The sequence below is a fragment of the Mchenga conophoros genome, linkage group LG16 (genome assembly GCF_057382185.1).
Source record: "Mchenga conophoros isolate Kocher_MC1m ecotype Shallow Benthic linkage group LG16, M_conophoros_male_GT1.1, whole genome shotgun sequence".
NCBI lineage: Eukaryota > Metazoa > Chordata > Actinopteri > Cichliformes > Cichlidae > Mchenga > Mchenga conophoros.
In genome coordinates this window covers 17,071,605-17,211,241 of record NC_140541.1, presented here as the reverse complement: position 1 = coordinate 17,211,241, position 139,637 = coordinate 17,071,605, and the positions used below count along the sequence as shown (strand labels likewise).

The window sequence follows — 139,637 nt, the reverse complement described above, 5'->3', positions numbered from 1 at the left end:
AAGAGACATAACGAAAAGTTACATATATGCATGTAAATCTGTTTCTGCCTCTTGATTGAGTGAAGGTAATTAAGATGGCCCGATACTCTAACCTAACCACACATACATGGGAGGTTATGTTTTTAACAGCAGCATCTTCTTAGCTTCCTTATTTCATCCACTTCTTCGTGAATGTTCTAATTTTGACTCCACTGTTTTATTTTCAAATTAAATGCCAGTTTGGTCCGTTTTCTCCCTGAGATGAGATAAGGTAAAATCAGCGAAGCACAAGGCAGTAGAGACACAGAGAGAAGAGGGGGAGAGAGGGGGAAGCTGCTCAAGGCTGGGGCACATCTGTTAAGGCTCCCATGTCAAGTAAAGGAGGAGGAGGCTATGAATATCAAGCCTGAGGTGTGTGGATCGTGTGCCTGCATGGGTGTGTGTGTGTGTGTAGGGGAGAGAGAGAGAGAGAGAGAGCTCCAGGCAGAAAGAGAGGAAAGCCAACTGACAGACACACAGACAGAAAAACAGACAGACAGAAGCAGAGTAGGAGTAGGAAAAGAGGGAGACTTGGCAATGGAAGGTCTGGCTGCATTTGCCACAGCTGTTGAAAGTAGGAGTTAAACCAGACAGTCACACACAAATAAACAAAGCTCACAGAGCACTCACATATGGACACGTTTAGAAGCTCAATTCATCGCAAAGGCCAAAAGTTTGGCGTCAGAGCACGTGGAATTGAGAGAAGAGCTTCTTCTGTGAAATGAAAAGAAAAGGTAGCTGGGTGCGCGACAAGAGCAGTGCTTTTTCAGGCTGGACACAACTCGAGGTGAAAAAGCCATGGTGCAAGTTTCTATTGCAGGCAATTTAAAGATCCTTTTATTTTTTATTTTTTTCTCCCAAACCTAAATAACTTCAGGGTGAACTGCCGGGCACGTTTGCTCTGATCAGCTCCACCTGTACCTCTCAAAAATGAGACCTATCCCACTGCAACCACAGCTGCTAAACCACAAGACAGCTGAGCCCCGTGTTCACGCTTAACCAACTCGATGTGAAAGCGCCGTTTGCGAGGTGTTAAAATCATTGTCATTCGCGTTGAAATGTTTAATCAATAGGAAAAATGGTTTAATTGCTTTTTATTTCTCTTTTTTTTGGTCAACAACCTATAAAATCATGCATCTCAGCCAACATCTGGCAAGAAGTGGGGCAGGCGGGTTACTCTGCTCAGTCTCAGCTGGTTAAACCTCTCTGCAGTTCCTTCCTTCATTTTATGACCACATATGTACAACCAGACACACTTTTTTTTAACACTTCTTTTTCGCCTGTGTGTCTTCAGACAAATGAAAAAGCTTGAGTTAGTGAACTGTCTATGCTGGTGCTGCTGTACAACAAGGCTGCATTCAGAATAATTTCAGCATAGCGTGAAAAAAGGAAACGCCTTGCTTCACTTAAATGATGCTTGTCCACTGACGCACCAGGTGTTGCTCTGCAGAACCTGAAAAAGTATAATCAATTCAATGTAGATTGATTTGTACAGGACCAAATCACAAGAACAGTTGTCTCAAGGTAGTTTATATTGTAAGATAAAGACCTTCAAAAGAAAAGAGAAAGCGCCAAACAATCAGATGATACCCTGTGAGCAAGCATTTGGCAATAGCGAGAAGGAAAAACTCCCTTTTAACAGGAAAAAATCTCTGTCAGAAGCAGGCTCGGGGAGGGGAAAGCTGTCTGCCTTGAGCAGTTGATGGTGAGAGAAGAGAGACAGGAAAACATTCATAAAGAAGCAGAAAAAGTCTGACAAAGAAATCTAAATCTGAGTCAGCTTTTATCAGATAAAGTAGCACGGGACTGAGTCATGCACTGTTGTTGACATAACTCTAAAGCTGCTGCAACAAGACTCCAATCAAATCACTACTGATGTGACTGCAAAATTAAGCCATACTCTGACATTTAAGTTGTCATTTAAGTTCACGGGCCACATTTAGAACATGAACTAAAATTTCATCTAGAGTGGGCTCTATCCACTTCAGTTTTATTTTGTTTGCATAAGGCCAAATCACAAGCGCAGGTGTCTAAAGGCACTTCACACTGTAAGGTATAGATAATACAATAATACAGAGAAAATCCTAACAATCAGATGATCCCCATATGAGCAAGAGCTTGGTGACAGTGATAAGAAAAAAACAAACCCTTTTAACAGGAAGAAACCTGTAGCAGAACCAGGCTCAGTGAGGGGCAGCCATCCACTGCAACTGGTTTGGTGTGATGGGAGAGAGACAGTACAAAAACACACTGAAAACACAGAAAGTGGAGTATAAACACGTAGTGAGTGAAAAGAGGTGGGTGAAGAAGAAATTTTCAGTGCATCGTGGGAAGCCCCCAGCAGCTTAGACCTACTGCAGTGTAACTAAGGGAGGATTCAGGGTCACCAGATCCAACCTTAACTATAAGCTTTATCAAAAAGGAAAGTTTTAAGCCTAATCTTACAAGCAGAGAGTGTGTCTATCTCCTAAACCCAAACTGGGAGCTGGTTCCACAAAGAAGGAACAGAAGAAACAGTTAAGAAACAGAAGTATGATGGGCTCTTTGCTCTCATTACAATGAAACACTACCATTGTGACCCAGTGAAACACGTGGGCACGGCCCTATGGTGTAACCACTGCTATGGTAGGCCATGGTTATTATCTTTGTAAGCAGGAAAGTTTGAAAAATGAAAATGATTCAGACCTCTTGTTTGGATTGCAACACAACACTTCCTGGTGCAGGAAAAAGAAAAATGCAATGAGAAGTCCTGACATCCTCCTCTGCCTTTCATTAGAAATCTTCACACTTTGGACAGATTTGGACCTTTTAGCGGACCACTTCTGAGCCCACAGGCCGCATGCTTGGCACCTTTGACCTTGAAGGTTAACGATGACAGAAAGCTTCACTGCCACAGAGCAGGTTCACGTCACGGTTTCCCAGGAGCTGTTGCCCACTCCTATTTCACCAGCTGGCGAGGATGTAGCTTGTCGTTCAAATACCTCACTTTAGGAGAGGCTGAACAGGAGCTGCTGACAGATGGGACTGTGTGTAACACATAACACACACCATCCAATAGACTTTTCATGTTGGTTTTAGGAGCATGACAATGAATGGATTACACAAGAATAGAAGAATTAGGCAATATTTGAGTCTTTCTTAAGAAAAAAAGAAGATAATGAACTTGGCTGAATGAGACTTGTAAGATAAACTTTAACATTCAGTCACTGCTGGTGTTTTGCTTTCTCCTCCACTTTTCCTGTGGATCTAAGGGAGGTAACGAAATTGCAATAACACTTTGAAGAAAAGGCCCAGGACGCACAATAATCTTTTTATTCCATCAAACACAGCAAGCCGAGACTCTAAACTACGCATTCTGGACTATCCTGGTTAAGATGTATTATTTATGTAGTTACAAGCGGCAGCTGGCATGTGACAAACTGCCCTCATAGCTCTGTAGCCAGATTTTGGTTCTGCTAAAATGTTTCTTTCCAGGCTAAAGAAATATGCCAACATTTATTTCCCCCCACTACATATAACACCATCTTTAGCCTTGGCAAAGTGAGTGTCATGCTCTACACGTTCAGCCACATTGCACCATATGTCCCATTTACTTCTGCTGCCCAGATTTTTGCAGGTAGGATCCAACCTGGCAACCCTGAGATCTCCTAGCAAAGCACGGGCTGTTTGTGCTGTTAGTGTAAATACTGGCTTATAAAGGGATTCGACGGGCTACTTTTCAGAACTGTCCAACCGTCCCGACAGTATGCTTTATTATGAGGCTCCATTTAATACAAAGTCACCAAGAATTCTCTATCGTTTACAAATATGGAAAACCTACAGTGCTCACGTGACAGAGTCTAGAGTCAGGAAAAAGGAAGTCAGAGGGTATTTTGGAAAGACAGACATCACTGCACACACCCTCCTCTCTCTTCTCTCCCCTCCAGCTCTGACTCAAGGGGCCCTGATGGCAAGTGGCTCTCTCCATCACTCACTGGGAAACTGGATTAGGATGAATATTGCTGGGAGAAACCGCAGGCCAAACCAGATTTCTGGCGCTGGACACAAAAACACACAGCTGCAGCTCCAGAAAAACACCTTCGCTGACAGAGAGTCTGAGGGAGACACATAAACAGGTCTGGGGAGAGCGAGTCCAGCCCTTTTTTTCTTTTTTCATAATGGCCTCACTTTTATGGCTGTGTGTGAACTTTGCGGTTTGAAAAGCCAGCCCCGAGAACAGCATGTGCCTTTGAAAACCCTCTCAGTGGATGAGAGTGACAAAAACATCCCGCTTTAAATCGTGATGCCTTCCTCTCACTGCCATTTTATGTCATGTCAGAGAAGCACGCATGTAACGTGTGCATCTTGTTAAAAGAACCAAAACAGCGTGATCACACACGCGCGCAGACACAGATGCATCCTGGTGTGGAAAGTGCTGCACTCTGGGGGGTCACAGCGATCCAGCCATCTGCTGTTGCAATCAGACACTGAAGCAGCAGCGGCCTGGCAAAACACGCAGTTCGCATGGTGAGTTCACATGTGCACCTTCGGCGCACGTTTTGTCAGTTGCCTAAAAACGGAGACATAAAGCCACACAGCGCCGACACACATTTTTTAAAGGGGGCTCACTGCCAACACACACGCACGCACAAATGCACACACTCCAGTTAGGCAGGCGGGCTCAGATTGCAGGAAGCTCTTTGCACGCAGCTCAGTCCACAGCAGCCGGTACTAATCAGCACAATCCACCTGCAGATCGTTATGGATCGCTTACTGCAACTCAAACACAGAAACTTGCCTGAACACTCGCTAGCACGCACAAGCCCGGACATGTGCACGTGTGCAATCAATAGATCTATGCTCGCTTGCAGCACGCCGTTCACGACAGTCCACACTCACTGATGTTTTGCTTTGTTCGAGTTCACCTTAAAAACGGTGACTGCGCTAAAGCGTGGACACCTGGGGGGGGCTCATTTGCATATCTAATAACTAATCGTGACTTTTTTTTCTTTTCCTCTCCTTCCTAAGTGTAAGGCCCCGCCATCAGTTGCTTTAAATCACTTTTGTCTAATCTGCAATTCAAAGCTCCGCGGTTCGTGCGAGGACTCGAAATGCGCTCTGATACAGGCTACCGAAATATCAACACAGAAGCCGCTCTCTCTCTCCCTCTGTGCCACACCAGCGCACGATCACGAGCGCGCGCACACGCTCTGGCACGCACATGCGCGCACCGCTGCCCCCCCACCCCGGTGTTGTAGGGCTAACCGGTTCCCCACAGGCGCGCCACGCTGTGTTAGCGCGGCCTCACCGGGGATAATTACAGCCTGGCGCGGCAGGGCGAGCGTGGCTCCGAGCCAAAATGCTGCTGCTCGCGAGAGAAGCAGAGCGAGCGAGAGAGGGAGAGAGAGAGAATAATTGGAGCGCTGAGAGACATTAACCTATAGATTAAGCCCTAATCAATAGGGCTGCTAAATTCATCGATGCGATCAATCAGTGGGCTCATGACATAAAAAAATGCGATCCCTGTCACGCATTTCTTATTTCGACCTTGGATGGGGTGGTGGGGATTAGAAACGGCAATCCCCGCTTCCAAATGCGCGCGCATAGAACACTGAACAGACCCGTCTCCCTCTCTCGCTCTTTTTTTTTTTTTTTTTGAGAATATGAAAACCTTCAAACGAACCTTATCTGAGAGGAAGGAGAAGCGGTGGCGGCTCTCAGCAGCGCAGTACAAGAAAGATCTCTCTCTCCCCCCCCCTCCCTCCCTGCCTTCCCTCCTCCTCATCCTCCCCTCCTTCTCTCTCGTCTGTCGGCCTCTGTCGAGTTCCGCTCATAACCTCGCCACCCACCCTCCCAGTTCCCCGCCTCTGCCTGCTTTCCGCTGCTGGCTGGGAGCGCACACACACACGCGCGCGCGCACGGAAACAAGCACACACCTCTTTATAGCTCTCTCTCGCTCTGACACGCACCCACAAGCATGCACACACACACACACACAGACACACAGGCAGACAGCGTCAATAAAAAGCCCAGCGCTGTGAGAGGCCGCCGGCACTCCACTCCCCCCTCCTGCCACTGCGATTAGCGGAGGCTGGCTGGCTGGGGAGAGGCGCCCCTCTGTTATCTGGGGCGGTGGCAGCCTGTGTGTGTGTTGAGAGAGAGCGGGGGTAGAGAAAGAGATTAATTTAACTCTTTCGGGGTCGGATCGCAGCGCTTAAAGCGCCGCTCGCTGCTGCACTGTGCTCAGGCAGCAGCAGTAGCGGGCCTGCGGTCGACACGCTGGGAGATAGGGACGTTAAACAGACGATTCGCAAGCGACAGCTATAAATAGGAAAGATCGCGGCCACCGAGGTCACGTCATTGGTGGTGTTTCTCGAATTTCAGGGGATTATTCGAGTCACACACAGGCAGGTTTTCTGCACAGCTTATACTGATATTTTTGGACCAAATCCTCAGAGGTTAAAATGAAAAACCTGAAAGGATCGTGCAGCCTGTTGGCAGCACTAGGAGTGACTGCATGCGATGTTTAGATTATAGGGCTGGAACAATGACGCCTGGTCGATTAACTGATCGACAGAAAAGAAGCAAAGCTGCTTCTGGCTTTGTGTGTTTGCGTTGGCAACACAAATATTAGATATAAGGATTTGGGGATATGCGTGATGGTGGGGGGCGTTTGGACTATTTTCTAGTACATTATACTGAATTCCGAGTGGATGCAACTTTTTTGTTTTCAAAATTCTCTTAATGTACTAATTTGGTCTGCGGCTAGAACTTCGTAGGTACCTCAGTGCCTTCTAGTAATATGACGTGATTTTGTCAAAGCCGTTACGCAGAAGGTGACCTTCGACATCTCTACGCAGCAGTCGTGACTGCAATGGCAGAGAGATTAGGGTCCAATTTTTTTAGTGGCAGGCCTGTTCTCCTGCAGACCAGCGTTTTTAACGTTTTTTTTCCTGATTGGTTTTCGCGCTAAAAACTACTTGGTTATATTAAGGCAAGGATCGTGGTTCCGTGTAAAACCCTCCCCTTCGAACTGGTAGCCCTGTGCGTTAAATATGAGTTGGGAACGAGCGACCATCTCAGCGCTTTACGCACAGAAGCCAAAGGACACTGTGCGTTAATGATCCGTGCCAGCAGTCAAAATAACACCCCCTGAGAAGAGAACCGGCTGAGTCGAAGCATCTGGGGGAAATTGATCATTTCAGCTTTTACGAAATCCTGGTTCATACTCTAAATGGAACCTGATGGTATCTGTCACATAAGTGGATTCACATTTGTGTAGACACTGAATCATTTTGTTCCAAACTGCACTGTGATTGGGCAAATCAGTCTCGTTTTTGGTGACGCCTGGAAAAACCACGTGGAACATACACTTAGAGCATTTTCACATCTTAATAAAGCTGTGCTCCCCAAAAATAGAATTTTGGTATTTGGTGATATTTGTTCTGTATTTACAGTTTGATCAGATCTGCTCTGAGCAAATGATCACAGACCCAAGGTCAGCGTTAAGAGGACCTGAGGATTTTGCACACTCTTCTTCTAGATATTTAGGCACTCAAACAACACCAATACCAACACCTTAAAAGAAGAGACTAGGCTAAAATCCATCTTTTGTGCCCCTATGCAGATATCAAAAACAGAGTAGTTTCTTACTGTTACAGCAGAGTAAGAAACTTTTGCAGCTGCTACTCTGGTTTTGCCAGATTTGATGACCATGCGTGAAAGACAGTTTTAAGATTTTTGTACACTGCAGTCAACTTTTATAGCATTTGGTATTGTTTTTATGACCACAAAAAATGGCCACATTAACCTGTTGGTTGATCACCTGGGCAAAAGGTTAATAATAAGAAGAAGGGGGTAGGGGTCTTGCACTAGGCCACAAATTGAGAGGCATAGGGGAAAAGGAGCCCAGTTTACAGGTTTCTCTACATTTGCAACAACTTCCACTCAATTATTTAGATCAGTCATGCTGTAATCTCCTCATTAACCTTCTTCAGCCTTTTTTTTTTTTTTTTACTGTAAGCAGCCAGTGAGCTGGTATTAGGAGGTTATACCCTCCCCCAACGATGCCTGTAAATACTGCCGGGGCTCTAAAGAAACAACAACAAAAAAAACAACAACAACAAAAAAAAAAAACAGCAGACAGGGCTCCCTGTGGAAGCAGAGCAGAGCAGCCACAAACACCCATCAGGACTGCCTGCCTGCCTCCCTTTGGCTCAGAGGTGACAGAGCTCCAGCTTGTTTTTCAGCGTCTGCTGCTGCGCTGTCGCCTCTCCCCTCTCTCTCCACTTCTCCTCTCCTCTCTGTTTCTGTGCGTCACAGCTAGGTCATGGCCGGACTCCAACAAATGCTCCGGTTTCTCGAGCCACACGCACGCACACACACATACGCACACACACACAAAGGCACCAGGAGCACACAAACACTGATCTGACAAATGATAGGGTGGCGAGGCGAGGCGAGCTAATAGTAGGCAGTGCGCCTGCTGACATGCCCGTGGGCCGCGGGTGTTAAATTGTATCCAATTACGGCGCATGCGACGATATGAGGGGGGAATAATAATTCTTCTTGCGTGACAGGGAGATTCGCTTATTTCACGGGATCTTTATATGAAGTGGGGGCGCAGGGCTCGATGTGTTCACACGTTTGTGGGCAAGCTGTGTTGTCTATGCACGTGGAGGAAAAAGATCTGGTTTTCCGGAGGACACGTTGCCCATGATCCATTAATCAAAATCCAGTTAATAACGTTTGGAGATGGGCAGGGTCCGGTAGAGTCCGACCAATAATTAATATCCATTATTTAAGCAGGCCCCGCCTAAAACAGGCCTGAATGTACATACACATAAACAGACAAACACTTTGCAGGCAGGCAAGTGGGAATGAGGAATGGCATCAATGTGAAAATGAAATAAACAGGCCTAGTCTCAGCTTTGTTATGAAATGTCTCTCCTGCTCATTTATTTGATGGAGTGCGCAGCCGAATCAAACCAGCAACAGTGCCGGGGTGGGGGGGGGGCAGTGTGGGTGATACGGTGGTGTGATTGTGAACTGCAAACCAAAGTTTCACCCAGGTGTGGCTGACACTCGGCAGAAAAGATTTAAAACAAAAAGGTCAAGAGTTGGTTTTCGTAGTTCAGTTTGGCAAAGACGGAGCTGACGGCTGGGAGAGATCCGACCGTAACGAAGGCTTGAAACCAGAAAAAACCAAATGGGCTGTGGCAGAGCATAGCAGGTGGTTCACGCTATTAGCCTGACAATCAGCGACACTGTTCCTTACTTCAAAACAGGCTGGCAGAGGCACCTTAAAGAAACAAATAAAAATAAAAAAATAAAAAAGTATCCGTGTGTGTGTCTACCAGGGGATTTATTTGACCAAAAGCATCTCTCTGTAGTTGTTCATAAGGCTGTGTGTGTTGAATTCGGTTCTGCTTGACGGACACTGCCGAGCAGCAGATCTGGACCAAGAAAAAAAGTTTCATCTCATCTGGTCCAAGGCAAAGTACAAAAATAGAGTGTACAGTTAAATATGTACAATACATTGATCTGTTAGAAATATTGTATAACAAACAAGTGTAGTATTTTTCATTAAAAAAAAAAAATACAAAATAACCTTCCAGAAGTGAATACATGTGCAGCAGTTGCATCAACAGGAACAAAAAACAGGCAGAAAACAAATACTGTGAGGAAGGTGACATGGGTGCTTTGGGATTTAGTTGCCCTGTTGAGGCATCTTGACTGTTTATAACCCCTCCCACTTCTGTAGTTCAACTCCGCACCCACATCCCCCCTGTTGGCAAGAAAATTGTTCAGTAGCAGGATCAATCTCAGGGTAGATGCAGATGCTTTCACGTCAGACACACGGGATACATCTTAAAGGCCTCCTTTTCAACTAATCTCCTGCAGAGACGTGAAAAGAGAATGCTAAAGGAACACCTTGTTATGATTGCCTTTCAGCGGTCCTTATGGGTTCTTTTTTTCTCCATTTTATTGTTGTGGCATGCCGAAATGCTGCAGACGTACAGAATACGATGCAGAGAGGGAAATCGTTTCAAGACCTTTTTGGGAAGAAGCAGATGCGTTTAACATCGAGAGGATCTTTACAGCGCCCTAGTCCTTCCCCTTCTCTTGTAGTAATGCGCTGAGCTGGAGCTCTGTTCAGTATGTGTGGTGTGTGTGTCTTTAGGATATTAAATAGTAAAGGATGGGGATTAATAATGGAACCTGACAGCTCATCTCCGGCTCCTATCTGCCTGACTGTCCCCCACAATCTTCCCTTCCATTCCCTCCCTACCTCTTTTTCCTCCCTCTCAGTTTCTAATCTGCTGCGTTTCTCTCTGGCTCTGACCCTCCTTCGTGTTCCTTCCCTCCATCTCTTTTGTCTCCCTCGCTCTCCCTCCCTCCCGCTCTCTCAGGGCCCTCGGTCTTTCAGGGTCATGTCAGGAGAGTAGAAGAGCACATTGGTGTCATCGTCATCGCTGAGGTCGGCCAGGTTAGCCTGCGTGTAGCGCACCGCCCCGGGGTAGTACTCTCCAATCCGTGTTCTGTCACAGAGCCGTGACTGCAGAGCCAGCTAGAAAACAGACACGCATACAGTTTGGAATTAGTACACAACACTTATACTGGTGTAGAAAGGATGTTCACACTAAAGCTCAAGACTCAAACGTTTTTGGCCATTAAATTAAAAACAGTGCCCCAGGTAGATAAAAATGAAAATATTAAACCCCAGATTTGCATATCCAAGGCGTCATCGTGAAGCTGTGGGTCGCCGGCCATAAGAACCAATAATCCCCTTCAAGTTCATTTTCTCATGCACCTCTGGACCGCTTTAACCCCGTCTGCTATTTTTTAAAGCATCCATGTTACAATCTTTAATGTGTCAAAACGTTGGCCATTCAACTTCAATTTCATTTTGGCTAAGAGACGAGACTGCACGGAGGGAGATTTGCTGAGCAGACTGAGTGGGAAGTGAAGGTCGCTGTGGTGTGACCAACAAAATCCCGCCTTTTCAATGCAGTGTGTGCTGGAATAGGATGGCACGAGGAACAACTGAGGTCGTTAAGCATTGAATGTTCTGCCTCGGGACGCAACAGTAAAACTTTTGTTATGGTGACATTAAAATGCTTAAAATTCTATATACTAGTGTGAGAAGTACGAGCCGCTGTAAAGGCCCACTTATGCAGAGTTAATTTTAAGACTCATACTGTGGCTCTGCTAGAATCTTTGGTCATCCTGCACAACGCTAGATTCCACCTTTTGTAAATTCCATGAAAGCAGCGTACTTCAAACAATATGAAAAAGAAAAAAAATAAACGGCAGTGCAATAAAACTTTAATGAGCGTCTAAATCTGAAGAAGAAAGTGTGCAGCCCTACATCACTTAAGCATGAACTGCTTTGATGTGTGCGAGTAGCGGGAGAAAATAGCCTAACTGTCCAGTCAAGCCTGAGCATGTAAATGATATGCACGCTTCTAAACACGCTCACAAACGTCAGGCTCATGAGAGGCAAATGAGATTCTGCTCATTTGAGTTTGTACGTGTGAGCAGGGATATCGATGCACAGTGCCCTAGCCAACAATACTGAAACCGGGAAAACGTTTAGTAGATTACACTGGATCTGGAAATCTGGAATTTTCCTGTTTATCTCAGTCACCATTCCAAATGAAAGTGGGAATAACGGTCCACATTTTAACTTTTAAGCTGCCAAAATACCTTGTCTTGTGTTTTGGCTTCTGCTAAGCCCTGGAAATCATTCATAATGCAGTCAAACCACCCTTCCCTTCCTTGATTGCATTTAATTGCTTCACTGGTACTTGAAAATCCCCTCAGTGTGGGGCTGTTTTCGATCTAACAAAGAAAATTACCTATGGAACTCAAGAGTGAACAATTACATAAGCTTGTTTGGGTGAGAGGGGGGGGACTTTTGTCCCCTTTCAATCTCGCAAACATTACAAAATTCACAGCACAAATCTCGTCTCTGGGTTCCACTGACTTTGGTTCTGTCAGATGAGCTAGTGACTGTGAAACGGGAATGTGATTAATGCACAGCAACTGTTTTTATGCTTTTTGAATGGTGTGATTATGCAAACCGAATCAGATGTTTGGCTGTTTTATATTTACATTTATTCAACTGGCAGATGTTTTGTTTTTTAGTACTGTTACCGAGCCAAGCCAGAGTAGCTCACAGTTCACAGGTTTTTCATTGAAGAAGGACAATGTGAGCTACAGTAGGATGGAAAGATGAAGGGTGTTTAGACCAGTTTAGACTGGGATTTTAAAATCCACATTGCTACCAAGACTCTTGTTCCATTGCAGATCATATGAATAGGACTGCTCACAAACCTGCATGGGATTATTCATGTAAGTGGGAGATGTGCTGATGGCTACTCTGCTGAAATACCCAGAAAAGAGTAAAGAAACGCAGAGTGACATATGCCGTCTTTGGCTGGTTGAACCTCAGATGTGCTGCTGCAGTTTGGATTTATTTATTTATTTATATATATATATATTTTGCTGGGGTTTCACTGGCAGCCCTGCCAGAAGGGAATACAGTACACATACACTATAAGAGAGCAAGGGGGAGGACTGAACAGAGGTTTAACCAGCTGAGCCTCAGCAGCGTAACAAGGCTTTGTCTGCCTCTCCTTAACACACGACAGCTGTGATGCGCAGTTTCGGTTATTGGTGGACAAAAGGGGGCCATGCTCGTGTGGGCACGCGGTGTTTCCACTAAAAAAAACAAACCCCAAAACCCCAACAACAATCGTGTTTTAAAATCAGCCTGCTTTGCGTTAAGATTGCCACGATACCGAGACATGTAGGGCTTTGGAAGAGCTTCCTTTCCTGCGTGCACACTCATAAACACAGAGAAGGAGAAGTGAGATGTGAGCTCATTGCAGAGCCACGGGCGGTTCAGCTGTATGGCTAGAATGCAGATCAATATCAGGGTAGGAGCGAGAGGAAGAGGGAACGAGACGGAGAGTACACAGGTGGGAGGGAGATGCTGGAGAGCAGCAAAAATAATGTAAGATAGATAAATGCCAGAGATGCTGTAACAGGGTACTGGGAACAGAGGAGACAGCAGAAGAGTACGGCGAGGCAGAGATGGGCAGAGAGAGGGAGAAACAGAAGAGCGGCTTCACTGCCGCGAAAGAGGAGGAGGGTGGGGGAAACCGAGGACTAGATAAAGAAAGCGATGCCATGACAAAGAAGCAGGTTAATGGAAGAAAATGGGTTTTAAAAAACAAAAAAAAACAAAAAAATGCGCTTCTGTTCACAGTAATAACCTGGTTGTGTGAATGCATGAATCAGATCTGTAACCAGAAGAGGCCTCTCAGTGAAAGTGTGTTAGTTTTAGTTTTAGTTAGACCGACTCTCCTCACGCTTAAATTTAGCTTCAAGAGGAAGCGAGGAGGAATGGAAATATCTGCTAAAATCACGACCTGGTCCGATTTCTTTTTTTGTTTTTTGGTGTCATGATTTGAGTTTTAATCTGGTGTGTGCCGAGTCTTTTACTTAACTTTGTAATTCTCTGCACTGCAGTACGAAACATAACTGGCAGGTAGGCTTACTCACCTTAAAGGTCAGTGTCTAACTAAATTTAGGGGGAAAAAATGAATGGCAGTGAAAATGTGTGGGTGTATGCAGCAAAGGCTATTTGAAAAATTTAACAGCTACAATTTCTATGGCTCAAAGTAAACAGTGTACTGAAAGCCACCGCGCTTCCTGTGTTTTTGCTCAATCTCTCAACTGAAACTGGCCAATAGACATCGTGCAGGCAGAGTGTGCTGTGCTTTTATGTCTCTAGTGACGAGGACCCATGTCCACTACGAGTTTAGACTCAGGGAAACCCAGTGGTATTCACAATCATGCATGCTAGCCTAATAATCAACCTGAAATGCCATTAAATTTAATCTCATTTCCATCCTGCAGTTTTATTTTTAGTTGACATGGGAGCTGCTCGAATGGCTGCCAAGATCATTTATTTTGTAAGGTTTTTAAAAAAACATGTAAATTAGTTATTTTTAGCAAACTCTGCATCACGATCTTTCACATGTCACCATTCAAATCAAAGCAGCTACTTTTCATAGTGAGAGTGGAACAAATTGTGGATGTTTTGAGGGATCTAAATGTGGTGCCCAAACTCAGCGTTGCTGCCAATTTGCTCCAGTGGCCATTTGCAAGCACTGAAACAAATAAATGGCACATTTTTGCCATACCCTATAAAATGCGTGAGCCTTTCTTAGAACTCACAAAAGTGCTTTTATCTGCACTGTCTCATCCTAATGTGCTATCTATGCACTGAGCAGAACAAAACTGGCAGGGCCACGGAAAGCAATAATAATGCCTTTTTGCTATGTGCTGCATAAGCCAAAAGGGAACCTAATAAACTGAGAACAATTCAAAATCTTGGAGTCCAGTATCAAGGTTTAAAAAATACCAATGGCACAGTACCAGGCATGTTTGAATGACTGAACATATTGGATATTAAAAAGGTACTCCGCACTTAAATGTTGAGTTTATTGAGCTATAAACTTAATGATATTACTGTCACTATTACTGGGATGAAACACGTCAGTGCTGGTGGTAATGACATTTCTTTGCAAATAATAAAAACCTGAATGTCACTGTTTGAAAATGGCTCAATAAGCAATCTACTGTTTTAAACCTTGCAAAGCCAGACTGCCACAGGTCAGACTGTTTAGGGCTCATCAACATGTCTCAGATCAGCTCAAATCAGCTGTGGGAGAACCCCTCCCACCCCTTAGTGTTTCATACTTGAATGATGGAAACTCATTTACATGAATGTCTGCCATTTCCTGCAAACGCTCTACTTAGGGTTTTTCAGTTTTGGTGCAGTGGTTTGGACTTGTGCTTTTGAGGGCTGCGAAAGCATCACCAGACCCTCACATAGCTCAGCAATAAAGGTGGCAAGATGCCCCCTTTTTAGTGAGAGACAAAGACACACAGAAGCTTTAAGCAGTATCCGCGCTGGAGCCAAAGGCTTGAACTGATGCAGCACGAGACCAGGATGGTCAGGACCAGCATGGCCTTCCACCACATTAATGTCTGTTTCAGCTGATTACGGATTTCTTCACCTCAAATAAACCCTCTGTGGCAGACATGTGTCTCTTTCCATTTTCTCTGGACTGGAAAAGAGAGTGGGCAGCCCTCTCCTCACCCTTTCTCACCCTTTTTCCTCATTTTATTTTTAATACGTGGGGGTGGAGTTAGATTAAAAACTGTGGGTGAACTAACATTTTAAGAGGTCTCTACCCAAAGTACAGGTGCAGATGCAGATACAGCAAATGCATTACATTACAGTCGACGCATGAGTCCACTAGTGGCTTGAAGGTGAGCTGTGGTATTTGGTGCCAAGATGTTAGCAACAGATCCTTCAAGTCCTGTAAGCTGGGAGGTGGGGGCTCCATGGATCAGACTTGTTTGTCAAGCACATCCCACAGATGTTTGACTGGATTGCAATCAGGAATTTTGAGGGCAAGTCAACACCTCAAACTTGTCCTCCTCAAACCATTCCTGAATCATTTTTGCTTGGTGGCAGGAAGCATTATCCTGCTGAGAGAGGCCAGAGCCATCAGGGAAACAGTGCTTAGGGTAGGTGGTAATAATCATAGCATCATAGTAAAATCCACATGGATGGCACGACCCAAGTTTTCCAGCAGAACATTGCCCAAAGCGTCATACTGCCTCCACTGGCTTGCCTTCTTCTTATACCACATCTTGGTGCCAGGTGTTCCCCAGATAAGCAAAGTACACACACCTGGCCATCCACGTGATGTAAAAGAAAATGTGATTTATCAGACGAGGCCACCTTCTACCATTTATCTGTGGTGCGGTTCTACTGCTCGAGTTCCCATTAATGCTGCTTTCGACGGTTGACAGAGGTCAGCACGGGCACCCTGACAGTGTTGTTTTTCATTTTTGCTCCTGGTACTGTATGACGTCAAAAAGAGCGGCTGTCCCTAATGTAGTCATCTCAGGCACACAGCTCTGCCTGTGAGCACAAAGGTCCCATCCACCTGCTGTTTAAAGCCTCTGTTTATGAGGAGCAGTGAATCGGAATAATGATGGATCGTTATGAGCTGTAAATCACGCAAGACTACTATCGCGGAGTCCAGGAATAAAAACATGAAGGTGGGAACGAGCATAACAGGTCACCTTTAATTAAACTGATTTTCTCCGCCTACCCAAAGCAACAGCCACCAACAACTTTTCCAAAGTACGTATGGCATGAGAGAGCAGAGTGAAGACAGCCTAGGGAGAAGGAAAAAAGGTGCCTACCCTTTAAATCATGCAAATGTACTGCAGGCAAGCAGCAACAGAGGCAGAGAGGGAGAGAGCGCTGGTGAGTGAGCACGAGGAGACAGGGTTAGGAGGGCCAGGGTGGGGGTGGGGGGTAGGGTTGAAAGCGCAGATTCGTCGCTTTGAGAGAGGAATGTTTTGACGCTGTTGCAAAACCCTCCACACCACCCCCACCTCCTTCTCTCCCAAACCCCCCCCCCCCCTCCCCCCCGCGCCCCCTTCTCTTCCCCGCCAATCTCACACCTGATGTGTGGGGGCTGCTGGGAGCCGCATGCCAAGATGAATAACAACCGGCTGTTAGTCACGATAGCGCACGAACACACGCCGCCTCTCTCTCTCTCTCTTTCACTCGCTCTCGCTCTGTCATCTTCTTTCTCACCTTCTCTCTCGTTCTCCGTGAGACGCGCAAACAGCGTTTTCTCTGTGATTTACGAACACATTGAGATTCCGTTTCACTTCTCTGTCTCTCTCTCTCTCCGCTCACCACAGTGCAACATTGACATTTGGGCTGAAGGTCACACTGCACATTCCAGTCTTCCACACTGCGCTCACGACCCGTTATCAGCGTGGTTGGTGGTACTGACTAGGCGACAATATGTGTGTGTGTGTGTGCGTGCGTGTTTGTGTACGCGTGAGCTAAGACCACAAAGAATTTTCTGTGTTTGCGGTTCAATATCTGCTCTGGCTCGTATCTGCAGATACAGTCAATGTTTGCAGATTGAGATAAATCTGTGGAGAACCCTATTGATTGTGGTGTTTATTGAAATGCAACCACGCAGGTTTGTGGTTCAAATTTAAAAAAAGAGAGAAATTAAATATAATATATACACGTAATTTTTTTGGAAAAGCTTGTCTTCATTACATGTTCCTAAGCCCTGAATTTGCCATTTTACACTTTAAAAAAAGGGGGGGGGGTTTGTACCAAAAACCCAACAAGCATTTTCCGTACAGGTGGCGTGTGAACACCTGTAACAGATGGTAACAGTCAGTGTGGGAAGTTAAATGGCCTAATTACAAATCCTGAAGCAATTATTTCTCACTGGGAAGAGGGCTAAGATGATATTGCAAAAAAAGAAGGAAAAAAAAGTAAAATGACTTTTGTAGAATTACCACATCATTAAACTTAAACATCTTCCTTACGTAAGCATTTCAACACTGGTATAAACAGAAAATTCAGCCACTCATTTCGATGCCCTTCAATTCGTATGTCTTTGCTGGGATGGGCTTCAGCCACCTGAGTCCCTGAAAGGAGTAAGCAAAGGTACACTGCAGAGGACAGATGGCATTCAGAGCTTTATAAAGCTCCTTTCAGACGTGGAATCTGTGACATTGCCGACTGAATAGATCTGCTGAAGGAATGGATTTTAAACCACGCTAACAGCAGGAATAACAATGATGCTCAATCTGAAATTCACATAATTCAAATGAGTAATCCCAGCGATCATTTTTGCTAAATGTCACAGCAAAGCTGATGTTTTTTTCTTAGGACTAAAATGTATTGGAAAACTTTGGTGATCCCAGACTTTTAATCTGTCACCACAGATTTAAATTTGCCCATTTAATTCACGTGTCTATTACTTTACAGTTAAACTGAATTATACCTGCTAACCAGCTGCATATTGGGTGGTTGCTGAGTGTGTCTACATGCGTATCCTGGTTATGACAATCTTTTAGAAGTACTCTGTTTTTGTCTTTGCGTCTTTATTTCTGACACTTGAATGGGCCTTTGTTCTAGGTGTTAAGAAACCTGGATATGCTTCTGAACATGTTGAAGTACCCTTATACAGCACATCCAGGTGTCTGAATGTTCCAGCCAAGTTACCTCATAGAAACACAAATAATGGTGGGAGCAAGACATTCAAGTCTACAGAAGACAGTTTGCAGAATGCCTGTTTCTCAACATGTAGAGTGAGACAAGTCAGGTCAAAGCCACCTGGGCTTGTGTTTAGTAGCTATGAAGATGAACTGTGAGAAACTATTTGCATGCCTAATCAAATGTATATAAGTGTCATATCCTGAATATGGTTAAAACCAGGATAAGCTTAGGTAACCTGGGATACTCTGTCCATGTAAATGCACACATTGTGACCATGTTTGCATACTTAGCGCTGAACTGTAAGCATTTAACCAAATGCACAGTTTCAACCAGTATAAGCCTCGATTGAGAGCTCGTGTCAGTGCAACAGCCTGATTGGTTCCTCGCGTGTTGGGTTAAATATTTTCAAGTGACACGGACATGTATTTACCTTTATTTTTTGTCACCCAGGATTGATTCGCATCAGTGCAAGTCTTTGAACAGACTACTGTATGCAATCACATGAAAGAGTGTCTATTCAAGCGTAACCACTATGTATAAATAGCCTCCAGATTTAAATAACGATGCGGTTCTCACAGGTGTGTGTGAAGTTTACCTGCATGCCAGTTGGGCTCAGGAGGCTCCACCAATCCCTATTCAGGCCAAACACAAAGGCATTGGCCAAGCCGTGGAGTGGTGCCGACAGGACGTGCAGAAGTGTGAGGTAGAAGGACGGTGCCTTAGGGTAGAAGGCGTTATGGAGCCTGGAGGAGGAGGAAAAAAAGAGAAGACAGAGAAGTTTTAAGTTCTCCCGTAAAAAAGTTGTAAATACAGAGACAACTAGGAGCAGAGCTTTAGACGTGACGATGGAGTAATTCAGGGAGAAATCAGAGGGAGAAGACGGCAACGGGGGAAAGGGGAACGGCAGAGAGCGAGAGGTTGATAGAGCAGCAGAAAGAGAGGGAAAGAGAGGCAGAGGACAAGTGAGTGACAGAGTGAGGGACAGGGTGAGAACGAGAAGTAATGAGAGTGAGTGGCGGAGGCAGAAAAAGGAGAGAGAGAGGAAAAGGGGAGGGCGAAAGAGCGAGTGAGCTTTATATCAGCGTTTAAGAGCCCATTAGGCAGCGTGAGACGGCTGGGCTGACACATTCTTGGCTGCCGCTTCGACAGCACGCAGCACTTTACAAGGACAGGGAGATGTGTAGCGCTCAACTCCCTTCCTCTCCTTCTCACCCCCTTTCTCTCATCTCAGTTTCCTACTTCTCCTGACCACAATTTCGCCATCCCATCTTTCCCTTCTTTTTCATTCCGCGCACGTTTCCCCCGCACGCTGCTCGGCCTCACTCAGATATCGCCCCCATTTCTTTGCATTCAGTTTCATCTATCTGGATATCTCATTTTCATCTTGACTCGTGAGAGTGAGCCGCTATTCCTTTCTTTTCAATTTCCTTCCCCGCGCCTGGAAACCTGGGGCACGACTAGGAGAAGAACCTGATATTGTATGGTGCGGCTGAGAACTAATGGCTGCCTCTGAGAACGATGCTGCTCAGCCATTAACCCTGGATTAACCTTGTATTAGCGCTGCTCGCTGGGCTAGCCCGCCACTAATGTCTTTTATTGATCTATTAGCGTGAGAATCAAACCGCCGCGCGGCTCATGGCATTTTCTGCATGTGTTGTGTTCTTGGGTTTAGTGTGCAGCACGAACTAAGTGGCCACAGTGGTTGACCTCAGGGTCGCCAAAGTCATCTGTGTCTTGGGGGTTGGGTGGGCCACTCTTGTATTGTGGTTGCACAAAGTTACGTGGGACTCTCCAATCACCTATTCCTATGTGACTGTCTGACTCAGAGAGATTTTTTTTCATTAGTTTTTGAAATGACAATTATATTGGGGAAATCTTTAGCAATTTTAACACCGCTGTGCTTTAAATCACTCTCTGTAGCAATCACTTCACAATAGCACCACAAATACTGAGCCATCACTGCACCCTGCACATGAACATGACGAGTCTTCGTGGCTGCAGTGACATCAGCCAGGCTAATAAAAATAACTCCTGGTGACTAACCAAATGTGTTTTATAAAAACAATGTTAAATGTCGTGATGCTATTACATCACTGTCACTTTCTAGTTGCACAGGAGGCAGATAATGTTTTAGAGAATACTACTCAAAAGACTGGAAACTTTCTACTTACAATAACAGGACACTGAAGGCCAGATCAAAAATAAACAAAAAGCTTTGTGTAGTGGAGACGTCCAAAGTAGGTTCAGGGCTTGCAACAGGATTTATTTCCAATAGGAAACACATAAACTTACATTGGCAGGGTTATCCTTCAGAGGAGTTTCATTTGATGGCAGATGGTTTAAGCACTGAAAAGGCAATGGATAAATCCATTTTAACACATTTAAGCACAAAGCAAGCATTGAGAAGCACCCAGGTGCCAGGAAGAGGAGCGACTCTGTTACTTGCCGTGAGAATCAACTAAAATCGGAGCAAATTGATTTATATTTAATATTTGTCATTATTTTTTGGAAATGACTAAAAAGTTAATGCAATGTCTTACATTTCTAGAGACATAAAAAAGAAAAAAAGAAAAAACAAAACACTATATATCCCAAACAGGAGTCCTCTCTTTCTTACTGGGGATTTATGCTTCAGCAGGAAATTTGTCACCTCAATGTGAGGGGTGATAATCATAAGCATCAATATAAGGATCTCAGCAAATTTCTGCCTATCAGAAAAAGGAATTGGAAAACTTGAGCAACAAAAATGTTTTACCCCACAAAAACCATGGAGCAATTAACACACAAGTCCACCAACACAAGCATAAACACTTCGACGTCAGCCACGCACATGGGCCAAACTGTCGGCTCGATTCAGTCTAAATCAGGCCTCAGTAGTAGATGGCATTTCACAATTTTCTGCCCAGTCTGTCAGGACATCATGTCCAGAAAAAAAACAAATAAGAACTACTGAGCTCATTTTTGTGCTTGAGTTCTTTTGTGGATGTAGACTTCTTTTGCTTCTGCATCACGGTCTTGAAAAAGGCTGCGTGCACCACCCATTTTTAGACGGGAAGATTTTGTTCCCGGAGATAAGATGGAGCTCCAGTTGGGATGTCGCAGCTGTATGAAACTAATAGCTGGTGCAGCTTCTTTGGTACACACAGCTGCTTCAGGTGCGCTGTCAACAGCAGCCTCTTACACTACCAGCAGCAGCGATAGCAGAGCCTGAGTTTCTGCTTGATGAAAATATAAACGAGGCGCTGTACATGCTTTTTTCCTAACGTCTGATAACTTCCAAATTAGCCAGCTTTTTCCTCCACCTTGCTCTCGCCAACGTGACAACTAAAAACACAGCGTTGATTTATGTTACCCAAGCGAGATATGATTACAAAAAACCCTGCATTTTCAAAATATTTTAAGGTTATACGTTTTCGGATCCATTTGTTATTCCTAAACTTAACCTAGCCTGGCCACTCGCACTTTTGTGTCATTACAGTGTGTTTATTTACAGCAAATTCCAACCCGATACTACAATAACGACCGTGAATGTTTTTTATTGTAGTGCATTTGCAGACACGGTTTTGCTAAATCTGCTTTCTGCTTCATTTTCATACAGATAAATTCCCAACCTGCAAGCCACTCTTAAATATGAAAAGAAAAAGATAAAACTTGCAACAGAGGCTATCCATCATTTTAATTGTGGTCTCTTGGAGCAATAATACATAAATGATTATTTTTTCCTGATGTAACCACACTCAATAATCTCAACGTTTAAGTGAAACCAAACTCTGATCCTTAAATGTGTCAATAAAGGCCTTCAGTCACTGGACACGTTAACATAATATTTGCAAATATCAAATCAAGCTTAATTTTTATGATTCAAATAAGCATATCTGACCAATCGGACCGCTGCACATGGCAACAAGTGTGCTGTAGCTCAAAATGTGCACCAGTATTGGATACACAAATAGTAAAATAACACTATTTTACCTCTTACACACAGCTAGATGCTGCGGGTCAATCGGCTCTCTGAAATGATTTCCCCACCTCCTCAGATGTGCTCCCAGCTCTGCCAGCAAGAGTTCAAACTGCCCCACTAACAACATAAAATGTATGGAGGCTATGAAGACATAGGCTCCTTACAGCTGTTACATACACTAACATCTTTTGCTTGAACAACAGTCCAGTTCTTTTTTTTTTTTGATAATTTAAATTCTTTACACGCCATAGAATTTGACTGCTGTCTGCTCATTGCTAATTTAACAGAAACCATGAAGTTTAATGATGCCAAATTCCCTTTTCTAGTATAAATGAACCGACTACAATGTCTGCCAAAATCTTTCGTTATAGAAAAGGGGGATGCACGATTCAGTGTTTATTTCTATTTTTTGCCTTGATACTGATCCCGAGTCTTTGTGTATCTGTTTGGCGCACCTTTCTGACCCAAATACTGAAGGTCCAGATTCAAGAACAAATGATCTTTAATTGCCAATATGGATTCGATTTTAAGCTTCTTTGGGCAAATGCAACTGCAGAAATTGAGAACTGCGTAAAGTGTCTCACTCTGTTTGAGTTGGGATGACAGAGAAACTCAGTCTCCTCGTGGTTTATGGTTGTTATTACAAATATGTTTTAAATTGGCATGCCACAGTGGAGGACCATAACTATGAGAGCGGAGGCTTCAGCTCTGTCAAAACTTAGCCACACACACCAAAATAAAAGGAAAAGGGGAAAGAGTCGTAGTGGCTACAGACATCATGCCCTGCCTTCACTCCATCTATGCTACAAGCAAGGTACGCCTGGCCATTTGGAAAGGCCTAAGGAAATGTGACTGTTTCATGTACCTGTCACTTTCTAAACAAACACACACACGGCTATGGTCTTTGGCCCCATTATGAAGTCCTAATCAGTGAGCGATCCAGCTATGGTACCTGCAGCCGGCTGAGAAAGGATGGTATCTATGCCATTTTATGAAGGAAACCTGATAGAAAATTAGACTGAAATTCAAATTAGAACAGAATTATTATTATTAAACCAAAGAAGCTAAATGCAACAAATCCTTCTGAGAAAGTCTAAATGGTCCTGAGGGTTCCCCTCTGCTTTACCATCGAGTTGCTCAGAGAATTAATAATTACTCACAAAATGTATTAATTAATTAGTGAAAGCTTAAATTATGCGCTGACAGAACTCTTTTTTTAACAAGTGAATGAAACAGTCGGCACTGGTTGAAAACCAGACTGTTTCCCAACAAAAAAAGACTGCATAAAGATATAAGGGATACATGTCGCCATCTAAGCTTTGAGGATCTATATACCTTTGTGGCACTGTGCCCATATGCTTTTGCCACATTCAGGCATTTTTATTTTTACTTGCATACTGAGGGAAATGCAGACAGTATAGCATCACCTGATGCCACGGGCTGGGTTAGGGCATATTGTAAACAGTGTGACAGTAAGCTTAAGCGTGGGAAGAGAGCTTGGTTCACCTCAACTCCAAGCAATTCACAAGAGGTTAGACTTCTTCTAATATTCTCCTGAACGATAGGTAGCACCACTCAAACCATACCGTCATATCAGTATTGATATAGGAAGAGAAGATGTTTTTTCCACAGTCTCACAGAAACTGTTGCACCATCTCCCTCTGTCTGAGCAGTAACTTTTATATCATTATTATGGCAGTAAAAACCATCATGGTCGTACCTCAACCCAGCTGCGATAGCAGTGGTACGATGTGCCAAGTAACAAAAGTCAACAGGTCAAAGAAAAACTAAAACAGCGGTGCATTTGACAGGGAATAAACGGTCACCAAAAGCGACCGGAGAGATGTTGTACTGTAGGGAAGAGAGAGCTCAGTGTGAAAGTGAAGCTGTCAATTTACTTGCCAATCTATGTTCCCACCCTCATCTTTAAGACCACAAGCTCTAGATCACAGGTGTCGAACTCCAGGCCTCGAGGACCGGTGTCCTGCAGGTTTTAGATGTGTCCTTGATCCAACACAGCTGATTTAAATTGCTAAATTACCTCCTCAACGTGCCTTGCAGTTCTCCACAAGTCTGGTAATGAACTAATCATTTGATTCCGGTGTGTTGACCCAGGATGTTATCCAAAACCTGCAGGACACTGGCCCTTGAGGCCTGGAGTTCGACACCCCTGCTCTAGATAGTGACCTAAAGAATGAGACTGAGAATACAAGCTGCAGAAATCAGTTTCCACTAAAGGAGGGCTGGATGTTCTCTTAGTGATAGGGCGAGTTGTGTCGTTTGGCAGGACCCACTACTTTGCCACATAAAACAAAACTAACTGAAATAGATCAGATATCTGACTAAGACGCCTCCTGGATGCCTCCTAGGTAAGATGTTTCGGGCATGTTCTATCAGGAAGACCTAATTCCCGCCGGATGAGCTGGAGAAAGGAAAAGGAGGTCTGGGCTTCTCTGCTTAAACTGCTACCCCCACGATCTGGAATCCAGAGCAGTAGAAAAACGGATGGATGGATGAATGAACAGATGGAAGGATGGATGATTAAGGAGATTTTAGTGTATTTTTTCTTGTCATTTGTGCACATTTTGTTCATTTTTTAGCAGTCTTACAAACAGCTCCTAAAACTTTTAGATTTAAGTTACGCAAACTTTGTCAAAACCAAGCAGGCACATAAACAGGCTGTTGTTTTTTTCCCTTAAAAGCCCAGTGAGAACTGCAGGAGAAAAGCACAGAAGATGATTATGGAGATTCATCCACAAATCTGGTTATAATCCTCTCTTATCCTCTTTTGCAGCGTGAGGTTGCAAGGTTTATTTGCCATTAATCTGTCTCCATTTACCTTCCAACAACCCTTTAAAAAGTTGTGACAGAAAGAAAAGCACAAGTTGAGTTGGCCAGAGGTCGAATATAAACCGGCAACAAGAATCTACCTGCCGTAATTCTGGATAAAGGTGTCGACTAAACGTCTAAACGAAGCTTAAAATAAAACCAACAGTGCAGCCAGTGGAGCGTAGAGTGGCGTATCCTGGTGCTTGTCAGAGTAGGGACCATTTCAGAACTGTTTTCTGGGTTAGCCTACCGCGATATCTCCGAGGACCAGACCAGCTGCTAGTCACATTCATTTCACTTCCCATTAAAGGTGAAATAAATCAGGAGTCCCCACACAACCTCCTAAGAGACGCAGGAAACACACACACAAAGACACACACACGGACACGCACGAAGAGGAAGTTGGACACATGTGGATACACATAAACACACATCACTGCCCGTGCGTGTGCAAAATAGGTGTCTACATTCAGTCTAACCTGGGTCACATACGCCGAGAATGTCAGAAGGAGAGGAAATGCAGTGGATGTGTGTTTGTGTGAGCGGCTGTGTGTGTGCGCCTGCCTGCGTATGTGTGTCTCTCTGACAGCACAGCGGTGAGAGTGAGTGGGTCTGTGTGAAGGGGGGCTATTTCTGGCGTCTCATTTTTTTTTTCCTGCTGCCGCAAAGAAACACGATCGGCGTCCGGGAAACGAGAGCTGGCAGCAAGCAATCATCTGCCTGCCACACACAAACACACACAAACACACACACACACACACACACAGACACATGCAGGCGCACACACATGCGTGCGCACACACACAGACACACACACAGACAGCACCTCGCAGCGCTGAGCAACACGCGCCATGGCAACGGAACAGCCGCAATTAGAGGCGAAGAGCCTTTCCCCTCCATCGAGGGAGAGACGGAGAGCAAAATGAAAGGAAGAAAAAGAGCAGGCGAGGGGGAGAGAAAGGGAGACAGGAAGGCGGGGGGAGGGGGGAGGCTGGGCAGAGACGAGTGTCAGAGAAACGGCGCTGCACAGGAAGGAGAGAAGGGAGAGCGGGAGCGAAAACGGAGAAGACGATAAAAGAGGTGAAAACGTGGAAGAGTGAGGAGGCCGTGGAGGGGAACGAGGGGCCGAGAGCGATGGAGGAGGAGGAGCAGGGAAGAGGGCAAAGGGGTGAAGGAGCGAGGCTGAATGAAAAAGACTAAAAAAGAAGCCGAAGAGGCAGAGAGAGAGAAGGGAAGGGAAAGAGGAAGAGGAGGAGTAGGAGAGATATCTAAAAAGACAGATTGCAAGACATGAGTGAGACAAACAAAAGAGATTACGTGCGAGAGAAACCAAGATAAGACACGGGGGGGGGGGGGGGGGGGGGGGGGGGTGCAAGGAGGTTAGATAGAGAGAAGGGAGAGATGGAGAGGCTGGTGGAGGCGTGCGGAGGATGGGGGAGGATGGTAGGGGGTGGTAGGCTGTTTCTCCTGTGTGAGCCAGGCTAATGAAAGATGAATGAGGGAGGCAGTGGTGAGAAGGAGAGTGTGGCTGCGGGCGATGCCTGGCTGAGCTGCTGTGTGCGCGCGTGTCGGGGTTTTGTGTGTGCGGCGTAGTTGAGCAAGTCTCACAAAAGGGATGATGCTGTGTACACAATATCGGGAGCAAATGGTCAACAACAATAAACACGAAGACACGCTTCTGCGCTCACGCTCGCGGGCGCATGTAGCCTTAAGTCTCAGCCTGCTGCCACCTGTAAGCATGCAGTCAATCATTAGTACTCGCGCAGCGTCTCCGAAGCCTCGCTCACTTATTCAGACCTTCCATCTATCAAGCTGTCACTCACTCTTTGAACCCGTCTATCTCACCTTCCGCATTCTCTGCAAAATCCCTCATTTACTGCCTCTCCCTATCTCCTCCAATATCCCACCCTGCCAGTCTATACCACTTTCCTTCCCTCCGTTTCCATTTCCTCCTTCTATCAGCGTTCACCTTTTCTTTTTCTTTTTTTTGTCTGCCTCTAATTGTTGTGCCGAACATCCTCAGAGCTGTGGGTGAAACGCACTTAAAACAGCTTGGACGAGAACTCCTTCCCCAGAGTGGAGGGCAGCCAGACAGAGAAGTCATCCTGAACCCGATTGCACTTCCTCCGCTCTATGACTGACTGCCTTACTTCTTTTTTTTTTTTCTTCCCTCCAGACAAATCACATGCTTCACAGTGCCCAAACAAGGCTCTCATTCTCCCTGCGGTGCCGCTGCTGACAGCGAATCAGAACTTTTCTTTGACTAGAAAGTCTAATTCTGTAAAATTGAATTTGATATCTAAGATAAATTATAGGTGGGACAAAATCAATGCAAGTATAGGACAGTAAAGAAGGAGATTTATATATAATTTTTTAAATGTATGCCAAGCTCACATGATATTCTACTGCCTTTCCTGAAGGTTTCAGAAAGATTTTAGCTTTTAAGCCCCTAAAACTAAATCCAGCTCAAAGGTTTCTATTATATCTATATTTCTAAAACATTTAGAAAGACAAACACTAATCTCAAACAGAGAGGATGAAAAATGAACTAGACATTGTCACAGTTTATTTTCGTCTAATTATTCTTCACAGTGCTTCGAGCCATGATAGCCTTTTAAAGGACTCAAAATATGGTAGAATCCACTTGTTGAATCCAGATTCTTCACACGTAAAAACTCTAATCTTTGTGGTTTTTCCTCTCAATAATCTCAATAGACAAAGCAATAAAGAAGATTTTTTTTAAACACTCAACACTGGGTTTTTTAAACTCAGTGCCTGAAATTCATTTACATAAAGCTTGACCTGTTGATCCGTTGGTTGCTTGCGTCTCTTTGATACATGTGTGGTGGCCTTTAGGGCAGCAAAAACCCAGGACAGGCTTTTCTTTGTACAGTGACAACATGTGATCAACCGCGCAAATGTGTGTTCAGCTCTATTGCTTGGGAACTATCTGCTAGAGGATGGTGCGCTTTATCTTCTTTCTCCTGGGTGTAACGACACGTAGATGAAACCACGGTCTGCATGTGCGTCGTGCTAGTGTGTCTGCATGCGTGTGCGCTACAACTGAAAACTGGAAGATGATCTACTTTGAGCATAAGGTCAATATGGGTGTAAATGCTCCCATTATAGACAACTGCACATGCTTGGTCCAAACACGTTCATTTTTGCCAAAATTTCTGGAATAATCCTGAAACACATAAACAGGCACACCTGCATGGGATGCGCACACACACACACACACGCACGCACACACACGGTAACAGACAAAGCGGCATACACAGACCCCAGGGACTAAAGCGGCTAACGTTCACCAACAGAATAAAACCCAAACAAAGAGACATCCTGTTTCCTGGAACACAACACCGCTCAACGCACTGTGCTGGGAGCCAGTAAACGCACGCACACACACACACACACAAACAAAATCTCTTCGTGCATCGAAGCATACGTGTTTCCCTGCACCTGATTCATGTACCTGCATGTGTCTGTGCGTCCAGTGATGCCACTGGCTGTGCCTCAGAGTGTTTGTGCGAGTCAGTTCGTCCTTGTGAGCGGCTGTGGCTAGAAGTGTGTCCGTGTCTGTAGGGGTGGGTGCGCGTGTGTGTGTGTCTGTGAGAGAGAGGAGGGAGGGAGGGAGAGCAGATGATAGAGTAGGCTTTAGCTATTCCCTGGAGTGTGAGGCAGCGTTTACGGCACTCGCAGAGCAGCCAGAGTGATGAATATTTAAAGACGTGCCTGAAAGAGCAGAGGGAGGGGGAACAGGGTATGTGTGGGTGCGTGTGTATGTGTTTATGTTTGCATACGGCAGAGTGTGAGGGAGGTTATCCAGTATCTCCTTTAGGTTTTGCATGTGTATACCATATGCATATGTGTTCATGTGCATATACACCAGAATGACCCTGTATGCCTATATATGGATATTTGTCTACATGACCTACATGTATGTAAGAGCAGTCAGGTCAGTACATTTCAATGTGTTGGGGTCATGCAAATGTGTTTGTGTGTTCTGCTGGTGTCATTTACATGTATGCAAAGAGATACATGTTACAACTATGTTTCTACTTCAAAACTGAAAATTCAGCCTTGGTGTGTGTGTGTGTGTGTGTGTGTGTGTGTGTGTGTGTGTGTGTGTGTGTGTGTGTGTGTGTGTGAAGTACACACAGCCCTGTAGACCATCTCGCCGTCTCGCTAAATGGGGATGAATAGCGGAGAGTCACTGCTGCTCAATGGGAGACGAATGGCTGTGTGGCTCTCCGTCTCCAGCTGCACACCAATCACTGCCCGTGATGCAAATACAAGTGTGCGCATGCAGGCGCGCACAGTAGGCATGGTCACATAACCACCAAATATTATGTGGGTCGAACAGCTGTCTGTGGCTACGCTATCGCACAGGCAATCGGGTTGCTCAAAGAGCATGACATCTGATGCTACAGACAGGTCAGATTTGCAAACATTGATGTTCTCTGTGTGTAAATAGGTTAAAATAAAATGTCAAAATTAAAGGATTAGAGGTTTCACTCTTAAGTATGTGCTTTCTTAAAATGTTAACTTTCACTCTGCGCAATTACAGTTTAAACCAAGCTAATCTCAACTTTAGTGGCAAATCCCTATAGACTGTCATGTCACTCCTGCAAAACCGCAAATCAAAGCATCCCAAAAAAGACAAGAATGGTTCATTTTGCCTCTAGATCTGAAAAACAAAACAAAACACCACTTATCTGCAAGTTATATCAAGTTCAAAACTTATTTTAGCAAACAGGACAACGCTGCCACTCTTACACTGTAAATTGAAAGTGAGGCGATGGATAAATAAAGAAGGCTTGCAGACAAAGAAAGATGAGAGTTTGGAACCTCACATACTGCCTTTCAGCACCAGCTTACTTGTTCAAGTAAACAAAATACACCACAAAAGATAGTAAGGGTATACAGTACGAACCACACACCAGACTAGACACACACGCACACACGGGGAGTCACAAACACACGTCCATATGCGCTGAATGCAAGATATTCCGAGAAGCGTAGAGGCAAGGAACGGAAGGAGGGGACTGTAGAAAGGGAAGAGAAAGCAGGAGTGAGAAAGAGAGAGGGAGAGCAAGAGCGCATCCTGGGATGCAGAATGCCGAATACAGTGTGATAAGAGTTAATGTATCCCCCCCACGCCCCTCCCTCCATCCCTCCCGTTTGGCTCTCTCTTTCTTCCTCCCTCCATCCATCCATCCCTCCCTCCCTCTCTCCTCCTCCCCCGCCTCCTCCCCGTTCTCTTTGAGGGATGAATAATAACTGCTGCTCTGAGATTTCCTCCCTCGTTTTTCAAAGCGCAGAGCGGAGATGGGGAAGGTCTGCCTGGCCCGGGTAGCGCGTGTGCGCACACACACAAAAGTGCAGACACGCACTGAAGCACACACAGATGCGTGCGCACACTGTCTTGTTCTCGCTGCTCGCCTGGAGCAGGGAAATCAGATCTCCTCCAGAGAAAGACGAGTGGGGGTGTAGGGGGGCTAGGCGCTGTAGGGAGCCCATACAAAAAAAATAAATAAATAAAAAAATAAAAATCTTGTGCTAGCACCGTATAGGCCTATACACACACCACGAAAACCACACAGACAGCACTGAGTGAAACCAAGAATAACTAGGAGGATGCAAGCTACCTCCTGGAGCGGCAGGGTGAACTCAAGGTTACAGACACATCACCGGTTCAAGCCCTGCCGCCAGGGCCAATCTATCCACGCTGAAGCGCCCCCCTGCACAAGGCGCGTAACCCTGATTGCTCAAAGCCAAGCGGCTTTGAAAACTGGAGCTGCAGCTTCAAGACAAAGCTGTAAAGAAAAAGAAGGGGAGAAAAAAAAAAGCACTGAATGGTAAGGCCGATTTGGTGGTGCGCTTTGGTGTTTAAAAGGGGATCGGGGTGCTTTTGAGGAGAGCAAGAAGTCTTGGCAAAAGACGAGCAGGCTGTCCGGGAGGAGCACTTGCACATCGAGCTGCGACGCACCACAGAAATCGGCAGCTAGGTTCCGAAGAGAGGGCTTATTTATGCAAACAAGCGTACAAGCGCGCACAGTAGGAATCTAGACAAGCCTTGTAAACAAACACACACCCACACCATAAAGCACACAGGGGAGGCGATGTGAGAAGCAGACTGTGAAAACTCTAGTCGTGCCCAGGCAGTGCTTACACACACACGCACACAGACGCACACACACACAGACGCACACAAAGAGCCGAGAGAGACTGAAGTGGGAGAGCGCGAGAGAAAGAAGGAGAAGGAGAAAGGGGAGGAGAAGGAGGAGGGATGAGTGCGAAGGTGCGAGTGTCTGGTGCTACTTTTGTGTTGCCAAATGAGGGCAAGCGAATGAGTGAGTGCGAGAGAGCGAGAGAGCGAGCGTGTGAGAGAGATGGATGTGTACGGCGAAATGACGTAAAATGGCTTGTCCGTGCGAGTGTGTGCAAGCGCGGGCGACACGAAATAGGAGCGTTTTCCCATTTCAATTCGCAACAGCTGGTGTCGAATTAACACATTTACCAGAGTGCATTTGGAACAGATTAAAATTGCGTGTGGCGTGTGACTATGTGCGTGTATGTGTGTGTGTTTGTGTGTGTGTGTGGCAGCAGCAGATGAGGGCCAAAACAAGAGTGTGTTTGTGTGTGGGAGTGTCTGTGTATTAACGCAATGGATCAGGGCAGGGAGAAATGGCACAGAGAGAGAGAGAGCAGCAGAGAGGGTTGCACAGCGAGCGAGCGAGAAAGAGAGAGCTCTACCCGACGGCTTTAGCTGCTGCCCTGGGCCGTCTCTCTAAGCCCTGTTTAGGAGGCTTTGGAGCTCAGATAGAAATAATCCCCCACTCAGACACACACACACACACACACGCGCGCTAGGCATGCACACACAAAATAAAAAACGCACGCACGCAAATACATGGGAGCTGTCACGGGCAGACGCGAAGAAGCACACACTCCGGTTGAGGCGGACAAACAAGTGCGCACGCATTCACGCCGACACACACACACACACACACACAGGGGAACAAGCAGAGACAGCACATTCGCCTCGACATGAAACCAACCACCCACCCACGCGCACGCACGCTCTCATATACAACAAAACACACACACTAAGGCTGTCTGCCGTGCGGAAGCAGAGCACAGCGACATCGGCACGACACCGTGACAAACACTTTACACACTCCAGCACTCAGCAGAGGGGAGGGAAGGAAGGAGGGAGAGATGGAGAAAGAGAGGAGGAGGAAGAGGTGGAGGATATGAGGCAGGGGGAGGGAGGCGAGTGAGTAGGGGAAGGGGAGGGGGGGGGGCTAACAAATTAATAGGAGCCGGAGATATATACAGCCAGCGCTGCTGAACGGGGGAGGAGGAGGAGGAGGACGACGAGAGAGCAATTCATTCCCGTTTTCTACTCGTTCGCTCTCTGGAGAAAGGCAGAGCCGAGCTGAGCGAGAGCGTATTTGCTCAAGAGAGGGGAGAGAGAGAGAGAGAGAGGGGGGCTTTGTGTCGCTGAGGAGAGGAAAAGTGGAGGAGGAGGAAAAAGGGAGGGAGGGGGTGGAGTGGGGTGACATAAAAACACAGCAGCAGAAAGATGGAGCGCCTGAGCAAGGAAGAGTGAAAATAAGAGGACAATAACAAAGACTTTTTGAGCGTAAAAGAAGGCGAGAGGAAGAGAAAGTGGCATTAAGGGAGGGAAAGGGGGTGGTGTGTGTAAGGTGGGGGGGGGGGGGGGCAGCGTTAGCGCAGGATGCAGTTTGTCATCTTCATCAGCCGACAGCCGGGGCACGGGAGGAAAGGGTCTGGAATGGATGGAGAGGTGAATGGGGGGAGAAGGGAAGGGTGAGGTGGCGAGCAGGGCGGGGGGGGGGGGGGGGGTGAAGGGTGATGGGCAGTGTTTGAGCAGAGCTTTTGAAAGACGTTGACCCTGTAATTGACCTGTGTCTCCGCCTACATCGCCGTGGCGACAAGCAGAGCCGCTGCAGCTAATCACTTAGTAACCCTGACCTGTCAATCACACCAGTGCTGTGTTGAGATGGGGAGGGGGGGGGCAAATAAATGAAAAAGGAGAGGGAGGGAGATGAGGAGTAAGGAAAGGAAGGGAAAGGAAAGGGAGGGAAGGAGTAATAACAGCGCTGGGGTTATCATTTACTGGACCACCCGCCTCCTCCCACCCAACCCTCAGCCGACGAAGCTCAGGTTTTATAAAAGCCAATAAAACGCTCTATACCTCCATCTCTCTCTCTCTCTCTCTCTCTCCCTCTCACACACACACACGCACGCCCTCCTTTAGCGTTCAACTGCTACGAACGGAAAGAGGGAGAGCAGTGCTTTCCGAGAGTTAAGATAACAGAGAGAGCTAAAGAATGGGAAAGGCACATCAGGGCTTGGAGGGTGGGAGGAGATAAGATAGCAGAGTGAAGCCCCCATGCAAATAAAACAACAGAGTTTATAGCTGCACAGGTGTGTGTCTGTGTGTTACCTGTTGATGAGGGGAAAGATGGACACGAGCAGGTAAACTGAGGGATACCACTTCAACGGCTTGATCTCCTCCGCCAAGGAAACCTAGATGAGAGAAAATTGGCTGCTCACCCATGTAGAGAAACTCAAATGCTCACGTTAATGCTCTCGTCTCGCCTTTGCGTCGCGCACATACATGTGCACGCGCAGCGTCAGTGTCTTCACTGGAAGATCAGAGCGCAGGGGCGAGAAACAAAGGCCAATTAAAACCTAATAAAATATTAACCTGCTGATAATACGCAACATCCACACAGTTATGAGAAGAAAGCGGGGATTTCAATTAAACGAGAAGCAAATACTTTGCAGCAAATGTGAAGGGGATGAATTCAATATCTCGTGGACAAGCTGAGAGGAAGACAGAGACATGCTGCAGCAGCAGCTAAAAGTCGAGGAGGGGGGTGAGAGGCTGGTGGTGGAGAGCTTTTACAAGCCGTTATCTAATTCCCGGGAGAGGAGGACTCTTGCGTCCGGAAGAGGCTGAGAAGCGCGGCCCCTGGATTGATTTTCTGCGCTGTGCTGTTTTTTCGCCCCCCTCCTCCTCCTCAAGGCTAGGTCGCAGCAGCGGAGCCAGCGCAGAGCCTCCTTCTCTTTCTTTCTCCCTCTCTCATACACACACACTTACACACAGTCGGAGCCAGGAGGCAGGCCCACAAGCTCTGGTCTCTACCCCCACATGGAGGAAATTAATTACTCACCAGAAAAACCCTGAGGCAGTCAGGCTCTAACGCAAGCATTTTAAACAATTCAGATGAAATCCAGTGGTATTTTATCTTACGCATATATGCGTGTGTGTTCTTGAGGGGGGTACCAAATGCAAGAGGCGGTGTTTCACTGTGTGAGAAAGGCTGGCTGTATGTGATCTACTGAACAGAGACCAGTCGTATTTCCACATCACTGTCTTTAACAGCACAACCCCAAGGCAAAAACCAAGCTCAGCCCGATTAGCATCTATTATCACGGGAAGCCCTGTCGTCACTGGCCGTGTCAAGATCTGCCAATTGCTAACTTGTGTGTATGGTGTGTGTATGGTTGGGCACTTGAGTGTACGCATACTGCAAAGAATTTTGCAACGTGGAAGAGGAAAAGGACAGCCTGAAGGATGCTGCATGCAAAAGGCAATTTGTGGCTGTGTGAGCATGTGTGTGTATATTTTGGGGGGAAAAAATAAATCCAGAAAAAAAAAACAACTTCAAAGACTGCTTGGAGCCAAGTGATCTCAGATCAGATTTCGGTGAGGCGTAGAAACAGGCATTTGAGGAATTTCAGTGAGCCAAGGAAAGGGTGCAGAAGGGTTGAAGAGAAACAGGAAGAGTGTGGGTAAAGTGCCTCCGCTGCCTCGTGTTTTTAATCACAGTCCTCCAGTGTCAGAGGCCCCTGCGCTGCTTGGGAAGCAGAGGGGGGAATGAAACCGTAATTATGTGAAGAGGGCGCAGCGGTCCCAACGTTAATGACACACGCTAGATTACAGACAGCAATCGGGAGCGACCCATCCCCTCCACCACCAAGCACAGCACTCACCCGGGCTTGCGCTCGTCTCAGGAAAAACTTCCTCTAAAAATAAGAGGATCGGGTTTACTGAGGGCACTTTAGCATTAAATTCAAGGACTTTTTAAAGGATTTTTGGGAGTAAAATTCAGGAACTAAAACTGAATAACATAATAGATGGAAAATGTTTCTCCTTAAAAAGCTGTACCACATAAGGCGCAGCAGCAGCATCTGCTGCAGTATTTCAGACTTTCAGTTACAACTTTTAAGCCAACATGGCTGAGAAGACCCGAAAGTGCTCTTTTGCTGATTATTTTTATCTTGAAGATGTCAAACGTTGCCGATTCTTTGAATTACTGTGGTTTAGTAATGATGCAAACAGACACTCCTTTGTTGTGCATTCATTCGTAACTGATTACACTTCTGATAAAAAAAATTAAAAAAAAAACTTGGCTAGGTTTACAAGAAAACGGCGACTGATTACAATCCACACAGCTTCATCGCTGTAGGCTGAACACAGAAAAGTCACCAGCATCACTATCGGTAAATTTTGCCGGCGAACTGGCCAGCTCAAACCCTCAGGTGTGTGTGTGTGTGTGTGTGTGTGGCTGTGCTGTCCCCTCGCAGCTGAGAGGTTTGCTGGATGAGGGTTTGGGTCAAAATATTGCATCATTTATTTGCAGCTTGTGCATAAAAAAACGTTTAAGACAGGACATACTTTTGAGATAACTAACATTTAAAATAGAGCAGTGGAAGTTGGAAAGACCGGTTGTTAATGACTGTGTCATTGCTTGGCTGCTTTTGAGCACAGTGGGGATTCTCGGCCTGTGTCTTTGGCCGGCTTTTGCATGCTGCATCACGTATGATGCTCACCATATCTAACATATCACGATACAGTGATTCTGCAATATTTAGGCTATTACAAGGCAGTCGTCAAAAATACATTATGATATCTGTGTTAGATTAGCATGCATTAGTATGCATGCTGTCATTATCTATGTATGAACTTTATTATACATTTTAAAAATAATTAAATTAATTAGCTCTTTAATTTGACTTGTGCCACTGTCTGCTTTTTTCCTCTTCTGTGAACTGCTTCATCTTCTTTGAAAGTTATTTCACTTATATTCATTTTACTACCATTAATTTGATAAGCCTGACTTATTAAATAGCGACTTTGGTAAGTGAAGCTGGTGGGGAATCCTTTTAGACACCCTGTGCGTTTAAATATAGAGATGTCTGGCGGCAGGGCATCGATAACGTAACACAAGAGGAAGAACTGCTTTAGTAATATTGTGTTCCAGCCATATATTTGTATATCACTGCTGATCGTTTAACAGCTGGACAGCTGATCCCTTAAAAAAAGGAGGTATGTGTGTTTTGTCAAAAAGTCAAACGTCCTACTGAGAGCCCTTAAGAGAAAAACCACATACTATTCCCTTTTGCTGGCCAAGAATAAAATAAAAAGTTGATAGACCAATTAGAATACACACACATAGAGCGAACCCTCAGTGGTTTGCAAGGTTGTGCATGCATGCGCGCGCACACACACACACACACACACACACTTGTATAGACATAAAAGTAGAGGCCACTGCATTGTTACTCAAGGCAAAGCTTGTGTGGATCGGTAAACAAACATCTTGAGAAGATAACGAACAAGCGACTTGCTGTTTGCTCAGCCAGTTTTGTTGCTACCCGACGGGACTGAGCTGCTGTGTGTGCAGTTGTGCAAATGTATTTAAACGTGCGCACGCGCGCATGTGTGAGGGGTGCTGAAAAACCGTCATCCGAATATCCTCTCGTTGACCTGTGCCGCTTCAAAACCTTGTGGCAATCATGTGTGCTCATGCATGAACACAAACAAATTGCTCAAGAAATACACACACACACACAGATGGGTCACAACATGTGACTTACAGCACTGATAACTGCCAGCGCTAGTTACGTACGTCACCACTCCAGCCAGATGCAGACGCACATGCACTCAGACAGCGGGAGGGGGGATGATGCTGCGCTGAGTCAGGGAGGAAAAAAAAAAGGGTTGGGAAATGCGTGTGGACACAGGGCATTAGGGGTTTGAGTGTATGTGTGCGTGTGACAGTAACAGAGAATGTGTGAGGCACAGAAGGAGGGAGACGTGGCAGAGTGAATGGAAATCACCAGAGCCAGCGGTCTTCAGACACCCAGCAGGAATCGCTTTCTCTAGTTTACACCTGCTGCTACACACTCGTACACACATGAGCAGGAGCTCACTGGTTTGGCAAGCACAATCTGGGAGGCTGTTGTTGTTGTTTTAAAGCATCGCAGCGCGTGCATAAACTCTCATAAATATTCATGTCCATGAACCTGGCTTGCTGCTTTATTCATGCTGGGTATGAGCACAACAGTGAGAGAGACAGCGAGAGAGGGGGTGAGAAAGACAGAAAGAGAAAGACAGGGAGAAAAAGAGAGAGAGAGCGTGAAGTGAAAGGCAGGGAGAGAGGAAAAAAAACAGATGGAAATGAGCGGAGTGACCGGGAAAGAGAAATACGAGGAAAGAGAGTGTGATAAAAACCACTGCTGACTTATTTACACTCTGTGCTACACATAGCAATTAGCCCACATGAAGACCGTGTGTGTGTGCATTTATGTGTGTGTGGTCACACATTCATGCACACGCGACTCCGCTTAAGGTTACGCCAGTTCACCGTGCAGTAATTATGTCTGCCACTTAGGGGCAGCATCTACATAACCTTAACCCTAACCTGCCCTCCGACACCTCACCCTGCTGGGCGGAGAGGCAACACCAAACAAGGAGGAGGGCGGAGGGAGTGCGAGGGATTGCTGCTGCTAGTTTTTCCTACTATGCATTAGTCATATTGTTTCAATAGCACCTGGTTAGGGAGAAGTAAGGCTTTATAGTCTTCCTGGTGAACAATGCATCATGAGCAGTCAATGAACCAGGTAAAAAGACGTGGCAAAAACCTGTTTAACGATCCACTTTCTAATACCAGGATTTTCAAGAAATCTACTTTTGTTCAGCTTTTCCAAACTCTGTGTCTCACAAGAGATGAGAAAATTGTTAAAAATCAAAGTAGCGGAGACAAGAGGCTTTTAATTTTCAAGTGCAGGTCAAGCATCTTAGATTTCCATCATGCAACCAGCTATTTCATAAACCCTTCCTGCCTACATCCTTTATTTAATTTCTGCAATATTTTGTGTTTTGTGGCAACACTATGAGAAGCTTGCAGAACTGACTGTCCTCACATTTAAACAGTGGCTCCATTGTGTAGTGGTTTACACATTTAAATAAAGTTATGTCTCCAGTCACTTTCGCGAGACAGTTCTGTTCACGTATAACCCAGCACTAATGTGTAAAATCAGTGAAGTGCCCCTTCAGACTAGGCTAGGTTAACCCTCTCCCCAATTAATTTTCCCTTTTTCTATTCCCCTTATTTCTCCTCCTCCTCATGTCGCACTTCTCAATCTGTCTTGATTTACACCTATCTCCTGCTCCATTTAAAAATGAAGCTTAAACACACCTTTACGTGCATGCACACATTTATATACACATACACAAGAGCTCACACAGGAATAGATTTGAGAGGTCAAATTGCTCCCTGCTGTGTTTGACACCTACCCAGCGTGAAGGCAAGAGCTAATCCTACAGACACGCTAATCCTCACATTCTGTGTTTATACGTGTACATGTGCGTGTATGTGCTAAGAAATTTGATGGTCAGACCATTACCTTGCGCCTCTCTCGCTCTGGGTTGAAAGTTCCCAGCCATGACTGCATCTGTGCAGAAAAGACACAAAATAGGAAGAAAGAGGTCAGGGCAGCTAAAAAGCAGGGGAAAAAAAGAAAAATTGCAGTGATTTTCCGATTTTAATCAGATGGGTTTTCCTACTGAGGAGTGACATTGTGCTTAGAGGTCATTGCCTGCAGTGAGAAACCTGAACAAATATCACACTGACTACCACATCAATGCAAAATCCCACCACCTTCTCACACGCCTCAGCAAAATTACCCAATTCACAACCGAGCGCACAGCTTAGAGGCAGAAGGGAGCTCTTAAACAGCTCCCAGCATCTTGCAAAAAAAACCCCTGATCAGCTTCAGTGCACACAATTTGACAGAGGAAGAAGAAAACAAGGCGGAGGGTAGGGGTGTGTGTGAGGGGGTTGCGTGGGGGAGCGAAAAAAGAGAATTTTGTTTAGAAAAAAGTGTCGGGAAAAAAAGAAGTGGAGCAAACATGGCAGACACGAGGCCTTTGGAAAGAACGTGGGAATAGTTTTCGCTCTTCCTCTGCGTCCTCTCTCGGGGGAATGAATGGAAAATGTCAACAGGCAGGCGCAGGAACACACATGCACACAACCATGCACAGGACTGGGGATTGGCGATGGTGGGATAGGAGGGAGGGGGCTGTATGAAGCCAGAAGGTTTATGTAACCCAAGACATCAGAGACAAATCTCTGGAGGCCCTGTGCGAGCTTCATACGCATGAACAAAAAGGCAGCATGAACAACATGCACTAACAGCTCTTCTATTCTGCTATTTATTAACTCAATGTTGCCATGGTTTCTCGGTGCTGACGTGATTGTCATTGTAAATCTATGCATGACCGTGGTGTTTGTGCAGTGCGGGGATAAAAAAAAAAAAAAAAGGACAGCCGTTTGGTCATTAGATTCAACTTGTTTCCACAGCAGCCCTCTGCTGCCCAGCTGAGCACCGCTATCCATCAAAATCAACAAACGCTGATAATAAGTGGCAATATCATTAGGCTTTGGCCAGGTCTCCACATACCCGGCTTTCGTTGCAGTCTCTCTTAAGCCACGCTACTGAAAGGGAAGCGGTTATGCTAGTGGCGTGTTGAGGGGTGAGGGCTGGAAGGAAGGGAGTGGACATGTACAAATTGCATCTGTAAAACAAACACACTCCCAGAGCTCTCTGTGTGGCCCGAAATGACTCATTAGCCTTCAAATCCCTCCAGTTATTATGAGCTCGCACAGCCACTCAGAATGTGTCCTGTTTCTTTTTGTTTTGTTTTGTTTTTTTAAACAATCTGGGTGTAAAGGACTTGGAACCCCCTCCCTCGCCACGCCCATCTGCCTCGGTGAAATCGGAAGGTGGAAAAACTTCTCCGTCCAGCTAACATCCCACCTCTCCTCACTCAGCCTATTCGTCTCTATCCCTTTCTCCATAGCGTCGCCACCTACCCTGCTTTCAAAGCTTTTGAAATTCTTTCAAGTGAGACAGCCTGCAGCTGAAAAGAGATAAGGCTTGAGCTCTTCATAAATACGACAGAGAAAGCAAAACGGCAGAGTGAAAGGGGGAGACAGACGCGGAGGGGGAAAGGAAAAGGGGGGGGGAAGAGAAAATGAGCGGGAACACAGAGAGAGAGAGAGAGAGAGTGACAAATGAATGCAAAAAAGGGATTCAGAATAAGGAAGGTGGGAAACAGATATAGAGACAAGAGGTAGAGGGAGTGATAGCTGAATACTGTGAGCTGAATGAGTTATGAGATGCAGGTTGGAAACCAGCGACATTCATTCATTCTCTTTATCGCAGGCGTGATAAAGAGTGTAGTCTCTTTCCCGTTCCCTGCCTCTCAGCTACCTGCTGTCTGTCTCCGTTGTCGTCTTCCTGCAGCCTGGCTATCTGCAGAATCTCTCTCACTCCACCGTTCCCTGTGCAGCCCAAGCAATGAATGCTAACATTCAACAGCAACACAACGACTGTGAGTCTGATGAGGCTTTGGCCTCGTCCTCCCTTCACGTCAAACGCTCACGAGCATACTGTGGCAACGCAAGTCTACCGTCGCTGTTCCAGCGGCCGCAGTGTGGGGTGTCGTCAGATCAGGGGAATGGCAGCTATGCGAACTTTGTGGAATGCTGCCCCTGGGCTCCTACAGCACCGAGCACGATGAAGAGCCACGCAAAACTACAAGCTACCATGGTGAGCACATCAACTAAGTGGTAAATGAACTTATCTGATTTCCTGCACAATTTAATGGATTGCAGTACAAAATATTGAATACGGTAAAAAATGCCCATCACACAAGAACTGAAAGTCCACAATTATATCAATTCAGACAATTTATTTGCCCAAACATCAATTCCAATTAGCCAAAGTAGACAATTTAGAGTCACACAAAAATTAGAGAAGCATAAAATCCTCATATTCTAGTAGTTAGACCAAGTAAATGTTAGCATAATTAATAAATCAAAGCCATTATATTTTATGTTTTGTCCAAGCATCAGTTTAAAAACCAATTTAAAATGAATAAAAAAGCAGAAATTGGCACAATGTAGCAGCTGCACCAAGTGAAAGAAAGGTATTCTTGCTTGATAAATTACTTTAAGTATAGAACCAGGACGACATTTTATGACACCGTTACTCCAGTATGAAAAAAGTCCCCAGAAATGCATCACGAAACACATTTCTCACTCAAAAAGTTAGATGAGATTATTCCTTGCTACCTTTAAACAATATTGCAAGCTTCTTGTAAACTGTATCTCAGCAGTTTTGACCTGTAGTCATTTCTCTTCCTTAAAGAGCTGCTTGACATTCAAACAACCATTATTACCTTTTCCAAATGCACTGGAAGCGAAAATGAAAACGAAAGCAAACTATGAAATTATCACAATTGTTTAAATGTGTCTAGTTGTCTGAATTCATGTACTTTTGCTAAGTATATGCCACACATTCTCAAATCTCCACAAACCACATTTATCCTTTACATGACTTTTGATCAACAGGATAGGATCGTTTCATAGCGCATAGTGTTTTGGGGAATTTTTTCTTATATCTGTACTTCAGTGAGAACATTTACACCCCCACCCCATCAGTACACCCACAGAGCAGTTCCACTAATGCCAGGTTTTAAAAGCTCACAGCGCCGTCACGTTCGGCTAAGTTGTCTTGAAATAGACGTATATTGAGTACTCACTCTCTTATTGGCCACGCAGATGATCCTGGCGTAGCAGAAGATCATCAGGAAGATGAGGCCGAAAAGAGGCACGTACCATCTGCAAAGCACAGGCGTAACAGATCAATAACAAAACTCCAAACGAGAAACATTATTAAAAGATCATTTTTGCTGTTTTGTCGGTGGAGGTTATTTCTTTAGCCTCCTTGCTTCAGTTGTAGAAAGTGTGACATGAAATCACATGAACAATATCAAAAGTTATGATTACGGTGATATACTCTTATGCATTCTTAAGGAATTCACACCTTAGGAAAACACAAAAGCAAGCCACGTGTCCTGTTGCTATAGGATTTAGTCCAGACTTAAATAAAAGCTTATGTTTAGCTGGCGTGTCGCATAAAATCATTGCTCATGATCTGCCTACAGATACATTTTTTTCATTCTAGGCAGCGTTATCAATATGAGTGTATACACCAACTTACAAATTTATATAACATACATTTATGACATGACTATGTAAAAACATTATGATAAAGTAAACGACATCGCTTGGAGGAAAGAAGCTAAAGCAAATGACCACCTCTGTGCTGCTTTCCTTAGCTTTACAGAGCTCTGCAGTTCAATTTTTAGCTGTTGGCCACCAGTTTTACTTGCAGAAGTGTTGCATTTTTGGAAAAAAATGTCTTGAAGTCCACTGCGTGCTACTTGCTCAGCACCAAAAGGAAATATAGTTAAAGACTTGCTGGTAAACACTTAAGAGCATTTACAAGCTGAGGAGGCAGCTATTTCTCTCAGAGGATGGGAAACGACCAAGAAAGAACAAATGGGCCGTGAATATACGACATGCATTCACCAAGCAGACAGGCACATTACTCTTATAATAATGTAGGCCCCTATAAGAAGGAATTTAAATAGGCAGTTGTTTGTTAAGAAGCTGATTATATCAACTTAACAGGTAAAAACTTAAGCTAAAAAAAAAGAAATTAAAGGTTAGAGTTTATCAGTACTTTTTCCATAACCAGTTCAGGTGAGACTGTTTCGCTGGCTGACACTAGAAAGCATTATTCTAAACAGCTGATGCGTAAAGGGCACACAGTATGTACACAGTCACCAAAGACTGTAAAAAAACCTGACGAGGCAACTCTGGACCTCACTCCATATAGTTTTACATACTGAGTCAAGAGGTAGATGAAGAACAAAAGATCATTCCAGCAAAGTCACAATGCTGTAAATGCATGGCATTCCTATGGGACAAGGGTTGCAATTTATAAAGGGGAGGTGTGGGAGAATAATATGTCAGGTATTTCAGAGCGGATGAAAGCGAGCAAGACGAGCAGGGGAAATGAAGGTGATTACTTTTGGTGGAATGGCAGTCTTATGTTATGCAACCTCTTGGGAGGGAAGCTCAGAGGAGTTTCAACCTCTCCCTGTAATTGTGAAACAGGTCTTTGTCTCACTTTGATATACAGGTTCCTGGTCACAACTTGTCTTTTCAGTCTAGGTAACCCTGAGCAGTCACAACTGTTGTGTTTGTCACCTACCTCATATCTAAAGAAGTCTCAAGGGCTGACATGAAATATGACTGGCCAATCCCCCACCTGTGTCGTCCTATGCATGCAAATTCAACTTTCAATACAACTTTCTGGCTTGCACCTGCACTTGACACAGGCAAAAAATACTGGACAGTACTGAACAAGGCCACCAAGAGTAATTATAGCACTCATGATAAGACAAAATGGTTCAGCTGACTATTAAAACAAAGAGTCTGTCTCAGACCCTTAAATTTACAGACACACGCTTATAAAATGGATGAATGTCCAACAGAGATCATCAAAGTCCTTGGCATAGGCAAATGCAGAATCCAAACATCCAATAATTCACCCATCCATGCATTTTCCTCTGCTTATCGAATTCAGTGTGGTGGAAAGGCTGGAGACAACCCCAGCTGAGAGGCAGGGTACACCCTGGACAGGCTAGCAATTTATCCCAGTTCTAACACATAGATACAGATGACCATTCACACTCACAATGACACCTATGGGCAATTTAGAATCACAAATTAACCTAATGTGTATGTTTTTACACTGTGGGAGGAAGCCAGATTACTCAGACAGAACTCACGCAGACACTGGACGAACACGCCAACTCCAAACCGAAACACTGACTCGTCTGTCTATTTTGTGCTCACCCATGGTTGTCCTCCATGCCCGAGGACTGAAAGAAACTCACTGAGCATTATTAAATTAAACTTTTTATTGGAGGAGGAATCCGATACAGTAGGCGTTTGTTTCAATGCAGGAAACAGGCTGAGGGAAAGGCTCCTTTATGTGCCTTTATGTCTTGTAGGGAACATCGGCAGACAAAGGATACTGCCTGTCTTTGAAAGCTGGTATGACTGCATCTGCATGTGTGCATCTGTGCAGGTTCAATAACGGCATGGGACACTGATGAAAGCGTTTCAGGGGGAGACCTGTGCGAGCGTCACCCCGGTGTGATTTAATAACCCGCTCTCCGGAATAAACAGCGTCCAATTACGCCAGCGCACGTCCTGTTAATGATGGAAAGACGAGCTTGGGGGGTGGGTGGGTTGGTGGAGAGGGGAAAAGGAGGGATGGCCTTTTTAACGATAGTGTGGGGGGCTGTGAGGAGGAGAGAATGACGGGCGGCAGCTACAAAGTGCTCTAATTAGCATGATAATGATCTGCCATTAGAGTCCGCTGTGCTCTACAGCTGAGCACTACCCGGAGAGAGAGAGTCAGAGCAGGAGGGAGACGGCGAGAGACAGAGAAAGAAGTAAAAGCAGAGGGAGAGAAGATTCAGAGTGGGCAGAGGATGATAAAAGTGATGAGATGAATAGAGAAGAGGATGCAAAGGTGGATAGATGACTGCGGATTGCGGCTCAGGACCAGAAAGAGCAGAAATGAGAAAGAAGCTCTGGGTGATTAAAAGGCAAGCAGAGGGATAAGGTCGCAGTGAGAATGAAAGGAACAGCAGAAATTCGTTGCCCCCGATAGATCGACTAGGGAAAGATGGATAGAAATACGGATAACCACAGTGGGGTTTTCAGAGGACAACAGTGAGCAAGAGTGGATTGCCTGAAAGTGGCAGAAAGAAAGATCATCGCAGATGTGCACAAATTCAATCACTCGGCCTTAGCCTGGCCTTCCCTCCAGTACGGCTCTGAAGTGAAGAATGAGGCTCGGTTGAAAGAAGTCTTAATTGAAGTGCCTGCTAGAAGACGAGAGCATGGTAGAGACCCGTCTATGCAGGTTAATGATCAACTGCAGCCGTCAGCTTTGACCCGGGAGATCCTAGCACACAGGGAAAGATCACGATCAACCACTTACGCAAGAAAGGATGGCCTGACAGACAGAAAGAGAGGTGGAGACTTAGAAGCAGGGAAGGAGGAGAAGTGTGTTCAGGGTGAAGGTCGGGTCTCACTTGATGCACTAATGGAAAAGCCATAAGGTATCTACAGCCTAGCTAGAGGTGCTTTGACTTAAAGGCAACCCAAGCGTGCAGCGTCATTGGGTGAACACAACAGAAATGGACAGCAAACTGAATTCAAATGGAGCCTCATATTTACCCACTGATCATCAAATTAACATCGCTCTGTCCCACCTGGACCTTTACATACTTGAAGTAAGCATAAGATCTACGTGTGAGTGCTAAAATTGTTGTTATTTAAAACCACAAATGGTAGCCTCATGTTAGAACTGAAGTAAAGAGCCAGGAGATCAATCAGTCAGGAGATCTATGGGTATGGGTCAAATCCCGGACAAGCCCCCACTTATGTTACATCCGAACTCATAGACTGCAATATAAAACCGACAGTGACAGCACTTTATAATAATAGGAGATTTACTGAAATTACTACATAGGCTAGGTTCAAATTTAGGGGCATGTCTAATAAAAACATAACTGGAAACACATGATGACCAAAAGCAAAGAAATGAGGTGTCCAGTCCAAGCTAACTCTTAGTGCCCTTATGCACACTTTCTCAGGTGTGGACAAAATGGTAAATAAACATGGGCAGCATAAAAAAAAGTCTTGCATTGCCGCTGTGAAGAACTTCAGTGCTGCAAAAGAATATAACAATGATCACAGGTATAAAAATGCATTTTGTAAGAAAATCTGCACGCATTTTTGCATAAATCTGAACCAAAGTACTGATCAGATCCACAGACTTCTGTAACATCTGTAAAGCAATGCAGCTAAAACAACCACATAACCATTAACTTCCACTTGCAAAGTTATTTTCACTGTTATTTCTCAGCCTTATGCTTGAGTGGGGCCCGTGGCACACACCGATGGGGGACCTCTAAGAGCGTTGACTCAGCTAAGCTCGAGTGCTTCCAATTGCTGACTCAAGCCCTGAAACTCTGCACCTTCATCACACAGCCCTGTCCTCCGCTTTGCTTTCTCCTTCCTTTTTCATTCCCTTTCGCACACCCCCTCCTCCATCAAACCTTCCCTGCCTCCTCTGTTCTGCCCGTGCGCTTCGCTGAACTCTGATGAAGACGCACTACAGGGCGTGGGCAGACACGAGGACAATCTATTTCTCTGACTCCCTTCTCCTTCCCGTCCTGCAATGCCGATCCTCTTTCCTTCTCGTGCTGAATAATTCCCTGTCTCCGTCCAACTAGACTATGTATGTTACCCCTCCCGTCTTTTCCACTTTTCACCTTTAATGCTACAGCCTCTGCCCCCCACAAGGTGTCAGCAGGCTGTGTGTGTGTGTGAGTGCATGTGTTTTTGTCCGTTGACGGGTGCTGCCTTGGCCTCTAATCTCTCGTCTGGTTTGATGTAATTAAGGCTAATGAAGATTCCCTGATCCTCTGAGCGGCTCGTCCCCCTGGGCCACGACAGCGTGGAAAACTAGAAAGAGCCGGGGAGCAGAGGAGCACTGATAAAAGAGACATGGGCTCGTTTAGCACAGCTGATAGCTATGTGTTGTTCTCTATATATGTGTGCGTGTGTGTATTTGTCTGAGTGAGTCTCCCTCTGTGTGTGTGTATACGTTTGTGTGCTTATTTGTTTAAAAAGATTGATTCCCTGCTGATGCTGCGAGCAGCAACGCGATTACCTTGGCTCATAGCAAAGTGTTGTTGTGTGTATGTGTGTGTGTGTTTACGTGTCTGCACCGGCAGATTGGCAGAGCCCTTGCAGACTTAGGGCCAGTTGCAGAAAGCAGTAGACAGGCATAATCCTTCATAGCCGTCCTAAACACTTAAATACACAGTGTAGCAACTCCCCTAAATCTGACAAGGCAGAGGCAGACACAGGAACATCCACACACACACGCACGCACGCACGCACGCACACACACACACACACACACACACACACACTTCTTGGCCTTGCACCAAGGGGGGAAAAAACCCTGCAGGCTCCCCTGACATGCAACCCTTCACATTTCCCCGCAGAGACAGCCCTTCTCCTCCCTCCTCCCCATCTCCCCCAGTGGGGGAAGCTTTGATGGCGGTGCTGAAAGGGTCTACTTACATCCCAAATCTCCAGGCTACGTGATCGTCTGTGATCCAGCTGGGGGAAGAGAGAGAGAGAGAGAGAGAGCGATGAGGGGGTTACAAAGGAAAAGGGAGAGCGTGAGCGGAAGAGAGACTTGTGTGACTGCAGAGGGGAGAAGCTGTGCAGCTGTAGCTATTAATAAGCCGAGAGTGGAAAGAGAGAGCCGAGCCCGGAGATTAAGGCTCTGTCCCAATTCTCATTCCACCGCCTCCTCTCCTTGGCCTCTTCCACTTTTCCTCACCCCCTTTAACAACCCTCCAAACAAATAATGCCTTTCCCATTTACCACAAGAACCGGAGAGCACGAGGAGGTGTTGCACTGTGATCAGATGTGCTGATAATTGCCAATTTTAAGCACATAAACTCCTATAATGGTTGAAGCAAATCTAGAGTTGGAATGAGGCCAGTGCTGTGGCCTCCCTTGAAAGAAAAGACATTTAATGGAAAATACACGGTCACTAGCTGACAAAACACAAAAACTACACTCTAGCTGGGGCGTACTCACCACCAGGCTCCTGCGGGGCCATAGTAACCCTTGAACAGCGGCAGCGAGGCCATGACCAAAGGTACCCCCCACGCCATCAGATGGTAAAACCTGATAAAAGGAACACATTTATTTCATTATGAGCACAGAGGGTTCGGCAGGTTTTTCCCTGGAAAAAAAAAAGCTTATAAATAAATCAATTCTTTTCTTCTTCACTTCATCCCTTTGTTGGCACTCACACTAGGGTCATTTTTCAGGTCCAGACGAATGTCTATACCAGCCAGACAGCCAATTACTCATGGTAATATAAACCATAATTAGCTTAACTGTTGGGGAAAAGATGATTTTCAGTGGAAATCCCTGCATCAAAACCACAAGCAGGATGCAGATTCTCACTCAAGGGGATCCTAGTGGATGGACAATTTAAGTGTAACTGTGTACCTAAAATATGTTTGTGCACTATAAAAACAGTCTGCTTTCAAAGGGAGGAGGTTAAGGAGGCTGGAGAGCCTCATACAGGCTATCGATGAAAAATGATAACAGTGACGGTGACGGCCTTTTGAGCGTGTGTGTGCCAGACGAGGTGTGTGCGCCAGTGTCTTCGGCGTCTGTGTGGGAGTCGATACTTCATAGAGCGTACAGCGTCGCCTGGTCAATAGAGTGGAAGTCCTGCCCTGACTTGTTCCGAGTACAGTCAATCGAGCAGTGGTGACACAGCTGACACACGCTCAATCCCACTCCAGTTGTGTGACACACACACCCACACACACACACTTTATCACTCTATTTCACTGGGGCGCACTGTACGCTCCCCTCTCCCCGACCCTCTTGCTGATGGACAGCCCTGAGTGTGTGGGAGGAGCAGGAAGAAAGGAAAGGCTGCTGGTTTAAATAGAACAGAAAAGTAGGCGGGAGAGAGACATAGTAAATATATGGATCCAGACAGAGTTTGTCTTTAGATCGAACATGAGAAGGAAGTGTGTGAGAAAGATGAAAACAAGCAAGCAAGAGGCCAGAAAGAAAACAACAAAACAAAGAAAGACAAGGCGGGAGGATACAAACGGTGAAATCGGTGCTGCCAGTGTATGGCATGACAACTGGTGCATATGTGGGGGGGCTTGTCAGGAAATCAATGCTGAGAGCTCACAGAGCCCTCACTCCCCACCCCCTCCCAAACACACATGCACCAGCATGCACGCTGCAACACACGCATCACACACTTGCAATGCTTTGAGAGGGAGATGACGAGGTCCGGAGCTGCGCTCAACATGGGCTTAATGAGACACAGCAGGACTGCTATGCGTGCTGCATTTCACACACCTGCATACACACCCACACGTGTGCAGACACACACACGCACGAGCTCATATAGAAATCTCTCTCGAGGCTCAATCTCATTTCTCACTGCCTCACACCACTCCTCTATCGCCCCCACCCCTTTAGCTTCTATCGCCCAGCACATTCGGTTTGCGCGAATTCTTACTTCAAATCCTCATAAACATTCACACACACATACACACACACACAAACACACACACATGAGCGCATGTGCACACTTCCTATCCTCTCTTGCATCCACTTCAATCATTCTTAGATCATCCGGCCTCCATTCTCCATCTCCTCTAGCAGTTTGTTCATTCATAAACCATCGCGCTGTGTCGTCCCTGTGAATGTGAGTGCGAGAGCGAGAGGGTGGGAGGTTGGGTTAGGGGGCTGAGACGTAATTGCGTATGGATGCAAAGCCACATACTGCCTCCTAAACACATGCAGCTTCTCTCCGCAGAGTCAACACACGAGAGCCCCACTGACACGCCGTCTTTGCTTCGCTCTTACTATTAAAGCGCTGTGTTTTTCCCCCTCTTCACATCATGTGCGACCAGCCGCAAATATACAGATATATCCTCCTCCCACTTTGCTCCCCCGGGACTTATAAGAGGTATGCAGCAGATAAGGCTCTGAAGCAAGCTCATTTTGGCCTCCAAGTTTGCCCCTTGCCAGCACCCATAAAACCGTCACCTTTTGAGTTATACCACCATTATATTGTCTGGCGTATTGCTAATCAATGCAGGAAAATTCCCATGGGGGTGGTGGTGGGTGGCGTACACATCTTAATGGCCCACCCTCTCGCACACAAGGGTGGGACTTTTTTTTCTGGACCACCAAGACACATCAACAGGATACGCCCATTAACAATTTGGCTTGACGTAGCACGCATAGTTGCGTCTTTTCCCCCCCCTTCAGATTGTGCATTTCTCTCACAAAGCTTTCATTAGGCATTAAAAATGCAAAAATATTACACACACACACACAGGCAAATTCACACTTGCGCCATGGAAAGTGCTCATGGGAGTTTGAGCGACAGCAACATAGAGACATAGAGCCACAAAGCGTGAAGATGGGTATGCGCGCCCACACACACACACACAGACACACACACACTAGAACGCACTTAACGGCTGACACTCACTCCCTTTTCAATTAGAGTGTCGGCTGGCTGGAACATAAAAGGAGGAGGAGGAGGGGTCTGTCAATGCTCTGTGGGGAGACACATGCTCTGGCAGACCAAACATGCATATGGACATACAAGACACACGCGAAGGAGGAAGAGCCCAAAACAAGACACAAATAAACATTCAAATGTGGACACAGAGAGAAAGAAAAAGAACTGTTCATGCACACGAGGGATAAACGGATTATGTTAAATTTAAATAACTGATCAAATTATTAATAACTGGCAAGATTAGAAAAAAATACAATCAGTGACATCTTTGATAAGTGATAAACAAGTGATTGCATCCTCTCCAATATGAGGAATTGTCGTTGCTCTCTTGAAACACTACAATTTGAATACATTTACATTTTGTGAAGCAGGTTAGAAAAAAGGACATTTAAAGACACAACAAACCAAACGATAAATCAAAAGAAGTTATACAAATAAAATAAAATAAAAAAAGATCCTCAAGTAGTTCCCTACTTACATTTCATATCTGTTGGTGCTTATTTCTCCGACCAGGTTGAGGTAGAGGTTTAGTGTGATGAGGCAAACCCAAGCCAAGGCACTCCAGTCTACAGACACACACACACACAGAAAAACACCAAGGTCAAATTACAACACAGCTCGCTGCCACACAGCATGCACCTGCAAACGTGTGTCCAAACATACACCTATGTATGAAAGAGAGCGAGAGCGAGAGAGTGAGTGTGTGTGTGTGTGTGCGCGTGTGTGCATGTGTTCCACTTTTTGATAAATGAAGGCCCATTCAGCAGTAATATGAGGGAAACCTGTAGCTTAGGGTGATGGATGAGAGGTGGGAGCTCAAAGAGAGATAATGATGAACTGTAGAAAAGCAGAAGGGAGATAAGACTAGAGAGGGAGGGAGAAAAAAAGAGCAGTAAAGTGAGGGGCAGGGTAATCAGGGGTGGAGGTGGCGGAGTGGACTACAGCGAGTGTTAAAACAATGAAAAGAAGATATAAAGAAAGGAGAAGGAAGGCACAGTCAGCAGCACGGGAAAATGGGTGTACACAGAGACGAGGAAGAGTCTAGAAGGACAGCTTCGCATTTACACAAATATATTTTCCACTACGCATGCTCCCCTTATATTTAGGGAACCTTTGGGATTGCTGTGCAATTGCCAAGAAAGAAGAAGAATGGCTGTTTATGTCATTATTTTAATAAATTACTATCACTGCAATAGCTAATGCATTTTACATAAGCAGAAGGCAGCCAAAGGTTTTCTCGAGCTGGACAACATACAGCTCGGCTTCACCTCCTGTCCCGCTGCTGCCCCTGATACCGCCTTCCTCTATTTCAAACACATTTCATAAAATTTTATTGGTGGGAGTTAAAAGCGGAGCTGTGCTCTGCGGCTCCCGCCAGACTCGACGCTGTGCTACAGAACAAAGTGCCGGTTCAGCTGGTGTTTATGTGCGCCCGTTTGTCCTCAGCGCGAGGATCCTCATGATAAACCAAGGTGACACACACAAACCCTGCAGCACTAACTCACCGCCCATTACCCTGCATCAATCTGAGTGTGTGTTTGCGCGCGCGTGTGTGTTCGTGTAGGTGAGTGTCTGCCAGCGAGACCAATAAAACGAGCCTGGTGTAGCGTCGTATTAACAGCCAGTCCTAACTAAGAATCTTTAAACTAATCAACGCTAATTGCAACAAATGCAAGCAAAGCAAATACACCCGAGAATCCTGAAGCAAATGAACACTAAGAACCTTGAGGTGTGCCCGGTTGTCACAAATGAAATCAGAAGTCCTGTATTGTCATTGGCGGAGAATCGTCTCCTCATACACTTCTTAATGCACCGCCCTCTGGTTTGAAGGAGGTACACTAAAAAGGTAGCAACAGGCCAATGACTACAAAACACAGTCGCAAATATTACACACCCATACTTGGCACATATTTGTGTGTGAATACTTGTAAAAACTGAGCCGGCCTAACCACTTTGTTAGCAACAATGATCATTGCCTTTTTTGGAGAACTCAGGGTAGGACGCGCTGGGTGGAAATTAACGGAATTTTATCTGGCTATCTATGACACAGTCCCTGAATTAATTTTAAATCCATAGCATAAAACAGAATAGCCACAATCACAATGCCAAATGCAACAAAAGCACATATCCATTCATATTATGACTGAGAAAAAACACACTGATTACCAACATATGAGTAAGCATCTCTAAGTAATGAATATTTCTGATTTAAGGATCTATTTTAATACCGAAAAGCAGGGTTGTAGCAGTTATTTGATCAACAGTGGAAAGCTCACTTGAATGCACAAACAACTTCCCTTATATTTATCTGATGTCTTTGCTTGATGTCTATTGTTACACATGCTTGTCATGCAAACTGCACCAATAAACACTCAATTAAACTGTTCTTACCAAAATACGTTAGCCACCAGGCTTGGAAATCACAAAGTGATCCATCTGGTTGGGACTCACCCTGGGCAGAGAAAGAAAAGCAGCACGGTTTTACATTTTTACAACCGCTGAAAACAAAAAAAGACTGCGTGTGTGTTTAGTGGAAGACACAAGAGTAACTCACCATGACATATGCTACGCTGTCAAAGGCGGCGGCTACAGTCAGGCTAAGAATCATCTTCTGTACAGTGGAAATTAAAAAAAAGACAAAGGATTATTCTCTAAGATAACATCCAAGGTGGAAAAAAAAGACTGCGTATTTATATTCACTTAGAGAGAAGGGGCAAATTATTGTTCGAATGATCACTGATGTAACTGACAGACTGGGATCCCTGGTGACAACTCAGTGAAAATATCAGATACGAGAGAGTCTCCGTATTTCCACTCGCTTTAGAGCAAAATCATTGTATTTTATATGAAATGAATCAATAATCTGTACGCTGCAGAATTTCCGGAGGGAAGGTTGTGCTCGCCAGATGTTAGTTAAATTCTGCCTGTAAAGGTGGTAACACAGTGTGGAAGTGGCTGCACACAAAAAGACACACACACACACACACACACACACACACACACACACACACACACACACACACAGGGTATTTTATCAATTTGCGTCCCACAGTGACCCGGCCAAGGCTACAGAGCAGGAGGGGTGGGGAGGATGGGGGTGAACAGAGAGAGGTGGAGACAGGAAAAGAGCGCAGGAGGGCCTTGAGAGCACTAAAGACTATTGACTGACAGATAACCTTTGAAAGTGGATGGACTAAAGGAGAAGGTTTATGTGGCATAAGAGGAGCAGAGGAGGAGGATGAGGAAGAGGAGGAGGAAGAGCATTAGGGATGTGAGGTCACTCCCTGCAACCTGCTCCAGAGGTAATAGGATCCATCAGAGCCCAACACTAAGCTGTCATTTACTTCAGATTAAGAGGATAATATGCACTGCTTCTAAACCTGACATTCCTGCTGGACCGGCTTTAAAAAACACAAAAAATTCCACATGGTCTCAAAAACACAAAACAGAAAGAGCAGCATACTGCAGAAAAACTCCCTTTGACTCGACGAATGAAAAAGTGGAGAAAAAGCTAGCCAACATTTTTTATATATATTTAAACTTCTTCATTTGGAGAGAGAAAAAACAAATAAAGAAAAAAAAAACCCAAGACAGCAACCACTATCGCAGAATGACCATTAAGTCAATTAACTCCACATGTCATTAATCTGGTGCATTTTAATTGGATTCAATTATGCCAAGATTTGCCATGGCTAATTAAACATCTTTCTGCTGGCAATGAAGCAAACAGGAAAAGAAGTGTCAAACACATACTGAACACCGTAGGTACAAATTTACCTGCGCCAAAGAGTGATACCTGCGAAGCAGCCAGATTACAAACAGCATGAAAACGCTGAGGAGAGAGAAGAAAAACATCAGTGAGATTGGCTAATTACAAGGGCACCGGTTTGAGCATTACAGACCAATTACTGCTCTATACATCATCACAACTCCAGCACGTAACCCTGCGGGCTCTCTTGTACTCTTAACTGCTAATACTGTTTAGCTTGTAGTAAGATCACTAAGCATGAAAGCTTGTTTAGGCTGAAATTAATAAAAACTAAACCGCTACGGCTTGCTTAGAGTCGTGTGGCGGGCCTAATCCGTGTCAACAAAGGACCACCTGGGTTAAATGTTGTAAAGTCAAAGCAGTATCAATGCTAGAGTCCAATATATGAACTGCTAACTAAAATAATTGTCCACTTAAACTCTTAATGCTACCAGCCTGGGGGTTCAGAAAATTTTGATATAAATTATTTAGTTTCATTACTATTTTCAACTATTTTTTTTCTACCTACATAAGCAACCTCAAGGCTCACTGGAAGCTTTACATGGACAGTGTTCATTATTGGTATTATTCCTATAAAAGGTGACTGAATTTTTTGCTGTTATAATGTCATCCACCCCAACACAACCCACATCATCTCCAAAAATCAATGCAAAAAAGATCATCAAGCACTCTTAATTATATTCTATAAATGTTATATGACTAATTCTAATGAGCAGCTTAGCCAAATATGTAATACTGTGGAAAGGCCAGTGACCTATTAAGCAAATTATCACCAACATCAAATACCACTAACACCTACATACTGTGTTGGAAAATATCACTGACTGTACTACATAATGCACTGATGGCCACTTGATTACCTTAATTTATCTATTCATGGATGAGTAAGTAATACTCTTAAAGAAATGTCAAGCAAACAGGATGCAGAAGGGTGATTTTTGGGTTTGATCTACAAGTTTGCTAAGTCTGAGAACACAAGCACTGCAATTTCATTTTCATTGTCAAAGTAGCTCAAAATACTGCAGTCATCCCTCGTGTTATGGAATCTGCCCCATGTGTTGCCTGTTTTGTTTTCTTTTTCTTTTTTGTTTTCAATTTTCATCAAGTCATCAAGTCCTCCTTCAACTCTGTGGCTCTGGTTAAAAGCACAAATTTTAGATCAGTGTGAGCAGTGCAAATGCGATGCATACATCATCCTTTTGTCATCCTTAATTTGAGAAACACCCTTCAACCATGTTTTGAGTATTGACATTGCATAATTTATCCATCAGAGGGCAGTCTGCAACTTCCTTGTCACACCTTTGGAACACCAAAAACAAAGCTACCAGTTGATCCATGCAAATCAGGCAGGGTGTAAACAAGTAAATAAACGACACATAAGAAATATTTTTTTTGTGTCTGAAAGAGAAAAATAAAATCAAATTTCTTTTTTATATTGCCAAACACCAATATTGGTAACGGTCTTCAAAATTCTCACATCACTCAGTCTGTATATCTTAAATACTTAGCAATGTAGAAAAAATCAACCCCTGAACACAAAGAATAATTTGAGGAAGATATAAGTCAAAATATATTCACCATCCTACTAACGAGAAGGTTCCTGTGGCTCGCTTTACTGTTAAAATCACCCCCTGCAAAACAAAAAAAATGAATCTTATTAGTGTCCAGGTCACGTGCACTAATCATAAAAATATATAAATCATAAATCATATAAACATCTTCAGCTGACTTATGCGTACTCCTTGTAGTGTACTCTGTATGATCTACTGGAAGCACTGGAAAGCACTGGAAAGCACTAGAAGCACGTACAGCATCAGATGTACAAACGCTGTGCCTGATAAGCTCAGGCTACACGTCTGCCATTTGTTCTAGCATGTGTTCTCTGTGTTTGTGTACATAAATGCAAACATGCAAGCTTAAAAAAAAAGAACAGGATTTGCATACACTTATGGCAACCTGGGCATCAAAACTGGAGGCACCTGACACATCTACAGTGTCCATGAACCTATTTTAATGCACTATAAAGAAAGGGTTTCTGAGGAAGCTTTGGGAAATGAAACACAGACACAGCTAGAACCTGACACTCTACATTTTCTGCTAAAAGCTGTGTGCAACCTGAAACTGATCTCAGAAAGCGAAAGAATGATGAGAATGAATTATATGTGAGTCAGTCCTGTCAGTCTGGGTAGATGAACGAGCCAGCAGCAGAAGCCTTGCATACAAAACAGACAACGGCATGTCCGCACAATCCAACATGCAACATCGCTGCACTGGCCCTTTGCACACATCCAACACGTGTGTTCTCGGAAGAGACACATCAACAATAACAAGGAGCTCCTTCGATCAGTCTGATAATCACTTCCGCAAAAAACAAATGCTGCGTCATATCCAGCCCTTTCAAAAAAAGATGGAAATTTACTGCAAAAAATTAAGTCTTCCTTTAATGCATAACTTAGAAGTTAAGACTTTCAAAGGTTTTAAGATAGGAAAGATTTCATTTATTTAAAGGCATATTTTTCAAACATTCTTTTTTGTCTGTGTGGCCTTCCTGTTGTCTTCGTTTCATGTGAAGGACTTCCAATGTAGTACTGCAGGAATGTTAACAACACTCAGGGTACAAAAGCTCATAATTCCATTTTTTTATTTTTTATTTTTCTCCTCATATCATAGTTGTGAGTTTTACCTCTGAGTCTCATTCCTACTAAAAACTGACAAAGTAACGAACCTTCAGTGAAAACAGCCTTATTTTAACATATATGGCTGTTTACTTTGACTATGTAATGAAGGGTTAGACACGGGGGCTGAGTCAGAAAAACCCCCCAACAAATCCTCACAATTAAGCAGCTGGAACAAGAAAGTATTTATTAATTTTCTTATTTGATTGTGTATAAACTATACTGTATTGCTAATTATATTTTTTAATTGATGAACCCATCAGTTAAATACTTAAAGATTTCAGCTCTAAAGGTAATCAACCACACACTGTGTTAAATCCACCAAATTCTTTGCAAAGCATCCGATGTAGCAGAATCCATTCAGAGGGTCGGTGTATATTTGTTGCCATATGTCTCCTTCCACTTATCTTGATCTGGTATTAAATGATGACTTGAATTATTGAGGAAAAAGGCTGTTTATTTTCAAAAAGCCGCAACCAGACTTGATTACTGCTAGACCTGCTCAATTGACAAATCAGTTAAATATAATCTATCTAACTAAGTGAAATAGGCTAAAAGATCTCAAAATACAACACAAGTAACAATCATGCCAGGTGGTGGCCGTGTGATGGTCAGGGGCTGCTTTGCTGCTTCAGATGTTGATGTAATCACAACTTCTGCTCTCTACCATAAAATCCTGAAGGAGAATGTCTGGCCCTGAAGGTCAAGTGCACTTAAGTTATGCAGCAGGACAATGAAGCATAAAACACACAAGCAAGTCCACCTATGAATGGCTCACAAAAAACAAAAATCAAAATCAAATTGCAATAGCCTAATTAAAGAATTAAAATTAAATCTGATTTCACATGACCTCAAATGGGCCGCTCATGCTTGAAAACCCTCCAATGTGTCTGAAAACAAAACATTTCCACAAACTGAAAGGCTCATTGTCAAGGTGTTGCTAAGCCAACAAAAACATGTGCATTAACATCTTTCCCACAATCTTTAATAATGAGAGGATAAAGTAAGAAATCGATGAATAAAAACTGTCCAAAAACTCAGATAGCTACCTTCTTCACTGAGGAACATCTGTATGTGCGTTAGTCAGCTATTTCCCCGGAAATTGCAGTTACCTTTGCATCATTACTGATCTGGGCGCCGCACAAGACAGCCCTACTGCAGCACACTTTATCAAGCGCAGCTGAGCTGCTGCAAGAACTGATGATAACCTGCAGCCTGATACTGCTGGCACACGAGACCCACACCTTCTCACACAAGCAAATTTAGTGTACCAGAAAAAGTACTGATTTTGTCTTTCCAATCTAATCTCCCAAGCTCATGTCAACTTTGGTTTAGGCAGAAAGCTACGCCTGATAAATTTATTTATCAATGACCTTTTAAAGAGTGCACACTCCATACCACCTGTATGTCTAGTGCCTTATAGTATCCAGGTTTGGCACTTGAATTTGCAGAGAGGTGCTGATTGAACCCTCAAGCCACTTTGGGTTTAAGGTGATTGTTTGCCATGTCTCTCTGTCTCTTTTTTTTGTTGTAAATATTAGCACAGGGCTGATAGATGCTGTTTTAACAGTTGCGCTTTCTGTCTATGTCATAAGGCAGTTCAACACCACTACAGCCCCAAAGCAGCAGAGGAATGACACAGAGTTTGAGCCGCCAGAGTGCAGGGTTTGGCCTTGGATTAGAGATAAGAGGAGCAGTTTCTATGTACCGGTAGCCTACCATCAGACTTTCAATCCAGATTACGCAAAGAACAGAGGGCCAGCAACAGGAACAAAGATGTGAAGTGATATGGGGAAATTTGAGGAGGTTAAACACCAGCAGTATTCTTAATTAGCTTCAAAGGACTGGTGGCAGGCAGAGGAGATTCAGCAGTTCAGACAGATGATGCCCTTTGCCAACCCCCTGCTGAGGAAGAGACTGTTCTTCCTGAAGCAACTGCTGTTGCCATAGTAAAAAAACAAAAAAAACCCCACAACTCTCTGACACATTTTGACACTATACAAACACCATAATATTCAAAGAGGTGGTGGGTTTTGAGAGGGCAATGAACAACAATCAGATATTCAGAATATAAAACTGGATCACTGACCGCAGATATGCTGCCAATATCTGCATAAAACTCTGTTACATTATTCTATCACTGCATAATTACTACTGATGTATTAACATGTTAGCACTACCTTCATGTTGTACAAACATTAACTGCTTCAAACAGACTGAGTAGTTTCATTTATAGGAGGATAAACAGCTGCTGCTAATAAATTAATATTGTGGAGTAAAAGCTACTGAGCCATTCTACAAGGACACTTCTGGTCCCACCCAGGAACTTGAAAATATTCCATGCACAAAATACTAAAACACGCATTTTCTGTGTAAACTACTCTTGCTCTCCAACAAAATGTAAAGTTAGCTTTATAAAGTGGTTCCAAAATATTATTTAAAATACAAAATAGCTCTTGAGAACCCCAAAAATGACCTGTTGTCTTGTCCCAACTTCTTGATGCCCAAACTGCATGTCAAGAGGTAAAATTAGTTATAAATACAATTTTTATGTGGCTTTCATTTCTTCATACATGTCTCTTATAATTGTTAAACAATTTTATTTGACACCAACCTATTTTAAAGAACAGTAATTATGCATGACCCCATGTGCAACCCCGCCACCAAAACCTATTTAGCGTTTAAAAGGAAGAGAATAAACAGTGATATGACACAACAAACAGAATGTGATATGATCGGATCATGTGCGAACACCACGGGTAAAACAAAGGTCAGTCAGTCTTTTGTGTTTCTGTCCTGATCAGATCGAGACTGTCGCTCTAATCAATGCAACTCCGTTACAAAAATAACCAAAACAAGACAAATTATTTTCAGTTTCCTTCCTTTGTTTAGGTAACTCCATTTAGCTGGCATTCTTTCCTCAGAAAGCGCTAATTCTAGGTCTAGCACTACCATAAATAAAAAAAATTAAAAAAAACTCACTGCAAATAAATGTTAAAAATTCAGTATATTTAAACCTTGTTATATTATTTTAATTAATAACAATAGTTTATCTCAAATCTCAAAAGCGTTTAATCTATTGCCTCTTTATAGTTTGAATTATAAAATGTATTTGAACAAAGACTTGTGTATACATTGTGAAAATCTGAAAGAAAGAATAAAAGGTGTGACAATTTGAAAAGTTGCTTACATTAATATAAATTAAGCCTTGTCTGAATTTGCATTGAATTTGAATGAGTATTCAGCATAATGATGACTATCTTTTACTTACATTAACTTGGTGGTCAGGATTATTTAATGAATATTTTTCAAAATCGACTTTTTCTAGTTTTGGTAAAGTAAACAAACTTTGTTTTAGTAAACAAGCAGCCCAATGATAGCACACATCATTTAGGCCTAAATGGTTCTCCACGAACGATCCAGCGCTTCCTCAGAAATCTATGAGTGGTGGCACTCATTTAAAAAAGAACATTCCACCATAATACCCTTGCCCAAGAAATCTCATATCTCTAGCCTAAATGACTATAGACCAGTGGCACTAACCCCGGTGGTGATGAAGTGCTTTGAGAAACTTGTGCGTTACCACATTACAGCAGCCCTACCCAGCAGCCTTGACCCACACCAGTTTGCCTACAGAGCAAACCGATCGACAGAGGACGCCATAGCAACAGCACTCAATGTAGCATTAACACATCTGGAGAGGCAAGGAAGCTATGTGCGTATGCTCTTTGTGGATTATAGCTCGGCATTTAACACCATTCTTCCATACAAACTGGACGCCAAGCTAAAAGACCTAGGGCTTCCTCACAGCACCTGTAAGTGGATCAATAGCTTCCTCACCGACCGCAGACAGAGAGTGAGAGTGGGATGTTACACATCTCCAGCCCTAAATCTAAGCACTGGGTCGCCACAGGGCTGCGTGCTTAGTCCACTGCTCTACTCGCTTTATACACACGACTGCACCCCCGCCCACCAGAGCAACGCCATTGTAAAGTTCGCAGATGACACTACTGTGGTGGGGCTCATATCTGGGGGAGATGAGTCTGCCTACAGAGATGAGGTGGAGCGGCTGTCTTCATGGTGCAAGGATAACAACCTTCTCCTAAACACGAAAAAGACCAAAGAACTCATAATTGACTACAGAAGACACAAGACAGAAATCCAACCACTAATCATCAGCGACGACTGTGTGGAGAGGGTGGCAGACTTCCGCTTCTTGGGAGTCAGCATAGAGGGAAACCTATCCTGGAGTGTGAATACCTCTGAGCTACTGAAAAAGACACAACAGAGACTGTACTTTCTGAGAGTGCTTAGGAAGAACAACATCACACAGAGACTGCTGGTGTCTTTCTACAGAGCCTCCATCGAAAGCATACTAACGTACTGCATAGGCATATGGTACGCTAGCTGCACAGTGGCTCAGAGGAAAGCACTCCAGGGAGTAATCAACGCTGCCCAAAGGACAATCGGCTGCCCTCTCCTCAAACTGAAAGACCTACACAGTTCCCGCTGCCTCAAAAGAGCCCATAACATCATAAAGGACACCTCACACCCTGGACACTCCATGTTCGAACTGCTGCCTTCAGGTAAACGGTATAGAACAACATACACAAGGACTAACAGACTCAAACACAGTTTCTACCCAATTGCAATATCATGTCTCAATGCTACTAAAAGTAGATGACTTTCATTGCCCCTGTTGTCATTTGTGCCCTTGATGTTGGAATGCTTTCAGACATGTTTTGTTGGATGCGCTAACAAATTGATTGAGTGATTGATTGTTTGAGTGATATATCAACTAGGTCGTATGTTGAGTGTCTGTATGGGGCCTTAGGCCTGGATTGCTTGGGTGTATCTACGGTATGAGAATACTGTATTTTATATGTATTTCTATCTTTTATATCCTATCATTATAGTTTTTAAGTATTTAATTATAGTTTTTAAGTATTTATCTTTTGTGATGTTGCACTGACCAGCGACATCTTTCAATTTCATTGTACCTGTGACAATGACAATAAAGAATATTCATTCATTCATTTAATTGAGTTGAATGAATTTAAATTCTAATTAACATCTAAAATTACTAAATTGGCTCACGTATCATTTTTATATAGACAAACATATGAACGTACTCTTTCCAAGCCTACGGCTTAGATATAAACTAAGATATGTTAACAATACGTATTGACAGTAGTGTTTCAGTGTAAGGCTGGTTAAGTGTGGGTGAGTGCAGTTATCGTTTAATGAGCCAGTGGACCTCACAGTAGGTTTCTGAAATGACGTTAACGTTGATTAGCCGCAGCTAGCATGGGAGACGCCTATGAAATCGGGTGAAGTGCCAAAGCTTAGCAGCAGGAACCAAGCAGGGGTTAGGTCTTTGTTTATCAACTAATCATTAACTAAAAACAGGATGGGACATTTCTTTTACTCTCTTTTAATCAGCAGAGTCCCCCAGAAGAGAAAAACGGTAAAACGTTTCGCGGCTAACTAGCTAATTAGCCAAAAGCTGAAGTTTAACTGACGTCAACTACTTACGCATTGATAGTCTCCTGAATGAGTGTTAAAAAATATGCAGCGTGAATCGTTACTTATTGACTTTGGATCTGGACTGGCCATATTTGATTCGCAGCGATTTTCAGCCAATTTCGCTTCGATTTGTTTTTATTTTGCTGTAGCTTTCCATTAACTTCCTGTTTCTACCGTGTGCGCAAGGGGACAAAACTGATAGACACTGTTTGCGAAAAAATCGAGTGCAGACGTTTTGTAGCCCATGTTTCTGAAAGCCATACAAAAATATGGTTTTTGAAAAGTACAGTGATGAGGTAAGGTTTTGATCAGGTGTTCTGACCCACTATTATGTATGTTTATATATGTATATATCTGTAAATTTGTATATCTTTTGGTGTGTTAGTGGGGTTATAAATGCAAATACATTCAACAAAGGAAGAATTTATGATGGATGGGGCATAAACAGAAAGAAAAAGTGTTGACGATTAGTTATCAAATACTGGAAAGGGGTGGGATTAAATGAGTTTATGCTTCCTCCTACTCCCTTTTGAACATGCAAGCTATTTATAAGTATTATTGTTTTGTTTTCGTTTTGTTTTGCTCAGTTTTTGTGTCTCTCTTTTCTCTGTTGTTGTTGCACTATTTCAATATGTTCAAAATAAATATACAATACCATACCTCTGTTCTCCAGTTTAACAAAGGGACAATAAAGCAGAAACATTACCTGTCCTGATGTGTTATGGTGAAATGTGTAAGGTTTATATGGCCATAAAAATATGATGAAATAACAAGATTGTTTTTATTATAGCATAACATCTCCCCAAAATTAAAAGAACCTTTACGCTGAGTAAGCTAGTGAATGTTCACATGAACAAAGTTTTGCATTCTTATGTTTATTTAAGCAAGATATCTCATACCAGTTAACCTTTAGTATGCAACTAAGAGGTCGCAAAGTCCCCCATGTCTAACGTGATTATGGGCACAAATAATTAAACAAACATAAACAAGCACAACCCACAAAACATAACCTTGTGATTCCATTAAAGCATGTTGCAGCATTACTGTCTGGTGACTGACAACAAAAGCCTTTCTGGTCGTTTCTGGTAGCCATTTTAAGGTTGAGATTAAGATAAGATTGTACTATCTCAGCGGATGTTTTTACAAACTGCCAGCTCATTTAGACTACTGATAAATGTAGCAAAGCATGTTACCTTTGTCCTTCGCATGGGCAGGGTTTAGATTTTGTGCAAAACCTCTGAGATGTATTTTCAATTTGTGTATGTTTGGAGATTTTTTTTATTTTTGTGGACTAGGCTCTATTTATATGCATTTTAAAGGATGTGTAAATTTTATGTTTCTCTGAAACAAGACAGGCAAGAGAAAATTAAGCAATGTTTTCACTTCATTCCATGTTTTGTGTCTCAATATTGGAGTGGTTTACACATTCACTTAACAACCTAATGATTCCCAGTTCATTCGTAGGAGCAATTTTTCCTTTTGGGACTGCATCAGGAAGAGCATCTGCCATATCAAACAGGCAGAGATACCCAGTGTAGTAGCCATTAGTAGCTTTCTATTAGTTATTGTAGATTTTGTTCATGCATTGCATTGGGTATAATTAAATATACAAGTTAAATAAAAGTAAAAAAAAAAATCTTTATTTCAGTTAGCTGTAGAGAGCTTGGCTGCATCACAGAGATGAATGTATTAAGTGCGCTTCATTCCTCAAATGTCACCTTTCCTTTCAAATTGCCTTATTTGCTGATGATTGTGGCTTTTTGTTTTCTGCAGTTCTACACAAGTGTGAATGAAACAGAGAATCAAAGTGGAAAGTGGGTGCGTGCATCTTTGTTGCCCTATTGTTACACTGGAACTCCAGCTGTACCTGCTGGTCTTTGAGGTTGTCACTACCTCAGTGAAGGAAATCTGTTTTCTGGGTGTTTTCTGGGTGTTACATTAGTGTGTAACACATGTGTAACACATGTGTATATTCACAACAGACTTGGCACTCCTTTTCATGCATTCCAAAATGCTTACATACTGTAAAATGTTAGTTTGATGAAAGTAGTTACAGAGCACACCTAAACTGCCACAGGTATTCCCAGACTGCAGGAAAATGCTGATTGAACAATGTTATTTCAAATATTTTACATATTTTCTTTCTGTGTCATACACTTAGTCAGTTGGAAATATCCAGAGGAAACAATGAGATTTTAAGAAAAGGAAGTAACAAGTCTTTTTCGACGCATTCAAATACATGTAATATTATCAGCCTTTTATCACACAGAGCCCAGTTGGGTTAAGGTGTTGTCACTCGAAACTTAACTGGCAGGTAGCATTCCTTCTACTTCTACTCTATAACATGTTTTTAAATTCCAAATGGCTGAATGCAATTGTGGTAAATCTGAAGGTCAGAATGCCTTTCTGTGAATCTTTTGGTTTTTAACCTGAGAGGTTATCATAGCACGGACAAAACTGCAGTATTGTTGGGTCAGGCTGCATATGTTGGCACTCTATTGACTGCAAATACAAAAAGATCAACTAATTCCCTTGCTGGTTTTGAGATCCACCTTTCCCCAGAGATTGTCTTTAGAAAATGCAGACAATGCTACAGCGTCATAACCTATTTTTTTTCCCCCAACAACAACACAAATGATCAAAAAAGAAAAAGAAACAAAACAAAAGTGCAGTTGAGCAACAAAATATTTGGGTGTTATGATAAAATAACTCTAACAAAACTCATACTTTATCTGTCACCAGCTGATAAGAGCTCAGAACAATGACTTTACACAACCATCATCACTGTGAGATAACCAGTCGTTTTTAAAAGTCAAGGATTGAAGCTGAATGCAACCAGGAAGTCTGGATGTTTCCGTTCTCTCTCTTTTGTAATGTATAACCTGGCTCTTTCCATCTCTGGATACATGTTCATGTTGCATATTATTTTAAAAAGATGGTTCAAGTTTATAATGCATAATTTGTGGCAACTCTTAACATTACCAACACTCTGAATGTTTAAGAATAGCCTACAGGCTTTCATTGTGATCAAAAGAGGAAAGATCAGTTGTGTTAGGTGTTTAGCTTTAAAGCAAATCCCAAGTAAAAATCAAGAAATAACTCAATTTTTTGCCGTCTTTACTCAATAGTTATTCAATTTGTATAGTATCTGTACACAAAAGTCAACTCAAGGAACTTTAGATTGTAAGGTAAAGACTCTACAATAATATAGAGAAACCACAACAATCACACAATCAGCAAGTGCCTGGCGATAGTGGGAAGGAAAAACTCCCTTTTAACAGGAAGAAACTGAGAGCAGAACCAGGCTCAAGGCAGGGTGACCATCTGCCACAAAGGTTGGGAGTGAGGGGAGGGAGACAAAACAAAATAATACGCTATAATAATCTCCCACTTTTTATCTAAAATGTAAAACTGCAGTGATTTTACAAAAAGAAAAAACAAAACACAACAAGTGCAATAAGTTTCTATAAAAGTTTATTTTAAAGACAAATATTACCAAGTACAAAAATGGGGCATAAGGTGCATACAAAAGCATCGGCTTAAACTGACAGATGGACATAGGGTAAAATTACAATAACTAATGTATCTCATGGAAAACCTCATTATTCTCCATCCAGAAGAATTATCCATCGTTTCCAGTTCATTGACCATTTAGGACATGAGGCGATCATGGGCAGCTACAATAAGCATCTGCCTCCTTCCAAAGAACTTTACATGAGACACATTAGACTAAAACAACAGTCAATACATACAGTTCATCTGAACACACTAACATCATCAGTGTCACAGATAGGACGCTAAGTCTTTTGTCAGTATCCCTGTCAGTGAGGTGGTTCAGAAGAACAGTCTAAGATCCAACAGACCACTTCTTCTCCAACTTTGAAATAACATCTGGCTCTTAAACATACAGAGTGAGGTAATAAATTACACATTAAATAAAAGGCTTAAATACGTTTCATCTGTGGATCACTTGAACTGAAAGCATTCTGCGTGTGACACTTTGGAGTGCAAAAATATAGTCAAGTGTGATGAGCACGCAAATGCTTTCTCCAAGATCAACACATCTACAGTCAAGACCACAAAGTAGACCAACACCATTTAGGCCTGTAGATAAAAATAGCTGCTTTCTTTTCTACCATTCAAATGTTTGTCCATGAATTTCATCAGTAGTAACAGCAGCAGCAGCATGAAGGCCTATTCAAAGAAGACACTTTTGTCATTCAGTTAACGAAAAGAGTCTGTGCGTCAGAGTTTATGTGGGCTCTACTGGCCCCAACCTCCGATGCCAAGCTCCTTCTTGTAGCGCTTGGTGAGAGAGTTAGCCTGGTCAGTGAGCTTGGACAGCACCATTTGCAGCCCGGTGAGATGGTACTGGAACTGGCTCTGCAGATTCTCGTCTTCAATCTCGTCTTCCTCCTCGGATGAGGCTGAAGAGAGGGAGGACATCGACATCGAGGAGTGAGAGCGAGTGACTTTCATGCTCTCTTTGCGCGTCTCGTCGGAGGTGCCGTGCCTGACTCCCCACTCGATCTCCCCGCGGATAGATTTAAGCAGCTGGTAGTAGCTGTACATGTCCCCCTCGTCCTCCTCTGATTTCAGAGAGCTCATCTGGCTGTCCTCATCCAGCGGGACATCCCGCAGCAGGCTGGGTAACAGGATGGTCTGGTCCATGTTCTTTACGGCCCCGATGAAGCTGTTCATGGCGTTGAAGAGGGAGTTTTTCTGAGTTGTGGTTTCTTGCAGCTGCATCATCATCATCTTGGCGGTAGTTGTTTTTTTCCTCCAAACGTGAAAGCAATGATCCGAATGTCTTGTCTCGCTTTCCTCTCTTCTGTGTGTGCCCAGCTGTAATACCGCGCTGATCGGCTTTACGCAGAGGCTGCTTTTCTGTTAATGCTCCAGCGAAGATTGGCTGCCCTCAAGCAATCATGCGACTTGCTCTGGTAGTCGTGCTCGGTTCTTGAGCTTTATCGCTCAGTTGCTTGCTCTTCTCGATCGTTCTGAAACGCGTCGAAAGCGCTGGGATATATACACACAGGTAGTTTCAAGGCGGTGCCACAACCTGTTTGTCGAGTTCTACCAAGAGTAATCGGACCCAAATGACCTGAAATGGCACAGAGCAGAGAACAGAGGTTTGGCGCTTTCTCTAGAAAAGGCGTGGCTTTATGTTGACAGGTAGACTAGAACACATTCCACAGTAAACCTCAAACACCGATGCAAAGCTCGAGAAAAAGCTCAAAATCGAGTTCAGACGTCAATTAAAGCCCAATACACGCGATGTTTCACGGTGCGTATTTACGCGTAACAATTTCATCCCAAACTTCACTTACTGTGCAACGTGCCGTCCTGTAAACCTACAGTGTACCGCTGTCTTCCGGTAAAAAAGTCGCTGAGATTACATCACCACATCCCACATTCTGTTCCGATGAAGCACACAGCTGAGGCACGTAGGGTGAGGCTGTAGCGTGCGGACCGGTATTATGAATATTCATTATCCAAGCCATCAGCCCATCACTTTGGTTTCCAGGCAAACCAATCATGACCCGGAGGCGGGACAAGTCCGAGTTTGACCAATGAGGAGACGGTAGTCGTGCAAAGAGCACAGAAGCAACACGTGGAAGAAGTCCTTTCAACGATGTATATTTATAGTGTAGTTATTGGAATCCTTGAGAGCTCGACCACGTAGTGCCTGTTTTCTGTATGTGAAAGACACTCCGGTAGAACTGGTACTAATGTAGAGTTACTGGGTTCATGATCTGGAGTAAAAAAGCACAGGCAGCAAGTCTACAGCAGTGACATCAGCAAATTATAAGCAGCAGTATAATAGAAGTATTCAGTGGTTCTTTATCTGTATTAAACGTTAGTATAAGTGTTTACTGTTGCAGGTGGAGGGGGTGTAGCCTGTGTTAAATACTTTATAAAGCTGGGTGTTTCAACGTTGGGGTGTGTCAAGTGCAAACAGTCATTACACAATTAATGCTTTAAGAAAGAGGGGGCAGTAATGTCCTGCAACATCTATCACTCAATTATCTTTGAATTTTAATTCCTTTTTCTCTTTGTGGATCAGGTTTTATTTGGTTTAATAGCACAGGGAAGTTGCCTGGTGTCCTCTTATGCTAATCATATACAGTATGCTTACAGTCTATAATACTGTCAACTTGTTTTTTCATAAAGCATTTTCTTTTTTTGGTGTATTTTGTGTACAAAATACCCATAATAGGCAGAAATACCATGGATACTGTGCATCTATGGCAACAAAAATGCAATTAAAGTAACAAAAAATGTGATTAGAGTACAGGTTTACTCGTTACTGAGTACCAGTCTCACACTAACAGAAATATAACAGGCCTGCTGAACTCCTCTCGGGGTAATTTAGTCCATAAACCAGGTGCAGCGCTGTCAAGGTTTGTGAGATTACGCTTAAAATCTGAACTGTTGCACCAGCCGGTTTCCAGCAGTGGTGGTGGGTAGCTGATTTTCGTCTGCCCTTCAGCTGCTGGTAAACAGGGGAACTCCCACACAGCCCCTGCATCAGAAATAGCCCAGCATTAGTACTTGATACACTAGGTGCACCCGGTGGGAGTCTGAAATCTGAGCTTTGGTAAACACTTCTGGCCAAGGTGAAACTGTACACACATGTTTTCCACATACCACCGTCAGCAAAAATAAAATTCCACCATGTTGACAGGCATTAAATCAAAATGTGTTAAATCAAAACAGGGATAAGCTCATATGAATGATGTTAGGATGTGTCGGAAGTTAAAGCACGGATAAAGGGGTGGCCTGAATCATGCTGTGTGTCTTGGAGATGATGTATGCGGGCACAGTTTGTTCTAGATTCTTTGTAAATGCATCAGCATTCAAGAAGTCTCACTCAGCAAGAATTGTGAGAATGTGAAGACAAAAACCTGTTTGCTGGGTTTCTGTCTCTCTGTGTTTCGTAATCTACCTACAGCTTCTCTTTGTTATGTCCCTTGTCATATCGTTTCCACCGCACACCCAGTGGTGGAGGAAGTATTACTAATACCAATGAAACATACTTAAAGTATAAGAATCAAACTACTCACTATGTAAGCAGAAAGGTTGTGTGTCATTATTCTATTGCTCTATAACATATTATTGATTCATACTTATTCATATTAAGCAAAAACCAATTTGTACTTTTTTAAATTATAATGCAAAGGTTAGCATGACAAAATATATTTCCCTGTGAAATGCAGTATGAGCAAAAAGTAGCATATAAGCATTAATGTAATGCTGCTTTTGTTTATTTTTGACTTTCACTGTACTCTGTGTTTTATCATCTGTTTCAGTGCCCTAAACATATAAATAAATACAGCAATATGCAAAAGTATCAAGCCAGCCTTCATTTCTTTATATTTTGCTAGGAAAATGAGAACTAGGCGCAGAGATTTATTGAAACGTGCAAACATGTATGGAAATACAGTACACAAGGCCAAAAGAGAGTCTGTGCAGCTCTGACAAGCTTGAAAATCAATAGTTTGACCACCTTTATTCTTCAACACAGTAGTCTTCAGGTAGAGATCTCTGACATTCTTTAACAATCCTTTTGTTCTGTTCTCTGTTAAAATGATCCACACTGCTTCAGTAATGTTGAGGCCTGTGTTCCGGGGAGGCCAATCCATGGCTGACAGTGTTCCTTTGTGTGTTTTTCTATTCATCTATGCCCTTTACTGCATTCTCAGTGTGTTTGGGATCATTGTCATTCTTATCATTGTTTATCTGTTGTGTTTTAAGCCTGACATTTCTTCTTTTTCCTTTCAGTTTTCCAGTTTCCTCGAAAATCTTTTAAGGACACTCTGCACAGCATGCCGAGATGTGTAAAACTGTGTTTTTCATAGTCAACTAAAAACATGGGGGCAAATGATTTCTTTTTACAACATGCGACTAGTAACAAAGTGCCATTTCTTTGCTAAGTTGCCTCAACACTGGTTCATTCCTTGAGTTAGGTGCAATTTTTGTGCTTGAATGATTCATAGGTCAGTGTTAAATGGCTTAACAAACCCTGGAGAAGCCTGGAGAACTATCACAAATTAAAAGAAAGTCGAGCACCTTGGAAGGAAACTATAAAGAAAGGAGGGCGTCTCAAGATTTTTGCACAGTACTGTGCTGTAGAGTGAAGGCAAAATATTGAAGAAGTAAAAATGTGAATGCTTAAACAAAGGACCTTTTCTGGATAAAAGCAAATGTGCTTGGAGCCTTGTCCCTGTCCCACATCCCTCCCGCTCCAAAACTGCAAAGCCTCATGAAAACAAATGAACTAATCTTAGTGCTGCTTTGAAGATTAGCTGATCCCAGATCTAGTTAAGAAAAAAAAAAGAAACAGGTCAGCAGAGCAAATGTGCACCACTGCAGAGGAGAGATGTGAAACTGGAGCTGGCTTTGCTTTCTCAACAGACCTGTCAGTCATGGACCCCACCTCACTGAATTCCTCTATTCTACCGTGAAAGGCCTTTCCACTTGTCAGAGGACGTACCGCGCCTGAATGCAACAACCAAACCCGGATCAGTTCGGGAGAGTTTCTCAATTGTGTGTCATGTCAGGAGCTGAGCATCCACCGATTACGGCGGGTGTCATCATCATCCCCGAGGCTTCAAAGAGTAAGGGAGAGAGAGGAGATAGAGGAGGAGGGGGAGGTGGTTGGGAGAGAGGGTTAGAGTGGTGTGCTGAGCTATAGGAACAGGCAGCTTGAGTGGGAACTCTAGTACTTGTCATCACAACTGCATGTTGCTGAAAAGTGTGAGGCAGGGGTGTCTGAGTTAAGCGGGGAAGCTTGAGGCGAAGCAGCAACAGCAATTAGAACAACAACAGCTGCGAGAACAACAGCGACAACAGCTCCCATCACAAACAGACAGGTGGAATGGGGCAGGCCTCCTATTTTACTTTATAAGACAGTAAATAAGGCGTCACCGTGGGGTGCAGACGGTAGGGTGTGGGTGTGGGTGTGGGTGTGTGTCGAAGCAGTCAAAGTAATTCCTGTTGTGGATTTAATACGATTTTTAATCAGCCATTTAAAAAAACCCAACTTGTCTTTCATACTGAACCTCGTGCGCCGCTTAAGGCTGGCAGCCATCACTGAGACAAATCAGGAGCAGCGTCCAATGTAGCACATTAGCATTTACGACAATAAATGGGAACCTTCTAATGACATAATGTTTTCAGGTAAGAAGGACTTCAGATACTTGGGATACCACGACAGGGGTTTGAAAACTTTACAACAATACTGCAGTGAGTGATTTCCCTGTTTTTGTACAGTTGTTGGATTTCATGTAATATTGTAACTTATTTGTAAATTTTAAGCACATTTGGACTATTTAGTTACCCCAAAAGAATTACGTTAACACGCATTTCAAAGCTGTGGACTTTTGTGTTTTAAAAGGCCTAAAAATAATGAAGCTGTTTGAGCGTCAGGAGGAGAATTTCGGGATTGCTGAATGTATCAACACCTTGCCACAGTGACCTTGGTTAAGATTGGTTTTTGGTTTTCTTTTCAGATTTCTGCATCTTTGAATTATTGAATAAAACATCTTACTGATGACTGTTTGTTGTGCAATGAACTCTCTAAAGTCTGCAGAGTAAACTGAACAGTGCAGTCATAAAACCCATGAAAACAATGACGTATGTCCCCGGCACAGGACAATGCGACTGCTAAAGCTCATCGGAGGAAAGCCGTCCTCAGTTTTAAATATGTCACTGTGCTTTTCCGACTTTGGTAGCGTCCCGATGCTTTTGAGAAAAGTCTCTGCCAAACTACAATAACTAGGTCAAGTCAAGCTGCTTAAAAGAAGGCTTAAAGTGAGGTAGATGCAACTTCATAGGGAAAGAGTCTTGTGCACACCATCGCATTTAGGGGAAAAATAGGATGCGGCATGGTTATACTAAGCTAAAATGAACACAGTCGTAGCAGTTAACTTTTTTTTCCATGATCGTTATTGCTCTAAACTGTTTAAGAGGGACATTGATTCAACTGTACGGTCATTTTGAGGCTTCAGGTATTGAACTTTATTGCAATACTCTGACCTAATTAACACAGCCCAACAAACGGGTTTTAAAGGATATTAAAAGAGACTTGAGGCTTTCCCACAGAGTCTGGTTATAATTTGCAGTCTGGGGGGGGGGGGGGGGTAGGGGCGTGGGTGGAGAGGGGCCCCCCAACAACTCCTGACCTCAGTAGTTTTCTCTGACCGCCCTGCTGATCCACCGCGCACTCAGAGCGGTCACATTTCCGTCCGCTGGCTCATTTCAGAAGGCAAAGACTCTAAATTCTCCTTATGTTCTGTGTTTTCTTTTTTCTTTTCTTTCTTTCTTTCTTTTTTTTTTTTTAAAGTGGACTGACGATAAGCAGACTTATCTCCTCATAATTAGACCCGCTGCACTGCGCACACACCGACGCGCTCTGGAGCGGCGCTTTGTGTGTCTGCCGTGCGTGTGAGTAATAGCGCTTCCCCAGTGAATGCCTCCCTCTAGCCTATAACCCATTATGTGCAGTCGGGAGGCGGAGGCGAGGGCGAGGCAGGGCGCGGGAGGCAACGGCACGCACGCTCCATTAGCGGACCCACTGCCGCGCCGCTCTGCCGGTAATTTGCGTAACGAGATTGGAGCGAGCCCAGTCGGTCGGCGCGGTCTCCCCGCGAGTACCAGCCTCTCTTCCCCTATCGTCGCACCGCTTTTTCCGGCCTTGTTTCCGACGCAGCCCGCAGCAGCAGCAGCTGCAGCAGGGGAGGAAAACAGACACACAGAGACCGGGGAATGTGTGTGCGGCGCTTTGACAAATGCGGTTTCCCCTCCGTGTTTTCTCCCCCCTCCCTCCGCACGCTCTCTCTCTCTCTCTCTCTCGGTGAAATCTCTCCACAGTTCCGTTTTGAGCTGATAACCAGGCGCCATCATGTGGACGAGCACGGCGTGATAAGATAAAAGAAACGGCCACCTGCGCCGTTAGCGAGTGTGCAGCGATGCGGGAAGAGGGAGCTTTTGAAAGGACTGGAAGAACATAAGTGAAATTATTTATAGGATGAGATCACGTTTAATGGAAATTTACATTTTTGTTCATTTATTTTATTTTCATTTTACTTTTTAGGGGGTATTATTATAACACCATATAGGTGCTTGTCGTCTATTTAGCCTACGTTTAACATGTTGTTACTTTTAATCCGATCTTTTCTCTACTTCTCGTTTAAACCGAGGCCCTATACACTGGTCAAATTACGAGCCATCTAGTGAATCAAATACGGATTAGATATAATTTCCCAATTTTAAGTGAATATTTTTAGTGAACCGAGTGGGGATTTTTTCGTGTTAAATGGTAAATGGTCTGTATTTGCGCTTTACACATTCAGTCATCCACGCATTCACACACACATTCACACACTGGTGATGGCAATCTACATTGTTAGAAGAAGTCTTATGGAAACAACAGGAAATCATGATGCAGAAATGGCTACAATGCTGTGCAAAATTCTTAAAAGTCAAAAGCAATAAAAAATAAAATAGACTTTATTGTAGTTTTTCTTTTTTTGAAGTGGTCTTGAGGAGCAGTTCTGAAGGTATTTCAAAGTTTTTCTTTGGACATTGGCTACTTTTTCACTCATTTCCAGTGCAGTCCTTGCACCTGAGCGTTTTCAGAGGAATGTTTCTTTCCACTTAACACCGACCCATGACTCATTCAAGCTTAAAAAAGACACCCAATTCAAGGGATGAGCCGGAACAAATTGTAAATCGTATCTTTAGGCATTTTGTTACAAGCAGCATGTCACAAAACAAATAATATCTACAGCATGCAAAAGGTATCTTAAAGTCTTGTCACATTAAGAAATTTGAAAAAGTCCAAAAGAAACCTTAGAGATGCACCTTACTCTTCTTCACTGAAGACTCATCAGAAACGGTGTCAACGGAAGAGTGGCTGTCAATGTATGTTGCCATTTTCCCTGCAGCATATAAATAAATGAGGGATGGTTCAAACTTTTGCACAGTACTGTAAATGAAAAAAATCCCCAGTTACGTTTCTGTTGAAGCAAAATGACCACAGTGCAAACAAAAGTGTTATTCTGTATATTTATTGATAATAAGACCACTGATGGTGACTTAGTCGATAGTAGACGGCATGGTGCAGTTCTTCTTCGGGTGTCTAGTGACCCCATGTGTAAGCAGGATGGTATTACAATTTAGTATTTACAGGAAAATATCAGTTCAGAGAAAGGTAAAGTAAGTTTAAGGGTGCTGGAAAACATACATTCACTAAATAAATATACAGTTTCAAAAGCAACAAGCTTTGAAAAGCCACAACCAAATACTGACCAAAACCGAATAACAACAGGATCCACAGAGTCTAGACGCTCGCACTCTCTCGCTTACACGCACGCTCAAAGTTACAGAGATAGTCAGCTACAGAGGAACAAAGTCTCACACGCACACGCATACCGAAAGAGAGATAAAAAACCACTTGGTGAAAGTGTAAACTGAATGCCAACCGAACTCTAATAAATACACAGCTAAACTGCGCGTTACTCTCAACGAAACATCGGCCACGATTCTTTTTTTCAGTGCGGGGTCTTCCTATAAACTATTAAACAAATACAGCACAAAGTGTGGATTCAAAACTGTGACACAACATTTATACTGATTAGCATATTAGAATGAGAAACGGTATGTCATATAAATTACATTTCCGATACATATCTACAGCTGATGATGACGATGATTAAGCATGTTGCATGGCACCACACACAATACAGTAGATGAACACGTGTCTTCTTGCTAAATCTGGCATCCTTTGCCGTAGCAGACCGCTGACGTTAGCTCAAACCAGCAGAAAACAATTGGCGACCCTAATGATTCGACATGACACTAGCAAGCTGTAAAGCGCTGCTCTGCGAGCTCTTAACCACTAGAACGAAGCAAAAAGTAAGACGGGTCTCTTTAAAGCTAAAATCTGCCAGTAATTTCTACATTTTCTACATATAATAACACGAACACGAGTACTAAAACATCACTAAAGTGTCAGTATGCGTCATATAAGTGCTTGTTTCCCCTTGCAGACAACTTTCATCCTGTTTTCCATCTGTTCTCTATATCAGCAACACTCTAAATGTGCTTGCAGAGACTGTGTAAAAGTCAGGGCCTTTTTTCTGTATTTAATTCATATTCAGGTTTACAAGTATGACCCTCAAAAAACCCCAGCTGAAGCACATGTGGCCTTTGATTGCTCCTCAAAGGAAGCTGAAGAGCAGTAACCTTAACGATTACTAATTACTAGAGGTCTAATTCAGAGCCTGAAAAAACCCGGTCACACCAGTATTGAAGCAAAATCAGTACATTTAAATGAACTTGCAGTAGTGAAAAGATGTTTAGGTGACGTTTGCATGTTTTTCTGTTTTGGTTTTTTTAAATTTTAAACTGGATAGTCCAATTTTTTTCTTTAATATTTATTTTAACCCTCATCTACCAACCAAAAAATGTAGATACAGTTATCAGACAGCTTTCAATGGTATAATCTGTGTTTTGTAGAAACTGATTGAGTTAGCATCTACACTAATCTAAGGAGCTTGGAAAGACAAGCGTCTGGACTTCTTTAAGTTTCCTGGAAGACGTTTCACCTCTCATCCGAGAAGCTTCTTCACTTTTAAGAGCAACTAGTGAAGTCCTATGGGAATGTCCCCAAGAAGGTCATGGAACCTCTATTGATCCTCTACCTAATCACACGAGCCAAGGTGTGAAAACAGGTGTGGACCAAGGTTTCAGGTGAACCCACTGTGAAACCTAGCCCCACCCTATCATGTGATTTCCTGAGGTCAAAAAGCCCAGGATGTGAGTGGGCGTTAAGGCGTCTGGGAAGGGATCTCAAAACTGGATTATAGACAGTTGGTGTCGTAAACCACCACCTCTGTTCAACGCTGGTTGTTCACAGTGGACATAGATGGCTTCCTTAAATCCTCTTTCAAACCGCCTGTCTTCTCTGTCCGACATGGGAACATTGGCATCCTTGAAAGAGTGTCCTTTTCTTTTAGATGCAGAGATGCTATCTACACTAATATGCTAATTGGCAATTGGTGTGACCAGGCCTTTTAGACTGACCTCAAAGGTGTGACTCGCTGAACGGACTGCATTTCATTCCATGTAAAACTAATGACAGACTGTAAAATGTGCGCAAAGTTGACTGTTATTTTGTAGTTTGGTATTTGTATCCCACACTAAAGTTTCCAAATACCATTAAACCTGTGCCATTCATATTTAAACTACCTAAATACATTATTTTAGACAAGAAAAATATATCATGCTTTGTCTTAAGGTTAAAAATAATCTTTCCCCTTCTTTTTCGGCTTCCTCACTTTTCATATAAACCTAAAACATACTCCTCAGTGCATGTAATCAATTCACAAAGTGTCACAACCAAAGGATACACAAGGATGAGCGACAGCAAAGTCAAATGCAACAACAGAATCTACCTAGTAAAAGGATTGCTCTCAAGCTTTAGCAAAGTCATTTAGTACAAACATGTGCAGTGTTTTTTTTAAGCATGCTGCAGCCAACTGAGAAACCAAGTTTGAGCCCGCTCATCTACCCGAGACCAACACCGCTGTCCACTCAAGACAACTCTGGTCTACCTGCTTGCCGTGGGCCGTCCTGATCTGAGATACGTGCCGGTGAGCAACTTCTACATCGAGCCGCGATGGAACGTGTGGTATAGAAAGCTGTGGTGCAAGTGAGTCATGGAATGGTGCTTTACAGTAAGATACATTAAGATATTACATTAAGATCACAGGCAGAGAGATGGAGGGACGTAAATTCCAATTCGGATGTTGGGTAGAGTTTCAGGAATTTACTCTGGTCGTGTGTCAAGAGTCTTCGTCTCTAATTCTCTTCGACTCCCTCTCTGAAAGATAAAGAAGAGTTCACGTTGTAGAATAGAGAGAACAACGTTTTTCTTTAAATTTACTTGGAGAGGTGATCTTTGGTTTTTAATGGCTCCTACCTGCCACCTCACATCAGCTACACCATCTCATACTGATTGGCTGTGATGATCCTGGACAGACAGCAGGCCAGCAGCATGCCAATCAGCTGAAAGACAGAAAAATCGGCGCGTTGAGGATTTATTTATACACCAAACACCAAACGTGCACGCCGTCACCTGCAAAAACCTCAAGTCCTACCTGTGAGAACGCAATCCCAAACGTCACTCCTGCGATAATGGCCATGTTGGTCTCCATGAAAGAAGTGACCAACTCAAAGCAGCCCTGGAACACAGGGGGCAGGTTAGTCCGCAGAGTGTACGGGGACATGTTATATGAGCAAATCAGAGGCAAGAAGGGTATGTGGGAACGTATCTGAGGCAGGTGTTAGTATATGGAGAAGGCAGGGATTTGAAAAGGCACGTGAGGACGTCTGATGTAAACATAGCTACCTTCTAACCTGTGAGTTTTATCGACTGTCTGACAGCAGATAGATGAGAAGGAGGAAAGCAGAATACAAAAACTGACCTGGTGGTACACCTTGCTCGGGGCTACAGTCGCGTTGCGAAGGTCTTCGAGGTGGCAGTCAGAGGAGTTGAAGCAGCAGCTGGCAGGAATGCCATTTGAGGGATAATACACGCTCTCAATCCAACTCGTGTAGTTATAAACGCCACAGCAACGCAGCTGAAGAGAGGCGGAAACGGAGAAAGATCAGAATTATCCTTCAATAAATCCACATTAACGACGAGTCAAAAATACAGTTTCCTTTGTTCAACAATTTCCCACATCTTCTTATGTACATCAACCATTCACACCTACACCCACTTCAGTGTCACCAATTAACCTAGTAAGCATTTTTTGGACTGTGGGAGGAAGCCAGAATACCCACCCTGACACAGGAAGAACATACACACTGTAATGTTGTAAGACAATGGGTGTTAACCACCACACCACCACGCAGCGCAGTGTCATTTCGTTTTCAGCAAACGCTGCTTACAAAGGAGTGAGTTCAGCATCAGACCGACACACTTCAAACGCATGAGCCGTGTATGGCAGCTAAGCAACAGTGCCCATTGTTAATAGTCTTATGCCTGATTTAGACACTTTGTAAATCTTTCTAGAAAGATTTCTCGGTCTACAGGAAATGAATTTCTCACTGCATGACATCCACTAACTGGGGTGGCGACGGTTTGACCCTCGGTTCTTTGAAGCCAGGCAAATGTGGGTTGTGCTGTAAAGGGCTTCGAGTCATGGATCTGATTATAATGTGATGTGGCTTTTTGTACACAAACAGTGCTTAAAAAACAATTGTTTGATTGGCTTTGTTGGCAATAAGAAAAATAAAACGTGTACTGACATCTGTGAACCTTTAGCTTTAGTCGCTTTAGACTATTTTTTTCATATCCTCTCTCTCTTTCTCATCCCATCTCTTGCTCCTTTCCTGCTCCAAACGCATCACATCAGCTGGCAGAGGCGTGTTCTTTCCACAGTTAAATCAATCTGATTTTGCCACAGTCCCTATGTGCGAGCCAATCATTTCCGTCCTGTCAAGATTTTTTAAAACTGTTATTTCCCCTGCTGCTGTCAGCTGTCATTGCAGTGTCAAATCAATGCAAGCTTCCTCTACCCTCTTTAACTCCACTGCCTGTGGGTCTCATGAGTAGTCCTACCCTACCCCCCAGAACTCCACAATCATCCTTAACCCTTTGCTCCACTGTCATAAGCATATGTAGACTCCAACGGTGGCGGTGGGGAAAAATACCACTTTAAAGTGACGATGTCTCATTTATTTAATCTTGAGGATGAGGGCTCACCTTGTGCTGCAAGTTATCGACGGCACGGCTCGCCTCATCCTCGGCATTGTAGTGCTTCACCGCTTCGGTGTACGTTCTGCGGAAGGTTCCCTTGATCTGCGGTTTAGGGGCGATCGTAAGCACAGGCATTAACAAGAGAAAGGCTGTTTACTGAGCTACAGTCTTAAAAAAGAAAGAAAATTGGTACATGCATACTGACCTCGTGGCGAAACACAAATCCAGAGATGCCCGCCACTAACTCAGCGAGGAAGACGAGTGACAGAAACATGGCATACTGCAGAGAAGGAAGGGAAGGAGGAGGGAGATTTGCATAGTTAGTGTGAAAACCCTCTGCTTTAGATGAATATCATTTGCCTATGGTTGTACTACTACACAACACACACACACACACACACACACACACACACACACACACACACACACACACACACACACACACACACACACACACACACTCCAACACATTTACTTGACTGTCATTAATGGAACAAAGTGCCCTGCAGCAACCCCTCTGTGGGATAGCGGTCAACCATTATTCCCTGTATAATGTGACCTGAAGCTAATTAATCAGCATCGACACCATTCACTGCAACATAACACCCCCTCCACCCTCCCCCTCCTCCTCCAACAGCCTCTCACCAGCTTCAGCATCCATGGGCTTCCTCTGCAGGTGGCGAAGCAGCCAAACAGGCCGAAAACAATGATGACTGTCCCGGTGCCGATGAGGACGTATGGGGCGTTGGTGGAGTTGTCGGCTATCAGAGAGATGTACGGGCCCAACATCAGCTTCCCCCATACTCCCACCGCCAGCAGGATAGCTCCTGTTATCTAAAGGGTGGAGGTTGTGAGCGAGACAGATGTTAAACAGAGAAGCACGGAGAACAAGAATGAAATTTGCGGAGCAGGCCTTTATTGCTGCACCTCTGCGATATTATGGTTTACAAAAAGTTGTGTTTTAGCGCCACGGCAACAGGGAGGAGGAGGAAGGGGATCAATACAGAACAAGAAAGGAGTGCAATTAGAGTAAGGAGGAGGAGACGGGAGACCGAAGACACACATTTATCTGGAGTACAGGATGGCAATCACCTGCTTTACACACACACACACACACACACACACACACACACACACACACACACACACACACACACACACAGCAATACACAGAGGAAGAGAGAAAAGGAAAGAGGACAAATCAAAGAAGCTCTTTGATCCGAGGCGAGACGCTTCCTCCTGTTGCGCCTCTCTTAGCATTTCAAATGAAGGCTACGGATAAAAGAGCGTGTTGTACGAGGCAGCTGAAGCGGCGTGTGTCTCAGCTGGGTATGTCTTGCTGGCATCAGAAAGAGAGCGGGGTGTGGAACGGCTGCTGATGAGCTGACTCCAGCGAGGGCCAACTCATCATCCTAACCTCCTTTCTTCCAAGAGGAGGCTGTTCGCCGTCCTGCTGCCATGGCCCTCTGACTGGAGGGGGAGCAGCCTGTACAAAATGTCTCTGTGCAGCCTGAAACCTTTAAAGCTAATGAGAGAAATACACTCGGCTCTCTGCGGTTCCCTCTTAGCTATTAGTCACTGATGCAGAAGCGAAACAGAAATGATTAACAGCAATACGGAAACCGGGGCTGCCTGTAAATTCAGAAAAGCCTCCGCAGGTTAATGGTGGTGTTAACAACATTTACACTTTGCCCCCTTGGCAGGGTGCACACACAATGCCTCGACAAAGGTCTTTCACCGTGACTAATAGCCAGCCTGTGCTTTGACTGAGCTGCTTTGTTCTGACTTGTTTGTTTGCAGGTTTTGAGCAAACCTTAGGTGTCCTTTTGACCTGTAGCTTCAGAATATAATAATAAAATGCAGTTGCGGAGTAAAATGGCTCAACGTAATTGTTGCTCATGCAAAAATGCGCTTATGAATTTTCCTATCAGCATCATGGCACGCCCAGACAATGAGGTCAGCTACGGCCTACGGAGAGGCAAAGCACTTTAACTGAACTAGCGCTGTATCTTCAAATTCCTTGTTTGAGGCTGTAAAAATAATTTGCATGAGTGATTCATCCAATAACCCCTGGGACAGACTGCCGACCTGTCCAGGGTGTACCCCGCCTCTCGCACCGTGACAGCTGGGATAGACTCCACGCATCCACGACCCTGAATGGGATAAGTGTGAAAAAAATGGACGGCTGGATGGTTCTACCCATTATGTGTTCGATGCATCATGCAGCAGCATTGGGTCTGACAATGACTATTTCAGCACTTTACTCCGTGCATGCACATAAGTTGACTTGTGCTGTCTTTAAATCATTTGCACTGTAACAACACACAAAGCACTACAAATTGACATATTGTAACTTTAAAGTTGATCTCAGTACAAACATGAGGCAAGAACTGATGAATGATTAATTCAGTTTCTCGCTCTGTTTTGGTCTCTATCAAATAGCTGTCTTGTTATCTGCTCTACAATATTAACCACTGAGCTGCATAATTTATCTGACCCCAGTTTGATGGCGAGCATGCAGTGAAATGTAGCTCAATCACAGCTTTTTTGGCTGATACCAGTCTCACAGATTTGGAAAGAAGGTTGTTGAAAGCAGTGAGACTAAACCAAACTGTTAAAGTCACAAAACAAAAAGCTAAAAGACGCTAAAGAGCTGCAGAATCTCTGTGGCTTCATCACTACAACTCATATTATATACACTCATCCAATTATTAGTAATAGAGTAATGCTCATTATATGTATAATCAGGTGTAAGTAGGCAAGGAAAAAGACTTTTGGCAGCAGAAGCCTTCTGGTTTCCATCTGTGTGTGCTTATGGTTCTATTGACTATATTATGTAAACTAATTATGTTCGAGCAGGCTTGCAGGTAAACAGTCCATGTGGAGAGCAAAAGCAGGATGGCATTTGACAACTATGATCTTTTTTTTTTTTGAAATACCTTAAAACAGAAATCTTTTACAGTCATTTAATCTTGACTAAATAATAAAATTCAACACATTTTTAGGCAACTTTCTGTGACATATGCATGGCTGTCTGTCGCCCTTATGAACTTGAATTGAACACTCTACAAATGAGAGACTTCAGAGCAGGGATTTCAAACTCATTTTTAATTGTACAGCCCACTTTGACTTTAAGTGGACCGGACAAGTGAAACTATATTATTATTATTATTCTTTGTTTTTCTTGATTGATGAACATTTTCTTCTTTTTCTTAACAGAAATCTCTATAATAGACAGTGAAAAACAGTCATTTAACTGTTTATCTATTACTTCGCTGCTTTGGTGCCTTATGAATGGCTGTGGAGGAGGTCTTTATCAGAGGAACAAGCGGTAAAACTTGTCATTTTTGTAAAGTACAAAAATTTATGTTCGACATCATATTTTCAGTCATCCAGTGGACCAGATTGGAGTCTTTGCGTGGCCGATTCTGGGCCCTGGGCCGTATGTTTGACGCGCCTGCTTTAGACCATCAGCATAAAATGATCGATTCGCCTACCTCTGTAATGCGATAATAATCGACGCAATTACATTTTGTTGAGAGACTGTTTTCGGACACTTTATAGATGGACGCTTCAAATTAAATAATTGACAAAGAAATGCACTTCATCACTTCACTGATGCAAAAATCATTTTAAAAATCCAATAGTGCCATAAAGCAGCTGTGGACAGTGATTTGCAACATTACCCCCTGAAAGCCAATACAGTGGAGAGAACATTTCTGGTTCATAAAATCTATTTTTTTCCCCTCCGCACTCTCAATTTAAATCTATACTGGAAAACCAGAGGACACTGAAAGCATTCAGATAACACAATGTGATATAAGAAAGATATATGGGCTTCGAAATGTGGAAAGGAGAAAAAAAGCAGGATTTTTAAGAGGCTCCACAGATGCAAAAGTTTAAACACTATGACTAAATGGGACAGGCCTGCTATTATACTGTCATAATAGCAGACCTAATAAAAGAAGGTACAAAGTGTTGGCTAAACTGATGCAACTTAACATATGTAAGCAAGCTGTTTTTTTCAGTTCCCTGCTCAGCTGAACTGAAGGACTGCGGGCTGATGATTAGATTCTTTAGTAATGACAGCTACTCTTTCTATTAACAGTGAATCTAATAGCCAGAGCAGACTGTCATTCCGGAGAACAGTCCTCTTGATGACGATCTACTCACTGTTTATGGCCATCAGCGACAAAATGTCTCTCCTCAAAAGAGCCGCTGCCGCTGCATACCAATAAATGATCATCTTGTCACTGCTAAAGTGCTAATTTTAAAGTCAACTGGGAAATCAAGTCAGAGAAGCATGGGGCAAAATCGTCTCGACTTCACTTCTGCTGCTGAATTTCAAACACCTCTGCCTCCTCCTCCTTCTCCACCCCCCTCCACCCACCCACCCTCGGGTGTTTTGTTTGAAATTCAATGCCCGACTGGCCACCCTGGTTCCAGCACAGAGTTTAAAACAGGTCACCCTCCTCTCTCTTCCCTCCTCCTCCTCCCTTCATCGGCCTCATAAAGAAACAGAAGGTGCAATGACAAAATATATGACTCCACCACCTGCTCTGCGTTCCCCAGCCCAGTATGTGCACACCCATGTATGTGTGTTCTTCCCAATTATGACATTATTTGCCACGAGAAACCCATAGAAACACTTCTTCTGCACTAAATGCGGTGCCAGCGCTCTCTCCGAGCTCTGCCCTAAGGGGCTGAGGACACCCAGTGAGCCGCGAGACTCTTCTGCACTTTTGGCGCACGAAGCATGAAACCTGAAGCTGTTGATGTAAGGGAGTGCTAAAAGACCATCCAATCCAGACTAAATATAAAAGTTCACACGCGTGACACCGGTGCATGTCTACAATGTAGGAAGACACAGCACAACTCTTCTATTCAAGAGTTTTTCGACTACAGATCCTAACTCGAAGGGCTGATCTCAGCTTTAACGACGTTCTACAAAGTTAGGGTTAATTCAGTTAGGATTTATTCAGGTTTTGCTCAAAGGAAAGTATTGAAGCTTTTGGGTTTTCTTTTTTAGCTTTCTAGGGTGAATGTTCAGGGTGAGTGCAGAGGGGAGCTTTTAGATCATTTCCCCCTGGCTATATCTGGCTGCTACCAAAAAGACAGACGGGAATAAGTCTGTAATGCGCAATTATGGCTAAAAAAGATCAGTCACACAGTACTGTGTTCAGTGCTGCCTTATGTTTGTACTGTTCCCTGCATGATCATATTTGAAGACTGGGCTGATAATCAAAAGGTAAACAGAGGAAAATCCAAAGCACTGCAAATCAAACAGAGATAGCATTTCACTCCTCACTTCACGGATTAATTGCAAACGAATTTATCTCAAAATTTGGTTTTAGCGATTCCTTGAGTGATCTGCCGTTTCAAATCCTCGGGAAAAGTAGTATAAGGAGTGTTAAATACAACTGAGCAGAATCAATTTTTTTTGTATTATTTTCGAATCGGAAAAAGAATTTGCAGCTTAACACCCTAGTAAAAAAAGAGCTGGCAGAAATATTGATTGTGCACTACAAATTTAAGGCTTTTGTAGCGCTGTGTTGGTTTGCATAATTTGTATTTGCGCTTTCATTATTAAGCGTGTAAAATATTCAAACAACTCTAACAAGCTTGAATTTGGTATGACAACCTTTATGCTTCAACACAGCCTGACCCCTCTTAGATATGTTTTCTTGTTATTTCTTGTTGAGGCCCGGGCTCTGGGGAGGCCCATCCATGACAAGATCTCTAACAACACTGGCGAAAAAGCCACCCCAAACCACGACAGAGCCTCCGCTGAGTTTTACAGATGGCTGTAGACACTCATTGTTTTGTACATATTGTCCATGATCTTAACCAAAAATTTCACATTTTTATTTATTGTTCTATAAGATGTGTTGCCACTGATTTTTAGTCTAGTTCCTGACAGCCTTTTAGGCATTTTTCATGGATTCATTAATAAATAAATGGTAATAAATCAAGTGCTTTAACAAAGTGAGTTAGGTGCCTTTTATTATAGTTGAATGACTCATTGGCAGTGTTGGGACTAACGCGTTATTAAGTAACGCGTTACAGTAACTACGTTATTATTGTGGTAACGAGCACGGTAACTAGTTATTATGCCAAAACCAGGAACGCGTTACTCGTTACTGGGATTTAGATAGGGTCGTTATTCGTTACTTCGTGTGGTGGCTATCACGGAGCTTCCACAGATTCAATAACATTAGCAAGTGGTGGAGGCCAGCAGGTGGATGAGGGAAAGGGGAGGCAAGAGGAGAGACCCGAAGCGACTGCCGGTCCGAGTGTCAGGTGAACTGAACTTCAGGTAAGAAGTTATGACCTGTAGTCCATCTGGGTCAGATATGAACCAAGTTTATTTTCGTTGTGCTGACTTTTTCCTACTGGGTACTAGCTAGCATGAGGGAGTTTCTATACAGCTGGGTGGGTGCTATGATGTTACTGATGTTGAACTTTGTTTTGTTCATAAGGTTAAATATTAGAGTTGCCAACCGTCCCCTAAAAACGGAATCATCTCATATTCAGAGAAAATATTACGCGTTTCATATTGAGGTGAAAAGGAACGCGATTTGTCCCAGACTTCAGCTACAATGAAAAAGATACAAAGGTGGAGTTATTCTGTGTCTTTGCTGCACAGCTGCCTCTTCTCCTCTCATCCTCTCACCCTCCCTCTCCTGTTTCTACTTCAATCATTAAACTGATCAATGATCAGCTGATCGACTTTTCTCTCTTGTTTGTTTATCGCCCACAGAAAGGCGAAACCAGCTGATGTCGCGGTAAACAACAGCAGCACGTTTAAGCTTGGTCAGCTGATGTTAGAATTTAATTAATATTAATTTCTAGTATCAGCTGATGTTTGCTGGAGCCACAGCTGTAAACCTGCTGGTCATGATGTCGGTTTGAATATGTGATGAGAGGGAAACATGAAGATGAAACCAGGAGATGTCCTTACTGAATCATCAGAGCTGTGATGGAGAAACAGGTTTACCTTTTAGGTGACATGAATGAGTTGAAGGGAAGTTATGAACTGTTTCTGAGAGACAAATAACACCAGGATCCTTTTTTCATGTAGCTGACAGCTGGTAACTGTGCAGGGGCGGATCTAGCAAAGTCTTACCAGGGGGCCATGTAGGGCGTTAACAGGGAAAGGGGGGCACAAAGAAATACTTTCTTATTCTCATTTAAAATGTCTCGCTTTTAAAAAATAATTATCTGAGTCTTACAACAAACGATTGATAGATTGATACATTGATACATATATACCATGAAAACAGTGTACATCACTGTCACAACAGTGTTTGTTTTCATTCAAAGGCTTTATGATTTTTCCTATGTCCTGGGCCGATTTTTTGTCCCAGTCCAGCCCTGTATGCAGCTCATCTGCAGTCTGGTGTTACCTACATCTTCCTATTCAGAAGGCAGAATTTCCGAGTTCTGAGTACAATCGAAAGCACCACGACTGCAGTTTTTGTGTTGGATGTAAAAAGCGCACATGACGCTGTGACGTAGGCTAGAATCATGGCAGCAGTCAATGACGGTCCAGGCGTGGGATTTCTCTCGTGGAAATGTGCACATTATTTTTTCCTTTCTATTGGTAGGTGGCACAGTGCACTTGTGGCAAGTAAGCAAGCTAGAAGACTGGCAAAGTTATGGAAGAAACACATTAACAAGAGAATTCTGAGTAAAACCAAAGTTACTTTCCCTAGTAACTAGTTACTCTGAAAGTAACGAGTAACTTGAAGTAACTGAGTTACTTTTGAGAGAAGTAACTAGTAATGTAACTAAGTTACTAATTTAAAGTAACTTACCCAACACTGCTCATTGGTAATTATTTTGTGGCTTAACAAACAAAAATATTCCTCTGAAAATGGTCAGGTGCATGGGCTGGCAGCCAGTGTCCAATGACAAACTCTGAAAGACCTTCAGGAAGTCATTTTTAAAAAAATGACAAGAAGGTCTGGCTGCTCAGAAAAAAAAAGAAGAAAGATATAAGAGATGGCTCAAGACTTTTGCACAGCACTGTATCATACAACACAACAGCACAAACCCAAAGGACAACCCTAAAATTACAACTCTTCTGCATAGCCAGCAACTGAAATTGGAAAAATAAAAAAACCCTAAAACAATTATGTAGTCTATATATTATTGACTGATGTATATTGAAACACATTTGAATGATATTTCAATATAAATTAAATATCTTGTTCTGTCTTCTTCGGTGGGAGGATTTAATGAATTTCCCTCTTTATGTTATATTAAACTGAATATTTTGAGTTTATGGACTGTTGGGCAGACAAAAAATACTCTTTTTCTACGTGTTTGCTACATAAAACAATAATTTGGAGTAATTGCTTATTGCATCACCGCTTTCAGCAAAGTGCTGGATATTTACATCCTTTCACAACCACAACAAAACAGGGAGTCAACAAAACTAATAAGCAGTATCTGCATTAACGTCACATTTAAAGCTAACAGGTATTTTACTGCTAACAGGAACGCTGTATCTCAATATGACACTGCCACTGTGTATTTACAATCCACTATTTCAGATAGAAATACTATCCTGTTGACTACACCGCACTTATATTTGTTATGCAGCTCTACAGATTATGATTTAAAAGCTGACAAAGCGCATATAAAACACACACACAACAGTTTTTATGTGGTTAGTTAAACCACACAAATCTACATTTAAATGAGTGGAACTAGTTCTGCTGCTTCAAACAGCAACATTCCTGTAGAACAGAAAGGTTGGTGAGCACAAATATAATAGTTAAATGTGGGTTTATGTCTATGCAGACAGCAAAGGATGTGTGATTTTTGATCATTTATCACCGATAAACGCTGTATTATCAGAAACAGATTGCATGTAATTGCTAACTTGAGCCCCTGATGCTGTCTTACAACATTTATTCCAGGTTTTAGTCAGAGTGTTGACAATATCATTTTGAAGACAAAAAGAAGTGAGATAACGTTATCTTATTGGATAAAACAGATCCTGAGTGTTTAACTTTGAGGACCTTATTTGCGATCGTAAAATCGCAATATTTAATATCATAAACCCTAAATCAACCCTTAGTTATTCTCTAACGGACTTATACTGCTGGGGATTTCCATGATGCACTGAGTGTTTGTCTTTCTCTCACCGAGTGTTTATGCACCACTCTGCAATTAATTATGAGATATTATTAATCTCTGGCTATCTTCCACAGCACGTCCTCTGTCTTGTCTCCCTACCCTCACCCCCAACTGGTCGTGGCAGATGGCTGCTCCACTCTGAGGCTGGTTATGGTGGAGGGGTTCTTCTTGTTAAAAGGGAGTTTTTCCTTCCCACTGTTGCCAAATCTCTTGCTCACAGAGGGGCGTCTGATTGTTGGGGATTTCGCTGTATTACTGTAGGGCCTTTACCTTTACATAAATAAAATTAACATCACAAAATGTAAAAAAAAATTTTTTAAAAATCGCAATATGGTAGAGTGAAGTGTTGCGACGATAATATAGCGGGATGTCTGGTGAGCGCCACCTTTAGTAATAAGTAATTAGTACACAATGACTCGTTTTAAATTTGATGCCTTCACGCATTAATATGAATCAGCTAATCGCATATTTTTGGTAGTTTATTCATAATTTGTAGTCCTTTATGTAACGTTTGAGTCTGGAGCGCAACAGAGTAGCATCATGTGCACTTGTTTCTGACGATGAAGTAAAAATAAATTCCACCACTGAGGCTACACCGACGGTGCGAGGGCCCTTTAAGAATCTATACCAGCGACCCCGAAATCTATAGTATGTGGCCGGGGAAAATGGGCTCTAACCAGGGCCTCATTGCACAGACCAGGCCCTTAACGCCGGAGTTAAACCATCGCAGTGATGTTAACATCATCCACCTCGCTAACTGATACCAACCATGATGCTATATGTGATATAAGCTACGCAATGACGCCCAGCAGCCAAAACGGGCTGTGTGTAACCTTAACCCCCGTTACATAGCCCGCTAGTAGATAAATGTCCCACAGACGCCGAAATAGGCGGCTTTATTTCACCTGTGTGGATTAATATCAAAATTGAGCGTTTATTCAAACGACGGAATGGATCCGTCGATGATGCTGGCACTGTCCACTCCTTCATCGCGCACAACAAAAACAGAGCAGCGGCGGATTGAGATGGACTGACATCTTCCTCCGCAGGGTATTTCTTTTGTGTTTAAGAGGATAGAAAAAGGCTACCTACCCAAAATACGAACGAGTACACGATGAGGAGAGTTTTAAGGCAGGTGATGACCGGTTTGGTCTCCATTGTGGATCTACGCTGGACCCGCTGTGGTAAAAATTAACGGGAGCAGAAAAAAACAGAAACGTCTCCTGCGAGCTGTCGCGTTGCGCCCCTGCTCTGATGCAGCCGCACGGCGTCACTAGACCTGCTCACAGCTCTCAAATCATGATCACTGCTCTTTTTTCATTTAGCATCAAACAGCAGCATCGATTACTGCATGACGCCAACAGTTTTTAATAATGCTGAATTTCCTCAGTGGCGGAAGAAAAATATAGATCCTCGGGGGTGACTCCAGTAAAAGCTTCTTAAAGTGAGTGAAAATAACAAATACTCCATTACCAGTCAAAATTTACACTCCAAAGGTTATTCAGGTAAAGTGAGTACCATGCATTGGTGTGTTGTTAAGTTTGCTGACTTACAAAGAAATGAACAGTCTCTAATTTTTATGGAGAGACAGAATATCAACCAGAAATTCCAGAAAAAAAGAAACCACATTATACAAAAGTTAGAAATTGATTTGTATTTAATCCCCGAGCAAAACATGACTTAGTACTTGGTGGGAAAACTCTTGTTGCTAAGTACAGTAGTAAGATGTTTATTGTAGTAGCTGATCACCAAGTTTGCACGTGTCTCAGTAAGGATTTTGTCTCACTCCCCAATTAAGGAAACTCTAAATCCTTTAGGTTTCTTGACTGCTGCTTGGCAACTTAAAGCTTCAGCCCCCTCCATAGATTTTCTGTAGGATAGTGGTCTGGAGACTGGAGACAAGTTCTCTTTCCCTTGCTGGAAGAACCATGACCCATCTTTAGTGTTCTGGATGAAGGAAGGGAGTTTTTGTCCAATATTTTATGGTACATGGCCCCATCCAGTGTGTTGGGGACCCTGTACCCTTAACAGAAAAAATAGCCCCAAAGTCCCAAACACAGCAGGCACATTTAATGCCTAAGAGATCGATTTTAGTTTCATCCGACCACAACACTTTCTCCCAAGCCTTGTCTAAATCACTCAGCTGTTCACTGGAACCTTGCGGTTGCTGCAAGATTTCAATCCATTATGCTGTAGTGCATTACCAATGGTGTTCCTGGTGACTGTGGTTCCAGCTACCTTCAGATCATTAACAAACTCCTCCAGTGTAGTTTTCAGGTGATCTGGCACTCTTTTAATAAGGCAAGATTTTGCATGGAGCTCTAGACCAAGCGAGATTGATAGTTTTAGATCTCTTCCATTTCCAAATAATCACACCAATAGTTGTTACCTTCTCACCAAGTTTCTTGATGATGGTCCTGTAGCAAATTCGAGCCTTGCACAGCTCTACAATCCTGTCACTAACATCCTTTGACAGCTCTTTGGCCATGCTCGTGGTGGAGAAAAATTGAGATAGAATAAGACAGAATAATACAAAATGTGAGTACAAAAGTACTCATGTTTTGCACTCAAAAGTGCAAAAAATTCCTAGAAGCTTAAATAAAAAATGTTGGTATATTATAATTACAACTGAAAATGTAAAAGTTCCTAGAACCCTTAGATTTTTTTTTTTTTTTTTTTTTTGGCCTGTCCCGTTTGGCTCTTTTGCCATCAGAATTGTTGTCTAAAGGCAAAGAAAGATGCCCAATGGATTTACTTTACCAAACTGACCATCCCAGCCTTGCCGTAATGGTCCATTTGATTCACCTTTTATTGTTTATTTTATTTTCACTTACTGAATACGGGACAGACTTGACTGGGGGAAAGAAGGGGCGAAAGAAAGAGGGAAAGAGAAACAGCTGAGAAGAGGGACGGGGGAGAAGGGCAAAAGACAAAAACCAACAGAACGGGCAGAGAAAAAAAATGCATATATCAATCACCTGGATCACCTGCTGAGAAAGAAAAAAGAAAGCAAGCAGAAGAGAACAAGAGTAATAGAATAAACAACATCACAATGATATATGGGAATATGACAGTAAATACTAAATGTTAAACATTATTGTGCAGCACATAAGATCAACAGAACACAGTGTGCTTTGAGGTAGGAGCCAAAAAGGGTGTAGTTTGTGGGTGTGATCACCCGTGTGTACACCTGTGAGCATGGACGCGCTTGTTTTTTGTTTTTTTTAAAAGGTTCCTTCATGTAATAATCTGCTAGAGGGTGTGGGGGGGCCACAGCCCCGTCCTCCAGGGCATGAAGCAGGTGTGGAGGAGATCAAAACTCCAGACATCCAGAGGCCCCCAGAACACAAGAGACCAAGGAAGACCAACAGAGGGGCAGCTGCGCCACTGTCCCGGAAAGAGCTGAGGAGAGTCCCAGATGAGGGCTCACTCAGCAGCCGCGGAGCAGAAGCCAGGGGGAGTTGCAGTGACGCGCCCGTGAGCTCCGCCGGCAGCCAGCTGGACGCCCATCCCCGGACACAAAGAACCACCAACGCACCGATGTCTGAGGGGGTCCGCCACTGGCAGGGAAAGTGGTGGTAGGGGGAGATAGGCCTCCAAACCTTGGAGGGCCTGAGATGTCCCCAGAGAGGTGGCGCCTGACACCCAACCTGACATATAGACACAGACATACAGGCACACACAGATACAAACATCCATTCCCACCCTCATGCTCTCATATGCACTTACTCCACACTCAACCAACGTGGAGACAGACATAAAGAGACGTTGTACACACGATCACACTCCCCAAGCGTACTCTACAAACCGGGTCTAGGTGCCCCCGCCCCTGGAGGGGGGAACTGCACCCAGACCCAGGTGGTGTTACCCTTTTCCCTGCGGTGGGGGGAGGCAGACCGCCCCGACTCCGCAGCAGCAGGAAGGCTCCACACTCCAGACCGCAGTCGGACGGTCAACTCCTCCTCCTAGTCCTAGCCCCCCTGCTCCAGCAGGTCGCAGAGAACGGGGGTGAGAGAAGACTCCGAACCTCCCTCCACCCGCTCATTGTAATGTTGATGCATGTGTGTTCTAAGGTGCATTTAAAACCCAGGAGGGCTTGGAGCTACCTGCCAGAGAGCAGCAGGTAAGCGCATGGTCCCTCCTGCTAGCCCTCAATGTCTACGTGTATTTAAAATTGAGAGGTGGGCAACGATGCCAGGGGTGGGGTGTACACCCTGATGGTACTTTGGACTCCGTGTATCGTGCCCACCCCCAAGATCCTATATGTATGTGTAATGAGAGTGTGAGTAATGTGAATGTCTAAGTTGTGGGATAAAATTGAGGCAGAGGCAGCCAGAAGGGGACAGAGGGGGGGGGGGGGTAGCCTCCTCTGCACCCTGGTGACATACCCCTACTCCAAGGCCCTGCATGTGTGGGTGGTTGTGGTGGAGCAGGAAGAGGGAGGCAGCTGGAGATGGGGAGGGAAGGAAGGGAGGGGCAAGTGACCCCTCCCTGGGGCCAGCTCCCCCGCTGACCCCAGTAGGCACCCCCATACTCCGTGACCCGCCAGGGAAAGGGGGCCCAGGCCCATCCAGACCGGGCCCAGTGCAGCAGCGCCGCCCGGCCCCACAGAGCCCGGGACAGTCCACCCAACCCCACCACAGAGAAAACTGCACCCACCCCACCATCCACTCATCTTCCAGACTACAAAAGACAATAAACACCCAGGCTGAGATCTTCCTCCACCTCTCCTGTATCTCCTCCTCCTGCAGAGGCAGCTCCTGAGGAGAGGAAAGCTCCTGCAAGATGTGACAATCTCCCCCACCAGTTGAAGAGCCCCCCCAGGTGGCTCGACGCACCGGCGGCACCCTGCTCCAGGGCTGGGCCCCCATGCACCCACCCGCCCACAACCCCGGCAACACACCAACCAGGACCCAAGCCCCCGAGGCCCGGTCCGGGTCCCAGCCCAGAGACGGAGCGCCCCCAGAACCTCACGCCCATCCCGGACCCACCCAGGGGCAGCCAGGCTACCAGGTCAGTAACCCACGTCCGTCAGCACAGACCTAGCCCCGCTGCACGCAGTCGCGAGGAAACAGTCACCGGAGAGCCAACAGAGCCCCTAACCGGACATGACCGCTACCCCGGGTTGAGCCCCCCAAGGAAGATGCCTCCGGGGAACCCCCCGACGCCCTAAGCCTGTCCCTACCCCCACACCAATCACAACAGTGAAGGCGGGACCAAACTATGACCCCCCACCCCCACTAGGTGATGGAGCTGATCAAAGGAGCCCAGAGCAATTGATCTGATGTGGTGGCAGAGGCTGTATCAAGACTAATGTAATCTAATAGATAATTTCTATATTGGTTAGAATTAAGATTATTTTTATTTTTCCAGTTCATGAGGACTGTTTTCTTGGCTATGCATAGGGCAGTGAAAACCATATGGGCGATATTCTTTTCTGAAGTGACATTATCTAAGCTGCCCAACAAACACACTAAGGGGGAAGTTGGAATGTTACATTTCAGACACTTCGATAAGTCTTCACATATCTCGCGCCAAAACTTCTGAACTGGTGGACAGAACCAAAGAGCGTGGATATAATTGTCCGGTGAATTGGTTTGGCAGTGTGAGCAGTTGTTGGTAGACGTAAAGCCCATCTTGAACATCCGATGACCTGTATAGTGCACTCTATGTAATATTTTGTATTGAATTAATTGAAGACTGGGATTTCTAATTAGATGAAAGGTTTTTAAGCAAATCTGAGACCAGAAGTTTAGGTCTAAGTTAACTGATAAATCCGCTTCCCATTTTGCAATAGGAAGTGATATTGATTCATCTGTTTTAGAAAGCATTCTGTATATTTTGGATAGTAATTTGGGGGGTTTAAGAGTAAGAAATTGAACCACACTTGGTGGTGTTTGTAGTTCAACTTGACCCGGTTTAAATTTCTTTTTTACTATGGATTTAATTTGTTGATATTCTAAAAATCTTTTCTTGTTGATCCCATATTGTGTAACTAGTCCGTCAAATGAAATAAATTCTGTTCCTTCTAGTATATGTTCTAAATATTTGATTCCTTTATCACTCCAATCTGAAAAGTTTATTGTTTTGTAATATGTCAGGGTTGTTCCAGATAGGTGTACGTTTGCATGGGATTAATGAAGACGCCGTCAATTTTAGAAACTCCCACCATGCTGTCAGAGAAGAGCTGATGTTGATGCTTTTAAAGCATTCATGTCGTTGGATGTTTGAGCTGATAAATGGTAGGTCTGAGATCTCTAGATTATTGCAGAGTGCTTGTTCTACATCTAGCCAAGGTTCATCTAAGAGGGTGTGTTTTAGCCATCCTGAGATAAACTGAAGCCTGTTGGCTAAGAAGTAGTGCTGAAAGTTAGGCAGTTCTATTCCTCCTTTATCCTTGGTCTTTTGTAGTGTTTTTAAGCTTATACGTGGGGGTTTATTTTTCCAAAGGAATTTGGACATACATGAATCTAGAGATCTGAACCAATCTTGTGGCGGTTTAGTTGGGATCATTGAGAATAAATAATTTATTTTTGGTAAGACCATCATTTTTATAGCGGCAACCCTTCCCATGAGTGATATGGGTAGACATTTCCATCTAGCCAGATCATCTTCTACCTTCTTTAAAAGTGGGATATGGTTTAATTTAGTTAGATCTGCAAGCTTGGGAGAAACATTAATACCTAAATATTTTACATTTCCCGATTGCAGTGGTGTAGAAGAGGAATTATGGAAGGAGCAATTAATCGGTAGGACTGTAGATTTTGACCAGTTAATTGAGTAATCTGATATTCTTGCAAAAGAGTTTATCAATTCAATCACCCCAGAGATATTGGTTTGTGAATTTTGGAGAAAGAGTAACACATCATCCGCATAAAGGCTGATTTTATGTTCCACGTTCTTGCATTTTATGCCCTTAATTACTGAATTCTGTCTAATTGCTGCTGCTAGTGGTTCAATAAAAATTGCAAATAGTGAAGGGGAGAGTGGGCATCCCTGCCTGGTGCCCCTCAAGAGACAGAAGCTGGAGGATGTCTGGTCATTTGTTCTAACACAAGCTGTTGGGGAATTATATAATATTTTTAACCAGTTTATGAAAGAGGATCCAAAACCAAATTTGTGTAAAGTTGCAAATAGAAATTTCCAGTTAACTCTGTCAAATGCTTTTTCTGCGTCTAAAGAGAATATTGTAGTTTCTAGGTTTTTACTGTATGAGTAGTCTATCAAATTAAGTAATCTACGTGTATTTGTTGATGAGTGCCTACCTTTTATGAAACCAGTTTGGTCAGGATGAATTAAGAGGGGGGTTATTTTCTCCAGTCTCTTTGAGAGAGCTTTGCAGATTATTTTAAGGTCTACATTTATAAGGGATATTGGACGATAGCTTGAGGGATATACAGGGTCTTTGCCTGGTTTTAGCAGGAGATTAATGTTTGCAGAATTCATATTTGATGGAAGTCTGCCCTTTTCTTTAATTTCCAACAACGTTCTGTAGAAAACTGGTGCTAGAATCGACCAGAATTCTTTGTAGAATTCTGCAGGAAAGCCATCTGGACCTGGAGCCTTATTATTGTGCATACTTATCAGGGCTTCCTGGAGTTCACCTGGTGTCAGTGGTGAATCCAGTGCCATTGCTTGAGTGTCCAATAATTTTGGAAGAGTTATGTTGTCCAAAAACTGATCAATTTCTTTTTTAGATGGGTTTATTTGTGGTGAATACAACGTTTTATAGAAATCCCTGAAAATGTTGTTTATTTGTATCGGATCATATATTGTGTTCCCAGATAAATCTTGAACAGCAAATATAGTTGTTTTTTCTTTATTTATTTTTAGCTGGTTTGCTAGAAATTGACCGGATTTATTACCATGTTCATAATTTTGTAGGCGTAGTCTTTGTACTAAGAATTTTGTTTTTTTATCAATTATCTCATTTAATTCTAGTTTTGTTTTGCGTATTTTGTTCAATGTTTCCTGATCTTGGTGGGACGCGTAGGCTTCTTCTAGTGATTTGATGTTTTTTTCTAATTCCTGAATATTTTTGTTTTCTTTTTTCTTTTTATGTGATGAGAAAGAAATTATTTTACCTCTCATCACAGCTTTCCCTGCTTCCCATAGAACAGAAGCTGATGTTTCGGGAGTGTCATTATAGTTCAAATATGAAGTCCACTCTTTTTTAAAATATTTAATAAAGTCTTCATCTTTAAGTAGTGATATATTAAATCTCCAGTTTTTTCTTGGCGTAGTATTATTCTTGTGCATTAGTGTTAAAGATACAGGACCATGATCGCTGACAGCTATAGGGTGAATCTCAGTGTCTGAAATGTCGTTCAGCAGTGAGCTGCTGACCAAAAAATAATCCAGACGAGAGTAGGAGTGATGGACATGTGAGAAAAAAGTATATTCCTTACTGGTGGGGTGAAGGGAGCGCCATGCATCGCAAAGACCAAAGTCGCTCATATACTGTTTGATTATATTTGTGGACTGCCAATTACGCTGAGTTCCCGCTGTATTGAGCCTATCCATGTCTTCATTTAGTCCAAGGTTGAGGTCACCTCCAAGAACAAGTGTGCCATCTAAGTGTTCAGAGAGTGCACTGAAAAAACCGTGAAAGAATGAGGGATCATCAACATTTGGACCATATACACTTGCAATACATAGCTTTTTATCACGTATAGATAGTTTAATGATTAAGAATCTGCCCTCTGGATCTATAACTGTATCGAGTACTGTGAAATTAATATTTTTATGTATTAAAATTGCTGCTCCCCTTTGTCTAGAATTATAACAAGCTGAGAACACATTAGGAAACTCAGGTGTTTTAAGTTCATTCGAACCTCTAAGAGGTCTGTGGGTCTCTTGTAATAGGACAACATCTGCCTGTAGTTTTTTGAGTTGGTTAAATATTTTTAACCTCTTTTCTCTGGAGCCAGCTCCATTTATATTCCATGTAATGAACCTCAGTGTACCCATAGATGTTTGTGTATAACTAGGGATGTATGCTGTGTGCGTTGCTTAGACAGGTGGAGAGAATACGTCACTTGTTCATAAATAAAGAGAAGGAGAGAGAGAAAAAATGTGTGGCGAGATGCTCCCTGAGTCTGACTTTGTGTATGCATAGTTACTAATATGAGTAGGCTTGGCTTAAGTGTGTGTGTGTATCTTATATGACTGTGTGCGCTGTCTGACTGATGTAAATGTGCTGCCGTTGAGCGCATGGTGCGTATGTGTCGAAATAAAGGATGTTTGTGGATGAGTGTCGAAGCAGGTGATCGAGGCAGTGAAAGGAATAAAGAAAGAAACCAAGGACAGGGATGAGCAGCATAAAACCAAGAGGGGGAAAAGAGAGGAGGAAAAAAAAAAAACGAGAAGAAAATTCTGCTATGAAATCACACTTTAAGATGCGATTTGATACTGGTAAGTTAAACAGATGTTAATGCAAGTTAGTGTGAGTGGATAGGGAAATGGTGTAGCTGATTCTTATCTGGTGTGAGGTTAATACAGCCACGGAGTGATGTTGGGGTCGCGGTGGAGCTGTCCGTCCACGTACAGCCGGTCCACAGCGATGACAGCGCGGGAGCCCTTCTGGATGAAGCCGCGTCGGATTGGGAAGAGGACCCTGCGTCGTTCCAAGATCTCTTTGGGGAACTGGTCGTTCACGCTGAAGTCCGTTCCTTTTAATTCCCTGCCGCGGCTTTTCACATGTTGCTTTTGTTTGAAGTGGCCGAATTTGGCCACGATAGGACGTGGTCTCCCGGCCGTAGCCCGAATGGGGCCGAGGCGATGTACCCGATCGAAGACGATGTTCTTCACAGTGTCCTCCGGCAGCTTCAGGTGGGTTTTGATGAAGCTTTTTACCGTGGTCTCCGCGTCCTCTCCAGCGGCTTCTGGAATACCAGAAAATACCAGATTATCACGCATGCTACGAGCTTGTAGATCGATAACTGTTTCTTTTATTTTTTTATTTTCTCTATTGAGCTGGGTAACATTATCTGTGAGACATTTCACCGACTCCCTTAGCGTGGCATTTTCAGCAGCAAGCGTTTCCACCTGCTGCTGGCTGTACTCCAGGGATTCTCGCAAGCATTTAAATTCTCGATGAAGAATCTCCACCAAGGACAGCCTTGCGTCGAAACTGGACAATCGCTTGTCGATTGACTCCAATATGTCGGCAATATCTTTGCCGGCTGGCGATGTTGAGCCGGGGGAATCTGCCGGGCGTTGTCTTTTCGACGACGGCGTCTCAGCTTTGGCCGGAGAAGCTGCACACGGGGTCTTCTTCATCACGAGATCCTGAAAGCACTGATCGATGTAATCTTGGAGAGTCTCTAAACTCTCCTCGTTGTTCTCCAGGGTGTTGGAGATTATTTAGACAAATAGTGTTAGTTATAAGACAATTGATAAGTGTATTTGGTAATGCTGAAGCTTAAATGAATTTGTTCAAATCTAAACTACCATTTGCTTTAATTTTCCGCCAAAATCTCCGGCGTCTGACGTCAGTTACAACATGAGTCGCTTACCTTGTCCGTCACTTACTCACCTGCCCGAACCCTTAGATTTTTAGTTTTTCCAAATCGTCTGTGGGGCTTTAACAGCAGTACAAGCCCCCACTGCAAAACAAATACTAAATGGTATGTTATCTGAGGTGAAGAACCTCAGTGGGTCACTCAAAGCTACAAGGCTATTAGAAAGGGATTCCAAGTTCACAAGACCACTGCGTATTCCTTCATAAAGAAGTTCAAGAGCACTCCAACTATGTCAAGGTTGTAATCCCAAAGTGTCCTCAGCCTTGGTCCAAAAAGGTTGTTCAAGTCAGCAGTAATCTAAGAATGACCTTCAAGGCCATCTTGGAGAACTTGTCAGCCTGAACCAGAAAGAAGCTGCAGTGTACCTGTTTAGCTTTTGGAAAGCAGCGCTTAGAGAAGAGTGAAGCTTTCTAGTCATCCAGTTTGTGATCTGGCAAAACAAAACTCGAGCTGTTTGGCCACATGGTAGCAGTCTTTATATAGAGGAGGACAGGAGTGCATGCAATTCAATTTTAAGATAAGATAAGATAACCTTTATTAGTCCCACACGTGGGAAATTTGTTTTGTTTTGCTTCCTTTAGTACAGGCACAGGATCACAAAAAGTGTGAGCTAGATTCTTGATCCTTGATGAGAACATAAAACAATCGGCCTCTTGTTTGGGTTTACGTGTAACTGTATCCCAGACACAAGGCCAAAGCTATCCAGAAATAGTTCACCAATAATCATATGAAGGTTCTTGAGTGGCCTATGCTGAAAAAGGAATGGCCTAAGATACTGAAAGGCACATGCAAGAATGTGGTTGTGAACTACAAGAAAACACATCACTAAAACAATATTTTATTGATTATTAAAATGGCCATGGTTGATTATGAAAGCTAACATTTTGAGCACTCTGGCAGAAAAACTTAGTAAAAATTAGAGTTTTCAGCCACTGGTGTTGGAGATCTTGTCAAAATTAATTGAATTATGAACACAAAAAAGTACCATGAGGTTTTGATCACACATCCAATACCATCCGGGGAAAGGATCTAATTCGCAATAGCTTCATTTTTCAGCAACACACTGCCAATGAAAAGCATCCCTTGGATAGAAAAACACACAGTGGAACACTATCAGCCATGGATTGGTCTCCCCAGACCCTGGATTTCAACATTGTTGAAGCAGTGTGGGATCATCTCGACAGAAGACAGAAAAAAAGGCAGGCAACATCCAAAGAAGAGCTTCAAAAAGCCTGGAGAACTATTCCTATAGACTCCTACAGGAGCTTGCTTCAATGAGTTCAGCAGTGTCATAGAAATAAAGGTGGTCACACCAAATATTGTAAAAACTCTGTTCTTACCTTATGTTCTTTACTACCATGTATGTCTGCACGTTTCAAAACATCACTTTACCAACTGACAATTTTTCTGGCAAAATATAATGACACGAGGCATGTCTCAAGATTCTTGCACAGTACTATATATATAGTGTGGAAATATTGGAAAAAAAACTACTTTTGTGTAATCATATATTAAACAGATACCTTCAGTGAGCTCTCCAGCTGTATGGGTACAGTCCTTTCAGATAAATATAGATGCACACAATTAACTGGCAAGCAAGTGAATGTTACTAAAAATTTCCATATACAAGAGTTTGAAAACCTTTATAGAGTTATGTATTGTTGTAAAGAAGGATATGTCATATCATGCAAAAATAAATAGCAATGTTGGCACAATGCAGATAAAATCTGGGATTTAGACTCTAATACAACATATACGGTCAACCCACCTTCAGAGTGGGGACCGAAGACTACTGTCGAGATTTTAGTATCTGATTAGTAGGGCTGTGCGATATGACCAAAATCTCATATCCCGATATAAATCACAAAAATGTAACATTTTCTGTAAATTCTGTGAATGTCGGACAGCTCGACTTGCGGGAAGTGTTTCCATCTGCGCGTCATGTAGCTGGAGTCCAGTGTTTTAACTGATGCATGAAACTATACATTTTTAAACACAAGTTGTACCAGCCGCCGTTTTCTTTGTATTTATTACACGGCGTGCTGCGGGGAAAAGCTGTTGTTTGAGTCTAAGGTTTATTTTTTAGCACCTGGCGGCTCTTTTTTACTTCTCATCCGTAAATAATCTGCTCTTTCACGTGATTCAGTTTATTTTGAAAAGTCTCAACAGGATCTTGAGCTTTATTGTGAAAGGTTTATGTGGAAAATAAACAAGCGGACACGCGATGGTGTTACCGTCGTTGTTGCTAACCACAACGCATAAAAACAGGCGGTTGTCCGTCTGTAGTGTGGTTATATTAAATATAAGAGAAAGAGAGAACTTTAAGAAATTAATATAGCCACTACAGTGACCATCAAATGAAAAAATATTGCCGTAAACAGTTTATTTTGCGACACCACGAAACAAACGATAGTGTAAAATGAAAGATATCGTTATATGAACAGCCCTACTGATGAGGTTTTGTTTAGTTTTTTTGTATAAAATGACACTGCTTCTTCATTTCTGTGTGAAACTGTTTCATAATTAGTTTGTGCTTGTGGCAAAAAACATGTTTTGTGAGGTCACTCAAAAGTCTAGTCAAGGCCATCCTTGCACTTTTGTGAAGGTTTTTATCTCGAGGTTGTCAGAGTGTTGTTGTCAGAGTGCAGAGGCACAGTAATCTCCTTTTTCTTTCCGTTTGACCAGTCTTTTCTAATTAGCTTCCAGTACATTTCAGCAGTTGGAAAATTCGAGCATACAGACGCCGTTTGACAATAAATCCACCTGCAATAAAATCTGTTTAACATTTATCGGAGAACAAACAGTCAGGGCTAGGACTGCGCTTTGAACCAATTTGTGTGATGTCTGAATAAAAGACATTTCAGACATCAAATGCACATCTGTTGGCCTAGAAAAACCTATTAGCGCCTGAGCACTACACAGGAAAAACAGAAGAACAAAAGCCAGCATCTTAGAAAATCTTACAGCTCATACAAATCGTACGGTGGTCATAGTGTATTAAGTGTAGTAAACAGGCTGATGTACCATCTCTAACCCAATACACAGACTAATCTACACTTTGCTGCATTAACATCACACCTGCTGTCATGCCTTTTTAACCTGCACAGGAGCTTTACAGAGTTTTCCGAAGACACCTCAACTTTTGGCTCAAATGCCAACAGATCCATCTCTGTTCAGCCAATAGTGTGATGCAGCTTTTTCTGGAGAAAGAAAACGTAAGAGGACTTTCTTTCTTTCTTTTTTGTGTGACTAGCAGCAGCATTTCCAAGAGTAGCCGGTATAGAATTACATATAAAAACAAAAAGGAAAATATAAACATACCATCTGCACTCAAAAAATAAAATTCTGTTTTTTTCCTCATGTAATTTTGTTATACAAGTACAGTATAAAACATGACATTAACTTGAAATTGATCAAATGGAATTTACTTGCTTGGTATCTATTTGGTTCATACAAAGCATATTTTCCTTAATGATTAAATATTTGAATTAATAAACTTAAAAAAAAACCCAAACATTTCAAATGTCAAATAATTGCTTCATGTTTGCCTTTTTTGAGTGTCCCTTCTATTCTACAAGACATAACCTGTCTAAGTTTAAGTGTTTACATTAAAAACAGAAGTCAAGGATTTTTGGTGAGGTAAGTATTTTCTTTAATTTAACTAAAAACAAACAAATAAACAAACAGAAAAAATAATTCATGGTTCCAGTGCTCATGTCCTCTTTTCAAAAAGTATGACTACATATGCTTTTCTCATTGAAACATAACATTAATTAAAAACAGATATTAAAACCAACAACACAACATAAAACTTAACAGAACAGACAATCACTCAGTCAAAAGACACAAAGATATTGCGCCGTGTGCCAGTGCAACACTTTATTCTAAACCTACCACAATATTGAGGTTCAGTTCAAGTTTGTTCAGTCAGCAATAAATACATGAGCTCCTCAAGAAGTTTTTTATGACACGGGGGCCTCGTGCAAGAACAGATTTGTCCCTAAGTGACAGATTTAAGAGAACTTCTCACATTCTGAAATGAAATTCATGAGAGGTCCACTCGTGCACTTTATATAGAGATTTTTTGTTAATTTGAAAGACATTTTCTTTAATGTTGCCTGCTGTGCTGCAGTAATTTCACCAATATTTCTGTAAGACGGTGACCTATTTGCAAGTCACTGTCCGGGTGCAACGTGTGTCTGATAGGATATCTAACTCGTTTAGCTGTTTTCACACCTTGAATTATTCTAGACATTACTTCACAGAGGCGCATGTGATCGGAGACAGTTTTAACCTGCCCGCTCAAGCCTGTGTGAAATCAGCCCGCACTAATGTGAGAATAGCGCAGCTAAATGTTCGTCTGGTGTATTCACACATTTTGTGTCTTGCCTCCTGCCTTATTCAGATGGCCCCCTCACCTACAGCAAATCTAACTGGTAACTGTTTCCTGCTGTGTGCCACATGTAGGAAAGAACAACTATGGATAATTTTCAGATCTAATTCCCTCGACTTTTTCCAGGGAGTCTTGTGTGAAAACAGCTGTACACGGTTTCAAACGGTGTTCTTAGATGCTGGACTTGAAAGCTCTGCAGTGTAAAACTGTTCTTGCATGAGGTCTCATGTATAAAACCTTATGCACATTCCCTGTGTGTATTAAGCTGGTAGTTTACATAAAAGTTCCCAGTGTGAGAGGTTTACCCAGCCTTCATCGGGTCACCTGAGTGGGCTGGATGACTGACATCTCTACAAACACAGTTCTGGACAGCAAGTGAAATTGCAGGGGTGAAGCCACCTTTTTCATGTTCCCTAAAAGGCACCAGTCTTTCTGATCCCTGATGTGCTGACTTGTTGAAATACAAGCGCTCACTCCACTGCTGCTTTTCAAGGCCTTAAATATTTTCAAAGCTAGCAGTCCTCCTCTCACGGTTTTCGCCCCTCTGGCTCTAATCACCACCGATCTCTATACTGACCCGAACTCAGCCATCCAGGCTTCGTATTTTTCCAGGTCTGCAGCAGAAACAGACTTTGAGATCTTCTTGAGTGTCAGTGTGAAGTCCTCCATGGTCACGGGCATCTGCAGCTCTTCTTTGGACAGAGCTCGGATCTCCTCGGGGCTCAGGCCTTGGATTCGACGACGCATCGCCATCATGGAGGCGTCCCTGACGTATGTGTAAAGAAACAAGCAGGGAGTGGACAGAGGCAGACAGAAGACAGTTAGTCTTGGCACGCCAAACATAATTGCACTGTTTTAAATTACACATTTGCTGTGTTTTAGCCCTGTCAGAAAGGATTGTACCTGAGCTGTGATGAAATCCTGCAGGCTACGCTGTATGTTGGACAATGAGCATGCATCCAAGGTCAATGAAACAATGTGAGGGAGAGATGAGCAGAGACAGCTTTGGATGCATGAAATGCCTGCCATTCCTGCCAGTGCTACAGCAGAAAGGATCCCCACATCAAGGACAGGACAGTGAGGATAAAAGTCTTACACTAAAAAAACTGCTACACTGCACTACAATCAAAACAGTGCTGCGTGTTTGAAGAGACAGAGCTGATAAAAACACAACAGGGACGACGTGACCTCATGATCTGACAGTCAAATTATCATTATCGTGTGTGCAGTTACTCTTTGCATAATTTGCTTATTTAGCAAGTAATAACAGAGTTATACATTTAGGTAGAGATGAAGCAAATTACTAGCAGCCTGTGTTCCTGAGTTGATTGGTATTTATATGGAAAGGTACTAAAAGAAGGCATTGCAGTTATGAATTAGATAAAATTATTTTTTCTCAGGGCCAGATTAAAGTACCACAGTGATTCAAAAATTGGAGGTTTACTAAAAAGACAACGATTTGTAACTTAAATTTAGTCTACATGCAGGTGCAGGCCACAAAACATGACAAAGCAATAGGTGGCGATATAACCCTAACTGTCCACTGACCAAGAAGAAGAGACATAAAGGCCCACACCTTTCAAATTGCAAGGTAAAATCCCTACCCCGGAAGGAGTTTTTCCAAAAGCTCTGTAAGGTTGAGGCTGCTGAGCACGAAAACTGCTTTGTGGCAGTACTTGTGAAAAACAGAGAGGAAAAAGCCTGAGCTTCCAGTGTGCTAGCAGGACGATCACTGAGGAAGCAGCACTACTCTTGCTTCAGGCTTTTAAAAAAGATAAATTGCACAGCAGCATTCGTAAGCCACTCTGGATAAAGTGAATTAGGAGAATATAAAATCAGTCAAAGTCTAGTTTTACACAGCACTCGCAAATTGGGAACTCTGCTAAAGACCCAGAGCCAATCAGAAGTTTTTAGCTCCACAGCAACAGTTTGCCATCTCACCACTTATTACATGCTACCCCAACAGTAACGTGCAGTGATAACAATCTTTTAATAGTTTAGGTACGAGCATATTGAAACAAAGAACACAAAGCAGCATTTGCTTTACTGTGTTCTGTATATAAAACATGAAACATAAACTGATAATCAGTTTCTAAACCATGCACACCTGCAGACGTTGGTGATGTCTGCTCCAGAGTAGCCCTCGATCTTCTCAGCAATGAGGTCCAGATTTACGTCTGTAGCCAAATCCACCTCTCTCAGGTTGATCCTTAGAAGCTCGACACGACCAACAGCTACATCCAAATACACACAAAAATTGTTTTAATTTAAGGGCAATGCATCTGAAAACCAGTTAAGGAGAAATGGGAATGAAAAGCATTAGAGAGGCACATAAAACAATGATTAGAAGTCCACGGTGTTACAAAGTCATCAGTCATCTTAGTTTCTGTGCTGTCAGTCTGTGCCTGGTGAGGTCACCTGAGGGCAGAGGGATGTAGATCCGCTTTTCCAGCCGTCGTCGCAAAGCTTCATCAATGTCCCAAGGGAAGTTTGTGGCAGCCAGGACCATCACCATCTTAGAGGGGTCGTCACCCTCCAGGGCTCCCCCAACACCTGCTCGCAAAAAAACAACAAAACAAAATTTTCAGCTTGTTTACGCAACACATTCAGTTTCAAAGTATCTCAAAAAGTCATTTAGCTGTAATGAGGCGCCAAAGGGACAAATGCATTATGACACCTGTCCCGTTTGCTTCTAATTCAAATTTTTGCAATATCCTTGATTAACTGTAACAGCAAGCCGCGCACAGCTTCACCCATTTCTCTAATCCACTAACCATCCATCTGAATAAGAAGTTCAGATTTGACCCTGCGGCTGGCTTCGTGTTCATCAGATGTTCCTCTCCTGCCACAGATGGAGTCGATCTCGTCTATAAAGATGGTCGTTGGCGCATAAAATCGGGCCTGAGAAGGAAGAAGTTTCGCATTGTGAGTTTCCTTTCCGCTGCAGTGCACACACATGTAAATAGGAAGCGGCCGCATTCTTCTGTGCTGCTTTTATCCAAAGTGCTTCGTAATTTCACTTTGATTCACCCATTCAAAAAACATACACGCACACTCACAGGGAAGGAGATAAAATGCAAGGGTTCAGCATTTTGCCCATAGGCCCAAATGCTTATTTCCACACACGCTCACCATTTCAAACAGCAGACGGACAAGTTTTTCCGACTCGCCCCTGTATTTGGAGGTCAACGTGGAGGAGGACACGTTGAAGAAAGTGGTCCCACATTCTGTGGCCACGGCTTTGGCTAACATGGTTTTCCCCGTACCTGGAGGGCCGACCATTAATACACCCTAAAAAGCAAAATGTCACACAATCTTAAAACATTAGACAAGTAAACAAATGAACACGCACACACAGAGAAAGGATCAGGCTGCAAACACAGAAGATCAGTATTCAGTTCACTACGACCATTAACAGTTGTTATATCAGTATGCGGCTCCCACATTCCTTTTAAGAACTTCCTGGGAAATAGACTTAATGGCTGCCTTGTCAAGACTCACATGAGAAGATCGATACCAAGTTAAACATCACGATAGTTGAGCACACAGGAGATTTGGGGGGGAGGGGGCTAGCTCAGTCCAGATGTTAAAAAAAAGAAAAGAAAAAAATCCATTTACCAGCACCTCTAAAGCTCGCTCCTGTGAGAATAGGATATTAGTCTGAATGTGAATGGATTGCCTTCCCGTAGACTGTAATCCCTGTTTGAGACTGGATAATTGCATGTTATTTAAAAGCCTGTTATATTAAACAAAAGTGTCAAACCCTGATTTAAATCTCCTCTATAACCATTTTTTAATATCGCTGCCACTCCGCCGTCTAACATTTCTATATCTGCTTGGCGCCTTTTGCTACGGAGATTACAGAAACCACAAAAGGAAGAACGACTGACATAATCCATTTCATTTTAAAGAAATTTTATTTTTATGCCTCAGTCAATTTAGGCTAGTGTGTCTTATGCTGACTGCAGGACTGAGTCGAGCGACTCGGAATATAAAACAGTACTGCGGTGGGTATTGATCAGAATCTCAGCAGGAGCAGATGGGAGCGTATGTGCACCTGCATTAGGAGTAGAAACACTCAGACGTGCTGCAGAGCACAGAACAAAACGGAACTGCGTAGACCTAAATGTGCGTGCTAACAAAACACATACCTCCACTCACCTGTGTGCTGAGAAAACAACCATTGACCTGTTTTCCTCTGCAACTGACTTATCGCTCTTTAATTTTACTTCACCTTCAGTGATTAAAAAAAGAAAAAGAAAGACTATCCATCTATTTAAAGTTAGTGAAGAATTTTAATTATGCATGCCTATATAAGACAAATGAAAAGCATTGTGCTGCTATAACTCCCCCCATAAAGTATTAACCCTCACATGGTTGGGCCTCAGGGGAAGCAGTCTCACATGATGAAAGTTTAAACGAGGCTGATGCAGAAGAAGCCTCCCATCTCTGTGGAGTCTGTGGAGACTTTGACTTTGTAAAAATATTTTAGTTGCCGCATTTTACTTGTGATCAGGCTACGTGATCAGCCAATCTCCGAAGCTTACTGCTCTTTCTGAATTTAGCCAACTGCATTCTGCAGTGTATTGGTAGATGTTACCTGTTTAGAGATAATATGAATGACATTACATATGCAAGTTGTTCCATTTTATCAAATGACATTTGCAGACTGGTTCTTATTCTTAAAATGTGTCTTCATCTTCCTCATCAGTCATTTATTTGAGGCAGAAGTTTTCACAAATGAAAACTATTTGATTATTTAATGGTTTTTTTGTGATGTTTCTCAAGCTCTCTGTGTTAGCGTGCTCTCCCTCTCCACTCGCTGAACCTCGACTTTATGGAAATTTGCATGCATGAACACAAGACAGAAATATAAAGGAAGGCGTCACTTTCTGATTCTGAACAGGCACGACTTGTTTAACATTTACTGTTAATGTTACTGTTAGGCGAGCCAAAATATTATTATTTATTGTCTTTATTTAAAATAAGCACATGTTGACTGTGAACGCCTTCAACGTGATTTTATGCTGTATTTACTTGGAACTGTTAAGTTGTTGGTGGAATCTTTTATCCCACGGCAGAGTTGTTAACGTTAGAAGAGAAATGATAAGTTTGACATTTTAATTAGTCAAGTGAGAGAGAGAAATGTGCTGCATGAGGCCAAATCTCACAGGATCAGATACAATGAGACGATATTTTTTTAGGAAATTATACAGGAACGTTTGGAAACACGTGGACAGAAAGGAGCAAGATAAAACAAAAGTCTGCAGAACCGAACTGAGGCTGACTTGAGTTGACAGTGATAGTGTCAACAGAAATGGCGCACTTGAATAAAGTACTAGATTTAGTGTGAAGCTAACTAGTCTTGATGTAGAAGTTGGTGTTGACCTTAACGCTCAAACTTTGATGTAGCTGGTGCAACATGCTGCAAGATACTCAAAATGGTAGGTGTGCTACTGAACAAAGTGAGTATCTCACAGCTGAAAAACATCTTTATATACTTCTGCAATTACTCGCTCATTTTTTAAAACCCCCAGTAAGGAACTAGATAAAGTTTGCATGTAGAGAATATGTGAAAAATCACAGGTGTGTGTGTGTATGTGTGTGTACCTTCCAAGGGCGGCGAATGCCCTTAAAGAAATCAGGCATCCACATCGGCAACACCACTGCTTCTCTCAAGAGCTTCTTAGCATCTTCCAAATCAGCAATGTCATTCCTGCAGTTTACCAAAGTAATTAGCCAGCAGCACTGTTGAAATGTGTCCTCGTTGCAGAACCTGAGAAGTATTATATAAGTATCAGAGGATACTTCCATACCAGTGCACGTTAGGGTTACGGGACACAATATCTCTCTCCAGCGAATCCACTAGGTCACTGTCATATCCTGTGCCATCAAACTTCTTATGCCCTTCATCCCCCGGCACATCTCCCCCTTTCTTTCCCTGATGGAGACAAAAAGGTGGAAAAGAAACAGAACAAAAACCTGATGTGTTTGGAGCACAGACTTACTCATTTCCTATTTATCAATATGTTCACTAAACCATGACACAGCTGGAGTCTGAACCTTATCATCTTTGCATTTTGTGAATCCCGGCCGGTCTCCTTTAGCATTGGCCTGAGCACGGCCTCCCGGCCCTGCCCCTCGATGCTGCAGGCCAGGGGACTCTTTCCTCTGCTGCTTCACTCCACTGTTGGGCCGCTTTATTGGAACAGGATTCCTACAGAGACACACGCGCAGGAATATACTAATGGATAATAGTGTGATAATAATAGGACACACCTACATAGAGAGCCATCAACCACAGGTTCCCATCGGTTTACCAAAAGTTCCTTTAGAGCATTAGTTATAAACGAGCTCTGCTACTTTTCTGCAGAGGCACATTGTGCTTGTAGAGATGAAAGTGATTATGCAAAATATGTCTCTTTGTACTTTAAAGAGCGCTTCCTTATGGAGATGTTGTGTTCCACAGAGTTTCTGGGTAGCATCAGTAACAATCATCTCTGTCAAAACTGATGTACAGTAAGTTAAATACAGATATAGTTTGTCACTAAGAAAGCATTTGTAATCTGCAGTTAAAGGGGAAAAGTCCATATTTTGTGTTTTTGTTGTTTTAAACTCAACATGAAAAGAACAAAAGAGAGAACTGACAAAAAGATAGCAGTCTGCAAGAATCTTTCTAAGCTTTCCTGGTATTATATGTATTATATATATATTATATATATTAATGGACTCAGAATAATAAAATTTTTCCTCCAGAATTTAGGAAGTGAGGCTAAGACACTGCACTGAGCATTTAGTTTAATAACGGGTGAGATTGGAGAATAGTTTAAAACAAAATTATAACCCAAACCTTTTTAGATCACAGTGTGACATGCTTACTATAACGCTAAATATGTTTGCTGGCTCACATTTTCAAAACTTCACTTATTTATTTTAACTGACCGCAGGAAAAGAAGAAAAAAAATCCATGAAGCTAAAAACGTAGCTCCAACACATCCACACACCTGTGCTCTGCAGGGATGGGAGGGGGCCACACAGCTGGATCTTCTAGTCTCTCCTCTGGCTGCAGGGCTTGGATGTCAGTCGGCTTCTCTAACTTAAAGCTCTCCAGCGTTGCCATGATACTTTTCACTTGCTCGTACTCCTCAGTCAGTTCCTTATTAAGCTGGAAACAAAGGGAAGAGGTGCACTGCATCACTGACCATCCAGCTGAAAATACAGCAGCTGAACTAACAAAAACATACAAAAAAACCCAAAAACGAAACAATGCACAATGTTAGGCCAAAAAAAACAAAACAAAAAAAAACTCCTTCATGAAGCAGGGCGTAAAACACAATATATACACACACACACGCCATATATATATATATATATATATATATATATATATATATATACACACACACACACACACACACACACACACATACATACATACACGTGCGTGTGTGTGTGTGCGTGTGTGTGTGTGTGTGTGTGTAACAATTTGGGTAGTTAGTTTTAAATTCAGGATTCTTTGACTGCCGTGCTTCTCTCTTACAATGTCTCTGCATTTACACCAGCAACATTACAGAATGCTTTTACATGTGTTTTGTCCACCAGAGACGACCAAGCTAATAGATCGGAACAAACATGAGAAATTACACAAATGAAAACTTTCTTAAAATAATGCACCTTAAACAAAAAACAAACAAACAAACAAACAAAAAAAACCAGCCTTTGACATCAAAGGAAAGCTTTTCATCCAGGATTAAGTCCTACGTACAGTTGAACTGAAGTCTCAGGTTCAGTAACTAATATACCAGGGGACTCACCTGTTGCCATCTGACTATAAGTGCAGGGTCTCTGAGGGACTGACAGTGCTTGTGGATCTGTTGAATGACGCCCTGGTAGTACACAATGGAGGAGTCATAGTTCCCAAGCAAGGCGTACTCACGGCCCTTCTTGGCGTAGTCACATATTTCTGCAAGATTCATGATTTATAACAGCTACATGGAAAAAAGAAACAAGCAATTGCATGACCTGATTAGTGAAACAGTAAGAGTTCAAAGGTTAATGCTAGTTCAGTGTTTCAATCTAAAGCCTCCACATTTTCTTCCTTTTATTATTATTATTATTATTATTATTAAGTGTCCTCATTATAACCGAATCTCATAACAAGATGGGGCAGCTCCTTGAATGTCGGCTGCCCATCAGATAACTCAGAAACGGCTACACCCGGTAAAGCACGTTAGTTAAGCTAGCTGATGTCGGTTTTGAATGAACACATTTGCCCGGGGCGCTTTACCTGATTACTAAATGAAACCTCTGTTCAAATCAGCTTCTTTTTTAACACACCCTATAATATTACCGGCGTTAGCCCTTTGCTAGCTTGCTACTAGGCCACAGACGAGAAAACAAAACGAATCCTGTGCCAATAACCCAAACGGTACTTAATCCTCCCAGCTTGCGTTCAAATTTCCCGTAGACAAACACACTCACGACGAGCTAAATTAAATTTTAATTGCGTGTTCACAGAAAAAAAAAATCTCATACCTGTATGAAAAGCCCTCGCTTGTATGTTTTTAATCAGATGTCCAGCATTGAGGACAGTGTTACCATGGCCGCGGAGAGACGCCGCGCGAGGAATACAAACAGCTTTTTGCCGTGCTGCTTTCACGGATTTGCTGCAGGCTGGTAAATGTGACACCCTAGACGTCGCCGATGAAAGCAACTCAGCTGCCGACCTGTGATCGTATTAATCTAACCTAGTAAGGCCTAAATGTGTTAGATGTATTCTATGTATAACTACAAAATTAGCTACAAGTGACGGATTTGCCATTTTACATGTTTTCGCTAATTTATCAAGAACTATGTCGTGCACAAGTCTGCCACTGGTCGCCGCTAACGTGTCAAATACTGCAAGATATCGTCTTTAATTTCACTACAAAGCTTGTAGCTGTAGTTTTGGAACTTTTAATCATGTAACACGATCCTTTTCAGGTGATTAAGTGAGACTTTTTTTTCCTTAGCAGAAATTAAAGTGGATCTAGATTGTCTACAGGTCATGAATTAAAATGAAAAATAATTGCTGTGAAGCAATAACTGACAGAGCAGTGACATTACACTTCAAGTGGCAAACAACACCAGAAACATTCAGAAAAGATGACACTGAAACAACCACTTTTATTGATTTGCATCTGTACAGTGTATTATTATTATTGTATACATGCAACAAATGAAACAGTCAGCTGTGGTGTTTTTCCTCAGATCCACTGAGTTTCTTTTTCGGCATGCTTTTCAAGTGAACTATGTGGAGCAGCTATATTTTATCCCTTGTGTTCTTGAGCTTTCTTTCCAGACAGCTCTCCATGTGCATGAGCTGACACAAATACATTCAATAACAGCACCAAGTCTCACACTGCACTTTTAAGAACTAAAATATCACTTCAATTGCAATTGCACAATTGCAGTGTTTGTCACAGTATCAGCATATCTTATTGGTCCCTTTACACACACACAAAAAAAATCAAATTTTCTCTTCATTAAGTTTGTCTTTTAATTGCATTGAGAGCTGCAGATACATTGTAGTGCAGTAATGTTGCTGTACTGACGACGGCTGCATATCATTTATGATCATGCATCCACTAAAGTGCGCTCTGCAATCTTCAGTTTGCAGACTCGGCGATCGAAGTGCAGTTTGGGCTACAAATACTCAGCATACCTCCATATGCATTCATGCATTTTACGGACTTGTTTATTTAATTTAGCTGTGCCTCATACCAGGCAGGGAAAATTGTAAAATCTTGCCAAGCTTCTATCATTTCTAGCTAACTGATTTGAGAGTGCTTTGTAAATTTTAAGCCTCGTGTTGTTGAAATCTGCTTTTCTCAGCACACTCCTGAAGGACTGCCATTATAGTATTAAATAATCCAAGTACATCCATGGAGGATGTAGGTGACCTCAGCATTGACAAGTTGCTGCTTCCCGCTCTCTCTGGTTCCACATTTGCCTCAAATTGCTCTCACTGGGTTGCTTTAGTCTCAGGGGTTTGTGGCTCTTCAGTCTGTAAGCTAAAGTCAGAAAGATAGCATCCACGTTTTCCTTCTCAGATGGGTCCTTGGCTGAAGTCTCAAACAGTGGGAAGTTGTAGCTGTCAGCGAGACACTGTGCGGCTGATGTGGGAACCTCCCGGCGGTCCCTCAGGTCACACTTGTTTCCTACCATGATGCGGGGCACAAGGGGCCCCACGGAGTGCCGGCTACACTCCTGAATCCACTCGGGGATGCTCTCGAAGGAAGAAAGGCTGGTCACGTCGTACACAAAGATGACAGCGTGGACGCTGCGGTAGTAGTGCTCCACCATGCTCTTCCTGAAGCGCTCCTGACCTGCTGTGTCCCAAATCTGTAACTAGCACAGCAGAAAAAAATGATGCCACAGAGTCCTATTTAAAGCATATGGCCAGTGTTATTTTATATTTGTGCTTTTGCCAGCCAGTTCAATAGGAGGCAGCAAAGCGTCATTCCAGCTTCCCTATTTTGTTTATGCTGCTCAGCTCCAACCTTCAACGTTTGTTCTTACTACATATGCTTTATGTGTGTGTGTGTAAATATACATCTCTATTTCTGCAGAGTTAAATACTGGTTTTTTCTTAATGATTCAGCATGATGCATCTTGATTTTTTTTTTCAAAACAAAGTTTTAGCAGCTTCAGGGAAACAATGGAAGGATACTGCACAGCAGAATAAGCTATACATTATCACCACAGACTGGATTTTTGCACTTGCTCAAACAAATGTTGGTTAAGTTAGGATAGTTAGGGCATTTTTGCAGCAGACACTTGGGCATCTTACAGAAGGAGAACCTGAAGTTTAAATTATTAAACCAGAGATGGCTGAATTCCTTTTATCGGCAATCGGGTAATGTGCATCCTGGCTCACTGCCTTTTACTCACTCACTGTCATGGTTTACTGAAACACCGACAGACAGAGCTAACATTAGTGTCATTATTATAGACTGCATGTTCCCACTGTGATGAGTCAAATTGTCTGCTGTGGAAAGTGCTCCAAAATAGACCTTTTTTGACAGCATCTCCAAAAAATGGGTTTAAATTTGCGGGAAAAACTATTAAAAATCTACTTGGGTGACCTGTTATTGTGTTGCATCTGGATCACTTCATCAGACTGGGGCATGATCTGTTTCACTTTGACTGGAAGCTCGTAAAAAGGGGGGAAATCTCCAGGCAAATGAGGATAGAATGAAGATAAACACTTATATGTGGAAGAACAGAAATGACTATGAACTGGCTTTACACCAAGTTTCGTTATTCCCTTTCTTGTGAACAATGACAATGGCCTCATAGGGGTGACAAAGCCTTCATTTTAACAACTGGTCAAAGTAAGCTCCATCACATGCCTACAGGCTGAAAACAGACTCCAGGTCAGGCTCTGTGAGCTGACCTATAAACCTAACATAGCCAAAAAAAACAGTGAACGTTCACAGGTATCTGCCGTGTGCCTTTCTTGAAATGTAGGACTTCTCACCTTGATACTCTCTCCGTCCAGCTCCAGCGTCCTCTCTCTGAAATCGACCCCGATAGTTGCCTCAGGGTTTTTCAGGAAAGTGCCCCCGCAGAACCGGTAGGTCAAACACGTCTTCCCCACATTTGAGTCTCCTATTACTATTATCTTGAAAATCCGAGCGTGTGTAGTGTCGTATTCGTGGTGAGAGGAGAGCTCCAGGGAATCGTTTCGACTGAAAATTGTGTCAAATTCCTCCCCAGGTTTGTTTTCTATTGCCATTGCTCATCTTCTCGCGGTCTGGACGGCGCTACAGCTCTGAAATATCGCGAGACTCCAAAGGAGAGTACCTTTGAACCTATGTACTTAAATGTAGCTGTAGGCTACGTGCAGAATACAAGCAATTCATCAAATTCTTGTGTTATTTAGCTGTACACATTATTCTGTAGAGATCCGATAGAGAACTTGCTAGAGGAAAAGAACAATTAAAAAATGTAACGTGGAATATGGTTAGAGATTATTTTCCCCTTTCCTTTCTTTTGAATTATTCGGGGGGGGGGGGGGGGGGGGGGGGTTGTATCCTATTTTGAATTGAATAAGTGGTAAAATAAAAATAAAAAAATAGACGAATTCAAGTCTGAAAGTCAGTATTTCAGATACTTTCCAATAAAAATCTGATGGTGCTTTACTGCAGTCATAATTACTTTCATGAGTTTTGACTAGACCCCCAACACCGCTGGCTGAAGTACAGCCCCAGTTTAGAGCCTCCACTGTGTTTTGGAGATGCATGTAGATGCTCACTGTCATACCTCTCTCCTGATCTCCTCTGTAAATATTTATGATGACTTGAGTGAGAAATGTCAAATTTGGATCCATCACTTCGCAAGACACAGATTTTCAGTCCAGGTTTTATGTCATTTGGCCATACACAAAAATGACAGCACAGTTGTGTCGATTTTTTTTCTGTTTCCTCTCCTTGAGAATGACCTCATGGCAGCCAATCTCTCCAATCCCGATTTGCCTTCAAGGAACAGCAACAACCCACCCTCCGCTATTTCTTAGAAAAAACACTTACAAAAAAAAAGAGACTAGAAAGTCTAACTACTTGGAAAAAAGAAATGAGGGGTGGATCAAGACTTCAGCACAGTCAGTACAAAATATTTCAGAAAAGTTTTTTTAAATCTATAAATTTTTATTTTTAAAATCATGTATGCTATTATACTTATTTACATACAGACATATCACTCAACCACAAACACTTCAGTAGGTATCCTCCAAGAGCACAAATATATTAACCTCATACAAATTTGTACAACTTACAAAACAAAGAGAACATCTAACAATGGAAATCCATTAAACAGAGACAGTCTCAAATAAATACAAACATAAGATTTTTTATTTAAAAAAAAAAAAAAAATCATTCTGCTTTTCTGTAGCAATTCAATCAGTCAACACATCATGAATGTCTCATAAAAAAAAAAAGTATTACCATTAGTTTCATTAATGACACATTTTTCTATTAAAACTCAATCCTCCTAGAATTAGAACCATGTTTCTGTTTTGCACCATATTAAACTCACAATACTCACAAGAACACTCTTCAGAACCCAAACCTTCCAGTTTCACCACGCAGTGGCAATAAATACGACTTCTGTAAAACTCAGCACTACACACACTTGTAACTCTGCAGCATACACTGATGTTTATTTGACACATTTACCAAAAACAGCTTTATAATCCACAGCCAAGCACCCCATCTACTTCAAGAAACTTCATTATTCATCAGAGAGACAGTCGGGACTCCACTATTTTAACAGTTTATTTTGTAAACCCAGCTCTGGAACCAGCAGCTCTATTTCTACCATGCCTTCGCTGCATGTCATTACCCACAGTTCCTCCCCCTTTACTCCCAAAACTGCTTGATAAAAACCCCTGACTAAGAGTCACTCATGATTATACTCTTCAGTGTTTTCAGAGGTGCTGACTCAACTTTATGGTCATTGTTTTTGTGTGATTCATTATTCTGCTGATGAGGATATGTAATATTTTATCTCCACCATTTATCTCAGTAAGTGCAAATAGCGTAGGGGTTGCTTGGCTGGGACAATGGCTTCTCTGCAGTCTTCTGGCAAGCAGATAAATCATCACACCCAAGCAATACTCAAAACCCCTCCCCCCCAAAAAAACTGTTGCAACACACACATTAAAAATAAAGTATAGATAAGAAAACACACACATACACTCTGTGATTTCAAACAAAACCATTTGTCACCAAAACATTGTGATCGCACTACATCTAAAAAGGAACCTCTGTCATCGCAAATGGGCTAAACCTGAGAGAGTGTACAGTACATTGGCTCCTAGACTTCACGCAGCAGTTTTTGGAGCACCGCCCGTGTGTGTGTGTGTGATGTCGCTGTGTGCATCAACTACATAAAAAGGACCATAAATTTTAAAGCCCAGTTCATAACCAGTTCGTTCATAGTCATAAACAAGAGGCACTTGAGATGTCTGATATGACAAACACTCAAGCCATGATTTCACGCTGATCTTAAGCTTGCATGCTCATTTATTCACTCTAAAGAGAAAAGGCTTACCCAAATAACTCTTCATGTAACATAATGTTAAAGCTTAACAGCGGCTCTCCACTTAGGAGTACTAGTGGGCACATTCGTAGAGCTTTAGGTTCTTCTGTAGCTCTCTGGTACAGCTTTGTCAAGCGACATCACTCGAATATCTCAGCTCGAGTTTGACGTGGACAAATCTCTCACAGGCTCTACGAGCTAGGAGAGAAGGGCCTCAGGAAGCATGTGACGAAAGCATTACAGATGTGGCATCCATGTGAAACCTTTAGGTGTTGCACGCAAAAGACGCAAAGCACTACTGCTAATCCATAATTTTTTTTCCCCTTTTCTACTCCTTAAACTTTTGTTTCACTTGCACTTTCACTGACACTCTGTTTCCACATGGATCAAGTGTAGTCCCACAGATTCTCTGACATTTTTGAACCAGGAAAAGCAAGGTTGGAAGTAACAGCGTTAAGTGAAGGCTCAGTTCCAGCAATTATTGCAATTATTCCCAATTAGTAACCCCTGTATTTGCCCAGCAGAAATGCTGTGAAAGAGGCACAGTAAACATTTTCTCTGGTTTTATGCATCCCAATATTAACATTACTGATCACACGTATGAAAATATTTTTTTAACAACCTGTGCTTCTCCTGACTGTTTTAACACTGAATAAATACTTCAATGCTCCCCGTTAGACAAAACCAACCTGTAAAAACCCAATAATTTAATTAATTTTGACACTGCAACACACTTCACTACCAGTTCTCATCAGAGAATGAGCTAGAGCTGCCAGAGTCTGAATCTGCATCTGTCAGCCCATCAAAATCCCAGTCTGCACTGGAGCCACTGTCATCGTCCTCCTCTGTGGAGAAGCTGTGGGCAGAGCTAAGGCACGCTGGGTAAACACGCGTTGAAACACATACGGGCCCCAGCGTGGACACGTACACCGCCATGATATTCTTCCACGTGTCCCTGGCCGGGTCGTACTCGTGGATGAGGACTCTGTTCTTGTTGTGCTGCAGTAAAGTCTGAGTGAGGAGGAGCAGCTTGCCGTTGTGTTGGATCACCTGATAATTTAGAGCTCGGCTGTCGATGGGAATGTCGCCGAGCCTCTTCCACTCACCCCTAGTGGGGCTGTAGGCTTTCACCACAGGGATGTCGCACACACAGACAATCTGGTCCTGGAACACACAGGCCTTGTGAAGCTTGTCTCGCCTCAGCGACCCACAGTGGCGCCAGCGGTTCCTCTTGGGATCGTAGCAAAGCATTCGCCTTTTGTTCACCACGTACAAGTGGTCATGTAGGGCTACCACCTGCATTTTACCCAGAGAATGAGGCAGAGGAGCCACAAACGTCCACTGGTTCCTCTGGACGCTGTAACACTCCACCTCCTTCAGTCTGGCATCCGTCACCGGGTTTCTTCCTCCCAGAAGGTACACATGCCCGTTGAGGTAGCCCATTCCAGAATGTATTCTGCCCAGTGGCCTCTCTGCCAACTCCTGCCAGCTGTTGAGCACAGGGTTGTAAAGCCAGAAGTGTTTCGAGAGGTGGGACGCCAAGTACAAGTTGTTTTCAGGGGTGGCACAGGCGATTAAGGACTCCATGGTGGAGCGTTTGTAATCCTGACTGCTCAGATCCTCTAAAGGAGGGGCCATGAAGTACAGGTCCTCCGAGTATGGGTCGCAGCACATTATGTTGTCATTAGGTAGGCCAAAGAAGAGGATCATCTCTTTTGCGCTCACACCTATTCTGTGTTTTGGCACATCCAGAGTAGCAGACATGACACAGCCGTCCTCGGGGGACTTGTTAAAAAATGATGCCAGGTATTTCTCAATGAAAGGCCTTGCCATGAGGCTCTCCAGGTAACACTTGTCCTTCTCAGTGAACAAGTTCCAGCGGACACACTTTAGTGCTTGCAGCGCATCCTCTTTTTTCTGTGCTGCGTTCACCTCGATCCACTGCAGAGCAGCCGAGCACACCTTCTTCTCACAATCCACATCCAGGGTGTCCAGAGACAGCAACTCCTTCAGCTGCTTCAGGTCCAGCTCGCAAAGATCCCCCCCATTACACACCAGGCCGAAGTTCCTGGCAATGAAAGCTTGCGCATTCTCCTTCAGCTCGGGGTTATCATAGGTGTCAGCAAATTTCAGTACCCCCACACAGTTAGACAAGTCCAGTCTCCTTGTCATGAAACAGGAGCAAGCTTTCCTGATGTACTCCAGCTGGAGCATGTTGGCCGCTGCATACAGCCTCTGCACGTTACTCTCCGTGATGGTCACCCTGCCCGTGTAGCAGTAATCGATGATGACGGACATAGACTCAGGATCGACCCCACGGATGACCACAGTTTCCTGCACGCTCTCGTTTAACCCACCGGTGAACATGCCTTTGAAGTAGGGGCTAGCAGCTGCCAGGACGTTGCGGCTGCAGAAGAAAAGTTGGTCGATGGCACCTCTGGTGGGGTTGCCGCTGTGCTCCAAAGACTCCTCTTCATACTCAACTCCGATAGTAACGTCCCCGAGCAGCCGGCAATCGTAAAGCAACTTCAACCCGTTCATCAAACCCCGAGCGTGATTGGCGTCCTCCAGCACCTCGGGACCACTGAAGCAACTCAGCGCCGAGGCCATTGTTGCAACTTAAGCGATTAGTTAGCTATTTCACGTCGGCCAGTGTTTCAAAAAGCACCGTGTGACGCGGTAAACATGCTCGGTAACGCCAAGTTCCCCGAGCTCTGATAATGACACGTCCGTTTACACGTGAAAATCAAACATAAGCAGTGTGGATAAATGCAACAGCGATTTAACAGCTGAACGGTCGCCGGGATGTCTGAAATCCGGCAGCTGTCGGTCTGTAAATGAGCATAATGTCACGGTCAAAGTAGAAAAAGACCCGCACACCACTTCCAAGGAGCTGCTTTACCGATAACGTTCATTTTCACTAAATTCCTCCTCGTTGCTGTTTTCTGTTTTGAGTGTAGCAGCTGGCACAAACGTCAACACGGCCAGGTTTTGAGCTACATATTCCGAGAAGAACTTCTACAATAAAGTACAGTTGTACGTATAGATATCGCGCGTTCTTTTAGTTCATCTTTTTAAGCAGTGCTATACGCTCTGGGTGGGTTTTAATATTCTATTTTGACCACGAATCTCATTTTAAAATACGCAAATTAGTATTTTAAATCAAATTAAACAAATTTAAAAAATCTTATTTTGAAGGCTTCTTTGATTAACTTCCACACTGGCTCGTTGCGCACTCATACAACCTTGCTTAAAAAAGAGTGCCCTCTGATTGGTTTGTGCAACTGGGTCAACTGAATTTGATTGATTGGAACATAATATGGTTCCTCCCACTACTTTCCCCTTTGCTAAAGCGGATAATTCTGGAAATTAAACAATGGACCTCTATGTCTTTTGTGTTTACTTGTATTTTTATATAATTGTGTTATATATATATTTTTAGAAACTAATACTATTTTGTAATAATCTTAATATATCTATATTTCTTATATGTTTATTTGTATTTTTATGTAATTGTGTTATTTCATTTTTATATCATTACCATATCTTCAATTAATCCTTATGTATTATTTCTAATTGCTCACGTGGTCTCAGTCCTTACTGCCTTTAAGCAAAATTATTAATGTAATCCTTTTACAGTCAAATTTTACATTTTGTCCTCAGATAATAATCAAATCAAATCAAATCAAATCACTTTTATTGTCACATCACATGTGCAGGTACATTGGTACAGCACATGTGAGTGAAATTCTTGTGTGCGAGCTTCACAAGCAACAGAGTTGTGCAAAATACAATAATGTAAACAAGCAAAATACAAGAATGGCTACATCTGAAACTAATAAATATATGTACAATATATAATAGTATATGCATTTCTGGATGTGTATACTAAATATTTTTCTACGTGTGTGTGTGTTAATTAGTTAATAAACTAACTAATAGAAGTTTAGTAAACTAAATTCTAAAAATAGATAATAGATTATTAAGCTGAGGTGAAGGCGGTATCATCATCTGTGGTGTCATCCTTTCATCCAACTCTCAGCGTGAATCAATAAATGTGTTTTATGAGTCCCTGCTCTCAGTTAGATAGTTGTCCAGCACATATTGCCACTATAAAACTATAATATTTTAATTTAATGCTTAATAACTCCCCAAACCCCATTTATGATTAATACTGAAGTCTCTATAGTCTGGCATGGGCTATTTATTTGATTTGCTGTAACACATTAGAGCTTCTTCTCTGTGGTATATGTGACAGCCAGACACTATGCATAAAAAATATGAAATATATGGATTCATACCATCATTAAAAAATCATGTCCCTTGCACTGCAGTTTAGTATATGCATCATTCAGCCACATGTGCATATTGGCCCTTTATGGTCAGATGTTTGTTTAAATGCAGTATACATATCCACCAATAATTATCTCTCCTTAAAATGGTCCCATCAGCCATACCTTACTACAGACTTTTCCATTTACACCTGTGCTCTTTGTAGCCAACTATAACAACATATATACACAGTTGATCCACATAAACTGTCTTGACCTTTGTCGTTTGTACATCAATTAAAATAAATAAACTTTTTGAAATCAAAAGTTTATTTAGGATTCCAAAGACAGCCTTTGTCCTTATTGCAAAGCTTTAATTTCTTGCACTACAAAAAGTAGCATATATCATGATTTGTTGGTTAATTGACTCTGAGTCCATTTGCTTCTTTGCAGTATCACATATGCACATGTAGAACACAAATTACAGACATAGCCACAGCTACTTGCGTTTTCACCCAGGTTTAAGTGAATCTACGACTTAGGTCGTTGATTTTACGTAGTGCGTCTCGGTTGTCGATGGTCCTGTGGACTGTGATGAGGAAGGGGAAGGCAGAGGGAAGCTCCACCCTTTGACTCAGTTTCTGGTGACCCCAGTGAAGGCAATGCAGTCTCTCAGCCAGGTCCCGTCTGCCAGCTCGTTCCAGTCCGTCTTGCAGCAGCTTGGTCTTATTTGGCTTGTCCCATGACTTCTCGTACCTGCAAATAAAGAGGGACCTCTAAAAAGTATTTCATGGAAAGAAGAGAAATTCACTGATGTATAAAAAGCCAAAAAAAAAAGAACTGTATAAAAGTGACAGAGTGTCTAGAGAGCCCAAGTGACCATGATAAAACACAAATAAGTTATTTAAGTTTCTCACATGAGATTGCTGGGCATCTGCTTCAATTTCTTAAGACTACAATGATTTCAGATGACGTATAAAATTGGACTAAACACTGCTAAGATAAACAGATGTTGCCTTTTGATTTAGAAACACCAGTTTCTAAACAAAGCACATGCTACTTTCAAAAGTATACACACAGACTTTACCAGCTTTCCAGCATGGCCTTGGCCTGGACACTCTTCTCTGTAGAGCTGGCGTGGAAGCGTCCTATCTCAGTTCTGTTGAAGCCAAGCTCATATGCCAAAACTGTCCACTCAAAACCAAGCTGCCTGGAAATCTCCTGCAGCGTCTTTAGATTGATCACAGCATCCTGTAGGCAAAAAAAAATAAAAAAGAGGGGAGGGGGATTCCATTGAGAAAAACGATCTAGTATAAATGATCTGCGCAAAAGTGCAGAAGAAAGCAGATTAGACATACCTCCTGGGCTTTGTTGGGCATTATCAAAAACTCCAAAAGGTCAGCACTGTGCACTCAATATCTGTCTTCAGGTCTGGTTTAATGATTTTGCGCAAAAGATAAAAGATAAGAGATTTTAGTCACCTTTCCTGAGGTACAGTATGTTAAAGTAGGGCGTGTTTGAGTGTTACTCTGGAGATTTAAAATCAACATACTCACTTGTTAAACATTAGTCACTTTGTGACCACCTTGTGACACTAACAGCTGCCACAGTGAATCTTCCAAAACCTCAAAACCCCCTAACTGTAATGTGCTAAAACTGAATTCTACATTTATTTTTTGAGCAGTAGCTTCCATAATATCAGCGATATTAGCATTCAGATATACTTTACACTTGAAGGAATATAGGACTGAACTTGGTTTAGTATTGTATTTTTACTAGGGAAGAATACAGGAATATGGTTTCACCCTTAGACCACCATTACTCCAAATGCTTTTAAGCTGAGTCATATCTGAGTTAAAGAAGGCATAGAGTTTGAACTGCAGTAAGTAGAGCTACAACTCCCCATTCATCCATCCCTTCGCAACTTTTCGATGGCCAGGTCATGGGGGGCAGAAGTCTAAGTCCCCAGCCACCTGTTCCCAAACCAGCCAGGAGACATAATTTCCTTGGTCTGCTCAGGCATCTCGTACTAGTGGGAGATGCTCAAAACAACTGGAGGCGTTCAGACATAAAAACAAAAAGAATTGAGGCGTTTCTGTGTCCTAGAGAGCCTATAGTTATGCCTTCGTGGGCAACATGCTCCTGGTAGGGTTTCCACAGCTCATCACTGGCTGCAATCCCTTTCCCCTTTTGCAATTTACCTATTTTCCCCCTCGATTCTTTACAAACAATTTTAATGAAGAAGAATGAAAAAACGTTTTGAAATGCTTTTATTCACTTTAAAAATTCACTTCCTCTTTAATTTCTTGCCATCCATTAAAAGCATGAGGGCTCCTTGTGCAATATCACTGCAGCAGTTACGCTTATCAAAGAACATTTCGGAATTGAATGTAAACATTAAATAAAAAGAAACTAAACAAAAGATAAAGTGTGTACAAGGTCATTAATGGATCTAATACTGAATGTGTTAATCAGAATTCTGATCCAAAGTGCTGCAAGGTCCAGCCAATAAGTATAACTAACATAAATTACATTACTTCTTCTTCTTTTTCACTTTTTTTTTTTACAGGCACGGGAAGTAACAAAATTCCAACTTCAGGTTCAACTTCATATCTGACATCACAGCCTGAAAAAAATAGTACTTCCGAAACTAATCATATGAAATCATTAAAAGCATGTACAAAAGCATGGGATATATTTTTCTAAGCTTTCGGTTGGAGAGAGATGTTTATTCTGCTCAATGCAAGAATTAACAACGACAAACCAAGAAACACATATCAGAGAGGATCTGTTTCACATTTAACAGCTGATTATCAGAGTATTGCCTGGTTGTTTCATGGTGTGTCAAGTCAAGGTTAAGATCCAGCCTGCTGGACCTGCACGCTCAACAGTCCTCACTTTGTCCTTCAGCAAGGAGTAGTGCTTATATTCATGATATCTGTCACTCTCACAGGTCGCAGCCCAAGTCTAGAGACCTGCTGAAAGAGACATTTTAAATCAGCTGGTGCCTACACAGCGATACCCTGTGCACCTCTCAAATTTCAGCTTATTTGGGTTCAGTAGCAGCCATCTTTCCAGCTGCCGTCCCTCAGGGCACTCAGAGCAGCCAGGCTCTTTGGAGGAGTAAGCAAACTGCAGACAGAAAAAAACCCAATATTATATAAGCATATAAGTTAATCAAAGATAAATAAAAAGATCCATCATCCCACAAAGAATCTTGTCTGTTTCTTTTAAAAGTTTCAGGAATCAGACCTGTGAATCCAGTGTGGTAGGTGAGAATTCTACCATTGAACCACCGATGCCACACCTAAAGATTGCTACATTACCACTCACCCACATGCTGAAAACACTAATAGTCTGACCAGGTTTGTCATCATATACTTCAATTGATTAACCAATTCATGGCTCAGAAAATTATTTTTTTACTGTCATCAGAGGATGAATTTTACCACCTCTGGTGATCCCCTGAGATAACCTTCTCATCAGGTCTAAATTTGAAGTTATCAAGTGCCTTTTTGCACATGCTCGTCAGTACTCATGTTGTTGTAGTTCTCCTTTAAACCCAAAGGAGTTAGCATATGTGTGCTTACCTGCGCGTGGGTTGGGTGATTTTACTGGGACGTGGAACGCCACTTGTTCCTATGAAGGAGGCTGGCCGAGGGAGGGAACTGCGGGGGACAGCTGACTGGTTGGTGCTGGTGGGTTTGAGGGCCTGTGGCAGCAAACTAATGCTGCTGCTGGGTTTGAGGGGTTGAGGCAGCGCGGCACTGCTGGAGATGGAGTTCAGACTGGCAGAGGTGGACAGAGAGGTGGAGGTGGGTCCCTGCTGGACTGTGGGGCTTACGTAGGCTGTCGCTTTTAGAGTGTGTCGCGCTGTTGTAGGGAAACTCCCGACACTCTGGACTCGCTGACTGAGCTGGCCTGGGGAAGGAACTGAAGGAATATTGTGAAGCAAAAGTGTCACTGCAATCCGTAGATTTTTAGTTGTCATCATTAGGCTGAGCGTTAACAGTTTATAAAAGTGATTTTTTCCTTTCTTTGATCATTCGCACACATAAAAACAGGCGTCTTACTGGAGGATTGAAGTCGTGCAAGCCCACTCGATGAGTCAAAGCTCTGGCTGTTCCGGAGGGAGGGCATCGTTGGCAAAGAGGAGGGACCGTGGGAGGGTGGGTTGACAGGGGAAGCCAGGCATGGAATGCTGGGGACACTAGGCATGCTGGGAGCTCGGATCAGGTTGGGCATGCTTCTTCGCAGCTTGTCTATGCAACAACATCAACAAAGCTGATCAGGTATTGCAGGTGCCCAGTTAGCATTTTTTTTTTTTGGCTTTTCAAAGTTTTAGGATTTTTTAGGGGACATTTTGGTGAATATGAAAGTAAGCGCTTTTAGCAAATATTTAATACATAGCATTTTCTCCTGTAGAAACACATCTTAGTTTTACACTTTAAATTTAAGCAGAATGACACGTCATATCCATTAATGAATGAATCTTTTCTTGTGGTCCACTCAAAATGTTGCACTATTCTTTTATCTATACTGACTTAATTGAACTTAGGACTTTAAAGAGGGGGAAAGTCTAATACTTGCTCCTTAAAGTAACAGCAGTATCAGTCTTAGACAGTCATGCAGTTATCTCTATAGACTGATATCTGCATATAAAGACACGCAATCTGTAGAGAAGGGACAACTGTGCTTTAATAGCTTTCTGTTTGCATTCCTCTTTTAGTCTAATTACATCTGAGCGGGCCTTGGTTGCATGCAGATAAACAGTGTGTGAAGAGCAAAATGATTGCATTTGCTGAAATGCAATCTTGAAACACTTAGCTATCACCTGATTAACATTTATCAGATTTTAAAATCTCTTCAGCATTTATAAAGATTGACATGCTGATAGAACAAGAAGTGTGGTCTACTGGAAGTCCAAAGATACTGACTGATCACTGAGTTTTTAACAGTCCTCTATCAGACATGTTCCCAGATCAGATCAGGTCACTCACCTGTGCTATTTGTGTATGCTGTTTGTGTCTCTGTGATCAGGCTAGAGGGTCCAGAGTACTGGGAGTGTCCACTGAGTGAAAACTGATGGGTGGTTGAGCTGCGTCTGCAGTCTCTGAAACTGGAGAAGGTGTGAGAGTGGGGCAGGCTGCCCCGCTGCATAGAGCCTGTGCGGAACAGTCGAGGCTGGGGAGGTGGGAGCTGGTCGTAACCCTCGTCCTCCTCGTCCTCCTCCTCGAGATCCATCTGACTGCGCCTGAGGGTGTGCAAGGAGAAGCTGGAGCTGCGACGGCTGGCCGTGGCTGTGGCTGAGGTAGAGGCGTAGTCTTGTCGGAGGCCTACAGGGGCGACAAATCAATGCATTTGTCCGAGGAAAGCACGAACCCTACGTGGTATAGGACACATTTCCTTCTGGAGGCGCCCCTCATTCATTATTCACTTACTGAATCGGCAGACCAGACTGATATAGAGAAGTTTATTCTGAAATGTCCTGCATAATTTAATAGCACACAAGCGCATCAAGATATCACTTCCTTTCAACTTCGTAAAGGTCAAACATTTATGTTAGTGTCAGCCATTTATTGGCAATGTTGCACAGTAATCTTTTCCAGTCTCTCCACAAGGCAGTGCATTACTGTTTACAACCAGAGTGGCTGTCAAACAAACACAAAAATCTCAGTCCACGAGGGCCGGTGTCCCTGCAGGTTTTAGATCTCACCCTGGGTCAACACACCAGAATCACATGATTAGCTCATTACAAGGCCTCTGGAGAACTTCAAGACATGATGAGAAGGTAATTTATCCATTTAAATCAGCTGTAATGGATCAAGGACACATCTAAAACCTGCAGGGACACCGGCCCTCGTGGACTGGGATTGGGGGCCCCTGCTGTAGTGTATATATAGAAGTGTTCACGCATTAGTGTTTAAAGCAATGTCAAACAATTTTCATGCCTTACAACAAATTTGTGGGTGGCTGCAGGTACGTAGAGAAGAACTTCAGTGTGACAGTTGGTGTCTGATTAAGGACTGTTTATGCTGAGGCAAGAGTGATTTGCAGCTCCATGCCATCTATCACTGTACCTGCTGGTGTCCAATCAACACCGAAAGACTTGATTCATACGTCTCAGATATTCTCTTATGTTTGGATGACATGAACTCCAACTGTGTTTTCAATCTCATAAAAGGACAGCATTGGCACATACTGCTTTGGCAAAGGGTCAGTTAATCAGTTTCCTATGAGCAGTGTTTCTACATGTTTCAAAATGTCACACTTTTCCACAATCAAGTTTTCAGATTTCTCGGCAGACTCTTCAGACCATGTCTGCCATCTAGATGCAAATAATAAATGTTTATTTTGTAAACAAACTGCCTTACTTAATATTTAATATTTTAGAAGAGAAGAAGGGTTATAAAAATATAGAGCATTATGTGGATGAAGCAATGTGTTAAATATTAAATTCTATGTTGTGACACTGACTGGATATTCTGACTGCAGTTTGATATAATGGCTGCATTGTAAAATTATTATGGGTAATTGTATATAAAAAACTATATTTTTAGATAGGTGCAGATATATAATCATGGATCACAGCATGAATATGTATATATTCATGTAGAAAGAGACTGTGTTTAGATATGTATATGTATTTATAGCTAGTGCATATGTAAATATTAGGCTATATAATCAGGAACACAAATATATGATAAATTAAATAGGGGGAAAGGAAGTGAACAGGAAATGGTAGATATTTGGGGGATTTCAGTCAATGGGGTTTCATCACAATAATATAATACTTGTCTTTTATTTTGTTCTTGTGTGAGTTTCTTTCAGTTATTAACATTTGATACTTAAATGTTCAAAATAAAGATTTCATTCATCCATATATTCTGACTGCATTCTATATATGTGCGGTTAGTTCATACCAATCATTTAACCCAAAATTCAAACAAGTTAAATGCACGGTATTTTACTCAAGTTGACCAAGTTACCTTCCTTTCCTCCATCACTAAGTAACTTATATGATGGTTATTATGATGTGACTGTGATGTTTTGTTCAGGGATCTTCCAGTTTCACACAGTTTCAGGCACTTGTGCAGAGCTGTTTTCCAGTCCTGTGATGCACAGGCGTAGAGGCAGCTCTGCGTAGGAGTGCGCTATGCGTCGGGTGTCGTACTTCTTGCCTTCCTTTTCTCGACTGTAGCCCACGCTTTCTAACACATTGGTAAACATTTTGGCTGCGATGGCTCCCTGCTTCAAATGCCTCGAAAAACATTCTGCTTATATCATTTTTATTAGCAGAGATGAGAAGAAATTAAGAGGAGCAGTCTAGAAACATTAACAGTTTCCTAGATTTTGCTTTTCTAATTCATTCAATTATTTGCTGTAACAGTTCTACAAAGCCTAGCAAAGTGCCTCTGCAAGCAGCTGCTGTCCTTTGCGTAAGCCATAATTCAAACCACCGACCACATTTCTATGTCGGAATATAAAGTGGACAAAACACACACAATCTGACAATACCATTGCAACCCATCACGACCTCTATCTGTAGCAGCGTTTCCTCAAATTTCTCCTATTTTCCCTCACATTTTGTATGAAACATCTAAACAGTCCACTCACTCTCCTCCTGAAGTCGTGCCATGACCTCCACATCTGTCATGTCCTGCAGTTTGTAGCTCATGGAGATCGAGTCATCTTCCAGCTCTGACACACCCACCTCGCTGTCCAGGGAAGACTGAGGGGTAATCGCCGCGTGCCGACGGCCCACGTCTAAAAAAAACAAAACAAAAACAAAAACATGCACGTCAACATCCCAACATTCACTTTCAAAGCATTTCTCTGACCACGTCTCTGAGTTGTGAAATTTATGTGTACATAACTGTCGCAGATGGATGGTAACTCACACCTGATGAAACTGTAGAAATTAATGACACGGCAGAGGAGACGTGTTGCGGGTGATTTCTTACTGTGGAGAGTGGAGTTTGACAGGAAGGTGGGTGTTCTGTCAGCGAGGCTGCAGCTGGCCCTGAGAGGGAGACTCGGCTGGAGATAGGACTGACCAGATGACGGCAACGGAGCTTCAAAGGAGAAAATCACAGCACGAGAGAGAAGAAATTCAATCACTGATGACTAGCCTAACCTGCACTCTCTGCTGTTTGTGTTAATATAGAACACAGATGAACGAGCTGAAGGAGCTGTCTTCTGGTGGAGTCTGAAAGTGCTTGCCTCCATCTGTTTGAGGGTATGACCTTATAATCTCCTCCCTGCAGTTTGGTGTAATCTGATTGTAAACTCCAAGGAGCAGGTTGTTTAAGAATCTGGGTTATGTAGCGAGTTCCAAAAGCATTTTGGAAGCAACAGATGCTTTTGGCTCGATGTTGTTATTACTTTTGGATGAGACAACAACTATGAGGTCAGCAGAAACGGTTTTAATACGAGCAATGACGATTATTGCGCCCTAAAGGCTAAAAGGCTTTGAATGTTGCCAATGCAAAATTTTAGCTTTTGCATTATGTGAATTTTTTCCTGTCATTTGCTTTGTTTTGTGATGTTGTTAGATTTTGTTTTCAAGGGGTTAGAGACGCAGGTTTGAGTTACCTTGCAAAAGTTGCCCAATTTAAAGAGAAACGAGATTAAACATTACCGTCAAGGTGTCACTATGTTAGCATGCTTCAATTAATTCTAATTAACTAATTAATTAAGTTACAATGACTCTTTAAAAAAGAAAACTGTTTTTTTAATGTTTCATTATCGCCCACTCGCACTAGAGTAAAACCTGGATGGCAACATCCAATTACCTGGTGATTGCACTGATAATTTTTGCTTTCAACCAATGGATTGGCCCTAGATGCATAGAGCATGCAACTCCCTCAACTTCTGAGCAACCAGAGGAATGTCAACTGCAAAGGTCTGGTGGGAGGCAACCTGTCTCAGACTGCCATCCTGTGTGCAAGGTGTCACTTTGCAATAGAGGACTTGTTTCCGCTGGCTGTGTTCTGGTTAAATTCAACTAATTGCAGTCGTGGTCCTCGTCTCCATTTCAAAAACAATGAGCTCATGTTCAAGTTTATTGTACACTTTGATCGTGCCACAGTCTCCAAAGACTGTTTCATCTAGTATGACTGTACCATTGTTGAAATCACTTCCAAGCATCTTTATTTATAAGGGCCAAATCACAGTCACCTCGAGGCACTTTATATTGTAAGTTAAATACCCAGTGGACTGGCTATGTATGTGTGTGAATGTGCAAACCCATTAGGATTCATCTTTGTCTGTAGAAGATCATCAAATCAAACAGTTTTTGAGAGATTTCAGTTTGGGCCAAATCGGGGAACCAATCAACAAACTTTCATTTCCATCCACAGGCCAACTCTGACAGCATGCTTACAAATGAGATAATAAGAAACGTAATAATCCCCCACCCCCCAAAAAAATAATGGCTCTTTTAAATAGTGAAACTTACCATTTAACAAATTAGTTTGTTTAGTGATTTCAGTTTGTAGGTACATACTGACCCACTAAGCCTACCAGATGTAAGAGTGTCTGTTTTGTGGTTAGCAGGAATCAGATGTGTATTGGTGTTACCTGAGGACTCAGTTAGTGCAGCAGGTTTAGTGTAAGGCAGGATGGGGCAGCTGAGGGTGGAGAGCCCCTCTATGCAGCTGTACGGACGAACGGAGGACACTCCTCGCCACCGCTTTGCTAGAGACAGGATTGCAGGGAAGGGCATGTTAGTCTGATTGCTTTAGCATGTAGCACAAACATACAGTACATGGGTTATATATTTTAAGACACTCTGGCCAAATGTTAATCTGCTTCTAGCAGATCAGTACTGACCTTGCAAATGTCTGAGCTCGGACAGAAGAGGCTCATACAGTAAGACGAGGTTTAGCTTACCACTGCGGCTTATTGGGCTAAACCGCAGTTATCTTTTGGCTAGGTCTCAGGATAAGCAGGGATTGTGCATGTAGGCTACAACCCATTCCCAAAATCAGAATTAGATTTACTATGAACTAGTTTTTTTGGTGTACACGGTTTATTTATAGTCCTTAAATGTGATTTTCATTACTTTATTCATTTTATGGTTCAACACTACAATAACAGGGATAGCACAGTAGGTAGAGTGGTGGCCCCATGATCGGAAGGCCGGGGGTTCGACTCCACTGAACGGCTACCCTGAGGTACCCCGAGGTACCCCTGAGCAAGGTACCGTCCCTACACACTGCTCCCCAGGCGCTGCATTGGTGGCTGCCCACTGCTTCACTGGGTGAATGGGTTAAATGCAGAGGAGCTATTTCCCTATGGGGACTAACACACACACTTTACACTTTACACTTAACATGCACTTTATTAACGGCAACTAAGAGCATTTGGGTTTGGGTTACCAGATTGTTTGCTGTCATATCTATTAATTTCTGATAAATAGCCATTAAAGCAATTAGTTGCAATATAAAAAACCCTAGCTACAGGGTACACTTTTAGAGGATGATACTATTATTCTTGTTAATTAATGCCAACTAGCAGTGAGTAAATTCAGCTTGGTTACATAACGTGCATTCAGTGTGTCTGATTGGTAGTCTGAGAGGGTTACACCTGACAAAGTGGAGCGTTCGGCACTCCTGACACAAATAAGCTCAAACTCCACTGGATGAAACTAGCATTCACAGCCAGTTGCACCAACAATGGCTGCTGGCTCTCAAATACAAGGATGTATTCATGACCCCGAGGAGGAGAGCCAGCCTTCCCCGAATACAGCTTTAAAGGAAGAAGAGAACCGTCAAAGGCACAAACACACACCAAAAAACATCAACACAGACACTAACAAATATGCATTATCAGGTCACAGTGTGGAGACCACCCACAATTAATATGAAAATATTCCATCACAGGAAATTCTTTCGGATATTAAAGTCAAAGCACGCAGGTGAGCAGCATATAGAGCTTTGAAAGTACGAGTCTCTTGCACAGGCTCTTGGTGCAGGGAGTGCTGAGCGAATCTGACTCGACAACCCATTTAATGTAAGCATGTTTCTATGGTAACCATATCCCCATGCATGAGAGCAGAAACTATAAAGCACCAGATCTGAAACTGGGCCCAGCAGCAAATATATATTTAATAGCACGCAAGTATATGAGCCGTAATGATTTTGGATTTAGGTTAGCTCGTACATATGTCCCATTATCATTTCTGAAACCTCAATAAACCCCTTGCCCCACTTAGTGGAAACATGCTTAGAGAAAAGGATATTATAGCATGCAAAGACTTTGCTTTGGTCTGCCACGAGTAAAGGTTATGCAGCTGTTAGTAAAACAAAAACTGTGAGGATAATGACAGAGACCGTGTTAAAATGAAAGCAATGGTGGATAAAATGCACCGTCATTGTCAGCAGTAATATTGTTGGTAACTAAGTTGGGTTTCAACCATCTAATCCTTAAACAACTTTTGTTTCAATGACTTTGCTAAAACAGTATTAACATATACATTTAGCACAAAAACTAAGGAAATTTGAGTTTGGTCGACTATTTCTTTGTTGTAACAATGCTTCTTGACGATAACTGTTGGAAAGTCTGTTTATTTCCCCTTAAATGCTGCCATATTTGCAAGAAAAATGCATTTGTGTGTTGAGCAGCACAGCTGAGTATGTAGGTTGCGCCTGTGAAAAGCTGGTGACCAGCATGTGAGGAGGAGGTGGAAGGCTATTGTGGCCGTGTATGTTTCCTATACATGCTACAAAGGCCCCTGTTTGTTAAATGAATACATTGTTAAGCTGTCAGTATGTCTTGTTTCTTCAGACTTCAATCATCCAATCCAATAAACAACACGAAACAAGAGTCAAAAGCAGAATGAGCTGTTTGCTGTTGGCAGAGAAGATCTGGCAGGTTTTCATAGATTTGGCAAAAACTCAGAATCAGTATGAAACTGCAGTGATTCAATCAGGCCGGCCGCAAACTGCAGACATACCTGTGATACTAGTTCATCATTCAAGAAAGTGACAACAGCTGTACGACATATATGTAAGTGACAGAGTTAAAATCAGCATGTGTTTTATGGGAATGTTTTTTCCCAGAAGAAGCTATGGAGAAAGAAAATTTAAGGCTGTGAGATGTAGTCATCTTACTTTGAACAGCCATAAAGCATATAGACCAGCACAGGCCAAAACTGAAAGGCTGTTAATGTGCTCATGGGCATATTGTTATTAATATACATGCTTTTAATATAAGATCAATAGTCTATGTTTTAATATCATAGTTACTGTCACTACGGAAACGCCATTTGATTCAAAGACTAAGTAGCTACAATAATAACAGATTTATCGATTCTAGATAATCACAATAATCAAACTGTTATGATCATATAACAGATAAAGGAAAAGATAAAATCAGATCAAGACTGGATCGTCCATTATGAAATCTCATACAGCACAATATTTGTAATACCGTAGTTTCATGCTTAATTCTCATAATGCTGTATGTGAAAACTATGAGTGGATTGAGTTATGAGTTACTCATGAAAATAGGTAATTAGGTGACATATAAGTCTCGCAAAATGTATATCAAATATGTTTTTTTAATAATTTATTTTGCAGGCTACACTTTATACTTTATTTTTATTTATAACCTGTATTTAAATTTAAAATGTAAAAATTCCATCACTTAAAATATACTTTTTTCATAAAATCCAGTAAAATCAGGCTGTTATTAGAGGTTCAGATGGTGCAATGATGATAACTTAATGAAAGCTTTATAATTATTTCTGCATTATTTTGCAGTGAACACAGGGTTTAGCCTTTCATGAACACACATCAAGCTCTTCCAAGGTGATCTTTCTTTAATTCATGTATAAATATCTTCATCTTTAGTGGATCTTAAGTACAGCCTGAGATGTGTACACGTGAGTCCTCTGCTACTCCAAAAATAACCACTCACTGGGAACACAGGGTGAAGTAAAACTCACAACTTTAAAGAGAGAGCGAGTGAAATGTTGGAGCCGGTGAGCTCTGTGCAGTGAAAACCTCCCACGGTTCACACGCTGCAGAAGAAATTCTGCTGCACATGGAAACATTTTGTGTGAAGTGTTTTTCAGCTTATGATCACATTTCAGCAGCCAGCGAGGCGGATGTGGCCACACCTGGGGCTAAGTACACTGTACCTTGGTCCAGTCTGTGACAGAGGGTCATTTTAGCGAGCTCCACCTCAGGCCCCGGGTGGTCCAGTACCTGCCTGCACCACTGGAGAGGGCTGAGGAAACTGTGGCCATGCAGCTTAGCTTTGGGACTCACATACAGCCTGGAAAATGCAGCAAAAAAACTGTTAGATCTTGTCACCTTTACAGGCAGCCCATGTTCTTTTTTTTACACACAAAACACAGATGATAAATTAACTCGGGGCTGCTGTGTATTTGCAGTGCAATCAAAAAATAGTTGCTAGAGAGCAAAGAAAATAAATAGCAGCTCAAGATCTCAAAGAGTGTGTTTTACAGCCCCAACATTTCTCAGCTGCTATTACCCAGTGAAATAAAACCACTGTGGCTGTGTGATTTTTATACAATCCAAATGCCAACCAAATGCCCTAAAAGCTTCTACAACATGGGAAGAATCTCTGGGACCCAGACTTGGAACTGAAACGGAAAATGGACGGACCAAATGCATAGACTTGCAAATGGCAATGTTATCTTTTCTGTTGTGAAATTTAGTCAATGATCAATTAGATGGAATTTATTTTTATGTAGTACATGAAATTATCAACCTATTTATCAGCAAATCTCTTCTTCTTCTTCTTTCTTTACGGATCGCCACAGCACATCTTCTGCCTCCATCTCACCTCATCCTCTACCATGAGTGAAAATAATTTAATTGACCTTTATCGTCAGCCAGAAAAGAAATTAAATAAATCCCAAGAAATTGCACGTTTGTCACTGTGTGTGTGCCTGTAAATCCTAGTATACTAGGTTCCCGGCCTGAAGCTAAATATCTAAGGAAAAGAAAACTTGCCAGACAGAACTGGGCTTTTTTCCCCTCCAGCAACTAGGCCACAGCATTACACTGACTTGGGGGTGGAAGGGTAATTGTGTTAAATGTAGTAAAGCTATACCAGCACAGCGGCTGAACTGTATCTCATCAGCACTGCATTCAGCTGTGTGCTACATTTTCCACATCGTCACACCAGATACATAAAGCTGGAAACGGTTCAGCAGTCAGATACCTTAGTCTACAGCCTGTGCTTCAAAGTAGTTCAGCCTATGGCTGAACACAACACACAAAGCCGAGCTGTTTGATCAGAGGCTGAAGGGGGGTCATTGTTTCTAATTTCATCCAGCGCTGCCTACTCTGAATAGATACCTATGCTGCACGCACAGTGCATGCTGGGATGCCCAAAGCTTGTGTCAGATCTGGTTTTTATTGTTTTGCTCCTCGTGTAAGAGTCACTCTATTTGCCAGAGTCTGTAAGTCTGTTCCACCAAAACAGATGCAATCAATACATACGATACATGACATACACTGCCTCAAAATGATGGCTGGTTCACTGTCATGTGGCCCATGAAGCATGTATTAGGGTCAGACCAACAGAGGGGGAAACTGACTTTCACTGTAAATTCAAACAAGGCATGTAATGAACTGGTAGACATAAACAGAGCAGTTACCAGCTATCAGGCTCTAAGACGGGGAGCACGACGTTGAGGTCCAAAATCTCAACCTCATCCAAAACAGTCGTGTCTCCAGCGGCGCTGCTGTCCTCCACAGCGGCATCAGGAGACGCCGAGCTCGGCTGAAAATAGGCGAAAGGTTCCTCCGCTGAGCCTCGAGGTGCGGGGACACTTGAAACGTCATATTTAGCAGAGAAGCTGTCGCTCGCGCACGCCGTACCCCCGTGCAGACACGACAACGAGGTCTGAAGATGAGGGCCGATGGAGCAATTGTTTACAGCGTTCGCTCGAGTCCGCAATTGTTCGTTTTGCTTCTCCAATTTTCGCACCAGTTCCTGCAGCTTGAGCACCTCGAGCTCCGCGCTGGTAATTTTATTGTTGCCATTGACGTCTGCCATCATCTGGGGGTTCAACACCTCTGCTTCCATTTGGTAAAAAACACATTGAGATGGGCGGAAAAATAAAGCACGGCCTGTCTGCAGAGGGTCCTCTTCTATTCAGAGAGGGTGTCCAGATTCCCCCCTTTAAGCTGCTACACACACTCTCACAGATACACACTGATGATGCTGCTGCTGCTGGGATGTAGTGATGGGTCAGTCGCGAACGAAATGGCTCTTAGAGCCGGCTCTTTGACGTGAACGACGCGAGCCGGCTCCTTATCGCGAGCCGTGGGGTTTTATTTTCTTTCTCTCACCCTCTCTCTCACACTTTTTTCGGCTTCACTCAGCATGCGAGCCTTGTGCTTTATGCTTGGAAGAGGGGCGGTAGTTGCACTCAGTAGCACAGGAACAGAGGGAGAGAGAGCGAAAGAGAGCCAGGGACAACAACATCACATTAGAAAGGTATAGTAATCATCCACAACTATTTTCAGTTGCAGATGATAAAGGATTCAGAAAGTTTATACATACAGGCCCATATGACAGAGAATGTGCATCTTATTTTTGTTTTCATATTATAATTTATATTTAATTGTGTTGTGATTTGCAGTGTTTTGTGTTGTTTCACTTTAAATTGGTTTAAAAGGAAAAAGCTGAAAATTTAAATAGTTAAAAGTTGAACTGTAACTAGTAGGTTTTTGTATTATATGATTTATTTATTACATTTTATGTGGCGTGAATAAATAAAAGTATATTTACGGTGGCCCCTAGAGACAAAGCATGTACAAACTTCAAATCACGTACGAACCCTGAAGCATGTACAAACTCCAAAACACGTAAAAACTCCAAAACACGTAAAAACATGTACAAACTCCAAAACACGTAAAAACTCAGAAGCACACAAAAACTGAAAACACGTACAAAAGACAACAGAAGTGCTCCAGGATGCTGGGCGCAGTGTTGAACTTTTGTTACCTAGTGGCTACACAAGCCAGCAAGTACCAACGACCGGATTTGGTGTGTGGTAGTAACAGGTAAATGAACTTTTTTAAAATTTTATTTGACTCTATATGAATGCTTGTGTATAAATACACAAACAATACACATATGCTTTCATGCTTTCAATTGTGTAATTTAAGTGATCTAGGTAGCTCTGTTTTGGAAGTTCAGAGCTACCTAGATCACTTATGCTAGAAATGCTAGAAATGAGTTTTGGAGTTTGTATGTGCTTTTTGGAGTTTGTACGTGTTTTGTCTCTAGGGGCCACCGCATATATTTATATATAAACATTAGGGGTGCAACGATACACAAAATTCACGGTTCGGTTCGGTTCGATACTTTGGTGTCACGGTTCGATATTTTTTCGATACAAAAAAATGTTCATGCATTTTTAATTTGTCATTTATTAAAATTATAAATATATATTTTAACTCAAAAGTACAGTTTTTAAATTTAACCCTAACCCTTATGCGTGTTTTTTATTTTGACAGCGAATGCGCACCTGCGGACCACTTATGTGCAGCCCCGGTTATATAGCTCATCATATCGCAGCCACAGAAATTCTTTTGTCCATGAAACCATAAAGCTGCACTTTCTTTTTGCCTTATAGTCTGATTTGTCATAACTTCTCCGTTTTGTGGTAAGCTTTTCTTTGGCTGTCACTTCTTCACCCTGACCTGTCTTATTTGGCTCAGCAGAACTGAAATGCTTTTACACGCACTCACATAAGCTCAGCGATTCTCTGCGCGATCAACCTCTCACATGTTTAAGCTGCGGGAGATTTCACTTGTCATGTTTGCATAGTAAGCTAACGATTAATAAGACGATGTCAGAGGAATTGGTGCACAAATTATCATCACTCACAGATCAGTGCTGTCGCTCTCTATACACAGTTCGCACATTGCAAAGTGAAAGCAAAAAAACAAGCGCAAATTCAAACGCGACTTCAATATGTCACATATTGACAGTGGCTCACCGATGCCAATGACATAATTACCCAGCTACATTTCTGAAAGAATGCAAAAGCATTGACATATATTTTTCCTACAATAGCCCGACGGGCAGGGAAGAGAAAGATTTTGGTAGCCCGACTGAAAAAAATCGCTAGCTCCAGGACATCGGGCTAGCGATATTGCGAGCCCTGTATCTGATTGAGGAATCACTCATCTTTGGAAAAGAGAGTTTATTACAGAGAAATGGCTCTTTCCAAAATAAAAGCTATACTATCCGCTTCTTCTGGGCTATATTCTCAGCAGCATAAGGAGAATCATGTGCTAACAGCTGTCTAAATGACTCGGCTAAAGTTAGTAGCATGCTTGTTGTTTTTGTCTTTGCACTAGGATGATGTCGGCTTAAATGTGCAGTCATATTCGTTGTGTTCCCACTAGTGCTTTCAGGTTAATCTCGTTGAAATGACCTTAACGCCACAACACGGCAAATCTCCGTTAACGAGCTACCGCCGATCGCTCCGTGCATGGGGCTAGACGGCCAACACGTTAACGAGCTAACTGCGCTAACACACTAGTTCACACCAATGTAATTGAGCATTGCATGGCACATCCAACATACTGTTTTACTTTAGTCCATGACTCGCTTACCTTCAGGGTCATACGTCACATGAAAACCAAAATAATTCCAAACCCCAGATCTGAATGAGGTTCAATTTGCCTGTTGCAAGTAGAGCTTAACTTCTGTCTCGCTAGCTTGCCCTGCGCTCTTCCTTCTGACTATGCTGTCTGTGTTGAGCGCTCAGTGGATCTGCGCTCGACAGTGCAGCCTAGGCCGAGTAGTCGAACACAGATTCACTGAGCGCTCAACACAGACAGCATCGTCAGAAGGAAAATTGATAAAAGAAATTACAAATGTTGTATTGTTCGATACATATGCGTACCGAACCGAAAGCACTGTATCGAACGGTTCAATATCGATACGAATATCGTTGCACCCCTAATAAACATATATGAATAAAACCACTTTTTTTTTACATTAGTAATTCCTTTTGTGCATAATTTTATATTATTGTTAATAATAAATTAATTAAAGCAACAAAACAACCTGAAGAGCCGGTTCAGAGCCGAAAGAGCAGGCTCTTTTTAGTGAGCCGAACCG

At 42.9% G+C, this 139,637-nt stretch overlaps 8 protein-coding genes across 13 annotated transcripts; all 8 read right to left on the bottom strand.

Moving 5' to 3' along the window:
- Positions 1 to 9,344: 9,344 nt before the first annotated feature.
- Positions 9,345 to 62,504, bottom strand: LOC146556523 (cyclic AMP receptor-like protein A). The gene is made up of 13 exons (XM_085249998.1): positions 62,331 to 62,504; positions 55,699 to 55,751; positions 54,129 to 54,183; positions 52,906 to 52,962; positions 52,743 to 52,803; positions 50,830 to 50,917; positions 47,873 to 47,962; positions 47,345 to 47,383; positions 41,860 to 41,938; positions 38,658 to 38,705; positions 33,403 to 33,485; positions 18,729 to 18,876; positions 9,345 to 10,567 (listed from the first exon to the last, which is right to left on the bottom strand). The coding sequence occupies exons 1-13, from the start codon at positions 62,409 to 62,411 to the stop codon at positions 10,406 to 10,408; spliced, it is 1,044 nt and encodes a 347-aa protein (XP_085106124.1). The 5' UTR covers positions 62,412 to 62,504; the 3' UTR covers positions 9,345 to 10,405.
- Positions 62,505 to 65,778: 3,274 nt separating this feature from the next.
- Positions 65,779 to 67,806, bottom strand: LOC146556522 (mid1-interacting protein 1-B-like). Its single transcript, XM_085249967.1, has 2 exons — positions 67,652 to 67,806; positions 65,779 to 67,425 (listed from the first exon to the last, which is right to left on the bottom strand). The coding sequence occupies exon 2, from the start codon at positions 67,077 to 67,079 to the stop codon at positions 66,585 to 66,587; it is 495 nt and encodes a 164-aa protein (XP_085106093.1). The 5' UTR covers positions 67,080 to 67,425; positions 67,652 to 67,806; the 3' UTR covers positions 65,779 to 66,584.
- Positions 67,807 to 74,379: 6,573 nt separating this feature from the next.
- Positions 74,380 to 89,516, bottom strand: tspan7 (tetraspanin 7). Its single transcript, XM_085248398.1, has 8 exons — positions 89,335 to 89,516; positions 79,741 to 79,929; positions 79,301 to 79,375; positions 79,102 to 79,197; positions 77,816 to 77,971; positions 77,489 to 77,572; positions 77,311 to 77,396; positions 74,380 to 77,211 (listed from the first exon to the last, which is right to left on the bottom strand). The coding sequence occupies exons 1-7, from the start codon at positions 89,398 to 89,400 to the stop codon at positions 77,328 to 77,330; spliced, it is 735 nt and encodes a 244-aa protein (XP_085104524.1). The 5' UTR covers positions 89,401 to 89,516; the 3' UTR covers positions 74,380 to 77,211; positions 77,311 to 77,327.
- A 12,877-nt stretch (positions 89,517 to 102,393) lies between these two features.
- katnal1 (katanin p60 subunit A-like 1) lies at positions 102,394 to 111,897 on the bottom strand. 4 transcript variants are annotated; one of them, XM_085248394.1, is made up of 12 exons: positions 111,694 to 111,897; positions 110,973 to 111,146; positions 110,163 to 110,323; positions 109,222 to 109,375; positions 108,975 to 109,099; positions 108,769 to 108,874; positions 106,291 to 106,449; positions 105,933 to 106,059; positions 105,577 to 105,711; positions 105,266 to 105,392; positions 104,062 to 104,091; positions 102,394 to 103,924 (listed from the first exon to the last, which is right to left on the bottom strand). In XM_085248394.1, the coding sequence occupies exons 2-12, from the start codon at positions 111,132 to 111,134 to the stop codon at positions 103,726 to 103,728; spliced, it is 1,485 nt and encodes a 494-aa protein (XP_085104520.1). In that variant the 5' UTR covers positions 111,135 to 111,146; positions 111,694 to 111,897; the 3' UTR covers positions 102,394 to 103,725. The 4 variants fall into 4 exon arrangements, with proteins under 4 accessions (XP_085104520.1, XP_085104523.1, XP_085104521.1 ...); XM_085248397.1 differs by having other exon boundaries at positions 110,973 to 111,121; XM_085248396.1 differs by having other exon boundaries at positions 103,807 to 103,924; positions 104,062 to 104,198.
- Positions 111,898 to 112,303: 406 nt separating this feature from the next.
- On the bottom strand, positions 112,304 to 114,950 carry LOC146556519 (ras-related protein Rab-33B). Of its 2 annotated transcripts, none has more exons than XM_085249942.1 (2): positions 114,680 to 114,950; positions 112,304 to 113,547 (listed from the first exon to the last, which is right to left on the bottom strand). In XM_085249942.1, exons 1-2 carry the CDS (start codon positions 114,935 to 114,937, stop codon positions 113,101 to 113,103), a joined length of 705 nt encoding a protein of 234 aa, XP_085106068.1. In that variant the 5' UTR covers positions 114,938 to 114,950; the 3' UTR covers positions 112,304 to 113,100. The 2 variants fall into 2 exon arrangements, with proteins under 2 accessions (XP_085106068.1, XP_085106069.1); XM_085249943.1 differs by having other exon boundaries at positions 112,304 to 113,541.
- A 1,109-nt stretch (positions 114,951 to 116,059) lies between these two features.
- Positions 116,060 to 120,433, bottom strand: kbtbd7 (kelch repeat and BTB (POZ) domain containing 7). Its single transcript, XM_085249989.1, has one exon. It carries the CDS (start codon positions 119,848 to 119,850, stop codon positions 117,979 to 117,981), a length of 1,872 nt encoding a protein of 623 aa, XP_085106115.1. The 5' UTR covers positions 119,851 to 120,433; the 3' UTR covers positions 116,060 to 117,978.
- A 550-nt stretch (positions 120,434 to 120,983) lies between these two features.
- Positions 120,984 to 123,628, bottom strand: LOC146556517 (uncharacterized). Its single transcript, XM_085249392.1, has 3 exons — positions 122,870 to 123,628; positions 122,599 to 122,762; positions 120,984 to 122,267 (listed from the first exon to the last, which is right to left on the bottom strand). Exons 1-3 carry the CDS (start codon positions 122,888 to 122,890, stop codon positions 122,033 to 122,035), a joined length of 420 nt encoding a protein of 139 aa, XP_085105518.1. The 5' UTR covers positions 122,891 to 123,628; the 3' UTR covers positions 120,984 to 122,032.
- A 136-nt stretch (positions 123,629 to 123,764) lies between these two features.
- Positions 123,765 to 139,261, bottom strand: slain1a (SLAIN family member 1a). 2 transcript variants are annotated; one of them, XM_085249391.1, is made up of 9 exons: positions 139,127 to 139,261; positions 134,659 to 134,795; positions 131,094 to 131,210; positions 129,476 to 129,586; positions 129,129 to 129,278; positions 126,512 to 126,847; positions 125,585 to 125,773; positions 125,102 to 125,444; positions 123,765 to 124,643 (listed from the first exon to the last, which is right to left on the bottom strand). In XM_085249391.1, exons 2-9 carry the CDS (start codon positions 134,684 to 134,686, stop codon positions 124,568 to 124,570), a joined length of 1,350 nt encoding a protein of 449 aa, XP_085105517.1. In that variant the 5' UTR covers positions 134,687 to 134,795; positions 139,127 to 139,261; the 3' UTR covers positions 123,765 to 124,567. The 2 variants fall into 2 exon arrangements, with proteins under 2 accessions (XP_085105517.1, XP_085105516.1); XM_085249390.1 differs by lacking the exon at positions 139,127 to 139,261 and adding an exon at positions 136,150 to 138,667.
- Positions 139,262 to 139,637: the final 376 nt, after the last annotated feature.

What these genes read in the sequence shown, in the direction of transcription:
- LOC146556523 (XM_085249998.1), bottom strand. Translation starts at nt 62,411, where the DNA reads ATGGCCAGTCCAGATCCAAAGTCAATAAGTAACGATTCACGCTGCATA. An exon ending in ATTCAGGAGACTATCAATGC is followed by an intron (nt 55,752 to 62,330) that starts GTAAGTAGTTGA and finishes TTTGTTTTGCAG; the next exon opens with GGGGTGATTTTAACAGTAAA. An exon ending in GGTATCACTCTTTGGCGCAG is followed by an intron (nt 52,963 to 54,128) that starts GTAAATTTGTAC and finishes TCCACTGTACAG; the next exon opens with AAGATGATTCTTAGCCTGAC.
- LOC146556522 (XM_085249967.1), bottom strand. Translation starts at nt 67,079, where the DNA reads ATGATGATGATGCAGCTGCAAGAAACCACAACTCAGAAAAACTCCCTC.
- tspan7 (XM_085248398.1), bottom strand. Translation starts at nt 89,400, where the DNA reads ATGGAGACCAAACCGGTCATCACCTGCCTTAAAACTCTCCTCATCGTG. An exon ending in GATTTGTGTTTCGCCACGAG is followed by an intron (nt 79,198 to 79,300) that starts GTCAGTATGCAT and finishes CCTAAACCGCAG; the next exon opens with ATCAAGGGAACCTTCCGCAG. An exon ending in TCGATAACTTGCAGCACAAG is followed by an intron (nt 77,972 to 79,101) that starts GTGAGCCCTCAT and finishes GCCTCTCTTCAG; the next exon opens with CTGCGTTGCTGTGGCGTTTA.
- katnal1 (XM_085248394.1), bottom strand. Translation starts at nt 111,134, where the DNA reads ATGAATCTTGCAGAAATATGTGACTACGCCAAGAAGGGCCGTGAGTAC. An exon ending in TTATAGTCAGATGGCAACAG is followed by an intron (nt 110,324 to 110,972) that starts GTGAGTCCCCTG and finishes CTTTGTTTCCAG; the next exon opens with CTTAATAAGGAACTGACTGA. An exon ending in GCATTCGCCGCCCTTGGAAG is followed by an intron (nt 106,450 to 108,768) that starts GTACACACACAT and finishes TTTGCTTTTTAG; the next exon opens with GGTGTATTAATGGTCGGCCC.
- LOC146556519 (XM_085249942.1), bottom strand. Translation starts at nt 114,937, where the DNA reads ATGGCAATAGAAAACAAACCTGGGGAGGAATTTGACACAATTTTCAGT. An exon ending in TGGACGGAGAGAGTATCAAG is followed by an intron (nt 113,548 to 114,679) that starts GTGAGAAGTCCT and finishes CTGCTGTGCTAG; the next exon opens with TTACAGATTTGGGACACAGC.
- kbtbd7 (XM_085249989.1), bottom strand. Translation starts at nt 119,850, where the DNA reads ATGGCCTCGGCGCTGAGTTGCTTCAGTGGTCCCGAGGTGCTGGAGGAC.
- LOC146556517 (XM_085249392.1), bottom strand. Translation starts at nt 122,890, where the DNA reads ATGCCCAACAAAGCCCAGGAG. An exon ending in TGCCCAACAAAGCCCAGGAG is followed by an intron (nt 122,763 to 122,869) that starts GTATGTCTAATC and finishes TTTTGCCTACAG; the next exon opens with GATGCTGTGATCAATCTAAA. An exon ending in AAGGCCATGCTGGAAAGCTG is followed by an intron (nt 122,268 to 122,598) that starts GTAAAGTCTGTG and finishes CTTTATTTGCAG; the next exon opens with GTACGAGAAGTCATGGGACA.
- slain1a (XM_085249390.1), bottom strand. Translation starts at nt 136,580, where the DNA reads ATGGAAGCAGAGGTGTTGAACCCCCAGATGATGGCAGACGTCAATGGC. An exon ending in CTGTCACAGACTGGACCAAG is followed by an intron (nt 131,211 to 134,658) that starts GTACAGTGTACT and finishes TCCTGTCTCTAG; the next exon opens with CAAAGCGGTGGCGAGGAGTG. An exon ending in ATCACCCAACCCACGCGCAG is followed by an intron (nt 124,644 to 125,101) that starts GTAAGCACACAT and finishes TTCTGTCTGCAG; the next exon opens with TTTGCTTACTCCTCCAAAGA.